Below are 144179 nucleotides of genomic sequence, written 5' to 3'. Positions count from 1 at the left end.
TCCCCATGGACTGGAGTGCCTGGCTCCCCAGTGGGAGTGTGTATCATGGAGACAGTCCCCACCTTTTGCACTCTGAGGACTCAGTTCCCCATCTGACACATGGTGCAAGTTGCTGCCTGCTGCTCCTTTCAAATTATCCAAAGTTTCTTTCACGTTTTCTGTTCAGTTTCTGTGTTTGTTGGATACAAATTTACAGTGTAAATCTCTACACACAATTTTGCTGTTTAGAAGGAGGGAGGTGTCCTGACAAAGCCTCCAATCTGGCATCTTGAAACAAGCAACCCAAAAGACATGTTCCACTTTATGGGTAGAACGTCTACCAAAGTTATTTGGAACTTTCACCGTGAACATTGAACGTGTGTCTATTCTCCTTTAATAATTAATATATTTTTATTCAGTCACTTTTTATGTCAGAACCCAGACATAGGTGTTTATTTTACCCTTTACTTTTATTACTTCATTTGTTTGATTGTTTAAATTGTCGCAGTGTTGGCTATTGGATCGTCTGTCAATTTTTTTTTTTTTTTTTTTATTATTTTACTTTAAGTTCTAGGGTACATGTGCATAACGTGCAGGTTTGTTACATATGTATACTTGTGCCATGTTGGTGTGCTGCACCCATCAACTCGTCAGCACCCATCAATTCATCCCTCCCCCCGCCCCATGATAGGCCACGGTGTGTGATGTTCCCCTTCCCGAGTCCAATTTTGAAACACCACCATAATTAAGCTTTGATGTTGTTATGTGGTCATTTAGTTGTTTGCATTGTTGTTTGACATTTTATTTTTTTCTGGCTTTACTAGGTGCTCAGGCTAATTGTGCTGATTCCCTCGGAAGCCTAGTATTAAGCATTTTTTTTTCATAGTTCCCTGGTTCTTTTTATTGGAAAGTTGAATTACAAATGGAGACCTGTGCCTGGACATGTTCATCATCCTGTAGAACCTATATTCATGATCTTGCCTGCTGACAGAGCAAATAAATCTATGTATACTGATTCGTATATATACATATGTGTATATGTATGCATGCACAGATACATGTGAGTTTAGATATATGCACACATACATACACATATGTATAAATATTTTACCATGGATCTGTATGTATCTTAAGTAAGTTAAACATGAATTTCTTATAATGCTCCATCACTGCATGATTTAATCCAGTACCACATGAATCAGTGCACCTATTCCTGCTAACTTGTATGTAGCCTACCACTCTAACAGTGATAAGGATGGTTCTGTTATTTAATCACATAATCCAAAAGACATGTATAGTGGTTTCAGAATTGGAAATGCATACTTGACTAACTAAAGTACTTATGGATCAGTCTTTACCCTTTAGTCTCAGAATATTCACTTGTTTGCTGAGTTACTTGGGTCAGCTGCTTTTCCCCCACTCCCTTCAGTGAGGTTATTTCGCTGATAGTGTTATGCAGTTACATTATGTGCATAGCCCCATGCTATCTCCTACCTACTGTATAAGATTTTTAATTTGCTTGTTTGTATTATAAAGTTATTTAGGATTTGTAAAATGTCATGTATTTATCATTACATACTATAATAATTTCACTTCCCAGAGGAAATCTGCGGTGCCTTACCATTTTGACCAGCCTCTCTTCCAAGCCCCTGGTAAATACCAAACATGTCATTGTCTCTATGCACTTTCACTTTCCAGAGTGTCACATAACTAGAATCACACATGTATTTTGCCTTTTAAAATTTGCTTTGTTTTTTTGCAATATGCCCTTTAGATTTGTGAAGTGTATTTCATGGTTGTTGAGATTTGTATTTTCCTAATGCCAAAAGACTTAGGCCTCACATCATGTGGTAACTACATGACTATAGTATCTTTGGAGATATAGCTATTAAAATAATTTACCAATCTGATTGTGGTATTTGTTTATATTTTAGTTGTAAAATATTTTTGTATGCTGTAAATAATAGACCCTTTTCTGCTGTGTGATTGCAAAGATTTTCTTCTACACTTTGTGTTATCTTTTTGCTTTTAATGAGATACTCTGATTTCCAAAAGATTTTAATTCTGTAAAGTTCAATGTATTTCATGTTTTTTACTTAACTTTTCTTGGACTTTAGCTGTCATACTGTAGAAATCACAAATTATTGTTTAACCTAAGACACAAACATGTATTCCCATATTGTCTTCTGTGGGTGTGGTATACTTAGCTCCAAATTTGGATATATGATCATTTTGATCCAGTTATGTATGTGATGTGAAAGAGAAGTTCAGTTTGCTTTTGGATACTCAATTGTCCTATCAGTATTTGATGGAAACCTATTTTCCATACTGAATTTACTTAGCAACTTTGTAAAATCATTTGACCATAAAGGAAAAGGGTAATTTTTGGAATTCAATTCTATTATATTCCTTTTATCTGTAAGTCTGTGTTTATACTAGTACCACAAATCTTGATTATGATTGCTTTGTAGTAACTTTTGAAATTTGAATGCGGCCGGGCGCGGTGGCTCAAGCCTGTAATCGCAGCACTTTGGGAGGCCGAGACGGGCGGATCACGAGGTCAGGAGATCGAGACCATCCTGGCTAATGCGGTGAAACCCCGCCTCTACTAAAAATACGAAGAAAAACTAGCCGGGCGAGGTGGCAGGCGCCTGTTGTCCCAGCTACACGGGAGGCTGAGGCAGGAGAATGGCGTGAACCCGGGAGGCGGAGCTTGCAGTGAGCTGAGATCCGGTCACTGCACTCCAGCCTGGGCGACAGAGCGAGACTCTGTCTCAAAAAAAAAAAAAAAAAAAAAAAAGAAATTTGAATGCGTGAGTCTACTTTGTGAACTCTGCTTTGCATTTGAAAAGTTTCTGGCTGTATTGCATTATACACGAATTTTAGAAGCAGCTTGTCAAGTTAGAATAAGACGTTGCATTGCATCTATATGTGAATTTGAAAAATACTGCCACTTAGCAATATTAAATCTTGTGTTCATTTTTATTAACTATTTACCCTGTTTACATACTCCTGTACAATGTTGAAAAAAGTGTCAAGCGTGGTCCTGGTCTTGTTTCTAATCTTGTGGAAAAAACTTGAGCCTTTCAGATAAATTGTGATGATATGTGAAGTTTTCATGAATGCCCTTTAAGGTAAAGAAAGTTTTTTCATAGGCTTAATTTGCTTCTTTTGTTATCACAAATTGATTTTGAATTTTTCAAGTGAATATTCTGCATATTTTGAGATGATCATATGGCTTTTGTATTTGATTTTATTGATAAAGGACATTACACTAATTATTTCATATGTTGAACCAAATTTGCATTTCTGAGCCAAATATCCTGAGTGATGGTATGTAATGCTTTTTACATTTGCTGACTTGTTTTGCTGGCACTTCCTAAGAATATTTACTTCAATAGTTACAAAACATATTGATCTTAATTTATCTACCTTGCAATGTCTTCCTTTAGTTATAGCATCATGTAAATTCACTAATAGTATACATTGGAAAGTGATCTCTTCTCCACTTTTGTCATTTTTGTGTAAGTTTTTAGTTGTTTAAGTCTTAAGAATTTGTGGTAGATTGTTATTAATTATTTTCAGAATTGAATAGTTCACCAGTGAAGTCATTTCAACCAGTACAGGGCCTTGACTCCTAACAACAATCATATGAGCTTGGAAGGGGATCCTTCCCCAGCTGAACCTTCACTTGAGACCTCATCCTTGGCCATGATCTACATCTGGATTCATGATCCAGAGAAACTGTCATGTGTGCATGAGGTTTTGAGCCATCTAGTATGTTATAATTTATGCAGAAATAAATAACCCAGCCTGCATGGATGCTGGCGTGAATGCTGTCTCCCATTCTTACCAGTGGATGTGGTGAATGGCTTCATGAAACTGAGCTCATTTGTTCTTGACTCTCAGTTCCATCTTCTTAACTCAAAAACTTGGAGTATCTTCAATGCTGCTACACTACAGGACGGAAACTCTACCAAAGCAGTATCTTGAGACAATGGTAGGGCTCATGTCACTGTCTTGTCTGTCTCAGATATCACTGTCCTTCATTGTTTGATAAAATCTGTCTTACAAGCCTTTGTTTATTGCAGGATCTGGCCAGCAGCCTGCAGTGCAACGGGGCTCTCTCTTTGTTCCCAGGTGGATCGGCAGGTCAAGAAATAATGGACACACACAAGATACAGAGAAAGCTGGGTCCAGGGGGACCGCCTTCTGGTCCTGTGGTGCCAACAATGCACTGAATATGCCAGCATTTATTACTAAGTTTAGTGAGGGCAGGGGTATGTTAGTGAGGAATTTAGGATCATTTGATTATGAGATGAGATGGTCACATGGGGATGAAGTAATTCTTTAACATAACATCGGTATGCAGAAGTACAGTATACAGAGATAAGAGTTTACAACATAGTGTGTGCATCAGCAATTTCTAACAGAGCCTTAAAACAGAAACACAATCTATCCATAACCTATGATTAGCAAGATATTAATCAGCAGTAACAGTTGCAGCAAAAGCTGTTTGCTAAGAATCAATAGAAACAGGATGTGAAGAAAGATAACCAGTTAGACCAAAAATTATCAGAAGGGAGTATGCCTTAACCCTAAAGAGACCTAGAAGAGCCGTGGCAAGATAAGGGCATTTATAACCCTGTCTTAACCATATGGACAGGCACTCCCCATGCGTCCGTTTATAGACTCTCCACGAGGGTCACATTCCATTCCCAGAGCTATGAACATCTGCTTTTCTGGGATGGGAATCTTGGCGATATGAAACCTCCCTGACTGCACGTCCATTCATAGGCTCTCTGCAGAGGGGAAGCACATCAAGCATTGTTGGCTCATTCTGGCAGTCCAACCTGGCACTGTCTTTGCACAATCCTGCATGCAATTCTGTATGTACAAATTTGTATTTACAATCAGGAGCATTTCACTTTTATTCTGTAGCAATAGTTTCAGGGGGTCTCCGTACAATTGTTCCATGTATTTTGCCCCTTTTTTGTTTGTTTATACATGTGGTATAGCAGTCTAATCCTTACAGGGAGCAGTCTAATCCTCTAAAACTATTAGAATAGAGTTTTGCATTATCTAGAGTTGTGGATCATTGGGAAGCATCTTAGAACCTACCTGCCACATCAGGTTCTGTTCAATCTGCATCAGTTTCCCCATCATTATTTATTTTGTTGACATAAACCCTTGTGAAAAGAACTTACCAAGTATTTTTTAGGCTGTATCACACAATATGGATGTGTTATATTTTCTCAAAATTTGACAGATTACACATTTACTTATACACATATTTATCTAACTTTGAAAGCAAAAACCTGAACAGTATATTATTTAGAAATGCAAATATAGAAAATAGTAAAGAAGAATGAGAAAAATGACAAAAAGCGAAATCAATGTTACAGTAACATTCACCAGGGTAAAAGAGAGGATGGAACATATGTGATGCATAAGTGATATAGACAATATTTGGTTGTTAATCTTGACAGTGGATTAAGAAAAAGAAAATGTATTTTTTTCTGTTTTAGAATAGTTTTGAGTTTACAGAACTATTGGAAGTCACTACGGAGAGAGTATGTATATCTATCCAACACAGGGTTTTCTTTATTATTAACTTTCTATATTACTATGTGGGATATTTTTTCATAATTGTCACACCATTATTATACATTTTCATTCATTTGACAAGGGCATGCATTAATTGTATTTTTTGCCTTAATGTCAATTTTCTGTTCCAGGATTCCATCCAGGATACCACAACATATTTAGATCTTGTCTCCTTGTGCTCTTCTCCACTGTGCCAGGTTCTCAATTTTTCCTTTTTTTTTTTCCATGATACTTACACCTACCTTTAGAAGTTCTTTGACGTTTTACTGATTATTTGATTGGTGTGGGTTTAGGTGAGAAAGACCACAGAGGATATATACCATTCTGATGACATTATACCAGTTGTACATATTAATGAATCTATTTCCCCCTTTACATGTGCTTTTATTTTAAAGTCACTAAGTACAAAACATATTCAACAAGTGAGAAATTATGCTTTAAATTGTATTGGCAGAGCTTGTAGAAGTATCATTTGCATTTCTTTTCCATAGGCAATTTATCCTCCATTATTTATTATATATTTTTAAATCAATTGTTTATATGGGATATTATATAAAATTATAGATAAGTATTGTAAGCTATATTTACACTAATTTATTTACTTTGCTGCTCAAATTGTTTCAGGGTTTGTCATTGGAAGGTCTTTCTGTCGGCTCCTGTACCATTTGGAATTGTCAACATCATTGCTGTTTGATTTTGTTTGTTTTGTTGGTTGGTTGATTCTGTTGTTCATTAGCAAGATTTAACTTGCTAGCACTTTAAGGTGTTCCAGGCTTACTGTGTTGTTTCTCTGCGCATGCCAGGTATTGACTGTTTTTCAAGGAATCATAGTTTCTTGTTTTTGTGCATGGTATTAGAAAAAAAGATTTGGTCTATGTGTGTTCCCATTTCTACTAGGGATCTGTTGATTCTAGGCTGTCAGCTAACAAGGCAATGGAATATATGTATGTATACTATCACATACACATATATACACACGTGTACACAACTTATGTGTATCTACACACTCACACATATTTCTACATTTGATCTACATAATGTATATAAAGTGAAACATGAATTCCTACTAATGTCCTCAGTACCACATGATCTAATCCAGTACCCCATGAATCAATTTTTTCATTTCTACTACTTGTTGGTAATCTCCCACTTTGACAGTGGAGCAGTTCACCTCCTTTGTGTAATTATTGAATTCCAAAATACTTGCTGAGTGGTTTCCAAATTGGTAGTGGAAAATGTCTGCAGCAACTAAGCAAGATGCTCATGTGCAAATCACAAATGTTTTAGACTGCGAATCTCCCCTTACTTCCTAAGTTACTTTGGTCAGTCTCTTTCTCACCCACCCCCTTCATGAGTTTTTTTCATACATGTGTTACACACTTATGTTGTCTGCATTGCTCCCTGGGATTCCCCAATCTGCTAAGTAATGTTTTTAATTTGCATACATCTATGTTCACACTTTGTGATGCAAAATTCTTCAGGATTTGAAAAATGGTATCATTCACCCACCATTCCAGTACCATAGAAAATAATTTCACTGTAAAGAATATTTTTTACCTATTCAGCCTTTTTCTCTTCAGTCCCTGGTACCTACTAATCCTTTTACTGCCTCTATAATTACACCTTGTCACAATGTCATTTAAATTTAATTACCCACAGAATTCACTCTCCTCAAACTGGCTTCTTTTGCTTAAAGGCCAGGTGCGGTGGCTCACGCCTGTAATCCCAACACTTTGGGAGGCTGAGGCAGGCAAATCACGAGTTCAGGAGATCAAGACCATCCTGGCTAACACAGTGAAACCCTATCTCCCTTGAAAATAAAAAAAAGTTAGCCGGTCGTGGTGGCGGGCACCTGTAGTTTCAGCTACTTGGGAGGCTGAGGCAGGAGAATGGCGTGAACCTGGGAGGCGGAGCTTGCAGTGAGCCGAGATTGTGTCATGGCATTCCAGCCTGGGCAATAGAGCGAGACTCCGTCTCAGAATAATAATAATAATATAATATGTTTTTAAGTTTGTGAAGTGTCTCTTGGTTCAGATTTGCATGTTAGTTGAAAGGTCAGGTGTTGAGCAACTTTTCACGTGCCTTTTGGACATCTGTATAGTATCTTTGAAGGAAAAAGTGTATTCACAATATTTATACACTTTTATTTATGTATTTTAATTTTTGTAGAAATGGGGTCTTGCTCTTTCACCCAGGCTGTAGTGCACTGGGGTGATCACTGTAGCTCACTGTAGCCTCAAACTCCTGCACTCAAGCGATTCTCATACCTCACTGTCTTGAGTAGCTGAGACTACAAGTGCATGCTACCATACCCACTAATAAAAAAAAATGTGGGGACAGGGTCTCACTATGTGGCATAGACTGTGCTCAAATTCCTGGCCTCAATTGATTCTTCCACCTCGGCCTCCCAAAGCACTGGGATTATAGATGTCAGCCACCACACTCAGCCTCACCCACTTTTAATTAGGATATGTCACTTTTAATTTTTCTGATGTGAGATGTTTTATGTATTTTGAATACTGCTATCAGTTTTACGATTTGCAAACATTTCTCCCCTTTTTTTAGGTTGTTTTGAAGGTGCACTTTGAATTATGAAGTAATTCAATTTTTTTGTTTGTTTTTTGGGACAGGGTCTCTCACTGTGTCACGCAGGCTGGGGTACAGTGGCATGATCTTGACTCACTGCAACCTGTGCCTCTGAGGTTCAAGAGATTCTTGTGCCTCAGCCTCCCAAGTAGCTGGGATTACAGGTGTGTGCCACCATGCCCGGCTAGTTTTTGTGTTTTTAGTGGAGATGGGGTTTCATTATGTTGGCCAGGCTGGTGTCAAACTCCTTACCTCATTTGATCCACTCGCCTCAGTCTCCCAAAGCATTGGGATTGCAGGTGTGAGGCCATAGCACCTGGCCTAAAATGATCCAGTTTCTTGGTTTAAAGGAGGAAGACCACACAGGGAAAATGCCATCACATCATGTCAAGGGTAAATATTACTAACCTGCTTTATAACTGTTGGTATTAATTTTACCACCTGGGTGAGATCATTCTTACCAGATTTCTCCACTGCAAAATTACTCTTTTTCCCCCTTTCCATATTGTATGTTTTGAAAAAAAAAAAATGTGAGTATGTAAGACATACACTGAGGAAGTGGGGCAATCACACTCCCCTCCTGATGAGGCAGAATTTTTTTTTAAAACCTATTTGGACATTTGTCTATATTTTTTGTATATTTGTCCAGTCATCTATTTAAATCAGTATATCAACATAGATATCTAATTTCCACTCATTACTTATTCCACTTATTACTACTTCATTGATTTTCTTGCTAAATTTGTGCCAGTATTGCCCACTGATGCCTCAATAATTATGGTTTGATGTTGTTATGTGTTTGGTTGGTTGGTTATGTTGTTATTTGTCATTGTTTTTAGTTCTGGCACTATAGGCTAAATGTGTTTATTCTCTTCCCATGCCTAGTATTCACCATTTCTTCACATTTATTGGAAAATAGAATAGAAAAGAAGATCTGGGCACTCACTGGGTCTACTAATTATTCTTGGGGTTTCTGTTAAATCAAGACTTTCTTGGCTGACAGAGCAAATATACGTGTGTATATTTGTGAGCAAGTATACACTGATATGTGTGTAAAATTCTATTATAAACTTCTTCAGTATATGGAAAACATTATTACGTATCCACCATTACAGTAGCAGAGAAAGTAATTTCACTGCCCAAAAGAAATCTCCTGTGCTTCACTGATTCAACTTTTCTCTCTGTCCCAAGCCCCTTGTCGCCACCGAATCCTTTACTATCACTACACTTTTTCTAGAATCACACGAATGGAATTACTAGGTGTTTTGTTTTTCCAACTTCCCTGTTTTTACTTAGCAAGATGACATGGATTTTTGAAGTATATTTCATGATTGTTTAGATTCTCCTTCACTAATGATTGCAGGATAGGTGAGCCCCCAGATTAGGGCTTAGACTGGGAGGGTTCTTAGTTTGCCCACAGAATAATTTAAGGTTGAGCTGCTGGTATTAGACAGCAGTTTTTTATTGAGTATTGCTTCTTCCAGAATAGGAGTAACACATATGCATTGCATCCAGAGTTGGCAACCTGTGGCCTTTTGGCAACTGTATTTATACTAAGGTAAATCCGCTTTCAATTACATGCAAATTGAGGAGTTGGTCAATGCAAATTAAGGGGCAGGTTATTTAGGACTTTCTAAGAAAGGGGCAGTAACTTCTGGGTTGTTGCCATTGAAACTGTGGGTGGTTGCAATGGAATTTGTAAACAGTCGTGGTGCTGTTGGGAGTGTCTTATGGCAGTGAGCTATGAGCATAGCCAGGATCACTTTTGTCTCCATCTACTGGTTTCTGGTGGTTTCTTTACTTTATCCTGTGTGGAACAGATCTTGTTTTGTTCAGTAGGGGTTGTTAACAGAAAACAAGTCCTGCCATTCTCTCACCTCCTAATGTCAAAAGGCATTGAGTGCCTTTTCATGTGATTTTGGATATGATAATAGCTTTTTGGAGAGTTGGCTACTTGAATAATTTTCCAATTTTGATTGGGATATTTGCCGTTTTATCTTTGAAGTGTAAGATATTGCCATATATTCTGGATAATAGACCATTATCAGGTATAAAATTAGCAAACATTTTCTCCCATTCTTTGGGTTTCTCTGTATTTGATGGTGTACTTTTAATTTCAAACGTTTTCATTATAATGAAGTTAAATATATATTTATTTTTTCCGTTTTTGGCTTGTGCTTTCAGTGTCATATCTTAGGAAACATTGTTTAACACAGGACCACAGAGATGTATTCCTATGTGCTTTTCTACAGTTTGTACCTATTTGGTTCTTATATTTTATGCATGATCATTTTGAATCAAGTTTTTGGTGTAAGGCAGGAGTCTGAGTACATGTTGCTACCCACTTCTTCCAGAAACACTTGATGAAAACAATTTCTCCATACCTAATTTGTATGGCTGCAGTACACAATTATTTCATATAAATGTGAGAGTTTATTTTTGAGCATTATATTCCATTCCATTGAACAATATGAATATATCCTTATACTACCAACACAAAATTTGATTACTCTTTATAGTAAGTTTTGAAATCAGGAAGTATGTGTCTACTATGCCAACCTTTTATTACTTTTTCAAGATTATGTAGGCTGCTCTGGCTGTACTGTATTGTATATGAACTTTAGAAAATGTCAATTTAGGGGACATTTAAGGGACAGAAACTCATAAGAAAGCTTGTGATTTTAGAGGACATTTCCTTCCCCTAAATTTTGGGATTTTGATAGAGGTTGCATTAAATCTATAGATCCTTTTGGAAAATACTGCCAACGTAACAATATTAATCTTCCTAATAAATGAACATTGCAAGATTTTACATTTATTTAATTTTGATCAATATGTTTTCTATAATTTTCGTGTACATCTTATACCTAATTTGATAACTTATTCCTAAGTATTTTTGATGTCATCTCAAATGGTTTTCTGAGTTTTGTTTTTAGATTATTAACTACTTACTGTATAGAATTTCAAAGGATTTTATAAATAGAGCTTCTGTATTGCAAATCTGTTGAACTCATTTCTAAATTCTAAACATTTGTTTTATACATAAGTTAATGTCATTTGCAATCAGAGTTTGATTTCCTTTTCATACTGGTTGTTTTATATTTGTGTTTTTCTAGACTAATTTCCCTGAGTACAGCCTCCAGTACAATGTTCAAAACAAGTGTCAAGAGTGGAAATTCTTGTCTTCTTTCTAATCTTAGAAAAATTAGTAAACATTTCAGATAACTTATGATGATATGTGAATTTTTCATGGATGCCCTTTAAAGTGAAGACAGTTCCCTTGTCTGCCTTGTTTGTTGAACATCTTTTATCATAGTGAGTTTGGGAATTTTCAAGAGCTTGTGCATCCTTTGAGATGATTATGTAGTTTTTATTATTTATTATATTAATATAGTACATGGCATTAATTGTACTTGAATGTTGAACCAAATTTTGCTTTCCCAAGGTAAATACCCTTGACAGAGTGTATAATACTTTCTACAGGCTCCTGACTTGTTTTGCTAAGATTTCTTTGTTGATTTTTGCCTTTACCTGATTCTTCAGGTGTATTGTTCTTAATTTTCGTTATTTGAAATGTGTTTGTCTAGTTGTGGTATCAGGGTAAACTAACTCATGGTATGCAATGAGAAATGATGTCCTCTTCACTTTTTGTTGTTGTTTTTGAAGAATTTGTGATAAATCAGTATTAATTGTTCAGGAGATTCCAATGACACACTAGTCAATTCTCTTGATTGGGGCAGGGAAGTGAATCCAAAGAGCAATCACATGATCTTGGAAGGAGACCCTTCTCGAACTGAGCCTCAGCAAGAGTCACAACCTACATCTGGACTGAAGACTCAGAGAAACTGTGAGTAATAGCTATGTGACTTTGAGCCACTAAGGTATGTAGTAATTTGTTAGGCACCAAGTACTAATAAGTAAAATACCTGACAGTAATTGTCATGTGGTATTCTGGAATAGATAAATATATCATTATTAGAAAAGGTAAATGTGTGCCATGGTAGTTTGCTGCACAGCTAATCCCATCACCTAGGTATTAAGTCCAGAATCCATTAGCTATTCTTCCTAATACTCTCCCTCTAAAGACTTCTTTACTCTTAAAGCACATTCTTGAGATACATTTTGAAACTCTACTACTTTCACTGTATACTCCTTTGCCTTATGCACATTTATCTAATTGTATGTTTGTTAAATTCACACTATGCAAACTAACCATATGCTTTTCAAGAAATTCCAGAGGCTAATTTTTTTTTGTTTTGATTTTTTATTAGATCTTTTGACACTAATTTTTTTATTTTCTTATTTTTTAGTATACTTTAAGTTCTAGGGTACATGTGCACAATGTGCAGGTTTGTTACATATGTATACATGTACCATGTTGGTGTGCTGCACTCATTAACTCGTTATTTACATTAGGTATATCTCCTAATGCTATCCCTCCCTGCTCCCCCCACCCCACAACAGGCCCCAGTGTGTGATGTTCCCCTTCCTGTGTCCATGTGTTCTCATTGTTGAATTCCCACCTATGAATGAGAACACGCAGTGTGTGGTTTTCTGTTCCTGTGATAGTTTTCTGAGAATGATGATTTCCAGCTGCATGCATGTCCCTACAGAGGACATGAACTCATCCCTTTTTTTGGCTGCATAGTATTCCATAGTGTATATGTGTCACATTTTCTTAATCCAATCTGTCACTGATGGGCGTTTGGGTTAGTTCCAAGTCTTTGCTATTGTGAATAGTGCCGCAATAAACATACGTGTGCGTGTGTCTTTATAGCAGCATTATTTATAATCCTTTGGGTATATACCCAGTAATGGGATGGCTAGGTCAAATGATATTTCTAGTTCTAGATCCTTGAGGAATCACCACACTGTCTTCCACAATGGTTGGGGCAGGGAAGTGACATTGGCTGTGGGCTTGTCATAAATAGCTCCTATTTCTCCACATTCTCTCCATCACCTGTTGTTTCCTGACTTCTTAATGATCGTCATTCTGACTGGTGTGAGATGGTATCTCATTGTGGTTTTGATTTGCATTTCTCTGATGGTCAGTGATGATGAGTATTTTTTCATGGGTCTCTTGGCTGCATAAATGTCTTCTTTTGAGAAGTGTCTGTTCATATCCTTCACCCACTTTTTGATGGGGTTGTTTTATTTCTTGTAAATTTGTTTGAGTTCTTTGTAGATTCTGGATATTAGACCTTTGTCAGATGAGTAGATTGCAAAAATTTTCTCCCATTCTGTAGGTTGCCTGTTCACTCTGATGGTGGTTTCTTTTGCTGTGCAGGAGCTCTTTAGTTTAATTAGATCCCATTTGTCAATTTTGGCTTTTGTTGCCATTGCTCTTGGTGTTTTAGACATGAAGTCCTTGACCATGCCTATGTCCTGAATGGTATTGCCTAGGTTTTCTTTTAGGGTTTTTGTGATTTTAGGTCTAACATTTAAGTCTCTAATCCATCTTGAATTAATTTTCATGTAAGGTGTAAGGAACAGATCCTGTTTCAGCTTTCTCCATATGGCTAGCCAGTTTTCCCAGCACCATTTATTAAATAGAGAATCCTTTCCCCATTTCTTGTTTTTGTCAGGTTTGTCCAAGATCAGATGGTTGTAGATGTGTGGTATTATTTCTGAGGCCTCTGTTCTACTCCATTGGTCTATATCTCTGTTTTGGTACCAATACCATGCTGTTTTGGTTACTGTAGCCTTGTAGTATAGTTTGAAGTCAGGTAGCGTGATGCCTCCAGCTTTATTCTTTTGGCTTAGGATTGTGTTGGCAATGTGGGCTCTTTTTTGGTTCCATATGAACTTTAAAGTTGTTTTTTCCAATTCTGTGAAGAAAGTCATTGGTAGCTTAATGGAGATGGCATTGAATCTATAAATTACCTTGGACAGTATGGCCATTTTCACGATATTGATTCTTCCTATCCATGAGCATGGAGTGTTCTTCCATTTGTTTGTGTCCTCTTTTATTTCATTGAGCAGTGGTTAGTAGTTCTCCTTGAAGAGGTCCTTCACATCCCTTGTAAGTTGGATTCCTAGGTATTTCATTTTCTTTGAAGCAATTGTGAATGGGAGTTCACTCATGATTTGGCTCTCTGTTATTGGTGTATAAGAAAGCTTGTGATTTTTGCACATTGATTTTGTATCCTGAGACTTTGCTGAAGTTGCTTATCAGCTTAAGGAGATTTTGGGCTGAGATGATGGGATTTTCTAAATACACAATCATGTCGTCTGCAAACAGGGATAATTTGACTTCCTGTTTTCCTAATTGAATACCCTTTATTTATTTCTCCTGCATGATTGCCCTGGCCAGAACTTCCAACACTACGTTGAATAGGAGTGGTGAGAGAGGGCATCCCTGTCTTGTGCCAGTTTTCAAAGGGAATTTTTCCAGTTTTTGCCCATTCAGTATGACATTGGCTGTGGGCTTGTCATAAATAGCTCTTATTATTTTGAAATACGTTCCATCAATACCGAATTTATTGAGCGTTTTTAGCATGAAGGGCTGTTGAATTTTGTCAAAGGCCTTTTCTGCATCTATGGAGATAATCATGTGGTTTTTGTTTTTGGTTCTGTTTATATGCTGGATTACGTTTATAGATTTGTGTATGTTGAACCAGCCTTGCATCTCGGGGATGAAACTCACTTGATCATGTTGGATAAGCTTGTTGATGTGCTACTGGATTCAATTTGCCAGTATTTTATTGAGGATATTGGCATCAACGTTCATCAGGGATATTGGTCTAAAATTCTGTTTTTTTGTTGTGTCTCTGCTAGGCTTTAGTATCAGGATGATGTTGGCCTCATAAAATGAGTTACGGAGGATTCCCTCTTTTTCTATTGGTTTGAATAGTTTCAGAAGGAATGGTACCAGCTCCTCCTGTACCTCTGGTAGAATTCAGCTGTGAATCTGCCTGGTCCTGGACTTGTTTTGGTTGGTAGGCTATTAATTATTGCCTCAATTTCAGAGTCTGTTATTGGTCTATTCAGGGATTCAACTTCTTCCTGGTTCAGTCTTGGGAGAGTGTATGTATCCAAGAATTTATCCATTTCTTCTAGGTTTTCTAGTTTATTTACATAGAGTAGTTTATAGTATTCTCTGACGGTAGTTTGTACTTCTGTGGGGTCGGTGGTGATATCCCCTTTAACATTTTTTTTTTTTTTGCATCTATTTGATTCTTTTCTCTTTTCTTCTTTATTAGTCTTGCTAGTGATCTGTCAGTTTTGTTGATCTTTGCAAAAAACCAGCTCCTGGATTCATTGATTTTTTGAAGGGTTTTTTGTGTCTCTATCTCCTTCAGTTCTGCTCTGATCTTAGTTATTTCTTGCCTTCTGCTAGCTTTTGAATGTGTTTGCTCTTGCTTCTCTAGTTCTTTTAATTGTGATGTTAGGGTGTCAATATTAGATCTTTCCTGCTTTCTCTTGTGGGCATTTAGTGCTATAAATTTCCCTCTACACACTCCTTTAAATGTGTCCCAGAGATTCTGGTATGTTGTATCTTTGTTCTCATGGATTTCAAAGAACATCTTTATTTCTGCCTTCATTTCATTATGTACCCAGTAGTCATTCAGGAGCAGGTTGTTCAGTTTCCATGTAGTTGAGTGGTTTTGAGTGAGTTTCTTAATCCTGAATCCTTGTTTGATTGCACTGTGGTCTGAGAGACAGTTTGTTATGATTTCTGTTCTTTTACATTTGCTGAGGAGTGCTTTACTTCCAACTGTGTGATCAATTTTGGAATAAGTGCAATGTGGTGCTGAGAAGAATGTATATTCTGTTGACTTGGGATGGAGAGTTCTGTAGATGTCGATTAGGTTCACTTGATGCAGAGCTGAGTTCAATTGCTGGATATCCTTCTTATCTTTCTGTCTCGTTGATCTGTCTAATGTTGACAGGGGGGTGTTAAAGTCTCCCATTATTATTGTATAGGAGTCTAAGTCTCTTTGTAAGTCTCTGAGGACTTGCTTTATGAATCTGGGTGCTCCAGTATTGGGTGCATATATATTTAGAATAGTTAGCTCTTCTTGTTGAATTGATCCCTTTACCATTATGTAATGGCCTTCTTTGTCTCTTCTGATCTTTGTTGGTTTAAAGTCTTTTATCAGAGACTAGGATTGCAACCCCTGCTTTTTTTTGTTCTCCATTTGCTTGGTAGATCTTCCTCCATCCCTTTATTTTGAACCTGTATGTGTCTCTGCACATGAGATGGGTCTCCTGAATCCAGCAAACTGATGGGTCTTGACTCTTTATCCAATTTGCCAGTCTGTGTCTTTTAATGGGAGCATTTAGCCCATTTACATTTAAGGTTAATATTGTTATGTGTGAATTTGATCCTGTCATTATGATGTTAGCTGGTTATTTTGATCGTTAGTTGATGCAGTTTCTTCCTAGCTTCGATGGTCTTTACATTTTGGCATGTTTTTGCAGTTACTGGTACCAGTTGTTCCTTTCCATGTTTAGTGCTTCCTTCAGGAGCTCTTGTAGGGCAGGCCTGGTGGTGACAAAATATCTAAACATTTGCTTGTCTGTAAAGGATTTTATTTCTCCTTCACTTATGAAACTTAGTTTGGCTGGATATGAAATTCTGGGTTGAAAATTCTTGTCTTTAAGAATTTGAATATTGGCCCCACTCTCTTCTGGCTTGTAGAGTTTCTGCCGAGTGATTTGCTGTTGGTCTGATGGGCTTCCCTTTGTGGGAAACCCGACCTTTGTCTCTGGCTGCTGTTAACATTTTTTCCTTCATTTCAACTTTGGTGAATCTGACGATTATGTGTCTTGGAGCTGCTCTTCTTGAGGAGTATCTTTGTGGCATTCTCTGTATTTCCTGAATTTGAATGTTGGCTTGCCTTGCTAGGTTGGGGGATGTTCTCCTGGATAATATCCTGCAGAGTGTTTTCCAACTTGGTTCTATTCTCCCCATCACTTTCAGGTATACCAGTCAGACATAGATTTGGTCTTTTCACATAGTCCCATATTTCTTGGAGACTTTGTTCGTTTCTTTTTACTATTTTTTCTTTAAACTTCTCTTGCTTCATTTCATTTATTTGATCTTCAATCACTTGATACCCTTTCTTCCAGTTGATTGAATCAGTTACTGAAGTTTGTGCATTTGTCATGTAGTTCTCGTGCCATGGTTTTCAGCTCTATCAGGTCCTTTAAGGCCTTCTCTACATTGGTTATTCTAGTTAGCCATTTGTCTAATCTTTTTTCAAGGTATTTAGCTTTTTTGTGATGGGTTCAAACTTCCTTATTTAGCTCAGAGAAGTTTGATCATCTGAAGCCTTGTTCTCTCAACTCGTCAAAGTGATTCTCTGTCCAGCTTTGTTCCGTTGCTGGCAAGGAGCTGCGTTCCTTTGGAGGGGATGAGGCACTCTGATTTTTAGAATTTTCAGCTTTTCTGCTCTGTTTTTTCCCCATCTTTGTGGTTTTATCTACCATTGGTCTTTGATGATGGTGACATACAGATGGGGTTTTGGTGTGGATATCGTTTTCTGTTTGTTAGTTTTCCTTCTAACAGTCAGGACCCTCAGCTGCAGTCCGGAGGCTAGTTTTAAATGAACTGAGCATAAAACCCCAGCTGCAGAATTTTCCCCCTCTTAATGATTGCCTCAGATGGATAATCTTATGGCTCAGCTGCAGTTGAGACGGCATCTGCCTCTGGCTCCAGGTTGAACATAACTCACAGTAGGCATTGGAGAAAGACAAACAGTCCCTGAATTCTGCACAACTCTTGCACTCTTGCGCACCTCCCATGTCATGTTTCTTTTCCTGTAAATCACTGCCCTCACCCCAAAGTTTCAAAGTGGTCTACAAAGGTGTAATCCAGCTGTTTCTGCACGGCTAGCTTTAGCAGATAAAGCCAAGTTCCTTTCACTGCACTTCTTCCTAAGACTGTTGGTCTGCTTTCCAATAAATGGGGCAATTATGCACAGAAGCACACCAAAGCTTAACCATTCGTGCCACTGAAACAGGCAAGGAACACCCAAAAATGCCAGCTGCTTTGGGCTACTTGACCCCATGGTTGGGGCTCTAAAGAATTTCCCTGCACCTGTTGAGAGGTTTTTGTCTTGGGGAACTTCCCTTCTCTTCTTGCTGCTGCACCAGCTAGCTACCTACTATGCTTCCTTAGCACAGGGCAAGTGGCATCTGCAGAAGTTGACAGACTTCAGAACTGGGTAAATCAACCAAAATGCACCCTGAACTACCTATTCGTTGATGTCACTTGAGCTCTACCCTGTTTAGACATAGTTGCTTGTGACCATCTGGGCTTGTATGTCATCTGTGTCTATGTCAAGACCTGAGCTTTGCTTCATTTGGGCGCAGCTGCTTGGTGGGGAGCATCTGAGATTGAAATGAGGTTTCAGGACTTCTATCTGGCCCTTTGGTGGGGATCTGTCTGGGAGTATGCAGTCTAAACCTGTGACTGTATAAGTGTATAATATCTACATTCAGGCCTTTATCTCTGCCTCTCTCCCCTCCTCCCTCTTTCGTCTGCAAGGTGGTCTCCATAAGCCCCACCCCATCCAGGATCCAGCCCTGGAGGGAAACAGTCTCCACTGCCCTGGCTTGGTCATTCTAGGACCCTGGAGTACTTCTCACAACTGTGCCAGTTTTTATGGGGAAAGGAAGCATGTGAACCATTCCGTAGGTTATCTAAAGGGCTTTCCACCGTGCTTATGGTGCTTACTGTTTTTGAGAAAAAAAGCTTAACAGTATATGGGATAGGTATTTAGGCAGTCCTGACTCCAACCTCATGCCCTTTTTGTCTGCCAAATTCACCATCTCATTTGTTGCCATTTGCCACTTACCCTCTACTAGAGTACTAAGTACAGCAGAACATGGACTTGGGATGAAGTTGATAGTCTGGTTGAGGGGGCATTTGGTGAGTACTGTGCTAGCTACTGCTAATCACCAGCCTGGCCAAGGAGTTTATTCTCTGATCTAGTTGGCTGTTCCAGCTGTATGGTCAGATTTTCACATATATGCCTTTTAGGTCCATAAGTGGTACTACTTGCACTGTATATGTGAAGAGCTAGAAAAGTCTTTCCAACCCTGGAGTTCTGGTTGAAGGATATGAGCAGTGCAGAATGGAAGAGAGACAGCAAATAAAAGTTGCCATCACTGTTTCAACAGGGGTGAGCAGTATGGATATAAGCACCTGTGGTATATCCTAGCTAAATGTAGAGCCTATTGCTAATGTGTCCATGACAAAGAGAAAGGTTGCGATGCCGTTAGGACTCCGTGCCAACTAGGTTATGAATTTTGGTCTCTGAATGTAAATAACCCATACTCGACTTTAATCCAGTTAGGGCCATTTTGTCAGAGGTCTGGAAAATGGAAAGTAATACCATATGTCCAAGCTTTTATGAATTCAGACCACAAGAAATGATGCTGACTGCTAGCTATACAGAAGGATAAGGGAAGAAGAAGTTTCTTCACAAGCCATAGAGCCAAACTCAGCCAGAGAGCCAAACTCGGGATAAAGAACTGTGCCTTTTTTTTTTTTTTTTTTTTTTTTTTGTTGGCGGTGTCTCGTTCTGTCACCCATGCTGAAGTGCAGTGGCACGATCTTGGCTCACTGCAAGCTCTGCCTCCAGGGTTCACGCCATTCTCCCACCTCAGCCTCCCGAGTAAAGCTGGGACTACAGGTGCCTGCCATCACGCCCAGCTAATTTTTTGTATTTTTTAGTAGAGACAGGGTTTCATTGTGTTAGCCAGGATGGTCTCGATCTCCTGACCTCATGATCCGCCTGTCTCGGCCTCCCAAAGTGTTGGGATTACAGGCATGAGCCACCGCGCCCAGCCAGAACTGTGCCTTTTTAATGCCCTCCACCCGGTTGTTTCCACAGCTCCGGTCACAGCTGCAATCCTTCCTGTCACAGTTCCATCTATTTTGCCCAAGATGGCTTCCCTTCATTCTGGGGCTATTGCATGGGTACCAGGGGTTAGGACATATCCTAAGTATTTAATCTTTTGAGTTGAAATCTGGGCCTTATGTGTTGAGACCCTATACCCATTAGTTCACAGAAAATTTAGAAACTTAATGGTATTTTCATCTGAATCTCTTTTGGTTGGGCTAGCGACAAAGAAGTCATCCATATATTGGATAATATTACCTTATTCAATTGTAACATCCTTAATTCTCTAGCTGATGCATTTCCAAATAGATGAGTGCTCTCCCTAAACCACTAGGGAAGAAATATCCAAGTTAATTGAGAAATAAAATGACTAGCAGGGTCAGTTCATTCAAATGCAAAGATAAATTGCAAATCAGGATGTAGCAGATTGGGGGATAAAAGCATCTTTAAGATCTAAGAGCTAAACTAATTGGCATCCCCAGGGACCTGGGCTAACAACATGTAGAGATTAGTTACTGTTGGATGTTTGGGAATAACAGGCCTCATGGACAGCTTGAAGATCTTCAACAAATCTATAGTCTCCATTTGGTTTTGTAACAGGCAAGATTGGTGTATTACAAGGAGACTCACAGGGCCTTATCAATCCAAAATGCAAAAACTTCGCTATTAATGGCTGGATCCACAATTGCACCTTTGGTTTTAAGCAGCAGTGTCTCTTCCAGGGGTGTGGCTTACCAAGCTTAAATTGGATGCAAACCAGAGGAACGTTTAACACTTTGCCTGGAAACTCAGTGTCCCATACTATATGATTTACTTGTGAGGTTACTTTAATATGTAAGCTAGATAAGTTTCCTACTGACTTTCCTCTCTTACCACAGGAAAGGAGGAGCAATCTCTCCTGTGTCTTGTGATTTCCAAAAGATACCACTGTTTGCAGCTGTGTCAACAAACCCCTTGCCAACAAGGGGAGGGGCATTCAGGCATGATAAGAAAGGCATGTGAGAAACCAGAATCTCTGAAGAGAAGCTTTAAAGGATAGGTAAAATGGCATATGCGTTGTCCACACGTTCCCATGACCATACAGTTTTGGGGTGATGAATGCCCATTATAATGGATTAAAACAGAGTAGCAGCCCCTGGATCCAAAAGGAAGTTATTATTATTACCTACCATTTCAAGGGCAAGTATCCATTAGCTATTCTTCCTGATGATGCTCTCCCTACCCAACCCCACCCCTTGACAGGCTGCAGTGTGTGTTGTTCCCCCTATGTGCCCATCTGCCCCCATCAGTCAGCTCCGGTGTTTGGTTTTCACTTCCTGTGATAGTTTGCTGAGGATAATGACTTCCAACTCCATCCGTGTTTCTGCAAAAGGATATCATCTCATTCCTTTTTATGGTTGTATAGTTTTCCAGGGTGTATATGTGCCACTTTATCAAGTCTACCAGTTATGAGCATTTAGGGTTGATACCATGTCTTTGCTGTTGTGAATAGTGCTGCAATGAACATAGGTGTGTGTGTGTCTTTATAATAGAACAATTTCTAGTTTGGGAGGTACACACCCAGTAATGGGCTTGGTGGAACAAATGATACTTCTGACACTAAGCCTTTCAGGAATCACCACCAGTGTCTTCCACAATGGTTTACCTTTTTTACACTCCCACCAATGGTGTAAAAGAGTTCCTCTTCCTCCACAATCTTGCCAGCATCTGTTGTGTTTTTGACTTTTTAATAATTGCCATTCTGACTGGCATGAGATGCTATCTCCTTGTGGTTTTGATTTGCATTTCTCTAAACGATCAGTGAGGTTGAGATTTTTTTCCACGCTTTTTGGCTGGCTGTATGTCTTACTTTGAGAAGTGATCATTCATGTCACTTGCCCACTTTTTAATGGGGTTATTCATTTGTTTTGTTTGTTTTGTTTTTTCAGATTTGTTTTAAGTTCCTTATAGACTCTGGATATTAGACCTTTGTTAGATGAACGCATTGCTAAAATGTTCTCCCATTCTGTAGGTTGTCTATTTACTTTAGTGTTAGTTTCTTTTAATGTGCAGAAGCTGTTTAGTTTAATTATATCTCATTTGACAATTTTTGCTGTGGTTGCAGTTGCTTTTTGCATTTTCATCATGAAATTTTTGCCTGGGCCTATGTACTGAATTGTATTGCCTAGATTTCTTGTAGGATGTTTATAGTTTTGAGTTTTACCTGTAAGTCTTTAATCCATCTTGAGTTACTTTTTGTATATGGCTTAATGAGGGGACCAATTTCAATTTTCTGCATATAGCTATCCAGTTCTCCCAGCACCATTTATTAGGTGGGGAATTGTTTTCCCATTGCTTGTTTTGATCGGTTTGTTGAAGATCAGAGGGTTATAGGTGTGCAGTCTTATTTCTGAATTCTGTATTCTGTTCTGTTTGTCTATGTATCTGTTCTTATACCAGTATCATGCTGTTTTGCTTACTGTAGCCTTGTAGTATAGTTTGAAGTCAGGTAGCATGATGCCTCCAGTTTTGATTTTTTTGCTTAGGATTGCCTTGACTAGTCAGGCTCTTTTTTGGTTCCATATGAGTTTTAAAATAGCTTTTTCTAAGTCTGTGAAAAATGTAAATGTTAATTTAATGGGAACAATTTTGACTCTGTAAATTACTTTGGGCAATATGGCCATTTTCATGATACTGATTATTCCTAACCATGAACATGAAACGTTTTTCCACTTGTTTGTGTCCTCTCTGATTTATTTGAGCAATGGTTTGTAGTTCTCCTAAAGTGAAGAGGTCCTTCACATCCCCTGTTAGCTGTATTCCTAGATATTTTATTCTTTGTGTACAATTGTGAATTGGAGTTCTGTCAAGGTTTGGCTCTTGGCTTGCCTGTTGTTGGTGTACAGGAATGCTAGCAGTGTTTGTACATTGATTTTATATCCTGAGACTTTGCTGAAGTTGCTTATTAGCTTAAGAAGCTTATGGGCTGAGACGATGGGATTTTTTAGATACAGGATCATGTCATCTTCAAACAAAGATAATTTGACTTCCTCTCTTCCTATTTGTATATACCCTTTATTTCTTTCTCTTGCATGATTGCCCTGGCCAGAACTTTTGTTGAATAGGAGTGGTGAGAGTGGGCGTCCTTGTCTTACGCTGGTTTTCAAAGGGAATGCTTCCAGCTTTTGCCCATTTAGTATGATATTAGCTATAGGTTTGTCATATATGTCTCTTATTATTTTGAGGTATATTCCTTCAATACCTCAAATAGTTTATTAAAACCACATGATTATCTTAATAAATGCAGAAAAGCCCTTTGATAAAGTTCAACATCCTTCATGTTAGTATATTTTCTAATTGCCTCAACTAAATGCTTTGAAACAAAGCTGCATTCTCATCTTTATCCTGAGAAACTTCCTTATAACCTTTTCATAATTAATAGGCCTTTTCATATACCTATTCATCCCTTCCAACAAACAAGTGACCATATGATCTCTCCTTTCCAAATTCTGACTGCCCCTTTGATAGTTCCATTCTGGATCTTAATCTGGAACTGCTGCAACCCCTACTTGATATATATTAAGTTTAGGGTTATAAGCCAATACCTCATATACATGGTTCCTAGCTGTCCCCAAAATGCGTTGTGTTTCACTGTGCAACAGATAGACAGTAAAACATGCAAATCCTACCATGTTAAACTATAGGTCAGTGTAAATTTCTCAAACTTATTTTTGTATTTTTCTGGATCTTCAGAGAAATGACTAAACTTGTCTTTCCAGAAAGCCAAATCAGACACACAGAAGGGGATGTGTACTCTTACAGTGGCTTCTTCCCCATTTGTCACCTTTGTAAGTGGAAAAAGATTTCTTTTTGGAGGTTGGTAAGAGACTTTACTATTAGTAGTACTTGCAGGTCTAGTGGTTCCTCAGGGAATGATGGGTAAACAGTGGGACTAGATGGGTAAAGAGGAGGGGATAAAGGAGTTTCAGTAAGTCTTCCAGGTCAACTAGAGGGAGAGAAGGGCAATGCACCTGAAAGAGCTGACAGGAGGAGGTTCTCCTCCACCCAAAAATGACCACTGAACTGTGCAGGGAATGGGGGGAGGGAGGTTTGTATGGAGGCATCATCTAATATGTCTAGTTATTTACCTTTTCCTCTCATCAGAAATGCACACACCTGTTGCAGGGTTTCATCCTTACTGAGCTGCAAAAGTGCTTGATTGAACATATGGTATCTCATCCCACTTATTCTCCCACTTAACAAAACAAATCAAGTTGAAGTATAGTACTAAAGATTGTAGTTCCAGCAGATGGCCATTTTTCTAGTTTTTACAAATCATATTGGTGCAAAAAATATTACATAGAAATACCAGTTTCCTCTTCTTTTTTTTTTTTTTTTGAGATGGAGTCTTGCTCTGTTGCCCAGGCTGGAGTGCAGTGGCCGGATCTCAGCTCACTGCAAGCTCCGCCTCCTGGGTTCACGCCATTCTCCTGCCTCAGCCTCCCACGTAGCTGGGACTACAGGCGCCTGCCACATTGCCCGGCTAGTTTTTTGTATTTTTTTAGTAGAGACGGGGTTTCACCGTGTTAGCCAGGATGGACTTGATCTCCTGACCTCGTGATCCGCCCATCTCGGCCTCCCAAAGTGCTGGGATTACAGGCTTGAGCCACCGCGCCCAGCAGTTTCCTCTTCTTAAGCCCATTTAGTTTAAATTGGTCCAAACATTCAAGAGTACATCCTAGCGTTGACTCCTTTGGGATTGATGCCATCGTTCCCACAAAGGAGGCAGGCCATGTTAAAAGATAATTTCCATACCTATGAGATTGTATTCCCACTGGCTGAGTTTCACTAAGAAGGGTAAGAGAGGTTTTACGGTCAACTGCACTAATGAGGGGGCTCCCTGCTGAAAATTGAATTATCTTATTCATATTAGCCAAACAATATAAATGAACTGAACTGTGAGTCTTAGATAACCGCAACATGGAATCCAACAAAAGAAATGTCAAATAAGGCAAAGGAAATGAAGAGGATTTAGATGGTGATGACCAGAATGAGCAGGTTCTGGGCAATAGGGGCAGCATGAATTGGACAGGCAAAGCCATTTGCCCTGAATCCAAGAAAGAAAAGAAGTTTTGTTACTGTGCCAGTGAAACAGAACAGCACGGGAAAAAGGTCCCCTGATTTCCATTTTACTGCTTCTCAATTAGGCCTAATGGGCAGAGCTGCAGCAAAACATAACCACATATATCTAATGTTACTGCTCTCATACCTGTTAAATACCAAATTTCAATCAACAAGTTTAGAGATGGAGCTTTAACAGCTAGAGTCTTAAAATAAGCTGATAAAAGAAAACCAAATCCTGCAATGCTTTTTGGTCTCAATGTTTCACAGCTTTGTGACAGAGCACGTGTGCACAAGTAAACAGATGGAAATCGGCAAGTACACAGGGAAAGAGAATGTTAAAATCCCTAGGATCGGTTAAATGAAATTTTCTGAAAATGACAGTGAAACAGAGACAGAAACCAAGAAATCGATTCATGCAGCAAAGAGGACAAAGCAGATTAATACAAAGAGAATAGCAGTTAACATCCCTTAGTACCAAACCTATTCTTAGCTCAGTGGGACTTTAGTGAGTGGGCCCTTTAACTCCCGCAGATCTTAGGGGGACACTAACCCTCCTACGTTGGGCCTTTAACCCAAGTTCCCTCAAGCATCCTTGCCTTTTATAAGAAGGGCCTTTAATCTTCTCCGTCATAGTAGGGACTCTACCCTCCTATGTTGGGCCTCTAAGCCAATCCCATCCTCTACCCAGGTAAAATGCACCCCACTTACCCAAAGTCAGCCAATTGGTGCTGTGTGCACATGATTTTCCTTTGGGCCGGGGTCTCCAGTGTAGTCCCTTCATGGTTTACCATCAAGATGTTACTGAAAGGGGTCGTGATCCAAACCCCAAGACAGTGTTCTTGGATCTCACATGAGAAAGAATTCGGGCCACATCCATAGTGCAAAGTCAAAGCAAGTTTAGTAAGAAAGTAAAGGAGGAAAAATTAGCTACTCCATAGACAGAAGAGGGCATTCCCAAAAGTAAGAAGAGGAATGTGCCCACCCTAGGTATGATATTTGTTTATATATAATATTTTTTTTTTAAATGGGGAGATGTGCTCTACTACAGGAGCTTGTGATAAAGGATTAATTTTCATAACCACTATCTCCTGCAAGAATCAATATTGTTATCTTTAAAGCAAAATTTATTGAAAAACTAGGAATACTTTCAATTCACAATGTATCAGGATATCAGGAAATTCCTAGGTCTGTTATGTCCTATGTTTGTTTAGTAAATAGCATTAATCTATTCCCTTAACTGTAAACATCTTGAGCTAGGAATGTCTAACCTCTTGCTTATGCAGTGCAGCAAGTCCCAGCCTCATTTTTCCTAGCCCTTATTCAAAACGGAGTTGCTCTGGTTTGAATGCCTCTGACACTAGTTAAAGGTAGGTAAAGCAGCTCTACTGGTTTTCCTTTTGTTAGGGGAAAAAGGTATCTGAGTTGCTGGAAGTGAATCCATACGGGTCTGCAGCAACCTCAATTCTTGCCTTCTCAGAAGAAATAATTCAACTGAGGAGGATAAGGCAGAAAAAGGGACTGAGGCAAGTTTCAGATCATGAGCAGAAGTTTTATTATTTTAAAAAACAGAGCAGGAAAGGAAAGGACATTTGGAAGAGATCCAACCCGAGTGGGCAACTTGAAGGACAAGTATTGTGTTTTACTCTGATCACAGGACTTTATAGGCTGGCCCACCTCTGGCGTCTTGCTCCCCTGTTCCTTGATTCTAACATTAGGGTAGGCTGCCTGCATGGGAAGCGTCCTCCTTATGCTTGAGAAGTGAGCATGCAGCAGTGTGTTAGGAAGTATTTTTTACCTGTTTGGGAAGCTGCCTCTCCCTAGCACCTGCATTCGATTGACATTTTCGTGCGATAGCTGTGGACCATCAGCAGATTGTCTCTCCCTGGCGCTGGCTGCCAAATTATCACTGATAGACAGCAGTGTGGTAAGTGCTAAGCCATAACCTGATGATCGCCTGACACTCTTCGTGGGTGGGGTGGGAGAGCCCTCTCCTGCCCCTGATGCCTGTCTATCTGTAACATTTCCCTGCTCGAGAGACCAAGATCCCAAATCCTTGGGGAAAAATGAACAAAGGTCAGTCTTCTGTCACTGGGATGATGGTGCTTCTGTGGGTCTTGGCCTCTTGTTAGCTGGCAGAGCAGGAGGGTGACTCCAGGGGTTGGTGAAAGCAGTATCTAGCCAGATCCAAAGGAGATGGACAAGATTTTGCCTCCTTTCTGTCCCATTGATGTATAGTCTAGGGTTCCCCTGTAGAAGAGAGCCTCTTGAATATTCAGAGGACAGTATCCCTCACTGAAGATCATCTGGATGGACTTGATGACCTGAAAGTCAGAGGAGACAAATCAGGTTATTGGATTTAGAAGACATGGACTAAAATGAATTGAAGTTAGGACAGCTCCAAAAGAATTCCTGAGGCTGCCTACACACCCAGGTAGCTGGTGACTGTCATCATGCCTGTGCTAAGACATGGGTGCATGGGGCTGCCAGCCGATTCTTATATATGCCCAGAACTAAAATATTGATCCAGATTTTCACATTACCCATCCCTTTTGTTTCTTCTGAGATGCAGCAAGAGATTATTGATTGGTTCATGGGAATAAACAGGGGTAGTCTAAAATGCAGACAAATACATAAAAACAGTTGGCGAGAGTAGAATCTATTAGTAGGTGTACCATAATTTTTAAAGCATATTTTTCTCCAATACTCATTTTTATTAAAAAGAAATCATGATTGAATGGATTTGTTTGTAAAATAAACTATAGTTTTACAGTACTTCAACTGATTATTTGCATAAAGCACAGCAAGAATAATTACTATTACAAAGGCTTTTAAAATTGGCTTTGATGGAACTCTGTTCCATAAGGAACTTCAGAGATGACTTCTTCAAAGCTGGACCTAGCTGTGGGTTTGTACCCTCGAATACCTATGAGTTGGGTAAATTTCCCTCCTTTTGAGGTCCCAAGATAACTTTGGACTCCTTGCCCTGTCAGAAAATGACATTCTTTACATACCACAGATCAGGAACCCTGTACAGGGACTGTGTGGACAAAATATGAGGCCAGTTTACCCAAGGGGCTTTTATTGGCTCTATAAGTCAAGTTTGATTCCTTAAAGGAAAGCAGCCCATTACAGTCAAAGCCTTGGTAAAACAACCAGTTTCTCCAATTTTGTCCTGTTGCAAAAGAAAACATTGCACTTATGACAATAATCGTATTACCATAGGTTAAGAATACTCACAAATAGTTTCCAAATTCTGGAGAAATAAGGTAGAGATAAACAAATATGCTCCAGACATTGTTCACTTTACTCCTTGAAATCGTTGAAAGCCTTAAATCGCTCAAAAGAAAAGTTTCCTTGGCTCTGAAAAACAGAAAAAAGATTAGCAACATTTTAAGCAAAAATTTAAGAGGATTACTTTAGACTTCTATTAGTTCAGTCCATGCAATTAGCTCCTGTTTTGCTTGATATTCATGAACAGTTCAGCTCTCTATGAGTCCTAAAAGGGTTTTTTCCCTTTATTCTAATGTCACAATCTCCAACGTTATTAGAAATCTGCACTTAAGAACACCTATCAAAGTTCCGTAGCCAATTATAAACCACATTTGAAGAGAATTTAAACAAGACAATTGTCTGAGAATAACAAAAAGTTTCAGGGCAGCCACAGTTAAAGGCACAATTGATAAGGAAATTTGTTACCTCTGTGTCACACAACAATTTTACATGACAAATTTTGATTATTAATAATGTACCCTAAGTTGTATCAGCATTCCATAAGTTTGGAACACATACCAGTAACATATTTATACAAATAACAGCCCCAGGAAAGCCAAACACCATTTCATATTTGGTAATGCTTCCTGTATGATTTTTATATGAAATAATCCAATGCCATTTTTGGAGTTTAGAAGACACAGTATGTTAAAGATTAATTAGGTCGGAAAAAGATAATTTACAATTTAATTTGGGGAGGTTTTTCAGATATCAAAAGTTTGAAACACTCGATATTACAAAATAAATGTGAGTTTACCGTATGTCATTCATTTAAACAAAATAATAACTCAAAAATTTTAAAAAGGCAAAAATTTTTACTCGTTTAAGAGGGAAGACTTAGCTTTCCAATTTGTCTCTTTCTCTTCTTTTTCCTACAGTTTATTCAAAAGGCAAATGAAAATCTTTCATTATTTTTTAATATTAAAAATTTCTAGTTCCAAAGAAAAACCCAAATCTCACCTTTGCATTAGTATATTAGTAATGTTAAAGTCAATTATTAATAAAACCCAGTAGACAAATGTATTCAATTTTAATCAGTTTGACCATAAGGTAAGAAACCTTTTATAATGCTTTGCAATGTTTTTGTCAAAGAGAAGGTTGATGCTCCAAGAAAATTCTCTTGTGCTTTTATTCCAATGTTCAATTTATGGAAAAACTGAATATTACCCCTTTAACTTTTGCCAATATGTTTACATACAGAATCTGTTTTACAATTAATTGTTCACAAACCTTCCACAACTTGTTGAAACCTTCAGAGTTTTCCTACTTTGCTTAAAACAATCCTTTAACCCTCCAAAGTTAGGCAAGAAATCTACATTCCAATGCCTTCTTATAATTTTTACCAAAAGAACATTCTACTTTCCTTACACAGTTGTGTGTTAAACTGTTTCTTCAGTAGTCTCAATTGCATGTTACATTGTCAACTTTTAGTAACTTTTACTTTTGGTGAAAAACCTAGTTAGTAAGCAATTTTACTTATGTACCTGGTGTGGAGCCTGGGAAACCAGACACAGTGCAGATAGGTCTGAATCTTTCCAGCATAGGTGGGTCATGGCTAACTCCACATGACCTCAGGCCTTAACAAGCCATAAAGAAGTTAAGTTGTACAGTTGAGAGTCATACTGGCATTTTATGAAACATTTAGGAGGCCTAATAACCAATTTTTTTTTTTTTTTTTTTTTTTTTTTTTTTTTGGAGACAGAGTCTTGCTCTGTCCCCCAGGCTGGAGTGCAGTGGCGCAATCTCAGCTCACTGCAAGCTCCGCCTCCCGGGTTCCCGCCATTCTCCTGCCTCAGCCTCTGGAGTAGCTGGAACTACAGGTGCCCACCACCATGCCTGGCTAATTTTTTGTATTTTTAGTAGAGACAGGGTTTCACCATGTTAGCCAGGATGGTCTCAATCTCCTGACCTCGTGATCCACCCGCCTTGGCCTCCCAAAGTGCTGGGATTACAGGCGTGAGCCACTGTGCCCGGCAATAACCTTTAAATTGTACATTTGTTTCATAAATTTTCTTTCACAAATTCTTCCATGAAATACACAGACCACTACTACATGTTTGTACTTTCCGACTTGTCCTAAATATCCCTCTATTTAAACAACCAGTCATTTTACTTTAGGACAAGAATTAACCATACAAGATCCTTTCTTATATAAAATTTCTTTTCCTTATAACTGTCTTTACCAAAACTATCTCTTTACATTTATAACCTTTGAATTAGACAAAAGTCATTCTCCTCCCATTAGAAAGTTAAGATCTGTACTGCATATTGCTGTGTGCATCCTGTGAAAGGGGAGCAGATAAAGAGGCTATCTGTATACTGTAGAAATTATTCGCCCTCAAGAAATGGCTCAGTTATACTTTTGCTAGGGCTTATCTGAATAAATGTGGGCTAATTCTAGACCCCTGAGGTAGCATTATCTAGGTTATAGTTTTGGTTAATGATTTAGGTGGAGACAAATAGGCTGTTAGAGAGAAAGAGGAGTTCAGAGGTTGGGTAAATATTAAATGAGCACAGATCTTAGGAAGTATACTTTTGCCCAAAGAGGTGTTGGGTATTTGACATTACCAGGGACTCGTGGGACAATGGTAATTGATCCCTTAAGTAATATAAAGGGGTGTGAATCTTTTCTTTTGGAGGAAGGGGATGCCATTTGACTTGTCTTTCTTAGTCCTGTCTTCCTTATTCTGCTCTTGGTTATAAAAGACTGAAGAGGCTAATCTGAGGACCCCCTGCACAGGGTCACTGGGTTCCAATGCTGACTTTTATAATTTCCTCTTAGTTCATTTTTAAGCCAGTTTAAGGTTTCAGGAAATTAAACTATTTCCAGTTTTGGGGGATGCATCCAAGAGGTGTGTCCTGTGGTATAGAGATGTGATTACCCACCTGTGAAGAGACAGCAGAGGAGAAAGAGGAAACAGAAGGTCCCTTTCTTTCTATTATCCTGGTATCCCCCGTGGTCCTGGGTTGCAGAGTGAACCATCCTTACTGTGTACCCATGGTCCCATCTCGTCACAATTACCTACTTGAGAACAGAGGAGATACTGGAGTGAACAGTGGGCCCCTGTTCATCTTTGGGGTTCCAGAATGAACTGGTCTTTACCATGTACCGTCCCCTGAACCTTTCATTTCTGTTCCAATGGTAATCTGTTGGCCTGCAACCAACCTTTATCTCTGTCCTATGGATCTCTTGCATCTGTGGCCTCAGGCTGACCTTGTCTCCATGACCTTATAGCAACTCTCACTCAGAGTATTTTAGTAATAAAATAAGTAACTTTTCTCAGAAGCCTGTGTTTCAGCTAACTGCCACAGAGACTAGACTTTCCTCCCTACTCCCTTAGAATATGTCTTTAAAGGTCTTGATGCATGTTGAGAAGGGCATGAAAGTAATTAGAGAAATGGCGGCTACAGGAGGGAAGTGGAAGGAAGTGAGAGGAATCAGAACCATCTGACTCCTGTGTCTGGAAAGCCTTCATATATGCTTATGTAAAGAATAGTCCTTGGATTCAAGACAGCAACGTTTATTCACACTCCGGACACAAAGCAGTAAGCTCCAGACGACTTAGGGCCTCAGGTAAGAACTCACCAGCAGCAAAGAGAGAATTTCTTCTCCTCCCAAAATAGTGCTGTCTCAAAAAAGCAAGTGGGGGGGGGGGGGGGATCCTTAAAGGGCCGGAGTGAAGCCGTACGCAGGCAGACAAACTGCTTTTAAAAGAAAAAATACAAAAAAAAACCTAGCCCAGCGTGGTGGCGGGCGCCTGTAGTCCCAGATACTTGGAGGCTGAGGCCGGAGAATGGTGTGAACCCGGGAGGCGGAGCTTGCAGTGATCCGAGATCACGCCGCTGCGCTCCAGCCTGGGCGACACAGCGAGACTCTGTCTCAAAAAAACAAACAAACAAACAAACAAAAAAAAGCTATCAGAAACTTGGCGCCATGGCATAACGGGAATGAAAAGCACATTAACAGTTAGAAGAATGCCAGCAGAGCCAGAGTTCCAATTACAGTCTGTCCTGGCCATGTCAGCAGGCAGAGGAAGGACTGAAGGTCATCTGTCATCTAAGCTGGTAAAAACGAATACAAACCTCAGGGGATATCCACCAGGGAGCCTTTGTCTTTGCTGCCATACAATGCGGAGAGCTGCAGGGCGTGAATAACAGGGAGTGTGTGTTAGAAGTCACGTGGCACGCAAAGTGAAAGCAAAGAGGCAGACTTGCCCCTAAGGCAGAATGTCCAGGGTGTGCGCTAGCCCATTGCAGAACACACAAGAGAAAACCAGAAAATGGGTGGTGCAGGTTTTTGGAATAGAGCCAAGTTTAGTTTAATAAAAGCAAAGGAAACTCCATACATTGCATGATTTTTTAGGCCTTAGCCTCACCAATCTCATAAGCCTCCTGTTTAGGATGGCCATTAGTGCCTCAGATCTGCTGGGTGTGGACCCTAAGGTCCTTCACACCCCCACAGGCCACCAGTCTGGGTAAGCTGAGAAGTCAGCCAGGGGAAGCAGGGTAAATTATGGCCAAGAGGAATTGCTCTGCATGTTGGTTAGTAAGCAGGAGAGAGCAAGAAAAGGAAGAAGGAAAACCAAACTCTGTGTCAGACGCCTCCAGCTGAAGAAGGTGAGGCACAGAGCTCTCTTAACACTAGGGAATGATCTGAGTCACGCGACACTACACATGTTAGGGGTAGAAGATATCCAAGTTACCAGTGGTGATTTCATGTGGGTCTATAGCAAACTCAATTCTTGCCTTCTCAGAAGAAAGAATTCGAATGAGAGGCATAAGGCAGAAGAAGAGACTGAGGCAAGTTTCAGAGCAGGAGTGGACATTTAGTTTTTAGAAAACTTTAAAAAACTTTAGAGCAGGAAAGAAAGGAAACATTGGAAGAGACCAAGAGGGCAACTTGAAGAACAAGTACAGTGTCTCGCCTTGATCATAGGACTTTATATGCTGGCCCACCTTTGGCATCCATGATTCTTCCATTAGGGTGGGCTGTGCTCCTGCGCAGTGCTCCCCTTATGCTTGGGAAGTGAACATGCGGCAGTGTGTTTAGGAAGTGTTTTTATCCGCTTAGAAAGTTGCTTCTCCCTGGTACCTGCGTTCAATTAACACTTCAGTGTGACAGCTCTGGGCAATCAGGAGACTGTCTCTCCCTGGCACTGGCTGCCAAATTATCATTTTTAGAGAGGCAATGTGATAACTGCTGAACAATTATCTGATGATCGCCTGCCATTCCTGGTGAGTTGGGGGAGAGAGCCCTCTTCTGCCCTGCTCATGCCTTTCTAACTACCTATAACAACTTGGCATTTTCCACCTTCATATCTCTCACAACTTCACTTTGGAAACCAATGTGGCAAAGATGCCAGCTGCCAAGTATGTCTATTCCAATTATGCATTGGGGAACTGGGATATTAACAGAGGATGGGTTTCGGGACCAACTGGATACATTGTGACTAGGACATGTGCTGAAACATGATTGACCACCTGACCTCCATTAGCCCCAATTCTATCTGGAGATTACATTGATGTTTCAGGTCACCTGGAATCAATGTCCACTCACAGCCAGTGTCCGGTGTCGCTAAATGATGTGATTATTTCCCTTTTGTCAGTAAACAATCACCTTAATAAAAAGTGGTAAGTCTTTTCAGGAAAGTATGGGAAGAAGATTAATGTATAGTTTTGGTAGTGTACCTCTGTCTTTATTGGAGGATCTCTTCAAGGAAATGTTCTGAGACTAAAAATTGGCTCAAGTCTAGGAATTGACTGTGGGTCTATAATTCTTTTCTTTTTTTTTTTCATCATTTGAGTTAGAGTTGTGTTCATGGGCACGAATATGTGTTTTGCTTAGACAGAGCAAATAAGACTTTTGTCAGCTTCCTACCTATTTAACTTCTAGGAAAACTGTGGTTAACTGGTGAAGTCCATAGATCTGTAGGAGTCAGATGGTTCTTATTATTGCTTTGCCTTTGCTGTCTCCATTACCATAACAATGCCCCCTTGCCTTTGATGGGTGAGGACCACTGCTTGGTTCCTGCCACCCCTGGATCCACTTACTCTCATTGCATTTGAACTTTTCACTGGACTGATTCGGGTTCTCACTGTAAGAGCTGTCCTACAGAGAAGAGCAACCACAGAGCTCTTCGGGGATGCTGGGGCTCCCATCACAAATCTGTGTCACAGTGTTGGTAAATGATAGGTCTTCTGGACCCTTCCAATGTGAATGAATAGGTTCTAATGACAAGTTCACTCTGACATTAATCTGTCCCTAAGCCTCTGCATACCTTCCTCTGTGGTAAACCAAGATAGATGGCACAACTTGCCCATGGTCGGCCATTTTTTGTCCTTCAACCAAACAGCTAAACAAACTATTAGAACCTTTTGTGACTCCGCAAACGGGAACATCAATGGGCCATGTTAAGCAATTCAACTTGATCCAATGCTATTTTCCCTTCACTATCCCACACCCTTAACTGCCATTTCAGATCCATTTCCACAGACTTTCTGAAGGTTTCAGTTGAAATATATATATATTTTTTTAAATTCAAGTACTTTTTTTTTTTAATGTAGTACACATCCTCATAAGTAACAATTTGTACCTCATCTTTAAGGTCCCAGTGAAACCTGCACCTAGATATAGTTATATTACAGAAATAGTCACTGCTGTCAGTGGTCAGTCCTAATGAAAATCGCCATTGTCTTGCTTGGCACCAGCCTCAGGTGAGTCCATTATCATTTCCACAGGTAAATAAATACTTAATCCCTTCAGACAGAGAATACAAGGCTTACATCATTGTACCTGGGAAAGCTACTTCCACTGGGGGTAGGGTTAAAAAGTTCACTTCTGGTGGCAAACAAAATTCATTAGAATTCATGAGTTCAATGTTCCTACATCATCAGTGTCTTCCCAACCGTCCTCTCCCCGTTTTACAGAACCCCATTATTTCCTAACCATTGCCCTCACTTTAACTTTGGACACCCTGCCAGACTGAGGGTTCAACTTTCCTTGTAATTTTGCCACTTTCAGGATGCGAGCTTCTGTTTGACTTTTAGCAATTTCAGCCCTGTTGACTACAGAAGGGAAGATTCTGACTCAGACCACAATTTAAAGCTATTAGGCTATTTATGCAGAGCAGGTTCTGGAAATTTGAATATCTGATTACTTCTTTTCATTTTATCTCTTTGCCAAGGCACATGAGAAGCAATCACACAATGCCATTATCTTCCTTGGTTTTTCACAAACGCTCAAAATCAGCAAATTCCTTGCCTCTTACTTACTTCAGCCAGTCAGCTAAACAAACTGATTAGGAGTGAGAAATGCACATATTTTGCATGTCTCTAAGAACTGTTCCTGCCATGCAGATATTTTGCATGTCTCTATGAACAGTTCATGCCATGGACTATCAGTGTTCTTTTCTATTAGAAGTAGCATTGTGGCCAGGCGTGGTGGCTCATGCCTATAATCCCAGCACTTTGGGAGGCCGAGGCAGGTGGATCACCTGAGGTCAGGAGTTCAAGACCAGCCTGGCCAACATGGTGAAACCCCGTCTCTACAAAAATACAAAAAGTAGCTGGACATGATGGCGGGTTCCTGTAATCCTAGCTACTTGGGAGGCTAAGGCAGGAGAATTGCTTGAACCAGGTTGGCAGAGGTTGCAGTGAGCCAAGATCATGCCATTCTATTCCAGCCTGGGTGACAGAGCAAGACTCTGTCTCAAAAAAAAAAAAAAAAAAAAAAAAGTAGCATTGTTAGAATTTTAGGTGTAATAAGATTGAGAGCCAATCCTAGAAACCCTCACACCAACTGGAGATAGTCATTTTTAAAATGTTGTTTCTCTAGAACCATTTTTACTACCAATATCTGTATTAGTTAATGTTCTCCAAACAGATGCGATAGAATAGGTAGGTAGGTAGGTAGGTAGGTAGGTAGGTACATAGAGATTTACTTTATGGTATTTGATCACATAAGTATGGAGCCTGAGATCTTTCGCAAAAGGCTCTCTAGAAGCTGGAAATGCAGGGATGCCGATACTGCACCTAAGTGCAAGACTGGAATCCTCAGAACCATGGAAGGGCTTTGTGTAACTGAAATCAGGCCGAAAGTCACTGGAAATTTTTTCAGTTAGATACTCTTAATTTCCAGTACCTGTATGTTTGCAATTTTATGTGTGGTTGGTTGATTGTGTTTTTTTTTTTTAGCATTTTCTATTATTTTGGGACTACTAGGTGCACCCAGCTAATTGTGCTTATTCCCCACTTAAGCCTTGTATTAATCATTTGTTCACAAAGTTCTAGCTTTTTTTAAGTTAGAAAATGGAATTAGTAATGGACCGGGTGCGGTGGCTCACACCTGTAATTCCATCATTTTGGGAGGCCAAGGAGGGTGGATCCCTTGAGGCCAGGAGTTTGAGACCAGCCTGGGCAGCATGGCAAAACCTATCTCTACTAAAAATAAAAAAATTAGCTGGGAGTGGTGGCACATGCCTGTAATCCCAGCTACTCTGGAGGCTGAGGCAGGAGAATCGCTTGAACCTGGGAGGCAGAAGTTGCAGTGAGCTGAGACGCCACTGCACTCCAGCCTAGGCAACAGAGGCAGACTCTGTTTCAGAAAAAAAGAAGAAATGAAGATCCAGGCACTGGGTGAATACATTGTGACTTTGAAATCTATTGATTTGATGCTTTGTTAACTGACAGTGCAAATAAATATATCTGTGCATTCTTCGTGTACTCATACAATATATATAATGTGTCCATATATATCCATATTAAATTAAACAAGAATTTTTACTCATGTTTCCTGCTACACAGGATCTTAGTACCACATTAATCTATCTATTCTTTACCACTTACCTGTATATAGCCTACTGTTCTAATAATGAGCTAGTTGGTTCTGTTAATTTAATTACGCTGCTAGCAGTGGCACATTTGTACAGATCTGCAGCAACTTGGTTCCTGCCTCCTCAGAGGAAATAATTTGTCCTAGAGGCATAAAGCAGAGTGAGAGACCAAGGCAAGTTTTACAGCAGGAGTGAGAGTTATTAAAATGTTTTAGAGTTGGAGCGAAACAAAGTAAGGTACGCTTGGAAGAGGGCCAAGGGGTGACGTGAGAGATGCAAGTGCCTGATTTGACCTTTTACTTGAGGTTTTATATATTAACAGGCTTCCAGGGTGTTGCATCTCTTCTCTTCTGATTCTTCCCATGGGGTGGGCTGTGCACATATGCAGTGGCCTGCCAGCACATGGGAGGGGCCGCGCACGCAGAGTGTTTACTAAAGATATGCACATGCTCACTTGAGACTTTTTCCCCTTACCAGTCAAGGGTTCCTAGAGGAAGATCATACGCCAAACTCTGCCATTTTGCCTCTTAATGCTCATGGTTGAGTCCACTTTCCCACATGCTGAGATCTTATGGGGAAGCTGCTAATCACCAGCTTCAGGTGTTTTCTATCTGTTGGGAGACAGCCTCCCCCCGTGCCAGCTGCAACCAATTAGTATTTAGCAAGACAGTTTAACAATCGCCTGACCATCATCACCTGATGGTTGCCTGGCATTCCTGGTGGAGGGGGAACTCTCTTCTGCTCTGCTCGTGTCTGCTCACTACCTTCTCTAACAATGCCACTTGAAAATACAGGTTGAGTATTAATTATTCAAAGTGCTTGGAACCATAAATGTTTCAGATTTTTTATTTTTTTGGAATTTTTGAATATTTGTATGTACATGATGAGATATTGTATGGATGAGACACAAGTCCATACATGGATTCATTTATATTTTGTTTCATTAATATTTAAAATATCTTTTAAAAAGTCTAGTCAAATCAAGCAGTGGGAATGGAATAGGCATTTGTATTTTAAATATGACTTATACACATAGTCTGAGGGTAATTATACACAGTATTTCAGTAACTGTGCGTGAAACAAAGCTTACATATACTGAGCCATCAGAAAGCAGAGGTGTCACTATCTTGGCCTCCCATGAAGACAATCTTTGGTTGTTTAGTATCACCATCATCCTTGACTCTGAATTTATGTTACTGATAAGCAATTATTTTCTTACACTTATTTATACATAAGTGCTTAACATTATAAAGAATATTTCTTAATACAGTTAAATTGCTGCATGTTCAGGGTAACTAAGCAACACAGTAACATCTCTAGTATACAGTCACATGCCCCATAATGACATTTCAGTCAAAGAAAGGTGGGCTGCGGATATGGCAGAACAGAAGTCTCATGAGAATATAATGGAGCTGAAAATTTTCTATCTTCTAGCTATATACAAAGCACTACTCATGTGTTTGTTTATTGCAACGTTGGGAAAATGAAACCAGCCCAACTGTCCCATGGGACAAATATAATTTTTTTTGAGTAAACATCAATATTGACCCACACTGGTCTTAAAACTTGAAACTTCTATTTGTCTTAACTGAACTCCTTCCTCAGGAAACTGACCCTCAGGCAAGGAACTGAAACTCACCAGCTCACTGAGTCTAGACAATGAGATGCTAGATTCTTCATTGTCATTAAGGCTTCCTTACCCCTTCTAATGCCTGTTTTATTGCTGGTGGCCACCTTTCTTCCCAACTACATAAACCCTCAAATTTAGTCAGTTGGAAGAGATGGATTTGAGGCTTATCTCCCATCTCTCTAGCTGATTTCACCTGAATATAAAGGCTTCTTCCCTGGCAGAATTTGTCTCAATGATTAACTTTCTGTGTGGTGAGCAAAAGGACCTAGATTGAATCCCTGGTGTTATCAAAATCCCTGGTTTAATTTTGTTATCAAAATTAAAATTAAGAGAGTTTAAAGTAGAAAAACTCGTTAAATATGAATATAAAGAAAATTTTTTACAACTGTACAGTGTTATTACAAAGCAGTCAAAATATCAAAAAAAGTTTATAAAGTTAAACAGCTACACTAAGATACTTGTTATAATTGAATATAAGAAAACAATTTTTATGATTTTATTGTAGTCTAAGTATACGGTGTTTATAAAGTCTACATTCACGTACAGTAATATCCTAGCCTTCACATTCACTCAACGCTTCCTCACTGACTCACCCAGTGAAACTTCCAGTCCTACAAGCTCCATTCATGGTAAGTGCCCTAGGCAGGTGACCATTTTTGTATCTTTTGTATCACTTTTAGTGTATCTTTTCTATGTTGAGGTGTGTTTAGATAAACAGGTACCATTGTGTTACAGTTTTTCGCAGTATTTAGTATAATAGTATGTTATGCAGGTTTGTAGCTTGGGGCAATAGGCTTATACTCTGCATGTTTCTATGTGTACACTGTAGGATGGTCACATATGATGAAGCCCCCTAACCCATTTCTCAGAACTCTCATTCATTAAGCAATGCATGACTGTAACTTTACCACAAACAACAAATGATGGCATGTTTTCCGCCTCCTCCTATAATGTTATGTTTTGATTTACAGCTTATTGTACATTACGTTTTATTTTATGGGTGAGAAGAAACATCAGAGACAGTTGAGGAACCAGGAAGTGCATCCCATATGGATGAGGAGGCATTCTGCTGGATGGCATTTTAAATGTTAAAACTTTAATTTTTGAATTAGGAATGCACATGTATATGTACATGTATAGTGAGTTTAGAATTGGTAATTAATATTTCCATGAGAAAGAATTTTGCCAATTAAAATGCAGTGCTTATGGATAAAACCTTTGACTTTAAGACTCAGCATCTCCACTTATTTCTTTCTTGTGTCATAGGTCAGTCCCTCGTTCCCCACTCCATTCAATGAAGTTATGTCTTATAGTTATTATACAGTTGTATTTAGTTTTTGCTGGCATTTCCTCCTGGGATCCCTTACCTACTGAATAAGGTTTTTAATTTGCATACTTTTATGCTCACTCTTAATAATAATGTAAGCTAGGATTTGAAAATCAGTGTTATGTATCCGCACTTACCGTATCATACAGAATAATTTTACTGTCCAAAACAAATCCTCTTTACTTAAGACTTACTGGCATTTCCTCTCTCCTGATCCTATATAACCACTAAACTTTGCCATCTCTACATGTTTGCCTTTTTCAGAATATCATGTCAGATTTATCACAAGATAGCCACATGAATATGAGTTGAAAAGACTTTTAAAAAAATTACATGTCAATATGCCTTCTAAGTTTGTGAAGTATATCTCATGGTTGTTTTGAAATGCTTTTTGTTTTGAGATGGAGTCTCACTCTGTCTCCCAGGCTGGAGTGCAATAGCGCAATCTTGGCTCACTGCAACCTCTACCTCCCAGGTTAAAGTGATTCTCCTGCCTCAACCTGAGTAGCTAGGATTACAGGTGTGATTTGCATTCTTTTATGACAAAATGCATTGAGCATTTTTGATGTGCTTATTGTACGTGACTATCACTTCCTTAGAGAAATAACTATTCTGATAGTTTACCTTTTTTATTCAGATATGCACCTTTTGATTTTTGAGTTGTAAGATGCTTTTATATATTCTGGATAGGAGAAGCTTATTAGCTATATGACTTGCAATGATTTTCTTCAGTATTTTGGGAGCCTTTTTACATAACAGTATACTTTGAGTCACAAAAGTGTTTAATTCTGAGAAATTTTAATATACCTATTTTTTTTTTTCAGTTTCTTGTGCTTGTACATTTATGTCATAGAAACCATTGTTTAACCTGAAGCTGTGTGTATTCCTATGTGACTTTCTGTGGGTTAAGCCTATTTGTTTCTTATATTTAAGTGAATCATAATTTGAGTCATTTATATACATATGTGTGTATCAAAGAGTTCAACTCATAGATATCCCCTTGACCCAGCAACACAGCAACACTTGATCAAAAAGTTTCCATATTGAATTAACTGACACTGTTATAAAATCATGAGATCATAAAGGTAAGATATAATTTTTAGACATTCAGCCTTACTCCATTGATCTATATACCTATTCTTTTTATTTTTTTTTTTTTGAGATGGAGTCTCGCTCTGTTGCCCAGGCTGGAGTGCAGTGGCTGGATCTTGGCTTACTGCAAGCTCCACCTCCCGGGTTTACACCATTTTCCTGCCTCAGCCTCCCGAGTAGCTGGGACTACAGGCGCCTGCCACCTCGCCTGGCTAATTTTTTGTATTTTTTAGTAGAGACAGGGTTTCACCGTGTTAGCCAGGATGGTCTCGATCTCCTGACCTCGTGATCCGCCCGTCTCGGCCTCCCAAAGTGCTGGGATTACAGGCTTGAGCCACCGTGCCTGGCCACCTGTTTTTATACTAGTACCACAAATCATGATCATTTGTTTTTGTTCATTTTCTTAATATATTGCATAGCACTAATGGTTTTTGTATATTGAACCAAGTTTACATTTTCAGATAACTGTTTAAAATTTCTATTTTGCTTCTCAATGGATTTCATGAAACATAGTTTATAAAACAACTTCTCCACCTGGAAAATAAGAATTCCAAAACTCCAGCAAAAGCTCTCATGTCTTTCATAGCTGGGAAGACTATACATAGAGTTGGTCAATTTCTGTGAAAATGTTTTGATGCATGTTTCCTCAATAACAGGCCAGAATACACAGATATGCCACTCTTACTTAGCAATGAGAAATAGGCAGTAACAGAAATGCTATGTTCCATTCATCTCAGAGTGCCCATTTTTACATTTCACAGACAGATGCAGCATTTTAAATTTGATAGTGTCAGAACACTGTTGGCCAGAAGGCAGTTTTAATGTGACTGTCCTCATGTACACATACATGAAACTGTTCTAAGAATCTTCCTTTCATATCTTTCGATAATATCATCAACGTCATAATTTACAGAGATTGTTGGAGAGATCATCTCACAAAGAGTACTCACAAAATGCAGCATCACCAGTGCTTCTGATTAGCACAGATGATGAATAATGAATCATGGGCTAGTGAAGTAAAAATTATTCTAAAGACTTTGATCTAAATGGAACAAATTTTAGGAAGTTCCTCTGCCAATTTATTTTGTTACTGTGTTCTTTGATCATAGAAATGATACAAGATAAATAGCCACATGAATATGTTGAAAAGACTTTATAAAGCAATTACAATGTAAAATTTTGTGCAATTCAGAAATCACTTAAATTTCTTTTTTTCTTTTTTCTTTCTTTTGTTTTCTTTTTCTTTTTTTTTTTTTTTTTTTTTTTTTTTTTTTTTTTTTTTGAGGCAGAGTCTTGCTTTGTCACCAGGCTGGAGTGCAGTGGCATGGTGTTGGCTCACCACAATCTCCACTCCCCAGGTTCAAGCGATTCTCCTGCCTCTGTCTCTGCCTCTCAAGTAGCTGGGATTACAGGTGCACACCACCACACCCAGCTAATTTTTGTATTTTTAGTAGAGACGGGGTTTCACCATGTTGGCCAGGATGGTCTCAATCTCCTGACTCGTGATCTGCACCCCCTCGGCCTCCCAAAGTGCTGGGATTACGGGCATGAGTTACCATGCCTGGTCCCTAAAATTTCTGAAATGTTATGTGACAAGTATTTGTTTCATCATTTGTTTGTGGTTTTATTCTTCCATTCTTATATATAAAAAAGTGATACATGTTACAATTGATGCAGTGATACATCTCACAATTTACTAAAAAAGTTTTCATACTGGTTAGTGTACACTATATGCTTTAAATACTGTTAGTTCATACAATGCAGCCAACACTGAGGAAGTAAGTGCTATTACCATTTATATAGTCCAATTTTGAATGTGATCCCAAAACTCTGAAGGAAAGAATTAGGAGAATCTGAGTTTGATGCAGTCTGTCTCCAGAGACTTAGTTCACATGAACTCTGTTCTGATGTGTTTTCTCTTATGTGGTAAATACTTTGTAAGTTTAGTTTTAGGAATCTTACCCTGCCCCATGCTCATGAAGATGTTTTCCTAAATTGTGTTCTATATATTGGATTAAATATTTGTATATTTTGGTCTTATGATCCACGTGGAATAGATTATGTGTATAAAGGTCACATTTCAGGTTTTAATTCCTCTTAAAGAATATTCAATTTTCTAGAACAGTTTTTAGAAAAATTTATCTTTTCCAATTCACTGACAATTCTTGCAATGTAATACTATTTCCTGTTTTTTGTTTTTGTCTGCAAATGCATTTAGGCTAAATTTCCTCCGTGGTCACATAATCATCATATACAAATAAAATTTTATTTTTGTGTTGTGCAATAAGACATTCATTTTTTTGTTTCAAATGTATTCATAATTGTTTCCTTCCTTCCTTCCCTCCTTCCTTCCTTCCTTCCTTCCTTCCTTCCTTCCTTCCTTCCTTCCTTCCTTCCCTCCCTCCCTCCCTCCCTCCCTCCCTCCTACCCCTACTTCTCTTCCCCCTCCTCCTTCTTTCTTCTTCTTTTCTTCTCTTTTCTTCGGTCTTACCCTGTCACCCACATTGTAATGCAGTGGCATGATCACAACTCACGGCAGTCTTGACCTCCCAGGTTCAAGCAATCTTCTTGCCTCTGCCACCTGAGTAGCTGGCACTACAGATGCATGCCACCATGACTGGCTAGTGTGTGTGTGTGTGTGTTTTGTTTTTTGTTTGTTTGCTTTTTTCTTTTTTTCTTTTTTTTTTCCGTAGAGACAGGATTTTGCCATGTTGCCTAGGCTGGTCTCAAACTCCTGAGTTCAAGCGATCTTTCTGTCTCAATCTCTTGGAGTCCTGGGATTACCAACGTGTGCCACTGCACCTAGCCCATAATTGTTTTTCAAATAACCATTTCAATTATTGTAATCTGTTTACACATTCTCTGCCCTAAATGGAATTCCAGTATCACGTTTTGAATAAATGTCAGGTGTGATACATTCTGTTTTAGCATTTTTCAGAAAGATCTCCTGAAATATCTCTGTTTGAAAAGGAGAAAAACAGGATTCTGGGAGCCATAAGGCTGGTTGTAATGGTGGCAGTCGGGTGCCTGAAGCTTTCCGAAGCAGGTGGTGAATGCTGTGAGCAACTTTACATTCATGGGGTCCCGGTGGTGGTACCCCCTCCACAGCAGCACTGGGCGTTACCCTAGTGAGTACTCTGTGCTGACCCTGCTTCTATAGCTTCTCCAGGCATTGCCCTTGTGGAGAGTCTTTACAGCAGCTCCAACCTACATTCCCACTTAACATTGCTCCACTGGAGGCTCTCTCTGCGGGCTCTACCCTTGTGAGGAAGCTCTGCTTGGGACCCCAGGCTTTTGAAAAGATTTTTTAAATTTGTAGAGCCTACCAAGCCTCCATAGCTCTTGCTTTCTGTAAGCCTACAGAATTACCACCTCTTAAACATTTCCAGGTAGTACAATTGATATCTTCCAGAGCTGGGGCACAAGCCCCACTTGGGAGCCAAAGCATGTGCAATTCAGAGAGCAGTACCCCAAAGTGGCACATGGCAGTGCCACCACCTGTCCCCAGAAACCATCCTGTACCCTTAGGCTGCTGGGCCTCTGATGGGATGGACAGCCTAGGAGATTACTGAAATGCCTGTGAGGTTTTTCTTCCATCGTCTTGGGTATTGACACTTAGTTCCCTTTTAATCATGCCAATCCCTTGGATTTTTCTCCTGGAAAGTCTTTTTCATTCTCACTTGACCAGGCTTCAGATTTTTTCTTCGTGTTTTTCTTTTCTCTAGCAGTTTTACCTTAAGCAGTTAGGAGTAACCACACTACAGCTTCAACACTTTGAAGCTTAGAAGTTTCCTCTGTCGGGTTCCTTAGTTCATCGCTCTGAAGATAGGCCTCTCACAAAGCCCTTGGGCATGGGAACAGCCACATTCCTTGCCCGTTGATTTTAAGAATGATCTTTAATTTCCAATGTCTAATTCCTCAGCTCCATCTGAAACTCAGTCAGAATGGCCTTAAATCTTCGTATTTCTGTAAACAGTCTGATCACAACAACTTCACCTGTCTCTAAGGACTGCCAAACTTTTCCTATTTTCTTGTCTTCTAAGCCCTCACCAGAACCTGGGCTTTTTTAGTCTTTTTTCCCAAATTCTTCAAGCCTCTGCCCTAGTAATACCTAGTTCCAAGGCGAGTTTTACCCTTTCAGTTATTCATGGTCAGCAAGACCACACTTCTCATCGCCAATTGCTGTCGTAACCTTCGTTCTTTGCTTATAAAGCAGAATACAGGATATTGGGTAATTTATTTTTTGAAATTATTTCTTATGGTTATGGAGTCTGACAGGTCCAAGATTAAGGGGCAGTATCTGGTCAGAGCCTGTTGCTGGTGGAGACTCTTCGAAGAGCCCTGAGGCCACACGGTATCAGCTGGCTGGAGGCTTGGAATGCTGGTGCAGATCTCTCTTCCTCTGACAAAGTCACCAGTTAACCTCAATAATAAACCATTGATCCTTTAATCCATTAGTACTTTAATAGATGGATCCACTTACTAGGGCAGGGCACTTATGATATGGTCACTTCTATGAGGCCCCAACTCTCAATACTGCCGCACTGGGGATTAAATTTAAAAATGAGTTTGGTTAAGGGAAAATGTTGCCACCATAGTAAATGTCAAAAGATTCTCTGTTTCCCACATAATACTCTTCTACCTATGTGTGGAGTATTACTCCCATTTTAACTGGTAGTCTAAATCAGTTACTCCTGACAACAGTGCAATTCTGTTCTCAGTCTTTTGGCTCAGAAATATAAAGAGCTTAATATGGCTGAGTGGCAGTCTTAACTTTCAGTTCAGTTGAATCATGGCTGTGTCTTTTAGCAGCAGCATTCCTCTGTCTTTTTTTTGTTGTTGTTGTTATTACACTTTTAAGTTCCAGGGTACATGTGCACAACATGCAGCTGCACCCATTAACTCTATCTTTAAGACCTCTAGACCAGCATAGCTTAAAATAACAGGAAGAGAAAGTAAAATTTTTGCTAGTGTCACATTAGGAATAATAGTGAATGATACAACTCTTCATTTTTAATCCTCTGATTTCTGAACCTGTAAATTATGGTTTGGGGATAAAATTTTCTGTATAATGCATGCTGATTTTTTGCATATACAATCTTCTGATGAACCTTGACTCAAACCTGCTTAGTATTGTCACCTAGCAAGTACCATACCTGTGACTTCCAGAGGTATATTCCACATTTTATCCAACCAGTTTCTTCAAGATTATGGTGTAATGGAAAGACCGGTGAAATTCATGAGCATAAACTCATTGCTGCAATTTTATGGTTGTGTAGTTCTTTGTTGAGAAGGAATGCCGTGTGGAATACTATCATTGTATGTAAGGCAGGCTTTAAGTCCATGGATGGGTTTTGGCAAAACGCCTACATGCAGAAAAGGAAAATACATAATCAGAATAAGGGTCTGTTCAGTAAGAAACAAACCCCAGTCCCTTCCATGATCACAGTAGGTCATTATAACTAATCTACCACAGGTTAATGGTTGACTATTCTGGGGAATGGTGTCTTATCAGGGACTCAGTGTTGGTCTTTTGGTGGGAATCCATATGGAGCACAAATGTCTTCACATTTTCTTTTGCCACTCAGAGAGTTATCCACATGATTCTATTGCAAATTACTTTGTCAGCAGTGTTTTAATCATGTATTTCCAAGTTTTTGACTTACTAAATCATTGTACACAACCCATGAATCAGTATATAAGCACACTCACAATAATTTTTCCTTCCAAGCAAAGTGGACAGCTCGATACACCAACTGATTTATGTCGATCGAGAAGATTTATTTTCCCACTATCCTTCAGGGATGTCCCAGAATGGGCCAGAGTGCTGCAGCTGTCTGCTTTCAGGTGATGTCTGGATATCCTGAAGAACAATCTGAACAGTTTTCTCTCACACTGTCAACTGATTATTGGGAACTCTTCATGAGGCCATAAGTGCAGACTAGGAGAGAGAAGGCAATGTGGCAGGAGTGGAGACCATGGGCAGTTGTATCGTTTCTTCATATAACTTGTGTTTTCAGGACCTGTTCTGGCCCAATTACATATGTATCATTTCCATTTGATAAGAGTGCTACCATGCACACCCAAGCTGTATGGCTACATGGGTCAGGAAACACTTCATTTATGATGGGCAGCTCAGGATATGTGGAACTTGGTGGCTCAAAATCATGCATTTTATTTTATTACAAACCAGTAGTAGGCCACAAACTGACCCTGAAAAAGAGGGTATTTATCTGTGGTTAAGAGCAGTGCCTTGCTCCAAAATTTGAAGGACCTCTGCTGTGATTTACCTGTGGGAGCCTAAGAAAGACTCCAAAGAACATATTTATCTGCCACTGACACCTGAAGTACCATTGGATCTGCTGGATTATACGGCCTAAGTGGAAAATCTGCTTGCATGGCAGCCTGGACTGCTGAAGTCTTGTGTTCTGGGTCCCCTCAAACCTAGAAGCTTTTTGAGTTGTTTGGTAGATGGGCCAGAGTAACACACCCAAAGGACAAATGTGTTGCCTCCACAATCCAAATAGGCCCACTAGGCCTTGTGCCTTTTTCTTGGTTGTTGGTGAGACCAGATGCAACCAATTTTCCTTCATTTGGAAAGAATACCTCAAAATGTTCCACACCACTGGATATCTACAAATTTCACTAATGTAGAAGGCCTCTGAATTTCAGTTAAATATCTTGCCTGCCATCTGACAAAAATATTTTATGAATATGCTAATTGTAGATGCTACTTGACGTTCACTTGGTACAATCACCATGATCCCATCCATGAAATGGACCAGTGTGATACCTGTGGAAGGGGAAAGTTGATTGAGTGTTCTGCTTGTGACATGGGATAGAGGGTTGATATACTCTTCAGATAGGATAGTTAAGGTTTAGTGTTGTCTTTGACATCTGACAACAAACTTTTCTTTTGCAACTTATGGACAGAGATAGAGATAAAGCATTCACTAGATCGGTAGCTACATACCAGTTCCAGGAGATGTGTTAGTTTGCTGGAACAATGAAACAAACATTTGGATAACAACTTCAATTTTAGTTGATACTTGATTGAGCTTATGGGAATACGCTGTCATTATCTAGTATCCATCTATCTACTGCATAGGCCAAATAGGAGAGTTGCATGGGAATGTAGTGAAAACGATTCTGGCATCTTCCAAGTCCTTCGTGGTGGCACTAATGTCTTAAATTCCTCCAAAGATGCAGTTATGTTTTTGACTTAATGTTTTCCTAGACAGAAGCATCTCTATTGGATTTCATTTGTGCTTTTCCACCATAATGGTTCCCACTCCACAGGTTAGGCTACCAATGTGGGCATTCTTTCAGCTGTTATGTATTTCTATTCCAATTATGCACCAGGAACTGGAAAATTATCAGAGAATGGCTTCAGGGACCCACCAGACCCACTGTGAGTCAGACATGAGCTAAAACTCCATGAATCACCTGACTTTTATAAGAAGGTACTCTAATTAGTAGGCTACAGGAGCACTGTGGCTCTCCTGGAATCAATGTCAAGTTCAGAGTCAGTGTACAGTGATCCTCAAAATTTATTTTATTAAAGCACAGTTACTGAAGGATGATTTTCAGTGCCACTTAACCAGCTGGAGACTTCCATGGCTGGCGATGACCCTGCTTAGGCCTCCCTCTACCTCAGGCTCACTGCAGGAGGCACCCCGCCCACTCACCCTTTCAGATAGCACCTGGCTTACACTCTGCCCTAGATCCCATGCTGGCCGTGGAATCCATGCTTAGCCTGCAGCTGGGCTGGGTCTGCCACAGCCTGCTTCACCTTGAGCACTGGCATCTGGATGAGTGGCACCTAAAAACTCAGAGGCATTTGTAACTCCAAAGCTCTAAAGTGAGTGTTACAGCATGCTAGAACTCGTTCAGTCCCACTGCCTCACTCCAATTCATGACTCTAGAGCTGGCCCAGCCCTGCATCTGCTTCCTGGCATGTGGGGTGGCTGCCGGATGCTGTCAGAGTGTGGATGGCCACAGCCGTTTTTTGTACCCACATTTGTTTGGCAGCTCCTGAGTTCTTGTGTCCAAGGAGAATGAGGTTATACTGACAGTCAAAGTGTGAGAAGGGGAGAGAAGAGTTTTATTGAGTGATGAAACAGCTCTCAGCAGAGAGAGTACTTGAAGCAGGTTGTCTTCCCCACCCAGAGGCGGGTAGTCCCCAAGTGTGACTGAATGTAGGTCATTTATGGGCTCAGAATGGGGGAGTGCATATTGATTGGTTTGTGAGTATGCATAAAACTGTAAAACAAGGGACCACTTAAAGGTGGACACAATGGTGCAAAAAAAAAAAAATTAGGAAAGAGTAGGTATATGTAAAGTAGGTGAAGGGTGGGGACCAATCAGGAAAGTCTGCCAAATGGAATTTCCCAGTATAGTCTGTCAATTTATCCGAGTCTTGGAGCTTGGCTTTCAGGCTTTAAACGGTCTTTGGTTTGAAGGTGATGTTTCATCGGGGAGCTGCCCATATCTGCCTAGGGATGTGTCTACCTCCTGCTATCATTACTCTAGTAAATGGTTGTAGGTTTGTTTTAGAAAGGATAGCAGAAATATAAACTATAACATTTTGGCAGTGTACTTGTGTCCTACTTCAAGAGGACTGGGCTCCTGCTCCTTTCAAGGGGTTCCGAGATTGTAAACTGGATCAATTGTGAGAGTTGAGTGAGGTTCTATGAGTCTCTGGTTTTGGAGATTTGAGACAGAATCTTGTTTATTTTATCTAAAGATTTTCTGCTTCTTCAAATCAAGTAAGCATTTAGTAGGCTAGCTGTGTACTTCAATTCCAAGAACACTGTTATAAAACTAGCCAGCAACATAAGTCTATAGGAATCAGATGAACCTGATTGTTATCTTGCCTTTGCTGTCCATTGACATAACTATGCCAGCCTTGCCTTTGAAGATGTTGCTACTTGCTAACAAGATTCCTGAAACTCAGTTATACCCACTGCATTTTGATTTTCAATTGGTGTACTGTGGTTTCTATATTAAGGTCTGGTCTACAGAGAAGAGAGATCAGGGCACTCCTCAGTAGTGCCCAGCCTCCGTTACAAATCTACCTAACAAAGTCCTGATAAACAGTATGTTTTCTATCAATGATGTTTCTATCAATATAGGTAAGTTGCATTTATTTATTTATTTATTTAGAGACAGAGTCTCACTATTTCTACCCAGGCTAGAGTGCAGTGGCATGATCTGAGCTCACTGCAACCTCTGCCTCCTGGATTCAAACCATCCTCCTGCCTCATCCTCCTGAGTAGCTGGGGCAACAGGTGTGTGCCACCATGTCTGGCTAATTTTTGTATTTTTTTGTAGAGATGGGGTTTCACTATGTTGGCAAGGCTGGTCTTAAACTCCTGATCTCAAGTGATGGACCTGTCTCGGCTTCCAAAAGTGCTGGGATTACAGGCCTGAGCCACCATGCCCTGCTGTAAGTTGCTTTTAAATGGCAAATCCATTCTAGCATTCCTATATCCGTAAGCCTGTGAATTCCTTCATCCAACATAATACAGGAAAGATGGGGGAATCACCAGCCTCCTCATGGTCATACATCTGTTGAACTATATTTCAGCCAACCAGTCATAAAACTACTAATACCATCCTTAAATACCCAAGTTGCAACATTAAACCAGAATATCTGCTTAATGGCCCCATATCATTAAATTTGGACCGATTCAAGTTTATTTTCCTTCTCCTGTTATCCACACTTTTTTTTTCTTTTTTAGGTTTCTTACAGATGAGGTCTTGTTCTGTCGGCCAGGCTGGAGTGCAGTGGTACAGTCATCACTCACTGCAGCTTCAAACACCTAGGTTCCAGCATTCATCCCAGCTCAGCCTCCCTTGTAGCCGGGACCACAGGTACAAGCCACCACACCCAGCTATCCACACCCTTGATCTTTATTTCCACATAGGGTCTTCAGATTTCTGTTTGCATTAGTTAGAAAACTCAAGTAGCTTTTTGACATGTATCACACCTCCTCATGGGAAATACTATCCATCAGCTTTAGGGGCCCGTTGTAACTTCAATCTCACCATGAGTCTAAAAGAAACACAGATGTCAGGATGGGTCTTGAAGATAATCGGCAGTGTATTGTTTGACAGCTGCCTCAGGGGAAGCCATTACCGTTTCCTTAGGCATTGTAGATGTAATCTACTCAGACACATAGGAAAGGCCTGTATCACTTTGTGTGGAAAGGATTGCCAAGGAGGTAGCTGTAAAGAGGCCACTTCTGCTGGCAATAAAAACTCATTAGAATTTAGGAGATCAATGTCCCCAGCCACATCAGTCTTCCCATCCATCCTTATCCCAAGTTACAGGATGCTATTCTTTCTCAACTTTCACTTCAACAGTAGACACCCTGCCAGACTGAGGAGTTCAATGTTTCTTGTAATTCAGCCAGTGGCATGATAAGGGCTTGTGTTGGAATTGTAGCAAATTCTTCCCTGTGGCTACAAGAGAGTTTCCTGGCTCAGAGCACAGGTAGAAACTTATGCTGTTTATGTGGAGCTGGATCTGCAAAATTGAATCCCTAAGCTCGTTACTGTCTTTCATCAAATTTCCCAGTGATATTAGAAGCAACAAAACCCATCATCATTATGTTCCATGGTTTTACACAAGTGTCTGGAGGTATCACATACAGAGTGAACAAGTACCTTGCCTCTTATCAGTGCTTAATTAAGAATATCAAATGCAGACATTTTGGGTATCTCTGAAAACAGTTCATGTGATTGACTGTCATTGCCCTTTCTACTGTTAGAAGTACAGTGCCTAGAATTTAGGTCCAATCAGATTAGAAAGCCAATTCTAGAAACGTCAAATTTGATCAAGGACACTCATCCTTAAAATTTTCTTCCTGTAGAACCGTTCTTACTACCAAAATCTATACTAGTCAGGGTTATCTAGAGAAACAGAACCAATAGGATAGATAAGTAGGAGCTAGCTAGCTATAGATAGATACATAGAGAGAGAGAGAGAGATAGGCAGATAGATAGATAGGCAGATAGATAGGTAGGTAGGTAGGTAGATAGGCAGATAGATAGATAGATAGATAGGCAGATAGATAGGCAGGCAGATAGGCAGATAGATATGTAGATAGATAGATAGATAGATAGATAGATAGATAGATAGATAGATAGATAGATAGATAGATAGGCAGATAGATAGATAGATAGATAGATAGATAGATAGATAGATAGATAGATAGGCAGGCCGATAGATAGGCAGATAGAGATAGATAGATAGATAGATAGATAGATAGATAGATAGATAGATAGGCAGATAGATAGGTAGATAGATAGGTAGGTAGATAGATAGATAGATAGATAGATAGATAGATAGATAGATAGATAGATAAACAGATAGATAGACAGGCAGATAGATAGGCAGATAGATAGATAGATGAATAGATAGATAGATAGATAGATAGATAGATAGATAGATAGATAGATAGATAGAAGATAGGTAGGTAGGTAGATAGGTAGGTAGGTAGGTAGATAGATAGATAGATAGATAGATAGATAGATAGCGATTTTTAGGGGAACTGAATCACATGATTATGGAGGCTGACCATTTCCACCACATGCCATCGAAAGCTGGAGTTCCTGCGTTGCTTGTTGGGTACCATAGTGCAAGTCCAAAATGCTCAGACCAGAGAAAACCTTGGTTAAACCCTCAGTATGAGGCTGAATGCCATGTGAAAGTCTTTCAGTTGAGTCTCCTATCATTTTGAAATACAACCATATTGGAAGATTTGACATTGTTATGTGGCTGATTCATTTGTTGCATTGTTGTTGAGCATTTTGTCTTGTTTGATCACCACTAGATACTCCAGTCTAATTGTGTTTAGTACCTGTTCAAGTCTATTACTCACCTTTTTCTCACAGATCCCTACCATTTTTTTTGGAAAATGAAATTAAAAATGAAGATTTGGGCACTCACTGGTTGTACATATTGTTACTGGGGAGTGTGTTGATTGGAGGCCTTGTTAGCTAACAGAGCAAAGAGTAAATATAATATACACATATGTTTACAGATTTCTACAAGTCTCCATATGTATCTACATTAAGTTAAACATGAATTCCTACAGCGTCCTCAGTCCCACACGATCTTATTCAACACTGAGTGAATCTGTCTACCCATCTGACTTATCTGTATGTAGCCTACCACTGTAATATTTAACTACCTGAAAATGCATGCATAGTGGTTTCAGAATAAGAAATGTACAACCCCATGGGAAACACCCTTACCACCTGTTTATGTATACCAACTGCCTATGTGTAAATCCTTTAGCCTTTAGACAGAATCTGCACTTATTATGTCAGTTGCTTAGGTCAGCTTCTTTTTCCCCTTCCTTCAGTGGATTATTTCATAGATTTGTATACAGTTAAAGTATTTTCTCTGCATTTCTTCCTGGGCTGTTCCTATCTACTAAATAAGTGTTTTGTTAATTTACATACTTTTAAGTTCACTCTTTGTGTTATAAAGTTTTGTGGGAATTGAAAAACTGTATCTTTTATCCACATTAAAGTGGCATACATAATAATATACAAAAAAATTTATCTTTACAGATATGTCTTTCCTTTTGACTGAGACCCTGCTAACCAATAAACTGTTTATTGTCACTATACTTATACCTTTTCTAGAGTGTCATATTTAAAAACAAAAAAACAAAACCAGTATTTTGCTTTTTCCAAATTGCATTTTGGACTTAGTCATATGCCTTTTGGATTAGTAAAGGATATCTTATGGTTGGGATTTGCATTTCCCTAATGACAAAGGCATTGAGCATCTTTCCATATGCTTATTAAACATTACTATAGCTTCTTTGGAGACATGATTGTTCAAATAATTTTCTATTTTTGATTGGAGCATTTGCCTTTGGATTTTTGAGTTGTAAGATGTTGTAATATATTCTGGATTATAAATTCTTATTGACTGTTTGACATACAAAGACTTTTCTCCCATTTTTAAACTGTTTTTATTCTTTTATTAGGTACTTTAAATTATAATATATTTTATTAGTGATGTTTCAATATATTTATTTTCTCCTTTGTCTTGTGCATTAGTTGTCATATCTTAGAAACCATTGTTTAACCTTCATTAAACAATTTGTTTTTGTTTTTAGTTTTGGCTATTTAGATTAGTCTGTTCCTGCACTGCTATAAAGAACTACCTGAGACTGGGTAATTAATAAAGAAGAGTGGTTTAATATATCCACAGTTCTACAGGCTGTACAGGAGGCATGACTGGGAGACTTACAATCATAGTGGAAGGCAAAGGGGAAGCAAGCACATCTTACATGGCTGGAGAAGGAGGAATAGATGGAAGAGGGAAGTGCCACACACTTTTAAACAACCACATTTTGTGATAACTCGCTATCACAAGAACAGCAATGGTGAATCCACCCCCATGATTCAGTTGCCTCCCACCAGACCCCTCTTCCAACATTGGAGATTACAATTTGCCATGAGACTGGGAGGGGACACAAATCTAAACCATATCATCCTGACCCTGGCCCCTTCGAAACATTATGTTTTTCTCATATTGCAAAATACAATCATTCCTTCTCAATTGTCGCCCAACTCGTAACTCATTTCAGCATTAACTCAAAAGTCCAAAGTCTCATCAGAGACAAAGCAAGTCCCTTCTACCCATGAGCCTGAAAAATCAAAAGCAAATTCATTACTTTCAATATACAATGGAGGTACAGGCACTGGGTAAATACACTCATTCAAAAAGTTATAAATCAGACAGAACAGAGGGGCAACAGGCCCCATGCAAGTTTAAAACCCAGCAGTGCAGTCATTAAATCTTAAAGCTCCAAAATGATCTTTTTTGAGTCTATCTCACATCCAGGCCACACTGATGCAAGGGATGGGTTTTCAAGGTCTTGGGCAGCTCTGCCCTGTGACTTGGCAGGGCTCAGCTTCCATGGCTGCTCTCAAGGGCTGGCATTGAATGCCTATGAATTTTCCAGGCACATGGTGCAAGCTGTTGGTCGATATACAACTCGGGGGTCTGGAGGATGGTGGCTCTCTTCTCACAGTTCCACTAGGTCCCCAGTGGAGACTCTTTGTTGGGGCTCCAACTCCACACTACTTCTCTGCGCTGTCCTAGTAGAGGTTCTCCATAAGGCCTCCATCACTGCAGCAGACTTCTTCCTGGACATCAAGGCATTTCCATACATTCTCTGAAATCTAGGCAGAGGCTCCCAAGCCTCAACTCTTGCCGTTTGTGTACCTTCAGGCTTAATACCACGTGGAAACTGCCAAGGATTATGGCTTGCACCTCCTGGAGCAGTGGCCTGATACGTATCTGGGGACCTTTTAGTCATAGCTGGAGCTGGAGCAGCTGGGACACAGGGAGCAGTGGCCCAAGGTTGTGCAGGGCACCAGGACCTTGGGCTTGGTCCTTGAAACCATTATTTTCTCCTAGGCTTTTGTGCCTATGATGGGAGGGACTGATCGGAAGGTTTCTGAAGTGGCTTTGAGGCATTTTCCTGTTTGTGTTGGGTATTAAAATTTGACTTTTATGCAAATTTCTGCAGCTGGCTTGAATGCCTCCCTAGAAAATGGATTCTTCTTTTTTTGTTGTTTTTCTTTTCTTTTCTTTTCTTTTTTGGGGGGGGAGATAGAGTCTCACTCTGTCACCGAGGTTGGAGTGCAGTGGTACAATCTCAGCTCACTGCAACCTCCACCTCCAGGTTCAAGTAATTCTTCTGCCTCAGCCTCCTGAGTAGCTGGGACTACAGGCATGTGCCACCTCACCTGGCTAATTTTTGTATTTTTATAGAGATGGGATTTCACCATATTGGCTAGGCTGGTCTTGAACTCCTGACCTTGTGATCCACCCACCTCAGCTTCCCAAAGTGCTGGGATTACAGGCGTGAGCCACAGTACCTGGTTGGGTTTTTCTTTTTTACAAAATGGCCGGACTTCAAATTTTCTAAACTTTTATGCTCTGCCTGTTTTTTAAATATAAGTTTTAGTTTCATAGCATCACTTTGCTCCCACTATGACAATACACTGTTAGAAGCAGCTAGGCCACATCTTGAACGCTTTGCTGCTGAGCAGTTTCTTCCACAAGATACCCTAAATCATCAGTCTCAAATTCAAAGTTCCACAGATCCCTAGAGCAGGGGCACAATGCCACCAGTCTCTGTGCTAATGTAGCAAGAGCGACCCTTACTCTAGTTCCCAATAAGTTCCCCATCTCCATCTGAGACCACCTCAGCCTGGACTTCATAGCCCATGTCACTATCAGCATTGTGGTCACAACAATTTAACCAGTCTCTGGAAAGTTCCAAGCTTCTCTTCATATTCCTGTCTTTTTCTGACCCCTCCAGACTGTTCCAACCTCTGCTCATTACCCGGTTTCAAAGTCACTTCCATGTTTTTCAAGTATCTTTATAGCAGTGCCCCACTCCCAGTAACAATTTTCTGTATTAGCCTGTTCTTACATTGCTATAAAGAACTACCTGAAACTGGGTAATTTACAAAACAAAGAGGTTTAATTGATACATAGTTTTGCAGGCTGTAGAGGAAACAGGGCTGGGGAGGCCTCTGGCAGTTTACAATCATGGCAGAAGGAGAAGGGAAAGCAGGCACATCTTTTATGGCCTGAGAAGGAGGAACAGAAAGAAGAGTGAGGTCCTACACACTTTTAAATAACCATATCTCATGAAAATTCACTTACTGTCATTAGAACAGCAATGAGAAATCTTCCCTCATTATCCAATCACCTCCCACCAGGCCCCTCCTCTAACATTGGGGATTACACTGTGGCATGAGATTTGGGCAGGGACACAAGTCCAAACACTATCAGTGGCTAATTTGAACTATTTATACATACACTGTGAGGGAGGAATTTAACTTGCCTGTTGATGTTGACTTGTCACAGAATCCATTGATGAAAAAAATACTTTTCCATACTGAATTTACTTAGAGCCGTTGTAAAATTATTTGACCATAAATGTAAAGGTTAACTTTTTGATATTCAATTTTATACTATTTATCTGTATGTCTACTTTTCTACTAGCACCACACATCCTAATTAGTATGGCTTTGTCTTTAATTTTAAAATCAGGAAGTATGAGTCCATTATACAAATTCTGGTTTTTTTCAAAATTATTTTAACTCTTCTCTATTACATTATATATACAACTTAAAATCTGTTTGGCCGGGCACAGTGGCTCAAGCCTGTAATCCCAGCACTTTGGGAGGCCGAGATGGGCGGATCACGAGGTCAGGAGATCGAGACCATCCTGGCTAACACGGTGAAACCCCGTCTCTACTAAAAATACAAAAAATAGGCCGGGCGAGGTGGCGGGCGCCTGTAGTCCCAGCTACTCGGGAGGCTGAGGCAGGAGAATGGTGTAAACTGGGAGGCGGAGCTTGCAGTGAGCTGAGATCCGGCCACTGCACTCCAGCCTGGGCAACAGAGCGAGACCCTGTCTCAAAAAAAATAAAAAAAAAAAAAATAAATAAATAAATAAATAACTAAAATCTGTTTGACAAGTTAGTGAAAAAAAGGTCACCTAGGATTTTTATGGAAATTGCATTAAATCTATAGAGCCATATAAAAAGTATTGTCAACTTAATATCAAGCCTTTTAATCAATGATCATTCAGTATTTGTCCATTTTTATGAAATTGTATTAATTACATTTAATGTATTTTATAGTTTTCAATATACATGTCATAGGCTTATTTTGTTAAATTTATTCTTACATATTTTTCCTTTTTGATGTTATTTTAAATAGCATGGGTTTCTGAGTTTTTTGTTTAGATTGTTAATTTATAGTATATAGAAGTACATATTTCTATATATTGACCTTGTGTACTGGAACTGTACTGAACTTATATTTTAATTTGCATTCTATTTTATTAGAGTCATTTTGATGTTCAATACACAAATCATGTCAATTGCCAGCAGAGTTTTACTTTCTTTTATACTAGATGTCTTACATTCATTTTTGTAGACTAATTGTCCTTGCTACATCCTCTAGCATAATGTGGGGAAAAAATGTGGCCAGAATGAAATTCCTTGTCTTATTTCTAATCTTGGGGAAAGTATTGAACCTTTCAGAAAACTTTTATATCATGTGAGGGTTTTTTTTTTTTTTTGGATGCTTTAAAGTGAAGATAGTTTCCTCATAGTCCGAATTTGCTGCATATCTTTATCATGGATGTGTTTTTGATTTGTCAAGTGCTCATTTCTGTATCTTTGAGATGATCGTGTAGGTTCTGTGCTTTATGCCATTAATACAGTGCATGAACTGTTTGTTGAACTAAATTTGCATTCCTGAGGAAATACCCTTAGCCATAGTGTGTAATACTTTTTTCACGTTGCTGATTTGTTTTGCTGTTATTTCCTTAAGGATTTTTGCCTCTATATTCATAAGGCATATTGGTCTTAATTTTCCTTTCTTGAAATGTTTTGGTCTAATTGTGGTACGAGGATAAAGGAACTCATAGTGTGCATTGGGAAGTGATCTCTTAACCACTGTCATTGCTGTCGTTCAATGTTTTTAGAGAATTCATAATGCATTTGTATTAATTCTTTTTTTTTTTTTTTTTATTATACTTTAAGTTCTAGGGTACATGTGCATAACGTGCAGGTTTGTTACATATGTATACTTATGCCATGTTGGTGTGCTGCACCCATCAACTCGTCAGCACCCATCAATTCATCATTTATATCTTGTATAACTCCCCAATGCAAGCCCTCCCTCCTCCCCCCTCCCCCCTCCCCATGATAGGCCCCAGTGCGTGATGTTCCCCTTCCCGAGTCCAAGTGATCTCATTGTTCAGTTCCCACCTATGAGTGAGAACATGCGGTGTTTGGTTTTCTGTTCTTGTGATAGTTTGCTAAGAATGATGGTTTCCAGCTGCATCCATGTCCCTACAAAGGACGCAAACTCATCCTTTTTTCTGGCTGCATAGTATTCCATGGTGTATATGTGCCACATTTTCTTAATCCAGTCTGTCACAGATGGACATTTGGGTTGATTCCAAGTCTTTGCTATTGTGAATAGTGCCGCAATAAACATACGTGTACATGTGTCTTTGTAGTAGAATAATTTATAATCCTTTGGGTATATACCCAGTAGTGGGATGGCTGGGTCATAAGGTACATCTAGTTCTAGATCCTTGAGGAATTGCCATACTGTTTTCCATAATGGTTGAACTAGTTTACAATCCCACCAACAGTGTAAAAGTGTTCCTATTTCTCCACATCCTCTCCAACACCTGTTGTTTCCTGACTTCTTAATGATTGCCATTCTAACTGGTGTGAGATGGTATCTCATTGTGGTTTTGATTTGCATTTCTCTGATGGCGAGTGATGATGAGCATTTTTTCATGTGTCTGTTGGCTGTATGAATATCTTCTTTTGAGAAATGTCTGTTCATATCCTTTCCCCACTTTTTGATGGGGTTGTTTGTTTTTTTCTCGTATATTTGTATTAATTCTTTAAAGGTATGAAATAATTTCCTAGTGAGGTCATCTTAACATGGAACCAGAATTAAATCCTAACAACAATCATGTGAGCCTGGGGACGATCCTTCCCCAGCTCAGCCTTCAGGGGAGACTGCAGCCTTGGCCATCTTCTGCATCTAGATTCCTGACCAAGAGAAACTGTGAGTAATGTGTATGTGTTTTTCAGCCACTAAGCTATGTGGGAATTTGTTATACAACAATAACTAAGTAATACACCTGGCATTAAATGTAATGTGATATCCTAGATTAGATACTGGATCATAAAAGTGACATTCTTGGAAACCTGAAGACGACTATGAAGAAAGTCTGTAGTTCCACTGATAATTTTATATCAGTCAATTTCTCAGTTTTCATGAATAGGCTATGGTTATATAATGTGTAAACATTCCTTTAAGCTGAAAGGTATATGAAACTCTCTGCACTATATATACATCCTTCTGTAAGTCAAATATGATTTCAAAATAATTTTAAAATAATATTTTGGTGCAAAGCAAAAAACAAAAAGACACAAGCACATTAGCTTGGTTTCGGGAGATGGGGTGGACAAGTAGGGAAAGAACAGCAGCGCAGCTTTCCTTCTTTAGCCACCATTCTGAACCCAGGTGCACCTGCTTCAGTTACACACAGTTAGCTCCAGGGACTCTCATCCATTTTTGTCTTTGAAATCATGCTACTCACTATCCAGCAACATTTTAAGTGTCAGTAACCACTTCTTCAGAGAGAGGTGCCTGTTCCTCATATATCCCTGGATGCCCCATTTTCAGACACTGTCTGGCAGTTTATCCACCTAATTCCACTAATGCCTTTCTGGAAAACATGACTGCTGCACATTAGAAGCTGATATGGCAAAATGTTAGTGACAGGGAACACAAATTGTATTTTTACAATCAGGAGAGTGTTTTATTTCCCTTGGTACAGGGATTTTTTCTTCAAGTGATTATTGGATCACTGTGATAATTTCTATTTTTCTCATTAAGAATTATTTGGGAACATATATTCTATTGCTCTTCACATCTTGGAATTATATTGTCCATTTCCAAGGTCAAAGGCCACAGAATAAATGTCATCATGGCAGCAGGTGAGTAGGACACACAAAGAATGCTTCTAAATATGGTGGTTTATGACAGTGCTTGCTTACTAAGACCTGGATATGAATCTGTAGACAACTAGTTTTTGGCAGGTGAAGTCATGTGAGTGATTCAGTATATGCTGTGTGTGACTGGAGAAAGCTCAGTAGATAAAAGAAAAAGCAGTACGTAACAGATCTCCTCCTACCATGCAGTGATCTAAGAGGTGGACCCAGGCTAAATGGTGACTCTGCACATGTTATAGCTAAACAAAGAATCTCACAGCAGGAAGAACTGTCTAGCTATCCCCCACATAGGTCCCTGTTCATATTTTACAGCACTCTGCAGTGTTAACACCAGGGTTGTGCCAAAGAACCATGTCTCCAAAGCCTACCAAGCCGGGAGTCTGCATGCTGCATTCACAGACATAGACAAAGCCTTTATGATGGCCCATAAACATGGGGTATATTCTCTATAGCACATTGATAGTTTATATGAGAAAATGAGATCTTGCAGCCTGGAGACCTAGAGTGAGAGATATGATTGACCTCAACCACATTTTTCACTTCTGATATCAGCATAGCAATGATTTACATGCTGTTATTTGAGCATCTGTACTTTAAGAAACCTTCCAAGTCTTGCAAGTTCCATGTGGTTTACTCTTTAAGACCCGACTCCTCTTTTAAATTTGACATCTTAAAGGAGGCTTATTCCATTTTTTTAAATTTTAACTGAAGATACTTTAGTACAATACTTAAATGACGGATCTTCTACTTATCTTTATTTTAATGCATACTTTTTGATATATTATGATGCGTACTGTGAATATTCTGCCCACCAATAAATGGACCCAAAAATGGCCGGAGTGACAGACATGAGCCACAGTTAGACCTGGACATGAGTTATGAGGACTACCGCATGGTGGTCACAATAATTGAGCTCTGAGTTCTCAAGTTTAAAGGAAAACAGGCAATATACACAAAACTGTACTGCCACATTGTCACGGACACAAAGGACAGAATGCTGAGCACTGAGTGCCCAAACAAGTGCTTTAATAGCATGGAAGGCATGATTTCCCACAATATACTAAGCCACTAAATTCACAAAGGCCACCACAATTCTAAAAAAAAATGTCATTGCAAAGAAACCCAAGTGTTAGATAGCAATATAAGACAAATGCTCCAACATACTGTCTCCACACTCTAGCCTGATTAGGAGTTGTAGTTCAATGGGTGAAGGGCTCATATATTTAACATCAATACTTCATGTTCATGCAATTCAACCTTCCAGGAGTCTAAAACTATAGGTGAAATTTCAGTCAAAGTCCTAAATTATGAATTGTATGAGTTTCTTCTTCACTTAGTATTTTCCCCAGGAAACAGGAAAATTAATTTCATTATTCAAGTGTCCAAGAGTAGAGTTTGCCAGAGTAGCAAGGGGGTGGAACGAAGCATTTTATGAGGATCACAATGCATCTGCTTCTACAGTGACTATGTGTTATCACCATTTATGTGATTAAAAGGGTGAATGAGAATGAAGAAGAACAGAGATCAAGAATGTTATAGATTAAAGAATTGAATTTGTAATACAGCTTGCAGGGATCATTGCTTATATTTCTAATTTTAGGACAAATTTTTTAAATATAGATTTTGCTTAGTCTTTAGAAAACTGACACTTCAGGAAAAATTTCCAGTGTCTCTCTACAATTTATATCTTCCTCATCAATAGATTTATTGAACCATTGTTTATAAAACAATTACAGCATTTCACTAATAAGTCTAATATCTCTGATAACTAGGTAGAATGTAGAGTTGGTAAATTAATGTGAAAATATATACAAGAATGTTTACTTAATAACAGACTAAAATATAGCAGATTAGCCACCATGTTTTTTTTTTTTTTTTTTTTTTTTTTTTGAGATGGAGTTCGCTGTTTCGCTCTGACTGGAGTGAAGTGGTGCGATCTCGGCTCACTGCAACCTCCGTCCCCAGGGTTCAAGTGATTCTCCTGCCTCAGCCACCATGATTTAACACTGATAAGTGAGCAGTCACAGAGAAAACGTGTGTAAACAATTATTTGGTACACATTTTAACATCTTTTAAAGAGAGATGCATCTTCTATTTGAAAGAGTTATAACATTATTGCCAGAAAGCAGTCATGATGTGGTTGTCCCTCAGGCACACATGGTCTAAACCTCCCCAAAGACATCTTTGGGTAATTACATCAAGCATCAAAACTTACAGAAGGGGTGTCAGGATACTGGAAAGATAAACTTACATAGAGTAGCCTAGGAGTCCCATGAGAAATGCAGCACTATCGATGCTTGTGATTAGCACAGATGATGATATTGTGGGGAAAATCATGGACAAGATGAGTTGAAAGTGATTCAGAGAGTTTGTTCTCAATGAAATAAGTGTTAGGAATATCTTTGTAAATGTATTTTGCATATTTGTTCTGTCTCATGTAATCGTAGGAATAAGACAAATATAAATGTATTAGTCGAGAAAAGTTTTTAAAATAATTACAAAACTCTCATTAGAAATATTTGCTCCATTATTTATTAACAGTTTTATTATTTCATTCTGATATATAAATCTAAAAGATAAATCTCACAATTATAAAAATTAGTCTTAATGATATGTATAGACCTGATATTACACTCCATGCTTTATATATTACTTTATACAAACCCACCTGACATCTCAAGAGGTGAGCACTGTTACCACTGCCACGGGCCAGTTCTGCATCTGAGACTAAGCCCTATATGAAAGAATTAAAAGAGCTTTGAGTTTGACTCAGTCTGTCTCCAAAGTCACTGCTCATGTCAACTATGTAGAATCTGTAGAATATTTTTTTAATATGATAAGTGCTTTCTAGGTCTAGTTTCAGGTATCTTACCCTACCACATAGCCCCAAAGATATTTTCTTATGTTCTACATACTGTACTAATGTTGGTTTCAGGAGATGGGGTGGGCAAGTAGGGAAAGAACAGCAGCACAGCTTTCCTTATTTAGCCACCATTCTGAACCCAGGTGCACCTGTTTCAGTTAAACACACTGATCCACCTGATTTTGTGTGTAAAATGAAGTTAAAGGTCAGATTTTAATTCCCTTGTGAATATTCAGGTTTTTTTTGAATAGTTTTAGAAAAATTGATCTGTCCCCATTTATTGACTTACAAATGATTTGTTCATATATACACGTCTGTATTTCTGTTTTCTTTTTTCATTGCCTTATTCCTCTCTCTGTGCAAATGCAACACTTTCTTAGTTGCTAACAGACTTCATATAATACAATAATTTTGTGACCATTCTCAATGACTGTGCTTTTTCATAATGAAGTGAAAGAAGATTAAAAGTCTTCCTACCTTTCACCTAAACACCAATACTCTCAGCTGGACTTTGAATGAATCAGTGGCTTTAGAGTTTTAGAATATCATTGTTGTCTCTCATGTCTGTGTCTGTAATGTCTTTGTTAATCTCCTAAGATCCCTGAATACCCCTCTTCAGTTTATGTATTTCATACCTTCAACAACAGCAAGTGGTGGGAAAAGCTGGAGAGGCAGCCCCAGGTGCCTCCTGCCTTGCTCTAGATGATGCTGTGGTCGTGGGTCTCCTCCTCCAGACCATGCACATGAAAGGCAGGACCAGCAGGGAGCCTCTGAGCTCAGAACCTCTCGTGGGGTCTGCATGCACAAGGGGAGGAGCTCCCTGTTGGCTCGGGTGGGGAATTCAGTTATTTTGTATAAGCATGAATTTGTTAAATAATCATTCTTTTTTCTGACCAGTGACACATTTCCCCTTCAGTCCTGGCACTGTAATTTTACATCTTGGTTTTTGGTTTTGTCTACAAATGTGTTTAACACTTGTGTATTAAACACCAAGGAAACACTCTTTTCTTGGTCACATAGCCATCATCTACAACCAAATTTATACTTCTCTATTTTTACAAAACAAACATCTCTGGGTGCTTCCTGCATACAACTCCCTAGACAAGGTTTATCTCCTCCAGACCACGCCTATCCAAGACAGTGCCTAAGTAGAGGCAGGAGTTGAGCCTGCCTCTGTGGTGTCTTCGTGGGAAACACCAACTCTTGCTTTACTTCTGGTGTTGGTTGGGGAATTCGTTTATTTCTTGGAAAGACAGAGTGTGTCAAAGCATCATTCTGTTTACTGCCTGAAAACAAACGACACAGTGTTTTGACCAAATGAAACAGTGTTTGTTTTGGTATGTGAAGGTCTTTGACATTTTCTGTGTAAAAGCACTTTTTTATCATCACATAAACATCATGTATGACCAAATTTAAATTTTTGTATTGTGTATTAATGCCTTTTGTTTAATTACTCATAATCATTTTTCAAAATCTTTCAATTATTTTTATATTTTATCACTATTAAATTAATGGAAATATCACCCATTCTCTATAATTGTTTTCCAGAAATTTCCTCTGAAATACTTCTAGATGAAGAGGTGCAGAAAGTTTGCTAGGAACCACAAGACAAAATTTGCTAGAGACTCCTACTTAAAAAGGGTTTTGTATCTGGCTTAGTTTGTTGTAATTTGCAAGGTTCAAAAGCATTAATCTGAATAGACGGAACACCAAGACTCCCAGCACACAAAGAGCAGTTATTTTGTTAATATGCACGGATAAACTTCAGCATATTGTTTTTCTTTTACCTGAAATTTATAGATACTGGTTTGAATCTCTGATTCCTTCTACATAGTATTTGTAAACGTCTGCAAGACATTTCCTTATACTGATGGCTCATAATATAGGTGTGTATTCTTCTCTTACTCTTTGATGAGTAAATACCAAAATTGCTTCTTCAGTTTAAAAAAAGAAAAAAGCCACTCCGAAAATGTGTGCATACTACTCCACACAGCAAATGTTTTCCGATTATGGTCTGTAGAAAAGAAGCAGGAACTTAAATTTATTTTCTTTGATCAGATAATAATCTTTTAAAAATGATTTATACTTTTATAGATTACCAGAGAATTTTCAGAGTTGCTTTTTGTCCAGTACATGTGTGGGGCTCAGAGACACCACAGATAAAGTTGCCATGTTCTGTGATGCTTCTGTCCAATAGGGTTTCAGAAAACTTGACAAAAATTCAACTTTAAGGTGGAAGAGCTGCCCTTGGGAAGAAACCTACTGAGAGGATAGGTTTCAGGCCTGGGATGGGATGGACAAGGGAAGCCTCCAGGAGAAGCACATTGGAGGAGATGCTGGAGAGTGAGGGGCAGTGCGTCCAGGAGATGGGAGGGAAAGGGAGGAGGCCATGAGAAGAGGGCGGTGGATTAGAAGGACCGCTGGGATGAGTAACTGGTGAGGACGCAGGAACAGGAAGGGCAGACCACGGAGGGACTGGGCAGGGGAGGCAGGGAGGGCCGCTCCCTGAGGACTGCACTCTGCGGGGAGGGATTCGAATGTCTGGGTTTGGTTCCCTGAGATGTTACCCCAGCCCATGAGCTCATCCTGTTGGGGGGGACGCTGAGGAGTGAGTGGGTCCCGTCGCCCTGGGAGGCTCCTGGGCTCGGCCAGGGGGCGTGGGTTTGGGAGAACGATGGTGGAGAAGGGCAAAGAGGAACCCGGAGGCCTGACTGCAGGGCTTATGGAGCTGTCCTTGTTCGCCCCCTTTTCTCCGTCGTTCAGACCCTCACTGCCCCGCCAGTGCAGGTTTCTGTCTCCTCAGTCCTTTTGCAGGTGTAGGTAGGATCCATGGACCAGAACACTCAGACGCGCGGGTTCCTCGCCACCTGGCGCCCACGCAGGTGAGGCTGGGAGCCGCCTGAAGGGACGTGCGGGCGCGGGGGTCGCAGCTGCGCAGTGAGGGCGCCCGAGGCTGCCGCGCAGGCAGGGCTTGGGGGCGGGAGCCAGGCCCACAGGGGGCGTGAGGGCCGCGGGTGCAGGGCGAGGCTGTCAGGGCGTGAGGGGGGAGGGTGGAGGGCGGCGATCGGAGGGCGAGGCTGGTAGCGGGAGAGAGCGCGGTGAGATCGACAGGGCAACTAAGGGGCTGTCTGCGGGGTCCGCGTTGAGCTGTCAGGATCGCTTCTCCGCGAAGGCGCGCTTGTTCCTGCGGCGGTGCCTGCCTGTGTCGTCGTCCCTTCTTCAAACCTCAGGATTTCTCCGTGTTTCCCAGACCGTAAGGTACATTTAAACTGCTTTCGTTTTGTCACATATACCTTTATATTATGGACATAACACTTATTACTTACGTTTCCAATTTGTGAATTATTCATAATTTACGGAAGCAGTTATTTTTAGTTGACATATTGCGTGTATTTGTGGATAACAGTGTGATATTTTGATTCTTGTATTCATTGGGGAAGATTCAGTCAAGCTAATTCACAGATGCGTCAAATCACCAGCTAACTAATTCTTGATGGTGAGACCACTAAAAACCTGTTACTTCGCTATTCTAAAATGTACGGCAGGACTTTGGAGCAAATGATACTGCCCGGCCTCAGTAGCCCGAGACTGCGCATTTCTGAAGCGCAGGGTCCCCATTTCTTAGGGGGTCGTGGCTGCATGCAGGTAAGCAAGGAAGGGTGTTTGGGGTGCTTTGTGTGCCCTGTTAATTTTGGGTGCTTCTGTGTTCTGAGAACTATGTGTTTGAATATGTATTTGAAAAATTCAGTTGCTTTAACTTTTCCTTTGTTTTACTCTGTAAACAACTTTATAACTTTTACTGACTTTACATTTAATATATTCTTCTTTTTCTAGGTTCCAAAGGTGGAAACACATGACAGATTTTTGGTCTTTTCATCGTTTCCTATGTATGTGTTCAATGGTATTTATTTGCCTATACGTTCTGGTTTCCTTTCATCCTACAAATTTTGATAAATTGTGTTTTTATTTTTCATTTAGCTAATTAAAAAAAAAGATTTCTCTGGAGATATCTTCTTTGCTCCATGTATTATATGGAAGTGTGTCGTTTAATCTAAGTGCATTTTGGGATATTCCAGTTACCATTCCAGTTATCTTTTGATTTCTATTTTAATTCCACTGTGGTCTTAGAGCTGACATTATATGATTTACTTTTTAAAAATTGTTAGGGTATTTTGTGTCCCAGAATGTGGCACATTTTGCTGAATATTCCTTGTGAGCTTAAGAAGAATGTGTCATCTGCAGCAGTTGAGGGAAGGAGACTGTAGGTGTCAGTTATGCCCAGTTGCTTGTTGGTGCTGTTGAGTTCAGCTTTTCCCCCCCTAAATTACTGCCTGCTAGATTTGTCTGTATCTGATATAGGGTGTTAATGCTTCCAATTCTAATACTGAATTCATCTTTTTCCTTGTGGTTCTGTTGATTTCTGCCTCATAGTTTACACTCTGTTGTCAGGCTCATAGGTTTTAAGAATTATGACATCTTATTGGAAGAGTGGCTCTTCCTCTCTGTGTAATGCCCTTCTTTAGTCCTGATAACTTTTCTTGCTTTGAAGTCTGCTCCACCTGTAATTAATATAGCTCCTCTTGTTTAACTTGATTAGAGTTAGCATCGTACATTTTGTTCCATTCATTGACTTTTATTTGTCTTTGTATTTAGGTTGGGCTTGTAAATAACACAGTTGTGTCTTGTTTTTTGATTCACTTTGTCAATCTCTGTTTTTACTTGGTGCAGTTAGACCATTGACATTCAAAGTGGTAAGTGACACAGTCGGATTAATATTTATCATATTTGTGAATGTTTTCTATTTGTTGCCCTTGTTCCTTCTTCCTATTTTTATCTCCCATTCATTTGCTGCCTTTTGTGGTTCTCATTGAGCATTTCATATTTTTCTGTCTCTTGCATTTCTAAAAATATCAGTTATATATAATTTTTATTTTTATTGGTTTAACATTTTTATATTCTTAGTTTATTATAAAAGAACAATTTCTTGAAAATAATAGAAAAAATTATTAAATAATATATGCTTATTATATATCTCATATAGAAGTATATATGTGTACAGATATATGCAGATGTGCATGTCTGTATGTGTGTGTGTGTATATATATACACATATATGTATGAAGTGGGTATCAGCAATAATGCAAAGGACAGGAGAAAGGAATTAAGATTATTTGTTATTACAGGATACAGTAACTGTGAAGCAATATAACTTTATTAGAAAAGTAGCTTAGTTTCATATTGTTTTATATTTTTGTTTTTTATTTTTTAGTATTATTTTATTATTTCATAGTTTTTATATAATTTTGATTTTTTTAACTTTATATATTTAAATTTAGGTTTGTGGATACGTGTATAGTTTTGTTATATAGGTAAACTTGTGTAACGGAGGTTTATTGTATAGATCATTTTATCACCCAGGTACTAAGCCTACTACCCAACATTTACTTTTTCTACTCCTCTCCCTCCTCCTACCCTTCACCTACAAGTAGGCCCCAGTGTCATTTGTTCCTTTCTTTGTGTTCATGAGTTCTCATCATTTAGCTCCCAAACAAAAGTGAGAATATGTGATCATTTGGTATTCTCCTCCTGTGTTAGTTTGCTAAGGGTAATAGCTTTTAGCTCCATTCATGTTCCTGTAAAAGACATGATCTCATTCTTTTTTTTCGGTTACATAGTATTCCATGATATATATGTACCACATTTTCTTTATCCAACCTGTCATTGATGGGCATTAAAGTTGATTCCATGTCTTTTTTCTTGTAAGTAGTGCTCCAGTGAACATTCATGTGGATGTGTCTTTTTGGAAGAATGGTTTATATTCCTCTGGGTGTATACCCTGTAGTGGGATTGCTGAGTTGAATGGTAGTTCTGATTTTAGCTCTTTGAGGAATTGACATATTGCTTTCCACAATGGTTGAATGAACTTACACTCCTACCAGTGGTGTGTAAGTGATCCTTTTTATCTGCAACTTCTCCAGCATCTGTTATTTTGACTTTTTAATAATAGCCATTCTGACTGGTGTGCGATGGTATCTCATTGTGTTTTTGATTTGCATTTCTTAGTGATACTGAGCTTTTATTCATATGCTTGTTGGCCGCATGTATGTCCTGTTTTGAAAATTATCTCTTCTTATCCTTTGCCTACTTTTTAATGGGGTTGTTTGTTTTTCTCTTATAAAATTTGTTTAAGTTTTTTATAGATGCTGGATATTATACTTTTATCAGATGCATAGTTTGCAAATATTTTCTCCCATTCTGTAGTTTGTTCACTCTAATAATAGTTTCTTTTGCTGTGCAGCGCTCTTAAGTTTAATCATCCCATTTGCCAATTTTTGCTTTTGTTGTGATTGCTTTCAGAGTTTTTGTTATGAAATCTCTGCCCATTCCTATATCCAGGATGGTATTGCCTAGGTTGTCTTCCAGGGTTTTTATAATTTAGGGTTTTACATTTGTCTTTAATCCATCTTGAGTTAATTTTTGTATATGGTGTAAGGAAGGGGTCCAGTTTCAATCTTCTGCATATGGCTAGTCAGTTCTCCCAGCACCATTTATTGAATAGAGAGTCTTTTCCCCATTACTTGTTTTTTTTCAGCTTTGTCAAAGATCAGATGGTCATAGGTGTGTGGTCTTATTTCTAGGCTCTCTATTCTGTTTAAGTGGTCTGTGTGCCTGCTGTTGTACCACTACCATGCTGTTTGGGTACTTTACGCCTGTGGTATAGTTTGAAGTCAGGTAACATGATGCCTCCAGCTTTGTTCTTTTTGTTTAGGATTGCCTTGGTTATTGGGGCTCTTTTTTGTTTCCATATGAATTTTAACACAGTTTTTTTCTAGTTCTGTGAAGAATGTCATTAGTAGTTTGGTAGGAATGGCATTTAATCTGTAAACTTCTTTGTTCAATATGGTTACTTTAAATATAATATTTCCAACTGTAAAACAGTCTATTGTACAAAAAGCCTCTTACCTTCCTGGCTGTTGGCCATTGGCTAAATAAAGTGCCTTTCCAAGGGGGGTTCTCTCACATGGCTTCATAAAATCCATCGTGAGAGACATTTCTAGCAAGACCAAAATCATAATCATATATGAGAATCCAAGTGACACTTTTATACCTTTGCACTATTCTGTTTCAAAGCAAGTCACAATTCCTGCTTAGACTCACTTGGATGGAATTACAGTAGAAGGATGTGTATATGAAAAGGTGGGGATAAGTGGGCACCAACTTAGAGTCTACTTGACACTTCAGGTATTCTCCTATATGAAACAGTTTCCTGGCCTTCACTTCTTTTTCATGACCTTGACCCTTTTGAAAAGTACCCGCAATATGGTTTTAGTGGATGTTTTCTCATGATTAAACTAGGAGTATCAATGAATTAAACACCTTCACTTAAATCTGAAGATAAAAAAGACCTAAAGAATATAGTATTCAGAAATACTCAAAGAGGAAAAACTATTTTTAAAGTATGGAATGACAATTCACAATATAGTTCAGTTCAGTACTTAAGGAAAACTGAGATATTAAGGAGATGCACAAAGAAGGTATCAACAATATTGCTAATGTTTGTTTTTTTAAGCTTAGGAGTGACATTACAAAAAAAAAAAAAGTTTTAAAGGATGGTTTTACAAGGCCGGGGACGGTAGCTGATGCCTGTAATCCCAGCACTTTAGGAGACTGAGGCGGGCAGATCACCTGAGGTCAGGAGTTCAAGAGCAACCCGGCAAACATGGCAAAACCCTGTCTCTAGTAAAAGTACAAAAAATTAGCCTGGCATGGTGCTGGATGATTGTAATACCAGCTACTTGGGAGGCTGAGACAGGAGAATCGCTTGACCCCAGGACGCGAAGGTTGCAGTAAGCCGAGATCACGCCACTACACTCCAGCCTGGGCAACAGAGGGAGACTCTTTGTCACACACACACACAAAAAAAGGTTTTATGGTTTTAGATTTACAGAACAGTTGCAAATCTAGTAGAGAGTTTCCATATACTCCATGCACAGTGTCCTTTATTATTAATCTCATAGTGTGGAACATTTGTCAAAATTAACCAACCAGTATCATGTATTATCATTGAGTACTCTACAAACTTTATTCTGATTTTTTAGTTTTTGCTCAATGTTAAGTTTATGTTTTAGGATCTCTTCCAGGATATGTCATCACATTTAGATATTACGGCTTTATTGGCTCCACTGAATGTGATAGGTTCTCAGAGTTTCCTTGTTTTTGATGCCATTGACGTTTCTAATTTGGGATTTCTCTGATGTTTCTCTCATGATGAGACTGAACTTCTGGGTTTAAGGCGGGAAGAATACAGACAAAAAGTACCATTCCTGTCACATAATATCCAGGGCACAAGCTGTCAACAGGCTTTATCACTGTTGATGTTAATTTGATCACCCGGATAAAAGTCTTTTAGTTCTAAAAATCTCTTCTGTAAAATTATTCTTTTTCTCCCTTTTCATGTTGTGTATATAAAAAAAGTAACTATATACAACACACACTCAATACTGGGAGAATGATACACCACTGCTTTTTCTTTGAAATATTTTTTTTTTAATTTCAATAGCTTTGGGATTACATGTAGTTTTTGGTTACATGCATGAATTGTATGGTGGTGAAGTCTGGGGCTTTTAGTGTACATATCACCCGAATAGTGTACATTTTACCTCATAGGTAATTTTTTATCCCTCACTCGCCTCCAACCCTCCTCCTTTCTGAATCTTTAATGTCCATGATCCCCTTCTGCATTCTCCTGCAAATCCACTGCTTACCCCAGACTTATAAATGAGAACATGCAGTATTTGGTTTTCTGTTCCTGAGTTACTTCACTTATGATAATGGCCAAATTGCTTTGAAAGATATTATATTGTTCTTTTCTGTGGTTGAGTAGTATTCTGTAATATACATACATACATACACACACACACACCACATTTTCTTTATCCACTGATTGGTTGATGGGCACTTAGATTGATTTCATATTTTTGCAATTGTGAATTGTGCTGTGATAAACCTGTAAGTGCAAGTGTCTTTTTGATAGAATAACTGTGTGTGTGTGTGTTTGTGTGTGTGTGTGTGAGAGAGAGAGAGAGAGAGAGTCTCGCTTTGTCCTACAGGCTGGAGTGCAGTGGCCCAATCTCATCTCACTGCAACCTCTGCCTCCTGGTTTCAAGGAATCCTTGTGCCTCAGCTGCTGGAGGAGCTGGGACTGCAGGTGTGACACACCTGGCTAATTTTTGTATTTTTAGTAGAGATGGGGTTTTGCCTTGTTGGCCAGGCTGGTCCGGAACTCCTGGCCTCAAGTGAGCCACCTGCCTCTGCCTCCCAAAGTACTGGAATTACAGATGTGAGCCTCTGCACCTGGCTGAAACTGCCTTTGCAAAATTTTGCCTGAGACAGTGAAAGAGAATCTAACCTCACCGACTCTGTCTTACTTCTAACCTTTAAACAGCCCTTGTTCCTTCCTGGGCATAAGCTCAACTCACTTTGGGAGAAACTGACTGCATAGTTAAAGACAATAACAGCCCTTTCTCAAAGCTCTTTCTTGCCTGGGGACTAGACTGCCTTTGTAGGACTAACAAATTAGCCACATTATTAGAAATTATGGTTTAGGAGTCAGCAGCTGGAGGCTACAAGATTCTGACGGTCCCTAAACTGCTCCAAGGATCAGTGCTTGAGATATTTTGCAGACCCTGCCCTTGATGGATCAGCTGGCACCACCCTGGTGGATAAACTGCCTGATCTGATCTTGTGGCCCCCACCCAGGAACTGACTCAGCATAAGAGGATGGCTTGGACTCCCTGTGATTCCATCTCTGATCTGACCAGTCAGAGCTCCCAACTCACTGACCTTCCCCTACCCACCACATTGTCCTTAAAACACTGATCCCTGAATGTCCTGGGAGACTGATTTGAGTAATAATAAAACTCCTCCAGTCTCCTGCACAGCTGGCTCTCCGTGAATTACCCTTTCTCTATTGCAATTCTCCTGTCTTGATACATCACCTCTTTCTAGGCAGCAGGCAAGGTGAACCCATTGGGTGGTTACACTATATGTCATTTTCAGCATAGACTATCTTCTTGAACATACATTTATTTTGCCCCACCCCAACCCCCAAAGGATGTGGCCTGGGGAAAAAAAAAAAAAAGCTCTCAACACCTTTTCTTTTTTCCTCTGGATCTCCTTCTTTCAGGAAGCAGGGCGTCTGTGACAGGAACATTTTGATCCCAGCTCTTAGTCCCTCTTAGGTCTGTGGAAGCGTGAGAAGGTGTGGCCAGGACAGGGCAATCCTGGCTGAGCACAGGGGGCTGGCACCTCCTCCCTCCCTGGCACTATGGAGACAACTCCGAGTACTGAAGGATGAAACTAACACACCTCAAGGAAGGATATGTACCTCGATCCATGCCACAAAGACATGCTTCCAGGATCTTTTTGAGATCTTACCCATGTTTTGCAGGGAAAAGCAACACAGAACTGAAGTGCCTTCAGTTATTTTAGGTGGGGCTATCTTGTACACGGCAGTCCAAGGGAGAGAGACTGGGAGGTAAGAGGAGGGGACAGCCAGTCCTTCCAGTTAGCAAAGTTCATACTCACTCATTGCTTCTAACTCCCTGCTCACTCACTGCTTCTTAGATTAGGATACCCTGGGAGTCAGCTACAATAACCTCAGACAAGGAACCATAAAAACCTGAAATGCACATTGGTGCCACCCAACAGTGAAGCTTGGCTGCCAAGACAAAAAGTTGCTCTTTGTCCTCCTGCTACCCTGGATGTGCCAGGTTGTAATTTGCAAATGTATTGTCTGGCCTTTAGGGGTTGGCAGCTAACGATTGATTGCAGAAGGAACCTAGCCTAGGAGTGAGTGGGATGCCAGCACAAGAGAAACCCGCTGACCATGAGCCAGGAAGTGGGCTGTCACTAGACGCCAAACCTGCTGGTGCCTTCATCTGGGACCTCCCAGTCTCCAGACTCCTCAGGACCACTGCCATCTCCTGAAGCAGTCACCACATGTGCCCATCACAGCTGATGGTGGCAACTAACCCATGCAGAGTACCAAAATGAGCCAGGCTCTGTCTGCCCTCTCTCGTTAGTCACCCAGTTAATCCTGGCAACAGTCCTGGGTTCTCTGCATTTCCAGAGTGCAGGTCCTCCAGTAACCACTGAAATGCTTTCTCGGGAGTTGTCAACTCCTTAAAAACATTTCTCCTTACTTGGCGCAGAGCACAGTGACACCAGAAACAGGCTTCCCTGGACCCCCGCCCTGGCAGTGGCCATGCCACTTCACTCAGGCCCAGGAAGAAGGCAGGCTGTGGTCTTCCACTGGGCAGCAACACCGAAAGAATTTCTCACGTGGGTGAACTCTTGGATCACCGTGCCCAGTCTGACGGAGTCTGCAGCAGATGCAATAAGGGCTTTGGCCCCGGGAAGTGGAGCTCACCCATCTGCCAAGCCCAAGGTCGGGCACCCCTCCTTCACACCATCCTTGGGGACTTCCTCCCCTCCCCGGCAGAACACCACCAAGGACGGACCTGATGTTGCCAAGAGGGCGAATTTCGCCCAAGTCCTCTGAAATACGTTGCCACGATTTGTAACAGGAAGCTGAGTGAGGAGCACAAAGTGCTTCCAAAGGTCAGGTGATGGGCCACATCCCTGGCGGGTGTGTTGAGCTCCTGAACCAAAGTTTCTGCGACCAGCACCTTTGCCTCTCTGCCCCGGCCTTCTGAGCGTGTGCTCCACAGACACTTGTGCACCAGGCAGCCAGCCACTCTCTCCTGTACTCCCGCAGCCCCAGCAGAGCTGCCACATGCACCTTCCACTCACCAGGTGGAATTTACCTTTTATCCTGTGCAGCAGGCTGCAGAACGTGCCCCTCCACTCCCTCCGTGTGGGGCTGCAAGGGTTCGGGTCCACCACCAAGGCTGCCTTTATGGAGAACCCTGCACTTGTCCCAAACCTGAAACCCCTGAATTGCTGGGTCCAGGAAGACTGGAGGTGGCGCCTGATAGAATGACTTCTTTTCATTTGGGCCCGTACCCAGTGGTGGGATTGCTAGATTGAATGGTAGCTCTGCTTTTAAAAGCTCATTGAGAAACCTCCATGCTGTTTACCATACAGGTCATACGAATTTACATTCCCGCCAAGGGTGTATAAGCATTCCCTTTCACCTCATCCACACCAATGTCAATCATTTATTGACTTTTTCATAATGGTCCTTCTGACTAGGCTAAGGTTGGTATCGCATTATGGTTTTAATTGGCATTCCCTGATGATCAGTGATGTTGAGCTTTTTTTTTCATATGTTTGCTGGCCACTTGTATATCTTTTGCCTGTTCATGTCATCCCCCCCAATTTTTAATGGGATTGTTTATTTTTTTCTTGCTGATTTGTTTGTGTTTCTTGTAGATTCTGGGTTAGTCGTTTGTTGGATGGACAGTTTCCAAATATTTTCTCCCATTCTGTAGGTTGTTTCTTTACTCTGTCGATTATTTCTTTTGCTGTGCTTTTCAGTTTAGCTAAGTCTCATTTATTTGTTTATGTTATAGTTGCTTTTGGGGTCTTAGTCAAATATTCTTTGCCTAGGCCAATGTCCAGAAGATTTTTTCCTAGTTTTTCTTCTAGAATCTTTATGGTTTCATGTCTCACATTTAAGTCTTTAATCCATCTTGAGTTAATTTTTATATGTGGTGACAGATAAGGATCCAATTTCATTCTTCTGTATGTGGCGATCTTATTTTCCTAGCACCTTTTATTGAATGGGATGTTCATTCCTCAGTGTATGTATTTGTCTGCTTTGTTGAAAATCAGTTAATCGTAAGTATTTGCCTTCATTTCTGGGGTCTCCATTCTGTTCCTCTGGTCTATATGTCTACATTTATTCCAGTACCATGTTAGTGTGCCAACAGATGTTACAACGGACTGTGTTGGTTGACCTTGGGCTGGAAGGTGGCAGTTGCAGGAGAGAGCCAGCTGCAGTCATGGTGGTGGGATTTATGCTTAGCCTTTGTTACCCAGGGGAAGTATTCAGCTGGTGGGAAGTGACGTGGAACTCTAAAATGTCCCTGTTCCAGTTCTGCTACTCGGACAGGTAGAGGGGCAAAGCCAGGTGTGGGCTGAGTCGGGAAGGTCCATACTCTGCCTCTCCAAGTGTGGGTGTAAGCAGAAGCTGCAATGGTGGTCGGTGGACAGTTCACTGACCACTGGGATAATGTTCCAGGGAGGAGAACACCCTCTGCTCCATGAGAGTCTGTACATGGAGAGAGGGATAGAAAGTGGCAGGTCAATTCCCATGACCTTGACGCAGAAGGTCTTACACATGCAGACTTCTGCTGGCAAAAACCCACAATAGCCAGCTAAGCCCCAGGCAGTCTAGGCTCAGAACACAAACCTGCCCTAGGCCACAAGACTTCCCACTGGAGACTGAAACTGGAACAGTAGCTCTGAGGCCACACCCCTTGATTTGACATGTGAAATAGCGGTACCCAGGTCCCATGACCCTGGCACAAGAATGCTTCCTTCATGCCTCTTGGTTCGGGCCTTCGGGGGTTCATCCTCTGCTCAATATTAGATCAAATACAAATCTTAGTTGGTCAGCTTCTCCCTCAGTTGGGGGCTTCTTCCAGTGCATGCCTACTGCCTGGGTTACTTCGCTGATTTCTTCAAGATATTCTGTGAATTAGGGTCAAGAATATCTTCCTTCTGTTGCTGCTGGGGTCTGGGAGTGCACACGCAGCACATCCAGGTGCCACTCTTTCATGCTCCCCACCTCCATCACTGGGCAGGGTTCAGGCGCTTCCCTGTGACCTGGATTGCCTGGTTCCCCAGTGGGAATATATCACGGAGAGAGTCTCCCCCTTTTGCACTCTCAGGGCTCAGTTGCCCATCTGACACGTGGTGCAAGTTGCTGCCTGCTGCTCCTTTCAAAGTATCCAGAGGTTCTTTCACTTTTTCTGTTGAGTTCCTGTGTTTGTTGGATACAAATTCACAGTGTGAATCTCTAGACAATATTTTGCTCTTTCTAAGCAGATGAGGCACACTAACAAAGCCTCCAATCTGCCGTCTTGAAAAACAAAAAACAAAACAAAAAAATGCTTTACTTTATGAGCAGAGCTCTACCAAAAGTTATCTGGAACATTCATCCTGGACGTGTCTATTCTTCTCCAATAATCGTTATATTTATGCAATCATTTTTGTATCAGTATGCAAACATTGATATTTATTTTACTCCTTACTTCTACTACTTCATTTATTTGTTTAAATTGTCGCAATGTTGACTATTGGAAGTTCTTTCAGTTGGATCATTTGTCATTTTGAAACACCACCATAATTAAGCTTTGCTGCTGTTATGTGGTTGGTTAGTTGTTTGCGCTGTTTGGCATTTTATTTTTTCTGGCACTACTAGGTGCTTATGCTAATTGTGTGGATTTCCTCACAAGCCTGGTATTAACCATTGTTTTTCACAGAGCCCTGGTTATTTTTATTGGAAAACTGAATTAGAAATGGAGATCGGGCCCTTGGCACATTCATTGCTCCTGGGGCATCTGTTGATTCGTGATCTTGTGTGCTGACAGAGCAAATACATCTATGTATACTGATTCACACACACACACACAAATGTCTTATCATGTATCTGTATCTTTAAGTTAAACATGAATTCCTTCCTGATAACGCTCCAGCACCCCATGATCTAATCCAGTACCACATGAATCAGCGCCCCTATTCCTGCTTACTTGTGTGTAGCCTACCACACTAACAGTGACAAAGATGGTTCTGTTATTTAATCACGTAATCAAAGGACTTGTATAAGCGTATTCAGAATTAGAAATGTACATGACCATAAGAAAGAACTTTACCAACTGAAGATTTTACGGATAAATCTTTACCCTTTAGACTCAGAATATCCACTGATTTGCTACGTTACTTGGGTCAGCTGCTTTTCCCCCCTCCATTCAGTGAGGTTATTTCACTGATGTGTGATTTAATTCTTTTATGTGTATAGCCCCGTGCTATCTGCTACCTACTGTATAAGCTTTTTAATTTGTATATTGTAAGTTCACTTTTTGTATTATAAAGGTATTTAGGATTTGTAAAATACAATAATGTATTTATTGTTACTGTATAATTTCACTGCCCAGAGCGAATCTGCTGTACCTCAGCAGTTTGACCTGCCTCTCTTCCAAGCTCCTAGTAAATACCATTTTATTATCTCTATGCTTTTTCACATTCCAGAGTGTCACATAACCAAAATCTCACAAAGTATTTTGCCTTTTTAAATTTACTTTTTTTGCAATATACCCTTTAGATTTGTGAAGTGTATCTCATGGTTGCTTAGAGTTGCATTTTCCTAATGACAAAAGACTTAGGCCTCATATCATGTGCTTAGTAGACACGAATATAGTATCTCTGGATACATGTGTATTCAGATAGTTTACCAATTTGATTGTGATACTTGCCTTTTTATTTTGAGTTGTAAAATATTTTATATGTTGTGGATAATAGATCCTTTTCTTCTATGTGATTGTGAAGATTTTCTTCTATTCTTTGCATTATCTTTTTACTTTTAATGATATACTTTGAATCCCAGAAGATTTTAATTCTTATAAAGTTAAATATATTCATGTTTATTTATTTTTGTTGGACTTTGAGTATCATATCTTAGAAATTATAGGAGTTATTGTTGAACCTAAGACCCAAATTATGTATTTCTATATTATCTACTATGGGTTTGGTCCATTTAGATCTTACATTTGGATATATGATTATTTTGAGCCAATTATGTATATGGTATGAGTGAGAAGTTCAACTTGCTTGTGGATATTCAATTGTCTTAGCAGCATTTGTTACAAATGTATTTTTCCATATTGAATTGACTTGGCAACCTTATAAAATCATTTGACTATAGAGGTAAAGATTAATTTTTGGACGTTCGGTTCTATATTTCTTTGATCTGCATGTCCATGTTTATACTATTATTGAGCCTTTAAATTAAATTATGATGATACTGAGTTTTTCATGGATGCCCTTTAAGATAAAGAAACTTTCCTTATAGGCTTAATTTGTTGTATATTGTTATCAAAAATGAATTTTGGATTTGTCAGGTGCCTTTCCTGCATCTTTTGAGATGATCATATGGCTTTTGTTTTTTATTTTATTCTTACAGGGCATGATACTAGTTATTTTGTAAGTTGAACCAAATTTGCATTCCTGAGACAAATAGCCTTGGTGATGGTGTGTAATTCTTTTTCCATTTGCTGATTTGTATTGCTAGCATTTTATTGAAGACCTTTGTCCTTTATTTATAAAACATATTGGTCTTAATTTTTCTTCCTTAAAATGTCTTGCTTTCATTGTAATATCAGTATAAACTAACTAACAGTATCCATCAGGAAGTGATCTCTTCTCCACTTGTACTGTTGTTTACGTTTTTATGAAGAGTTTGATAGATTGTTATTAATTATTTTCAGGTTTGGAATAGTTCACCAGTGAAGTCATCTCAACGAGCACAGGGCCTTCACTCCTCACAACAATCACATGAACTTGGAAGGGGATCCTTCCCCAGCTGAACCTTCTTCACTTGAGACCTTGTCCTTGGCCATCATCTGCATCTGGATTCATGATACAGAGAAACTGTGAGTAAAAGCCACTTAGTATGTGAGAATTTATTTTGCAACAATAAATAATACACTTGACAGTAAATGCAATGTGGTATCCTGGGCAGAAAAAATGACATTACTTAAAAACCCAGTAAAATACGGAAAAAGCCTATAATTCAATAAATAGTTTTGTGCCAACTATTTTTTAGGGCTCATCGTTGCATGTAATTCAAGGATATATAAAGTTTTCTGTGCATATTTCTGTGTATTTAAAATTATTTCAAAGACAAATAGTTTTGAAAAAAGTATTAAATGTGATATTAAAAGAATTTCAAAGCACAAACAGAATACCTTCAGCTCAGGAGATGAAGGGCATGTAAAGAGAGAATAGCAAAGCATTTTTCCTTATCAGTTTACCAACTTGAACACAGGTACACCTGCTTCAGGAAGATTCCCCCCAAGTTCCAGAGACTCATCCTCTTTCATCTTCTTCATCATATTCTGCATTTTTCAGTCACCAGTTTTAGCATCAGTAACCACTTTTTCAAAGACAGATGCCTATGACTCACGTGTCTCAAAAAGCCCCATTTTCAGATATTATTTAACAGGAATCCAACAAACAGACCAGAATTTATTCAGAGCTTGCAGTGAGGAGTGCCTTAATGCCAACATGACTATGTTGACAACACATCCTCTTGTGAGTGAAGCATTCACACAGAATGAGTTGCTGAAACTCAATAACATATGTTTACTGTACAAGTAAGGTAATAATATAGTGCTCTGTAATTATTCTGGGGACATAGGGGACATTTGTCCAAGATTTATGAGACGTGAGCAACCAAGAGAGCGTGAACACTGATGTTTTACAAGTACTCCAAATCAGTAGATGGGCATTTGATTTTCCAGTTAGGGTGGCTTTCAGGGTCTCTTGGCTTCAATACTGTACACACAGAATTTCAGTGACAGATCTTGGTTAAAATAACAACAACAATAACAACCCCTCATCTATTATATTGCAGCCTGGCAATTTAACTTAACTTAATTTCACTGCATATAAATAGCAACTTAATTTACATTAATTTCACTGCATATAAATAGCAACCCTATACTCCATGCAAACTAGAATGGCAGTGGAATTTATATAGTGAAGAAAGTGACAAATTATTTTCCAAATTTAAAGGAAACTTAAGGTTTTATAGGGAAACAAATAGAGGTAAAAATATTTTTAATCCTTATTTTTCTGATAATTGTGTTCTGCTCTTATAAATAGAAAGCTCTACTTTCGTTATTTTATAATATAGTGAGTTTATCAGCCACATGCATGAAAATTGTATAGTAAAGGTAGGTTTGTGTCCACTTGGTTGGTTCATTTGACTCAGACACATCATTTACTTTATCTCGAATGGTTATTTTTTAAGCCTTGGTTTTGTACAACATGTAAAGGCGTCAGTCTTTGTGCAATATTAAATCTTCATTCAAGTAATCTTTTCTTTGTGTCTCTGCCTTTGTTTCTGCATTGCTCCTGTGAACTGTATTTCAGTGAGTAATGATGACAATAGCAGCCATGCTGTCTCCCATTCTTACCACCAGATGTGAAGAAATGCTAGATGCAATCCAGCCAATCTGTACTCGACTCTCAGTTCCATCTTCTCAACTCACAGTGTCTTCCAAAGTCCATGCCACACCACAGCCTGGAAAATCTCCCAAAGCAATATCTTGAAACAACGGTAGAGCTCATGTCACAGTATTGTATGTCTCAGGTATCACTGTCCTTCACTGTTTGATATAGTCTCTCTTACAATTGTTCCATACACTTTTGCGTTTGTTTATACATGTGGTATGGCATGTCTTAACCTCACAGTGAGGGTATTAGAATAGAGTTTTGCATATCTAGAGGTGTGGATCATGGGGAAGCATCTTAGAACCTACCTGCCACATCAGGTCCTGTCTAATCTGTATCAGTTTCTGGGTCTTCACTTATTTTTTTGACCTTGATCCTAGTGAAAAGAACTTGTTAGGTGTTCCATAGGATGTATCACAGTATGGATTTGTTATATTTTTTCATAATTTGACTAAGATTAAACATTAATTTATACACATATTTATCTAATGTTGAAGACAAAAAACCTGAACAATATGTTATTTAGAAATACAAATTTAGAAAATAATAAAGAAGAATGAGGCTGGGCACAGTGGCTCATGCCTGTAATCCCAGCAATTTGGGAAGCTGAGGTGGGTGGAACACTTGAGGCCAGGAGTTTGAGCCCAGCCTAAGTAACATGATGAAACCCCATCTCTACTAAAAATACAAAAATTAGCCGGGTATGGTGGTGCACACCTGAATGTTTCTTATATTCTGGGTAATAGTCTACTAACAGTTATATGACTTGGGAATATCTTCTTCCATTATTTCAGTTGTCTTGATGGTGCACTTTGCATCTTAAAAGGTATTGATCCATGTGAGGTTCAATGCATCTATTTTTTTTTTTCTGTCACTTGCACTTTCGTGTTACATGTTAGAATCCATTGTTTCACATAAGGCCATGAAAACCTATTCCTATGTTCTCTTCTGTGGGACTTTTCCTTTTAGCTCTTACAGCTAGCCACATATTCTATTTTGAGTCAGATACATACATGGTGCAGGAAAGAGTTAAACTTCCATGTGGATATCCCTTTCTCCCAGCAACACTTGTTGAAAAACTATTTTTTCATCTTGAATCAATTTTTCAACCTTGAAAATAAGTTTGCCCTGTATATAAAGATTGATTTTGGCATGCTCAACTCTATTCTATTGGCTTGTATGTCTTTCCTTACGTTATGTGAGTTTTCCGTGGATGCTCTTTGTAGGTTTAGAAAGTTTTCTTCTGTGCCTAACTTTCCCAGAGCTTTTATCGTGAATGGGTTTGGAATTTGTCAAATACCTATTCTGCATCTTTAGTGGTGACCATGAGTCTTTTTTAAAGAATTCTATTACTGTAGTTTATTACACCAGTTGTTTTTGTATGTTTAACCAAACTTACATTGCAAGGATAAATAGTTTTGCTCCTAGTGTATAATCCTTTTTATATATTACTAGTTAATTTTGATAGTACTTCCTTGATACTTTTTACCTATTTCATATTGGTCTGTAATTTTCCTTTCTGGAAATGTCTTTGTCTAGCTATGGTGTCAGGGAACACTGGCTTCATACAGTGCATTGGGAAAGGTTCTCTACTCATCTGATTTTATTGATTGTTATTAATGCTGAAAGGCTTTGAATAACACACCAGTGAAGTCATCTTGACCTGGACAGAAATTGAATCCTTACAAGAATTCTAGGAGCTTGGAAGGGGATCCTTTGCCAGGTGAGCCTTCCCTTGAACTCTCTGCCAGGTATCTGACCCAGAGAAACTGTAAGTACTATGTAGGGCTGGGTTTGAAAGTCTAAACTATGTAGTAATATGTTATACAACGATCAATCGGTAATATACCTGACTGTAAATATAATGTGGTATCTTCAATTAGATCCTTGAACAGAAAAATGACATTAGTGGAAAACCTGGTAAAGTATGAAGAAAATCTATTTCATTTAATAGTTTTGTATCACTGTCAATTTCTGAGTTTTCATAAATATGCTGTGGTGATATAAGGTGTTCACATTTCAGGAAGCTGTAGGATATATGAAACTCTATTATCTTTACTACTTTCTGTAAAACTAAAACTATGATAAAAACATTTCTTAAAATGTAATATTCAGGTACCAGAAAATAAAACAGCAATAACAAAGACAGATTTAAACCACAATAAAGCCACAGATCAGAGGATGAATGGAGATGTAGGGAGACTATGGCAAAGTAGCTTGCCTTATTATACCCCATTCCTACACGGGGCACCTGCTTCAGAAAGACACCATCACGCTCCAGGGACACTCATCCATTTTCTTCTTCCGATCACACCATTACCCAGTTATCAATTCCTGTGTTCATAACCACTTTTCCAAGGAAAGATGCCTTTCTCACATATGTTAGAAGGCCCTGTTTTCAGGCACTTTCTGGCAGTGTCTTTGTAGGATCTCAGTATAAAGACATTTTAGAAGACATGACTTCCAGACATTAGAAGAGAAGACTGAGAAACACCAGTGATGGGGAACATGTCTATTTCTGCATTAAGCGTGTTTTCTTAGTACAGATTCCTTTTTTCCAAGTTTTAAAAGAATACGATGCCTTAAGCCTTTGAGAAAACACTGTGATAATTCAGTTTTCTTCGTCATGCAGACTCCATCACAAATTTATGGGACCACACAGTCTCTTGACACTCATGTCATGGATCTATATTGTCCTTTGGTATATTAATCTGTTCTCACGATGCTAATAAAGACATACTTAAGACTGGGTAATTTATAAAGGAAAGAGGTTTAATTGGCTCACAGTTTCACATGGTCGGGGAGGCCTCACGATCATGGCAGAAGGCGAATGAGGAGCAAAATCACATGCTACATAGTGGCAGACAGGAGAGCTTGTTCAGGGGAATTCCCATTTATAAAACCATCAAATCTTGTGAGACTTATTTACTACCATGAGAATAGTATGAGGAAAACTGTTTCCATGATTCAATTTTCTTTACCTGGCCCTGCCCTTGACACATGGGGATTATTATAATTCAAGGTGAGATTTGGGTGGGGACACGACCAAACCGTTTCAAGTGACAAGCCCAAAAGCCACAGAGTAGACATTTTCATGGAAGAAAGTTAACTAGATACGAAAAAAGTTTATAATCATGGAGCTGTAGATTAATTTCTGCTCAAGAAGATGTGGAAATGAACCTTTAGACATCAGATGTATGAAGGTGAGGCATGTTAGTGGTACAGTGTGTGTTGCGCAGAGGTGGAAATAGCCTAATAGAAAAAAGGAACGAACAGCACAGTACAACATACCCCAGCCCACCTTCCTGTGATCTAAGAGATGGACCCGGGCTGAGTGCTGACTGCAAATGTACTGGCTAAACAATGATCCCCACAGCAGGGGAACTGTCCCCTCTTCCCCAACACAGCTCTCTGTTCACAGGCCACACCACTTTATAGAGGAGCACCAGGGATGTTCTGGGAGCCATGGCCACAAAGCATACTAAGCCATGGGACTGCATACTACACTCCCAAGGACATCTGCAAAGTCAAGACTCGCATTTTCAGACCGTGATCATGGGCTGCATTCTCCATACCATATTCATAGCTTCAGCGAGAAAACAAACTCCTGGGTCCTGGAGACCTAGAGTGAGAGACACAGCTGACCTTGACCGTATTTCTCACTTCTGAGAAGTTTGTAGTAGTAATTCAGGTGCTATTATTTGGGGCATTTATAATTCAGTAAACCTTCTTACCCCTGTAATCTTACAATTCACCCCATAGGAAAGGACAGTTTCATTTAAATTGGCCGTCTTAAGTCATGGAGGTTTGCTCTTTTTATTTCATTATAGCAGGAGTTTCTATAAAGTAAGTGACTTGTACAATCCCGTTTTCCTCTTCATTTCAATGCACACATATGGTCTATTATGATGTGTACTGTGAAGATCATCCATGACTAAATTCTTGAGGAAAAAAAAAGTCACCAAGTGGCAGGCCAGGAAGGAGAGAGAAGTAGATTGTAGAAGGACAGACTCATCTCTAGGTGGCAAGAGGGTCAATGAGCTTTGAGTGCTCAGGGTTAAGATTGGAAAAGTGATAGACATGAAACTCTGCTACCATGATGTCCCAGGCACAGAGGACACAGTGCTGAGCACTACGCTTGCAAACATTACTATGATAGCATGGAAAATATGATTTGTATTGAGTCTGGATTGGCCACCAGAATTCTCCGAAAGATGCCATTGAAAACACCCCATCATCTGACCATGTCCTTAGGCAAGAACCCAACTGTCTCCGCCCTCTAGTCTGAATAAAGGGTGTATGACTCCTATACTTGAGATTAGGGCTTCCTGTTCACTCAATTGAGCCCTAGTAGAAGCTGCAACTCTCAGTGCCAATATGCTCAACATTCTAAATTATGCACTATGTGAGTTTCTTCTTTATTCAGTGCACTCTTTGGGGAACACCAATGCCTGTTTCATTTTCTAAGTATCAACAAGTGGAGCTGACAAGAGTAACAAGTGGTCAGAGCAAAGCATTCCATGAAAACCGCAGTGCACATGCATCTCCATTCCCTGCTTACAGTGAGATTCACATGACCCTCATTCATGGGATACGAAGGATAAAAGGGGAGGGAGAAAGAGATAAATATGTCGTTGATCTGCATGAAGAACCAGATTTGGAAAGCAACTTAGAATAATCTCTGCTTATATTTCTAAGATTAAGGCAAAAAGTCTCAAGATAACAGAATTTTCTGTCTTCAGAGAGCTGCACTCTGCTGGAAACTGGGTCCTGAATGTTTAAAGTGTGCCTCTCAATGGGGACTTACTTATCCTGTTGGACACCCCAAAGCATAAGTCTTTGACGCAGCATCCTTCTCACAGGATATTTGTTTACACTGTCAGACACCCTTGTGGCACTTGTTGGACCTGTGTCCACTCCATTCCCACCAAGATAGCCACTGTCTAGGAGAGCTCTGAGTTGGAAAAAAGTTGAGTTCACATGTGCTGGTCACATGAGACACGAGGAAGCAACTCAACAAAGCAAAGGTATTTCTTGCAGGTGGGGATCACTGGGCACCGTTGTAGGGTCTAACTGACACATTAGGTCTTCTCCAATCTGCGAGTTTCATAGTCTCCACTTATTTTTCTTGACCTTGACCCTTTTGAAATGTACAGGTCAGATATTTTGTATTTTGTAAGATGTCCCACAATATGGATTTGTCTCATGATTTCTCATGATTAAACTAGGGACATGTATACATTAAACACCTGTCATCTAAGTTTGAAGACAAGAAGAACTAAACATTATGGATATTAGAAATATAAACAGAGATAAATATAACCAACATAAATTAGAGGATAGCAAATAATTTCACAGTCATAGCGACCTTCAGTGATTAAGGAAGATGATTAAGCTAAGGAGATCCATTAACGGCCATCACCACATTGCTCATGTTCTATTTTATAAGGTCAGCAGTGACTTTAAATAAAAAGAAGGCTTATACATTTAAGAATCGTTTGGGGTTTATAGAATTGTTTTAAATGTTGTACATAGATTTTCTGTATATCCCACTACAGTTGTTCTTTTTATTAACTTCTTAATGTAGGACATTTGTCACAATTAACCAATTTTAAACAGTATCATTAACTACTCTTCATACTTTATTCACATTTTCTTATGTTTCACTTGATTTTTAATTTCTGTTCCAGGATCTTACCCAGGATACCTCAGCACGGTTGGGTATCATGTCTCCTTAGACTTCTCTGACTGTCACAGTTTCTTAGAATTTTCTAGTTTTGGATTGTATTGACATTCCTAATGTGGGATTTCTCTGAGGTTTTTTTCATAAGACTAGATCTGTGGGTTTGGGAGAGGAAGATGACAGAGGAAAGGTGCCATTCTCCTCACATCATACCAAGGACACAGGCCCTCAACAGGCTTTATCATTATTAATGTTAATTTGATCACCTAGATGAAGTCATTTTTATCAAATTATCATGCAGTGTGAAATTATTATTATTTTTCCTTTTCCCCATAGAATGTTTCAGAACAAAGTCACTAACGCAACACGCATTTAAGAAGTGGGGAGTCATGGGCCAAGCACGATGGGTCATGCCTGTAATCCCAGCACTGTGGGAGGCTGAGGCACGTGGATCACCTGAGGTCAGGAGTTCGAGACCAGCCTGGCTAACATGGCAAAACCTCTAAAAATACAAAAATTAGCTAGGCACAGTGCGTGTGCCTGTACTCCCAGCTACTCAGGAGGCTGAGGCAGGAGAATCACTTGAACCTGGAAGGCAGAGGTTGAAGTGAGCTGAGATCATGCCACTGCACTCCAGCCTGGGCAACAGAGTGAGACTCCAGACTGTATCTCAAACAAAAAAAAGAAGTGGGGATTCATGATCTACCTTCTTATTGGCAGAATGTCTACAAATTTATTTGAACCCTCAACCATAAACATGTGTCTATTCTATTACATATTTATTCATTTATACATAAATTATTTATATCATCATCTAAACATGGATATTTATTTTATACTTTACAGATCCTAATTTATTTGATTGCTCAAACTGTTGCATGGTTGGCTATTAGAAGGTTTTTTTAGTTGTCCCTGGTATAATTTTGAAATACCTACATAATTAAGGTTCAGTGTTGTATGGTTGGTTGGTTTTGTTGTTGTTCAGCATTTTCTTTTCTTTAACCACTACTAGGTGTTCCAGGCTAACTCTGTATTTAATTGTACTACAGGCTAACTGTATAATTGTGTAATTTCTGCTAATGTTTCCAATACCATATAATCTAATCCAGCACCACATGAATGATGTATGTAGTCTCTTACTCTCCCTGTGAAGAAGTTGATGCTGTTCTTTTAATCATACTGCCTGAACATACATGCACAGTGGTTTCAGAACAGGTAACTTAAACTCCAATGGGAAACAATTTTACCAAGTAAAGTACAGCACTTAGGTATAAATACTTTGGCTTTTAGCCTCGGCATGTCCACTTACTACCCAAGTTACTTAGGTCCATTGCTTTCCTCCACTTTCTTTAGTGAGGTTATTCCATACGTTCATTACATAGTTATATTATTTTTGGGGACATTCCTCCTTGGAAACCCTCTACCTACTAAATAAGGTTTTAAATTTGCATAATTTAGTACACTCTTTGTGTTATAAAGTTCTTTAGGATTCAGAAAACATTATTATGTATCCACCAATACAGTATCAGAGAGAGTAATTTCACTGCCCCAAAGAAACCTCCTGTATTTCACTGATTCCACCTTTCTCTCTCCTAAGCCCCCTGTTACCACCAGACTCTTTGCTATCACTCTACTTTTTTCCTTTTCTAGAGAGTCATATAGGTAGAATTACACAGTATTTTGCCTTTTCCAACTTGTATTTTTTCACATAGCAATATACCTTTTAGATTTTTGAAGTATATATCATGTTTTTTTAGACTTCCCGTCCCCTATTGTTGCAGGACAGGTGAGCCCCAAATTTGGGGTTTCAACTGACAGGGTTCTTGGCTTTGCCCAGGAAAGTATTTAAGGGCAAGCCAGTGGTGATAGATGGCAGTCTTTTATTGAGCAGTACTGCTTCTTTAAGAGCAGGGCTAACTCATAGGCGTTGCGTCAGTTGGTAACCTATGGGCTCTTGTCAACTATCTTTACACTAAGGTAAAACTACTTTCAATTACATGTAAATTGAGGGGTGGACCAATGAAACTTAATGGGCAGGTTATTCAGAACTTTCCAGGACAGGAGCAGTAACTTCTGGGTTGTTGCCATGGAAAGAGGTGGTAAATTCCAGGTTGTTGGCATGGAATTTGTGAACAGTCATGGCGCTGGAGGGAATGTCTCATGCCGGTCAGCAATAAGGACAACCAGGGATCCCTTTGTCTTCTTTTGCCAGTTTCTTCACTGTATGCTGTCTGGATCCGATCTTATTTTAATCAACAGGATTGTGACTAGAAAACAACTTGCCAGTCTCCTACCTCATAATGGCAGAAGGCATTGAGCGTCTTTTCGTGTGATTTGGATATGACTGTAGCTTTTTTGGAGAATTGGGTATTTGAATAATTTCCATTTTTGATTGAGATATATGCCTTTTTATTTTTGAGCTCTTAAGATGTTGCCGTATATTATTAAAAATAGACCATTATCACCTATAAAACTTGCAAATGCTTGCTTTTTTTTTTTTTTTTTTTTTTTTTTTTTTTGAGACGGAGACCAGCTCTGCCGCCCAGGCTGGAGTGCAGTGGCCGGATCTCAGCTCACTGCAAGCTCCGCCTCCCGGGTTTACGCCATTCTCCTGCCTCAGCCTCCCGAGTAGCTGGGACTACAGGCGCCCGCCACCTTGCCTGGCTAGATTTTTGTATTTTTTAGTAGAGACGGGGTTTCACCGTGTTAGCCAGGATGGTCTTGATCTCCTGACCTTGTGATCCGCCCGTCTCGGCCTCCCAAAGTGCTGGGATTACAGGCTTGAGCCACCGTGCCCGGCCAATACTTGCTTTTTAATTTAACTTTTAAGTTTCAGGGTACATGTGCACATTTGTTACATAGGTAAACTTGTGTTATGGTAGTTTGTTGTACATTATTTCATCACCAATGTACTAAAGCCTAGTACCCATTAGTTATCTTTTCTGATCCTCTCTCGCCTCCCACCCTCTGATAAGCCTCAGTGTGTGTTGTTCCCCACTGTGTGTTTATGTGTTCTTCTCATTTACCTCCCACTTATAAGGGAAGAAACAAGGTATTTGGCTTTCTGTTCCTGCATTAGTTTACTAAGGATAATAGCCTCCAGCTCCATCCATTTTCATGTAAAGGACATGATAATTTTTATGGCTGCATAGTATTCCATGGTCTGTGTGTTCCACATTTTCTTTATGCAGTCCACCATTGATGGGCATTTAGGTTGATTCCATGTTCTTGCTATCGTGAATAGTGCTGCGGTGAACCTGTGCATGCATGTGTCTTCTTCACAGAACGCTTTTTATTTCTTTGGGTATATGCTCGGTAATGGGATTGCTGGGTTAAATGATATTTCTGTTTTCAGGTCTTCGTGTAGTCTCCACACTGCCTTCCACAATGGTTGAACTAATATAGACGTCCACCAACGGTGTGTAAGGAATTCCTTTGTTCCGCAACCTTGCCAGTATCTATTTCTTGACTTTTTAATAATAGCCATTCTGACTGATGTTAGATGGTATCACGTTGTGGTTTTTAATTGCATTTCTTTCAGGATCGGTGAGGTTGAGCTTTTCTTCATATGATTGTTAGCCACATATATATCTTCTGTTGAAAGTGTCTGTTCATGTCCTTTGCCCTCTTTTTTTATGGGGTTGGTTTTTTTTTCTTGAACATTTATTTAAGTTCCTTATAGATGCTGCGTATTAGACTTTGGTCATATGCATAGGTTGCAAAACTTTTCTCCCATTCTGTAGGTTGTCTGTTCATTCTGTAGATTGTTTCCTTTTGCCGTACAGAAGCCCTTAAGTTTAATTAGGTTTAATTTGCCAATTTTTGCTTTTGTTTGCAAATATTTGCTCCCATTCTTTGGGTGTCTTTATTTTTGTTGGTGCAGTGTGAATCATAAAAGTTTCACATTCTAATGAGGTTTAATATGCCTGATTTTTTTCTTCCCTTTTGCTTTTGGCATATCTTAGAAAAGATTGTTTAACCTAAGACCACGAAGATGTATTCCTGTGTTATTTTCTATATTTTGGGCCTGTTTAGCTATTATATATAGATATATGATCATTTTGAGTCACTTATATTTTCAGTGTGAGGCAGGAGTTCGACTTGCATGGAATATGCACTTGCTTAGAAATATTTTATTAAATATTTATCCATATATAATTTATTTGCTGACATTATAAAATTATTTCACTATAAATGTATGTATTCATTTTTGAGCATTATATTCTATTACATTGATCAACATGTATATTCTTATACTAGTACCATAAATCTTGATTACTATTACTTTGCAGTGAGTTTTGAAGTCAGGAAGTATGTATCTCCCATGCCAACCTTTTTTCTTCTTTCTCAAAATAATTTAGGCTGCTCTGGGTCTATTGCATTATATATGAACTTTAGATAAGCTTTGTGAATTTAGAGGAAGGAAATGTCACCTAGGATTTTGATAGAGGTTGCGTTAAATCTATAGATCCATTTGGAAAATATTGCCAGCCTAACAACATTAACCTTTATAAGCAATGAATAGTCAAAGGTTTTTTTCCATTTTTTTTCAAAATGTTTTCTATAGTTTTTGTGTATATATCTTATACTTAATTTGATAAACTTATTTTTGATGTCATCTCAAATGGAACATTCTGAGATTTTTGTTTTAGATTATTAATTGCTAACATATAGAAATTCAGAGGATTTTATATATTCACCATATATACTGCAAGTTTGTTTAACTCATTTCTAAATTCTAAACATATTTGATTAGAGTCCTTTAGAAATTTTATACATAAGATCATGTCATATGCCAACAGACAGAGTTTGACTTCCTTTCCATCCTGGAAGCCTTATATTTATTTTTCTAGACTAACTGCCATGTCTGTATCCTCTAGTACAATGTTGAAAACAAGCATGAAGAATGGAAATCCTTGTCTTGTTTCTAATCTTCGAGAAATTAGTGAACGTTTCAGATAACTTATGATGATATGTTAGTTTTTCATGGATCCCCTTCAAAAGGAAGACAGTTCCCTTATCTGCCTCATTTCCTGCATATTTTTCTCATAGGGAGTTGGAGAATTCTCAAGTGCCTATGCATCTTCTGAGATGATTCTGTGGTTTTTGTTCTTTATTATATGAATACAGTGCACAGCACTAGTTGTATGTTGAACCAAATTTTGCTTTCCTGAGGGAAATACCCTTGATATAGCGTACAATACTTTTTACACGTTTCTGGTTTGTTTTACTAATATTTCCTTGATGATTTTTGCCCCTGTATTCATAAGGTATATTGTTCTTCATTTTCCCTATTTGAAATGTCTTTGTCTGGCTGTGGTATCAGGGTAAACTAACTCAGTATACAATGGGAAATCATGTTTTCTCCACTTTTTTGGAATAAATTGTAATAAATTAGTATTAATTGTTTAAATGATTACAGTAATTCACTGATGAATTCTTCTTGTTGTGGTCAGAGAGGTTAATCCTAAGAATAGTTACATGAGCTTGGAAGGAGACCGTTCCCCAGCTGAGCCTTAGCCTGGGCCATCACCTACATCTGGACCGAAGACCCAGAGAAACTGTGAGTAGTATGTGTGTGGTTTTGAACCACTAAGATGTATAGTAGTCTGTTATGCACCAAGTCTTAAGTAATATACCTGACAGTAATTGCAATGTGGTATTCTAGATTAGGTCTTGGAACAGATAAATATATGATTATTAGAAATTCTGGTAAAATATGAAGGAAGTCTGTAGATCAGTTAATAGTTTTGAAACATAGTGAAATTCTTAGTTTTCATGAATATACTATAGTTATAATAGTAACATTTTAGTTAGCTGAAGGGTGGATGAAACTGTCTGTTCTACCTGTGTATCTTTTTGTAAATCTGCCATTATTTCAAAATGAATTTGTTTTCTAAAATTATTATATCTTTAAAAAGAAAACAAAGACATAAGCAAAAATCTTTGGCTTCCAGAGATGAATGGGTACATAGGGAGAGAATAGAAAATGAGCATTTTTTATCTAGTTGCCTTTCCAAACCCAGGTGCACCTGCTTCGGGAAGGCACCATCAAGCTCTAGGGACTGTCATCCTTTTTCTCCTTCTCTGTTACCCAGTCACCAGTTGGAATGTCAGCAACCACTTACTCAGAAAAAGCTGCCTTTCCTTCACATATCCCAGAAAGCCCCATGTGCAGACATCATTTAGCAGTGTATATTCAGGATCCCATTGAAGCATTTTGGGGAGATATGACTCAGATATTAGAAGCCAAGAATTAGAAATTTCAGTGATAGGGAACATAAATCACATTTCTGCATTCAGGATAATGTTTTCTTGGTATAGGGATTTCTTCAAGTAATCAAAAGACAACTGTACCTTCAAACCTTTCAGAAAAATTTGTCCTAATTTAGTTCTTTTCATTCTACAGACTCCATCAGGAATTGTTTGGGACCATGCATTCTGTTGCCCACTGCCAACCCAAAAGCCACCAAGGTAGCAGGTAAGCAGAGTACAACAAATGTTTCTAACAAATGGGTTTAGGCCAGACCCTGCTTACAGAGACCTGGATATGAATCTTTTACACACAGGTTTTGTGCAGTTGGATGCTAGTGAGTGGAGAAAGCAGATGACAAAGTGCTGAGCAGTGAGTCCCCAGACACACTCTAACTGCTTGGACGATGTGATTTCCCACAATACCTGAAACCAGCAGTTCCTTAAAGGCTGCCTGGACACCACAATTCTAAAAGAGATGCCATTTAAAAGAAACCAAATTCTAGACCAGATCATGAGGCAAATATCCAACACTTGGACTCCACACTCTAACCTGAGTAGAAGTTGGAGTTCAATGGAAGAATGTCCTGGATATTTGAGAACATGACTTTATCTGTATTTAATTTAGCCTTGCTGGAATTTAAAACTGTAGGGAAAAATTCAGTCAACCTCCTAAATTATGTGAGTTTTTGTTTTTGTATGTGAGTTTCTGTATACACATAAACTCTAAACTCCCGTCGTTTAGGAGGTTGACTGAATTTTGGGTATACAGAAATTCATACTTTATGTGTTTCTTCTTCTGTCAGTGTATTCCTGAGGGAACACCAAAACCAGTCCCCAAACCCAAGTACCCAAATTAGGATTGACCAGAGTAGCAAGGGGACAGATTAAAACATTTTATAAAGACCATTATGTATCTACGTAGGTCTGCAGTGACTAATTATAAAATGATTTCTATGATCACCAGCCATATGGTTAAAACGGCAAATGGGAATGAAGAAAAAAGAGTTACATAAATATTATAGCTGAAAGAATGGAATTTATAATGAAGCTTACAAGGATCATTGGTCATATTCCTAAGACTGCAGTGGAAAGTTTCAAGATACAGCTTTTTCTAGGTCTTTAGAAAGCTATCACTCCAGTGAATTTTTCAAGTAACTCTTTATAATTGCTATCTTCTTCCTCAGTGGATTTCTTAAACCATAGTTCATAAAACTACATTTCCATGCATAACATAAGAATTCGAGTGTTCCGGCCAGGCGCGGTGGCTCAAGCCTGTAATCCCAGCACTTTGGGAGGCCGAGACGGGCGGATCACGAGGTCAGGAGATCGAGACCATCCTGGCTAATACGGTGAAACCCCGTCTCTACTAAAAATTACAAAAAACTAGCCGGGCGAGGTGGCGGGCGCCTGTAGTCCCAGCTACTCAGAGGCTGAGGCAGGAGAATGGCGTAAACCCAGGAGGCGGAGCCTTGCAGTGAGCTGAGATCCGGCCACTGCACTCCAGCCCGGGCGACAGAGCGAGACTCCGTCTCAAAAAAAAAAAAAAAAAAAAAAGAATTCGAGTGTTCCACTAGTAACTCTAATGTGTCTAATAGCTACGTAGCATGTAAGTGCGCTTGGTAAACTTATGTGATAATATTTAAGCATATTCCTTCAACAGCAGATAAGAATACAGTTGATGAGCCACCATAATCTAACACTGAGAAATTGGCAGTCACAGAGGACAGTGTATTCCACTCATCGCAGAGGGCACATTTTCACATTTATGAAACACAGATGTACCTTAAATCTGATAGTGTTAAAACACTATTGACGAGAAGGCAACCATAGTGTTATTATCCTCATTTACATATACATGAGCTTGGTCTATAAACCTTCCATTGACATTTTCAGATCATATCATTAACATCATATCTTGCATAGGGGGTTTCAAAAGGTTGGAAAGATAAACTCACAGGAGCAACATAGGGATCTCACAAGAAGTGCAGCATCACCAAAGCTTCAGATTAGCACAGGTCATAATAATATGGGGAAAATTATGGGCAAGATGAGTTGAAGAGTGATTCAGGAGAGTTACATCTGAATGAGAGAAAATTTAGGAAAACCTTTGTCAATGTGTTTTTCTTGTATGTTCCATCCCATGTAATCATAGGAATGACACAAGACAAATATCCACATGTATGCACATTGAAAATACTTTTTCCAGTAATTATAATGTATTTACATTATTACTATGTGATTTATAAGTGATAAAAGTGTTAGTTTCTTCATTTGTTAGTGGTTTTGTTCTTCCATTCTGGTGTATGAAGTAATGACATGTTACAATTGACACAAATGATATATCTCATAATTTATTAGAAAATTAATTTTTAGGGGTTAGTATAGGCTTTATAATATACTGCATGCTTTGTATGGTATCATTTCCTACAATGCACACTGACATCTCAAGAAATAAGCACGATTTTCACTCCTGTGCTCCATTTTGGAGTCTGAGCTGACTTTCCGCAGGAAAGGTATAAAGGAACCTTGAGTTTGATACTGTCTGCCCCAGAGTCTTTGCTCACTTCGACTATGTAGAATGTGTCTTGTCTTACATGCTGAATAATTTTCAGGTCTAGTTAGACAGCTCACGCTACCCTGTGTCATGAAGATATTTTCCTAAATTGTGTTCTGAATACTCTATTATTTTTATATTTAAGCCTACGAACCAACTAGAATTGATTTTGTGTGTATGTGAGGTCAAAGGTCAGATCTTGGTTGTTCCCTGTGGATATTCAATTTCCTGGAACATTTTATTAAAAATTGATCTCTCCCCTATGCATCAATGTGTAAATTAATTTGTATATATGTATATGTCTGCTTTCTAGCTCTGTTTTTATTTTTTAAGTTACTGGTTGTTTCTTCTATCTTTATGCAAATTTCACAGTCTTATTATTATCTTTTTTTTTTTTTTTTTGGTACAGAATCTCACTCTGTCGCCCAGGCTGGAGTGCTATGGTGCAATCATAGATCACTGCAACTTCTGCCTCCTGGGTTCAAGCGATTCTTGTGCCTCATCCTCCCGAGTAACTGGGATTATAGGTGTGCGGCACCACACCTGGCTAATTCTTTTGTATTTTTAGTAGAGATGGAGTTTCACCATATTGGCCAGGCAAGCAGGGTATGCAGAAGGGGTGTGGAGGTGCAGGATCTACATGACTTGCTGGATGATTTATCTTCAGTCATGGGTCATTCGCTAGTGTGCCCAGCATCACTGGGGACAGAGTCAGGTTGTGGATTAACTGATGTCTTGAGACAGTCTCTCTATGGAGGAGAATCCTGGCGGATGCTTATTTTGGTTCAAGATTTGGTCATTTCTAAGAAAACATATACTTAGGTAAGCTGACAGTGCTTTCTGGTTGTTTGGCTGATGGAAAGGAAGGAGGGAAAAGTTTGAATTTGCATTTCTTTTTTTTTTTTTGAGACTTGTTCTTTTTTGAGTCTTGCTCTGTCGCCCAGGCTGGAGTGCAGTGGCCAGATCTCAGCTCACTGCAAGCTCCGCCTCGCGGGTTTACGCCATTCTCCTGCCTCAGCCTCCCGAGTAACTGGGACTACAGGCGCCCGCCACCTCGCCCGGCTAGTTTTTTGTATTTTTTTAGTAGACACGGGGTTTCATTGTGTTCGCCAGGATGATCTCGATCTCCTGACCTCGTGATCCGCCCGTCTCCGCCTCCCAAAGTGCTGGGATCACAGGCTTGAGCCACTGCGCCTGGCCTTGAATTTGCATTTTTAAGGAGCTAAGTAAGACATAAACACACAGGAGAAAGAGAAAAAGTAAATATTTTTTTAAGGAAAATGAAGTACTTGGTTACAGCACCCACTGTAATATTCCACTTTATTTTTATGGGATTGGAGCATCATATTCATTTGGTCTGCTTCCTACTGAAAGGGGGCATAGTTATAGAGCATTAGAATGGAATCTGTTTACTTGGAGTTGGAAATATTCTTGAGTTTCCAGCAGGAACTTACTGTGCATGTATGGTATGAGGATCCAAGAGTTTCTGAGAATGATTTCCTGCCTCTCCATGTAGAGTGTACAACAGTAATAAAACTCATAGCAGCTGAAGAGGGCATTTAACAGTATTAATAATATATATATATAAGTATTGTTTGCACCAGGAAGCCGACTAAATCATGATGTCATAGAGTCCTGAGAGAGGGCATCTATAGCAGAAATATGGGTATCTACATGCATAGCTTGGGTTATATTATATTGTAAGAATAATCTGGGGTGTGTGTGTGTGTGTGTGTGTGTGTAAAATGGTCAACCTTAATGAATGTTAAGTGCCACCCCCGGGCTGCAGTGAAGATATCTAAAGCCATATGATTTAAAGACATCATGAGATTAGACATAGCATTAGTTTGCTTGTGCATGTCTTTTAGGGCTGAGGATATGTTTCTGAGTTATCCAGGAAGTACACACAGCATTTAGTCTTAATTACAGTGCAGAGCCCCCAGTGTCAGTTGTACCCAGAACTCCTGTGGAGATATGAGGACAAGTTGGTTAACTATACATATTTAACAGGCTACAGGAGGAGTTGTAAATATTCATGAAGGTGGTCCTGACCCATGTGTATTAACAAATATCCATGGAACATATGACTCATTTATTTTGGGGCAGAGACTTAACTTTTAAATGTATTATAATTATGCCCTATATTTCAAAAGTTCTTTTGAGGACAAAGGTATGCAAGTGTGCATTTACTGTAAACCGGCCAAAACTGGTTTATGGTCAGTGATCTTTTATCAGGAGAAAGTTACTGAAATTGGTCTCTTGTCTACTTCAAGCTGTAGTTATGGCTGGTGGAACAGTGGCTAGGGGTCAGTAAGTCAACTTATCTTGAGGCTAGTGCTTGTTTTGCTGCTAGAGAAAGAAAGAAACCTTGTGGCAGTTGTAAACATAGTCTGCTTTTTTAAAAGTGTAGGAATGTGAGACTTAACTCTTGTCTGGCATGTTCCTAAATCCTGTTCATAATTTGGAATTTTATTGTTATAAAGAGTCTGTTTTACAATTTTTATTGTAATGTTAATGCTGATCAGTTATGCCTAAATTCCCATGATGGGAGGAAGATATAGTGAAGCCTGTTCAACACCCCTCTTGTTGTCATGGCCTGAATTAGTTTTTCAGGTTGCTGTGGCTAGTATGGGGGTAGGGAGTGTCCATTAAGTTGGCGGGGGCTTGGGATTTTATTTTATAGTTTATATTCCTCTTTTGTGTCAAGGTATGCCAGAGGCAGTGTTGGTAGCCACGCTTTTATTTTTTCTCATGTCAATGCCACAGTGGCATGCTACCTGACCTGGGTCCATCATGTTCCTTGCTGCACCCACTATGGTGGGACTGAGAATCAAAAGTCTTATATCCAATTAGATGTTGTAGGCCAGACTGGAATGAAGGTGGGCAGGCAGTCATTAATCCTTGAAACCCCTTTTAAGCAATGTAAGAGCCAACAACTAAAAGTCAAAAGGTAAGGTTATATAACTGAATTGTCTATGAATTGTATGCATTGAGCTCTTGTATCTTGGCTGATAGGAGTATCTAACTAGCTATACAAAACGTAAGTATTTTATTTAGCTGTTTAGGCATCTGTGTGCCCATCCTTGATTTGGGGAATCTGAATTAATTTTATCTCACAAGAACCGGCCCTTACAATCTCACACATTCATATCTTCCATGATAGTCCCTGGGTCTGGAGGAACTGAACAGTTTTAAATTCTGGATATATTAATAAAACAAAATATTCACCATTAGCAACATTTTAAGCAAAAATGCCGTAAGCATTGTCTTGTTCTAAGAGTGACAGGACCAAGATGGATGGATCACGAGGTCAGGAGATCAAGACCATCCTGGCCAACATGGTGAAACCCTGTCTCTACTAAAATACAAAAAATTAGCGGGGCATGGTGGTGCATGCCTCTAGTCTCAGCTACTCGGGAGGCTGAGGCAGAGGAATTGCTTGAACGCGGGAGGCAGAGATTGCAGTGGGCCGAGATTGCACCACTATACTCCAGCCTGGACAACAGAGCGAGACTCTGTCTCAAAAAAAAAAAAAAAAAGTGACAGGAAAAGAAGCCTATAGGTAACTAAATGTTTAAATTATTTGTTGTTAAGGCACAAAATAAATTATGATATTTCATATATTTCTATTTCAGATAGAAGCAAAATTATTGAATAAAGTATAATACAGGTCTGTCCCTGTCTTGCATGAAAGCAGTGTACTTTGATTATTGCCTTTGCTTGAGTCTAAAGATGAGACTTTGGTTAACTTGAGTTTGATGTTAGATGTTGGCAGGAGTCTGTCTGCTTTAGAGGAGCTACATGTATCCAGGAGTCAATTCCTTGTACCTTAACACCACAAAGATTAGTTAATAGCACCTGATAAGAACTTTTTCAGTGTTTTGGAGGTGGTGATACACTTCACAGTGATTAATTTTTTTTAGTTTTGATAAGTCCCAGCAATAAGTCAGAGACTTAATTTAGAATTCAATTTTGGAGATGTCTTTCAAAGATGTTAGAAAGCTTAAAATATTTGATCAAAAGCAAACTACAGGTCCTTGTAAAACAATAGTTATTCATTTAACCAAAGTGATCACTGAAAGATTTTAAAGGCAATAGAGAAAGTTACACATGTGTAAAAACCTTACTCCTTTCAAATTTCATAGGTTTTTAAAAACCAATTAAACACTTTATAAAGGCAACATAGGAACTATCTTGATGAAATGTAAACTCTTGTTTCTTAAGGCAGTTACCAAAAAGTCAAAGGAAAACCCTTTTTAGTGCGACTGCCTCTCCTTAGGGGAAAGCCCATTTAGATAATCTGGAAGTCCAACTTATAATAAAAAGTGCTTGAATTTAAACATGGGAAGAGTGTGTACATGGTTATGAGTAGAACTGGGGAATAGATGACTCTTAGTAGCTGGATGGTAAGTTTCCTGATTACAGTGAAAATTTAGACACACCAAAAAAAAAAAAAAAAAAAACCCAAGAGTATAGAATCAAGTTATCCTGGAGGAAAACACTGCTTTTATAGACCTCTAAGATAAAATATTTCAGCACCAGGCCACAACATTTAGAACTAGGAAAAGTTACAGGAGCTGACAGGAAGCTGAAGGATAGAGTTATCCCAGGCCACATCAAAGGGAGAAAAAGCTGATAGCAGCAAGATAACAATTGAACAGTTGAGATATGAATCTCAGAAGTTTTCAAAAGAAATCGATTATGGAATAGAAAATCAAAATTTCTTGTAATTTTATTAAGAGCAAATTGATACCTTAAGAAAATACTGGTTTAATATAGGGGACCATTCTTTAGAAAGACTATTATAAACAATTCCTTTTTAATTATGCCTAACTTAATTACATACAAGATTCCTTTTATAAATTTCCCTTCATGAGCCTTATCATGACTTACACAGACCATCTGTTACATGCTTGGACTGTATACTTGTCCTATGGTACCTGTTTCTCTTTAAAATTATTTTCGATTTTCTTTTTCTAGATTAACCTTGTAATAAGAACATGTTTCTTAAATAACCAGTCATTTTACTTTAGGAGAATAATTTACCATGCAAGATTCTTTCTCGTATAAAATCATTCTTTTTTCTTGATAACCTTCCTTACCAGAAATACATGTTCTTGTCTATATCTTTCTTCACATCTCTCTTCACCATTTACTGCTTCCTTTCTAGTTTGTTTCATAAATAACCTTTTCAAACTCGTAATTTGAATCAACTTTTAAAAAACTTTTGAATTAGACAAAATAATTCTTTTTCTCAAGAAGGATACCTCTTCTTTGGCACATTTTATAGAAACCTAGGAAAAAAGAAATCCTGAACTATCAGATATTAGTATTGTATACATGAGAAACATTTCACAATTTTTAGAACAGTTTTCTCTATATAATAACCCTTTCTTAATTGGAATTGACCCAGACATCCAGTAAGCATCCAAAATGATTTTAAGATTTTAAATTATACAAAAATTTCACTTAGAAGCATTGATCTCATTGACGTGTACTCAGTTTTTCCGTTTTAACAGTTTACCTAGAGTACTTTTGAAAACTGGGATATTACACAAAAGTAGTAATTATTTAGTTATGTCCCTATTACCCATTTTTAAAGTCTGTGGACATAAGGTGTGTTACCTAAGTAAGAACCTTAAAGTTCAATATATGCACATTTTGTTAATAGCACAGAAGATTTAACTGTTTTCGTTGAACTAGTAATATTAGTCTAACTCATCTATAAAATCACAAACAAAAATTATTCTGTTTTTGGCTGGGTTTATGGTCCTAGAGCCTTTATGTCGTATCCTGACACCGTAATATATAGACAGAGATAAATACAAAACCATTTGTTCAGTAAACTCAGATAAAAATATGCTGATCATTTTGAAGATATTTCTAATGTTATGTCACCAATAATCTTAAAACCAGTTTTATTTGTCAAGGATTATTAAATTTATGTGAAATTGAAAAGCTTCCTGACTTAATTTATGAGTGCTTATTTACTTGTAAGTCAGTTTGCTAGCAGGCTAGACATAACACACAAACATATCTACATATGTACATACACACAAACATGTCTACATATGTACATACACAGACATATCTAGATATGTACATACAAACATGTCTACATATGTACATACAAACATGTCTACATATGTACATACACACAAACATATCTACATATGTACATACACACATGTCTACATATGTACATATATACAAACATCTACATATGTACATACAAGCATATCTACATATGTACATACACACAAGCATGTCTACATATGTATATACACACAAGCATGTCTACATATGTACATACACACATATCTACGTATGTACATACACACAAACATGTCTACATATGTACATACAAACATGTCTACATATGTACATACAAACATGTCTACATATGTATGTGCAAACATGTCTACATATGTACATACACACAAACATCTCCATATGTACATACACACAAACATGTCTACATATGTGCATACACACAAACATGTCTACATATGTACGTGCAAACATGTCTACATATGTACATACACACAAACATCTCCATATGTACATACACACAAACGTCTACATATGTACATACACACAAACATGTCTACATATTTACATACACACAAACATGTCTAAACAGGTATACACACACAAGCAAAGGCCTCATAGCTTTTACCTTGGGATTCCAACCGTAAAGTAACAGTACACACTCAGTATTTTATAAAAAATAGCTGGATACACGTTATCGTCTGACAAAACTGGAACCTGTTTCCATGGCTAAATTGTGTTTTCTCCAATATATAATCTATGAAAGCTGTGAACCAAAATTTGAGTAAAGCAATCTTTATGGCAGTTTTGTTTTTAAAAAAGCATCTTTTACCTTTTTTTCCTTCAGTTTTAAACAAGTTTCCTGTGTTTACTTTCTAGTTAGTCCGTAAATAATGTGTCTTGTCACAGCACCAACAGCTTAGTAACAGCCAATCTGAAGCACGCAGAAAAGAAAACAGAGGAAGAAAGAGAGGTTTCATGACTCTGCTTCACTTAATAGCTGCAGGTAACCATTTGAGCTCTCAAGTTTTCTTGCTATAGTTTGCCTCTCTTTTTAAAATGTTCACAAAAGTAGGTCTTAGTAAGTAGCCAGATGAAATCCCAAAGAGAATGAGAATATGAAGTTCCTGCCAAGCCTCTGCAAAGGAGCCAGGTTTAAAACGTGGCTCCTTTAAAAGGAGGGAAAGAGAAAAAGATAGAAAAGGAGATTTGTGAACCTTCTAGCTGCTGCATGGTATAGGATTGGTACCCCCCCCCACTCTTGCTGACATCCCATCAGGGAGAGCCCCAGTACCCTCGACATGCACAGTGTGAGACGAATCCCTCCCACCTCTGCAAGTCATGGGCAAAGGAAACTGTTTACAGCTGGAGAGAGCTAGGGGTACCTTTGACTGAGATGAGTGAGGCTGTAGGTGGCTTCCAAGATAATCAGGAAGATGAAGTTGAAAGTGAAAAGGCTAGAAAGAGATCAGGGCCCACACTCAAAGGTCATACACTCACACTTACAAACAAATGGTGAGCTTCCAAACAAACCCCAGTTAAGGGCTGGGTAGAATCCTGAATTTCTTTCCTCTGTTCAAAACAGCTCCACAGGCATCTGAAACCAAGTGGAGCAATGCCCAGGAGTGCCACAAATTCAAATCCGTAAAACACTCAAATGATAGTGCCGTTAGTGGACAAGGTGAAACAGCAGAGCCCCAGCGACACCCCAGAAGACACGGGAAAGCTGGGTGCAATCCCACTAGCTCACTTGGTTGCAAGGCTTGCCAGCTTCTTCAGAGATCACATTCTTTGTACCAGCAAAGTGTCGATGGCTGCAGAAGTTGTGCGAGGAAGTGAAAGGGAGGGTCTAGGAAATGAAAGATTTTCAGCAGCCACTTGGAAGTTCCCTAACGTTCCTGCCGTGGGGTCTGCTAGCCTTCAGCTGCTGGTACTCACAGGTAACCCTCCACCTTGGTAGCAAAACCAGGCTCACAGGCTTGGGTTGCCCAGAGCACATAATGCTCCCCATATGGGCCACCAAATTTGTTACCAAACACAGGTTTGGCCACTTGTCACTTACAATATCAAATAACAAGCATGAGGGTGGTAAAAAGAAGGTGACTTTATTTTACAGTTTAGCAATGGAGAAGAACCAGGTTCATATCTAAAGGGGCCGCTTCAGTTTTCTGGGAAGAAAGCAAGGTTTTAAGAAGAGAAACTTTCTTATACAGGGCATGCAAGGAACATGGAGGTGCAGGGTCTATGTGACTTGCTGTAAAACTTAGCTAAGAGGTCATCCGTTAGTCTGACCAGTGTCATTGAGGACAGAGTCAGAATGTGGATTAACTATTGTCTTGAGACAGTCTCCCTGTGAGGGAGAATTCTGGATGGTGCCTGCTTTGGTTCAACATTTGGTCCTTAGAATGTCTAAGGAAACATACTTAGATAAGCTGGCAGTCCCTGTAGGTTGTTTCACTGGTGGAAACAGAGGAAGGAAGAGGTTAAATTTGCCTTTCTAAGGAGCTAAGCAAGAGGTGAACACTGAGAAAGAGAAAAAATACACAGGTAATTTTTAGGAAAATGCTATACTGGGTGACAATTTAACTTAATTTCACTGTGTCTAAACAGCTACCCTATACTTCATGCAAACTACACAGCCTGTGGCATTCATGGAGTGACGAACAGAGAAAAAAATAGTTTTAAAGTGCAAAGGAAACTGGAGATTTTTTAAAGGAAAATCAGTGAAGGAAGAAACCTTTATTGACTTCTCCTCCTTTTGGTGACAAATGTTCTCTTATAAGTAGACAGCTATACTTTAATTATTTCATATTGTAGTGATTTTACCAGCCACAACTAGCAGGATAACATAGGAAAGGCAGGTTGGTGTCCACACAGGGTCACTAAATCTACCTAACACACCATTTACTTTATTTCTAAAAATATCCTTCATCCTTGGGCTTGATGCAGGATCACTGAGTCATGGAAAACTTTGTGTTTTTGTAGTCAGAAATGAGATGAAAGCATAAAGGTGAATTATTCTTTATTAAAGAATTCATTTAAATTACTTTTCTTTGTGTCTTTGCTTTTTGTTTCTGTACTGCTCCAGTACTCCTGTGAACCATATCTGAGTGGAGTGATGATGGCACCACAGTCCAGCCTGCATGGGTGTTGTCCTGAGTGCTCCCGCCTCATGAAATTCAGCCACCTCTTTCTCCAGTCAGTTCCATATTCTCAGCTCCGACTGTCTTCCAGAGTCCGTGTCACACCGCAGCTTGGAAACTCTCCCCAAGCAGTAACCTGAGGCAACAGTAAACCCTCATTGTTTCGCCTCTCTCAGATGTCACTGTCCTTCATTGTCTGAGGTGCACTGTCTTGCAATCCATCCTTCCAGGTAAATCATCCATTTTTAAATGTGATAAGCCATGTCCAATCCCCGTAAGTTTTACAACATTTTGTTTCATTCTTCCTGCAGTTACTCCATCATTACTGTACCACCACCTATATGGGTGTAGTTGTCAGTGTGAAGCTGAGTAAGGAACAACATGCACCAGACTCGCAGAGAAAAATAGACAAGCGACCTGGCCTTTGTATCACTAAAGGGAAGGTCAGATTGGTGAATATGTAATGTCTGTAGTCGTCTTGTTGGGGACATCCACAGTATGTCAATGAATCAAAGACTTCAGTAGGATCTCAAAGAAATAATACTATATCTAAACGGTTATACACGTAATAGACTTATTTAAACTTACTGAAAAAGTTCGTCTAGAGTTTTAAATTTACGTTTTATTCATATACAAATGAAGCAATATTGAAATTAATTCATAAATTAACTCACACATATCTTGATATTCTGATTATGTTTGTTCTGAATTAGGTTTTGACATTTTTTCAAAGTGATTATTGATACAGTTGGATGAATATCCACCATGTTTGTTACTATCTTCTTGTTTTTGCGCTGCCCCGTTTCCATTTTTCCATTCATTTTCCTTTTTTTGTGGTTTTTATTCAGCATTTCATATAATTCAATATTCTTTCTTGGCATCTCAGACTTTTTTAATACTTTTTTATTGGTTACTCAAGATAAGAAAAGCTTTTAATCTTCATATTCTTAATTGATTTTACATATAACAGCTTATTTAAAATAATTATATTCAGTAGCAGACAGGTGCCTTTCAGAAAAATAGTAGCAAGGCTGGGCGCGGTGGTTCAGGCATGTAATCACAGCAGTTTGGGAGGCCCAGGTGGGTGGATCACCTGAGGTCGGGAGTTCGAGACCAGCCTTGCCAACATGGTGAAACCCCATCTCTACTAAAAAAAAAATACAAAATTTAGCTGGGCGTGGTGACACACACCTGTAATCCCAGCTACTCAGGAGGCTGAGGCAGGAAAATCGCTTGAATGCGGGAGGCAGACGTTGCAGTGAGCTGAGAACGCACCACAGCATCCCAGCCTGGGTGACAGAGCAAGACTCTGTTTCAAAACAAAAAAAAAGCAATTTATTTAACTATATTTTTGTAAGTGTAAGATATATACACACCTATAAGTAAAATGAAAGGAAAAGAGGAACAAAAGGAAAAATACAGGAAAAAGGACGAAATAGAATTATTACAAGATGGTTACACCACTTCCGAAGCAGTATGATTTTATATGAAAGGAGCTTAGATTAGTTGTAAATATAAATTGCAACCTCTAGGGCAGGATACTGGAACGGGAGCCTCAGTTTTTTGCTGTCTGTGGCCAGAGGCTGCATTCAGTTATTTCCTAGGTTGGCTTCTCTCCCATGGCAGAATGTGTCATCAAAGCCACCTTGGGGGAGAGCTTGCAGCAAGACAGGTATCATAATCTTAGGTAACATGATCACTCAAGTGACGTCCTATCACGATGTAGTCTTCTGACATATCAAAGCAAGTCTCAGTTTCTCCCCAAAGTTAAAAGGAAAGGATTAGAATATTGGGATATGTACACCAAGCTGTGAGGATCATTGCGCACCATCCCAGCGCCCACCTGCCAACATCAGGTCTTACTTAATCTGGGGCAGGTTCTCAGTCCTCACTTATTTGCTGACCTTGGCCTTTGTGAGAAAACAGGTCACATAATTTGTAAAATGTATCACAATCTGGATTTCTCTGAATGTTTCTCATGATTTTACTGAGCCATATAGATAGAGACATATAATTATCTATTTGTGAAGACAAGAAACAGCAAACGGGACATTATTCACAAATACAGATTTAGAGACCAAAACTAAGAAAGAAAAGTTTGCAAATGGAAAAAGGAAAATTAAAAGTAATAGTAATATTCACCAGGGTAACAAAAAGGGTAGGAATAGGGAAGTGAGCACCTGGGATACTACAAGATCAACAGTGTTCTGCTTAGTAAGCTCGATAGTATAATTTTAAAAATATATGTGTTTTATTTATGTTTTTGTTTGTTTGTTTTTTGAGATGGAATCTCCTACTGTCGCCAGGCTGGAGTGCAGTGGCACAATCTCGGCTCACTGCAAGTTCCGCCTCCCGGGTTCAAGCGATTCTCCTGCCTCAGCCTCCCGAGCAGCTGGGACTACAGGCGTCTGCCACCACGCCCGGCTAATGTTTGTATTTTTAGTAGAGACGGGATTTCCCCATGTTGGCCAGGATGCTCTTGACCTCATGATCTGCCCACCTCGGCCTCCCAAAGTGTTGGGATTACAGGCATGAGCCACAGCGCCAGGACGATTTATTTGTTTTTTAGAATCTATTTTACGATAGTTTTGGATTTACAGAATAGTTAGAAGTACATACAGAGAATTTATATATACTCAACACATAATTTCCCTTTTATAAATTCTTCACATTCATTTGAAACACTTGTTGCAGTTGATGAACCAATATTATACATTGTCATTCACCAACATTCACAATCAGATGTTGTTTTCGCATAACGTCCATATTCTGTTCCAGGATTCCGCCCAGGACACCATATCACATTTAGGTATTGTGTGCCAGTTTCTCAGAGTCTTCCTATTTCTGATGTCATTGAAATCCCTCCTTTGGGATGTCTCTGGTGTTTTCCTAATGACTGTTGAGGACTTAGCAGAGGAAAACCACAGAGGGAAGGTTTTATTCTCATGATATTGTGACGAGACTACATAGTATCAACATGCTCTATCACTTTTTTTTTTCTCTTTTTTGAGATGGGTCTCACTCTGTTGCTCAGGTTGGAGGGCAGTGGCGTGAACAAAGCTCACTGCAGCCTCGAACTCTTGGGCTTGAATGATCCTCAACCTCAGCCTCTTGAGTAGATGGGACTGCAGGCATGTGCCACCACATCTGGGTGATTTCATTTTACTTTTATAGAGGGAGAGTCTCAAGACATTGCCCAGGCTGGTCTCTAAGCCCTGGCCCCAAGCGTTCCTCTCACTTCAGGCTCCCGAAGTGCTGGGATTACAGGTGTGAGCCACTGTGCCCAGCTGCTTTATCATGGTTAATGTTAATTTGATCACATGGATGAGGCAGTTTAGCTCAGTTTTCTTCACTATAAAATTAATATAATTCCTCTTTTTGTGTTGTACCTTTTGGAAAAAAACATCACTATGCCCAGCACATACATAAAAAGTAGGGAATTATGACCCATTCCCCTATGGGCAGACTTTCTATAAACATCATTTGAGTTTCTGTAAAAAATATTTAACATTCTTTGGGCTGTTCTGGATCAATTGCATTTTTCTGTGTATTTTAGAATCAGTGGTCCAAGAACTGCTAAAAATGAAAAGAAAATTAGAATTTTAGTAGGGCTTGTATTGAATCTGAAGATGCATTTAGAAAGTATAAGCATCTTGGTTAATACTTAATAGCTTTCTGATCAGTGAAAATCTAGTTTATATAGTATATTACACTAATTCTTTTATTTATTTAGAATTTCTTTAATACTTGAATATTATTTGTAATTTTCAGTATATATATCTTACAGTTATGTTATTTTCAAATATATTTCCTTTTTGATGCCGTGTTAAATGAAATTATTTTGAGTTTCATTATTTGATTAGTTTGTATTATATAAGAATGCAATTTATTACATTGATCATGCATACTGAATTTTGTTTTTGTTTCAACCTTATGTTAGTGGATTTTTTAGGATTTTCTATATATTAGATTATGTCACTGGCCAATAGATTGTTTGACTTCTTCCCTTTCAATTTGGAAGTCTTTTATTTATTTTTCTATCCTACTTTTATAAATTATGTCCTCAAGCATAATGTTTAGTTGAATTAGTGAGAATAGGTAACCTTTTGTGTTTATAATTTTGGGAATATTACTGAGACCTACTTGATACCATGTGTTGTCATGTGAATTTTTCATAGGTGCCTGTTTTAGGTAAGAACATTCCCTTTATGCAAAATGTGTTTAGTGTGTTTACTGTGAGTGAGTTTTTGAATTGGAAAGTGCTTATTCCATATCTTCAGATGTGATAATGAAAATTTTGTCATTTATTATAGTTATTACACTAATTCTTTTTATATGTTTCACTAAACTTATTATCCTGAGTAAATAAGTAGATAAATTAGTGTTTAATTATGTTTTATGATCCTGATTTGTGTTGAAACTATTTCCTTGGGAATTATTGCCTGGGTATCCATAAAGCATATTAGTTTATACTTTTCGTTTTTTGGATTGTCTTTGACTGGTTGTAACCTCAGAGGAAACTGCCTCATAGAACACATTGCACACTGATCTCTTCTCTATTTTTTTTTTTTTTTTTGAGAACATTTAGTAAAACATTGCTGTTGATATTTTAAAGGTTTGGAATAATTCGTCAGTGAAATATCAACCTGGTCAATCACATGAACTTAGAAGATGATTCCTCCCCAGCTGATCCTTCAGGTGAGACCTCAGCCTTGGCCATCATCTACATCTGGATTCCTGATCCAGAGAAACTGTGAGTAATCTGTGTGTGCTTTTGAGTCACTAAGCTACATAGTAATTGGCTATGCTGCAATAAATAATAATACACTTGACGGTAAACATAATATGTTATCCTTGATTAGATCCAAAAAAAGGAAAAATAGCATTAGTAGAAAACCTGGTAAAATATGAAGACAGTCAGTACTTTAGTTAATAGTTTTGTGCCTTTGTCAGTTTCTGAGTTTTCACAGATAGTCTATGGTTATGTGTATGATATTAATATTACAGGAAATTGAAGGGTATATCCAACTTTATGTGAGATTTTAACAACTCTCTGTACATCTAAAATTATTTCAAAATAAATAGAAGTGTAGACATGTCTCATATATTTGAGATCAGGTCTTCCTGTTAACTTAATTGAGCCTTGATGGAACCTAAAACTCATGGTTCAAATGCAATAGCAGTATAAAATATAAATGAGATGAGTTTCTATTTTACTCACTCTATTCTTCAGAGAACGCTAAAGCCCATTCTTCTTCTCAAGTATCCAAAACTAAAGTTGATCCAGGTAACAAGTGGACAGCATAAAAGATTGTATGGAAACTATAATGCATCTACATCTTCAGTAGCTAATCATAAAATGATTTGTATGATCGTTCTTCACATGATTAGAATGACTATGGGAAAGAAGAAAAAGAAATGCAACTGTCTTGATTTAAAAATTGTGTCTGTGCAAGAGTGGTGGCACACTCCTGTAGTCAGTCCCAGCTGCTAGGGAGGGTTGGTAGGATGATCATGTGATACCAGGAATCTGAGGCTGTGTAGTGTGCTATGATTGTGCCAGTGAATAACCATGCAGTCCAACCTGGGCAACATAGTGAAACCCCATTAAATAATAAATTAAATAAATACATAAATAAGTTACAGAGATCATTGTTTATATTTCTATTATTAGGGCTCAAATCCTCTAGATAGAGTTTTTTTGTTTGTTTATTTTTGTTTTTGAGTTGGAGTCTCACTCTGTCACCCAGGCTGGAGTGCAGTGGCGGGATCTCAGCTCACTGCAAGCTCCACCTCCCAGGTTCACGCCATTCTCCTGCCTCAGCCTCCCGAGTAGCTGGGACTACAGACGCCTGCCACTACACCCGGCTAATTTTTTTGTTTTTGGTAGAAACGGGGTTTCACCGTGTTAGCCAGGATGGTCTCGATCTCCTGACCTCGTGGTCCACCCACCTCGGCCTCCCAAAGCGCTGGGATTACAGGTGTGAGCCACTGCACCAGGCCTGAGATTTTTCTTTATCTTTGGAGAGCTACAACTCCAGCACAAACTTTCAAATAATGCTTTGCCATTTTTACTTTCCCTCTCAAGGGTTCCTGGAACTATAGTTTGTAAAATTATTGCACAGCATGTGTTTTATTTTTACTTCTGTTTGCTGTTAAGGCCTCTCTGGACAGTGGCTATAACTTATAGCCTTGCCCAGTACGACTCAGGGTTTGGTACTGGCTGTGCCTTTCATGGGATGCTTACTTATCCTGATCGATGACCTAAAGCCAAACTGTCCAGCTTACATCCAGGTATCCTTCTCAGAGAGTACTTGTTTATACTGTAAGACACCCTGTGGCTCCTGTCTGACCTGTGTCTAGTTTATTTCTACCAAGGTAACCACTCTTCAGGAGAGTGCTAAGTGGGAGAAAAGTGAGATCCATGTGTGTTCGTAAAGTGAAATACAGAGGAGGCAACTCAACACAATGTGTATAATGGCACTAGTAATGTATTACTAACCAATCCCAGTAAGAAGAGGGCAGCATTCCTTGAAGTGCCAGTGAAAAGAGAAGAGCTCTCCAGGCCACACACTGATAAGCAGCAGGGGTGGTGGAGGAGCAACTAGAGAAAGACATACTATTGCGCCATTTGGCCGAAGTCTTTTTGGGTGTATTTGTCAGGTTTTTTTCCCAGCGAGACAGAACTACAGGGAGGTAGATAGGTAGGTAGGTAGGTAGGCAGATAGATATGTAGATGGAGAGTTGATAGATAGACAATAGTTAGATGAATGGCATTTTGTTTGGGGATTTACTCGTGTAACATTGTAGAGACGGAGAATTCCCAAGACAGCCATCTGTGAGTTTAAGGACCTTGGATGCTGTAGTGTGATGGCTCAGTCCAAAGCTGAAATCTTCAGAACCAGGGAAGCTCTTGGTGTAATTCTCAGTTTGCGACCAATGGCCTGAGAATCCAAAGCATTTACTGGTATAAGTTCAGGAGTTTCAAGGTCATAGATCATGGAGTTCTATTTTCCAAGGGCAGGAAAAGGAGTATACTTTCTCCTGGAGAGAGACAGGAAAACTTTTAAAAATTTTTTCGTTTTTGGTTCTATTTGGACCCCAAGGAGATTGTGTGCTGCCTTCCCTCATTGAGGGTGGATTTTTCCCAGTAAATTTCCTGACTCATACCAACCTCCTCTGGAAACACCCTGGCAGACACACCCAGAAGTAATGCTTTACCAATTCTCTAGGGATTCTTTAATCCAGTCAGCACCTTAAATTAACCATGACAAGTCCAGCACCTTTCTAGTTGGCACCTATATGTATCACCTTAAGCCATAACTAATCTTTAGATACAGACAATAACAAGGCAATAGTTCTACCTAACACGATGCAACAGTCCTGTGTGCAACCAAAACACACTATACTATTTTTCTTAAGAGAAGTAGAAGTTTGTGGGTGATGTTTACTCTTCTCCTGATACCCCATAACTTCAATACAAGTATGTTAAATTGCTAACACTTAACTGTTAGTATCAAGTTAACACATTCTTGTGTTTTGTGATAAAAGAAGAAGAGAAATAAAAACAATGTTATTTGCCTAATATATTCATATATAACATGCAAATGTATTCTTAACAAAGTAGATAGAAAATACTAGTGACAATTTTAATCCTTGTTTCTGTAACCTGGTCCTGTCTGGTGGTATGTATGTATGTATTTATTTTATTATTATTATTTATTTATTTTTGACACAGAATCTCACTCTGTCTCCCAGGCTGGAGTGCAGTGACATGATCTCGGCTCACTGCAAGCTCCGCCTCCCTGGTTCATATCATTCTTCTGCCTCAGCCTGCTGAGTAGCTGGGACCACAGGTGCCCGCCACCATGTCCGGCTAATTTTTTGTATTTTTAGTAGAGACGGGGTTTCACCGTGTTAGCCAGGATGGTCTTGATTTCCTGACCTCGTGATCCACCTGCCTCAGCCTCCCAAAGTGCTGGGATTACAGGCATGAGCCACCGCGCCCAGCCCTGTCTGGTATTTATAACTCCCTTCTACTGCTACCCATTCTGTATTCTCTTTGTCTTCAGCAAGCCCCTTTGCTGGTCCTGGGTCTTTACCTGGCAGGGTGATGCAAACCTTCATTCCTGAAACATCTGGAGCAGTTGTATTCTTGTCTGGAATGGTTGTAATAATCCATTGAACTTAACAACAGGGGATAGTAATACTAAGACTTTGTTTTAGTCCATTTTCTGTTACTGATAACAGAATACCTGAAACTGGGTAGTTGATAAAGAAAACACATGTATTTCATACCGTTACAGAGACTGAAAAGTCTGAAGTTGACAGGTTGTATGTGGCGAGATCCTGTTGCTGGTTGGGACTCTCTGAAGAGTTCTGAAGTCTACAGGGTATCATATGGCAATGGAGTAGAGCTTGCTGACATGCAAGATCATGTCTCCCTTCTTATAAGCCACTCTTCTCTCATAATAGACTATTAATCTTTAAATATTAATGTATTGATCCATGAAGGGATTAATTCGCTTATGGGGTCAAACTCTTCATGATCCAATCAGCTTTTAAAGGCCTCCCAATTCAACACTGCTATGTTAAGGATGAAATTTCAGCATAAATTTGGAAAGGGAGCAATATTCCAACCCTAGCACTCCACTTCTGACTCTCTAAAAATCACACCCTGTCACAAAAATTTTATTTCATTCCTATAGTTTAAAGGCTTACATTGTTCCAGCACCAACAGAAAGTTCTAAAATCCAAAGTCTCCTCTGTCAGCCCATGAAATCAAAACAAGTTTTCTTGATACAAAACTCAGCAGTTGGGTTGTTAATGCCCAATGGGTTCATGTTGGCTGCTGCCCAGATAGAGCCACTTTACCAAGATAAGGGAATTACTATAGAGAAAATGTTATACATGTAGAGCCAGCTAAAAGACAGAGCAGAGTTTTCATATTACTCTAAACTGCTTCTCCAAATACTCAGAGGCTAGAGTTTTTATAGATAGTTTTGTGGGCAGGGGGTTAGAGAAGGGGACATGCTGATTGGTTGGGTCAGGGTTGAAATCTTAGGAAGTCAAAGCCATCTTCTTTGCTGACTCAGCTCCTGGGTGGGGGCCACATATCCAGATGAGCCAGTTTACTGGTTTGGGTGGCACCCGCTGATCTGTCAGAATGCAAGTTATGAAAAATATCTCAAACACCAATCTTAGGTTTTACAATAGTAATGTTACGTATAGGAGCCATTGGGGGTTTATTTATCTTGTGGCCTCTGATTGTATGACTCCCGAGCCATGCTTTGTAATATGGTGGTTAATTTGTTAGTTTTACAAAGGTGATTGTGGTCCCCAAACAATGAGGGGTTTTGTTTCAGGGAGGAGCTGTTATTATCTTTGTTTCAGAATTAAGCTACAGAGTAAATTTCTTCCAAAGTTGGTTTTGTTTTTGCCCAGGAATAAACAAGGGCCGCTTGGAGGTTGAATGCAAGATGAAGTCACTTAGGTCGTATCTCTCTCCCTGTCGTAATTTTCTCAATTACTGTTTTTGCAAATGGGATTTCAATTTCCCCTTCTGAGTTTCATTGCATCTTATTCTTAAGGTGTGAGGTACAGAGTTGGAAAAAGGCCAAAGACCATTCTAACTTCTTTCTGCTGACAAGGGGTAGACTTGACATAGGGTTTGGCCCCAGAGTAAATGGAATGAAACTGCTTTGTAGCTGTCTGCATGTATTCGCAGATGCCTGGTTGGGGTTCCTAGGCTTGCATGACAAAGATGTTAGTACTTTCATCCGCAGTTTTAGTACAGCACTTAAGTGAACAGCAAACTATAGCATAATGGGTCCTAACATAAGGAGTGGAAGTCCTAGCTTCAGAAGTCCTTATATAATTTGTCTAAATCCCTGAAGGATTAGAGTGAATAGCCCTAAGAACCAATCAGACATGGGGTCAATAGTCAAGAGAGATTTGGGTCAGAGGTTGTTAGAAAGACAAATTGGGATAAACAGGAAAGAGCAAATTTAAATATACCATCTCATATCTTTTTAGTTAGTTTCCTAGTTCTCAGAATATATCCTAGCTGTGTTTCATTCCAGGAGGTGTCACTGCAAATGAAGTAGGCTCCCTTATGTGATTAAGGCAAAAAATATTTTTAATAACAGGCATTTGTATGGAAATAGAAAATAGTAACAAAGGTTGATGTTGGGCACAATGTATCCAGATGTTAGATTCAAAGCATTTTTAAGTTGCAAAGGAGGATAGCAATGACAATCTCACGTATTTTTCATCTGTGTCTCAAGGGATAAGCTTCAGCATGCAGGGCCTCCGGAAGAAGGTCGTAGCCATTTCATTGAGTCCAGGTCAGAAAAGTGGAAGAAAACTGTGAGTGTATTCGTTTGAGGACTTTAGCTCTGAGAGATTTCAGGATTCAGTCCAAAGTGCAGAAAATAATAAAAAGCTGAAAAACAATGGACAAGACTAGAATCTAACAACAGGTGTGCTATAGTATTTTTCTGAAATATAATGTTTCGCTCTCCAGTTTTCATTTTTATTTAACACATATCATAGTAGGACACATTTATTTGCAAAATAAGTTTTGGTATTATTATAGTTAGCCTGATTATTTGTGTAAAGTTCAGCAAGAATAATTATTTCCCATATTAGCTCTTTCTAAACTGGGTTTGCTGGAACTTTATTCCCTAAGGAACCTCGGATTGGACTTTTTTAAAGCCTTGAAGGGATGTATCTATGCCTGCAAATACTCGTACACATTGGTTGAATTTCTCTCTTCTTCAGCTCCCAAGATAATTTGGGAATCATAGGCCTGTCAGAATGTGACAGTTTCTACTTACCACAGGTCAGGAACCCTGTGCAAGGCCTGTGTAGATAGTTATGAGGCCAGTTTCTTCAAGGGGCTTTTATCATCTCTGTTGGTCAGTTTTAATTCCTCAAGCCTGTCTGTTTATATTTGAAAGTAGGCCATTCCACTGGTAAAATAACCATATCTTTGGTAAAATAATCTGTGTCTCTAGTTGTGTTCTGTTACAAAAGAAAGCAGATTCTTATTGTACTTAGGTAAAAACTATATCTCCATAGTATAGAATACTCATAAATAGTTTTCAAACTCTGGAGAAATCAAGTGGAGAATATGAAATATCTTTCAACTTTTGCTCACAGGAATATACTTTACTCAATCATGAGAAGCTGTAAAAAGCTAAAAAGAAAAATGTCTTGATTCTGAAAAAATGACAAAAAGGCTCAGCAACTTTTCAAGCAACAAGTCATAAAAGGATTATTTTGGTCTTCTATTAGTTCAGTCCATGAAGTTAACTTTGACCTTGAGCCAGCAGTCCTCATAAACATACAGCTATCTATGAGAGTCCTGGAAGTTTGTTTTGTTTTTTTCCTATTTCAGTGCCCCAATCTTTAGTTAAGAGAAACCTGTATTCAAGAGAACATTTCAAAGAGAAAACACCTTTTGAATAGTTTAAAAAAAAATAACCACAGTAATCTGTGGATGACAATTATCTCAGGACAGCCACTGTTTTATTAATTTTTACTTTGATTTTTTTGAGGCAGGGTCTCAAGCCACCCAGGCTGGAGTGCAGTGGCACAATTATGGCTCACCGTAGCCTCACCTTCCTGGGATCAAGCAATCCTCTTTCTTCAGCCTCCAGAGGAGCTGGGACCACAGGCAAGTGCTACCACATACAGCTAATTTTTTCATTTCTTTGTAGAGATAAGGTCTCACTATCTTGCTCACGCTGATCTCAAATAGCTGAGCTCAAGCAATCCTCCCAACTTAGCCTCCTAAAGTTCTAGTATTACAGGCACGAGCCACTGTGCCCAGTGAGGACATTACAGGCATGAGCCACTGTGTCCAATGAGGCCATTGTTAAAGACACAATCAACAAAGAAATCTGGTCATTTCTGTGGCACATAACAATTTAACATAATAAACATAATTATTACTGATAACATATACGAAGACATATTAGAATTATAGGAACCAGCTGGGCACGGTGGCTCAAGCCTGTAATCCCAGCACTTTGGGAGGCCGAGACGGGCGTATCACGAGGTCAGGAGATCGAGACCATCCTGGCTTACACGGTGAAACCCCGTCTCTACTAAAAAATACAAAAATCTAGCCGGGTGAGGTGGCGGGCGCCTGTAGTCCCAGCTACTCCGGAGGCTGAGGCAGGAGAATGGCGTGAACCCGGGAGGCGGAGCTTGCAGTGAGCTGAGATCTGGCCACTGCACTCCAGCCCGAGACTCCGTCTCAAAAAAAAAAAAAAGAATTATAGGAACCATATAATTTTGGAGTACATACTAATAACATATTTATATAAATATAACCCAAAGTAAGTTAAATATGATTTTGTATTTGACAATGTTTTCTGTAGGTTAATATACCAAATAAACTAAATATGTCTCTTTTGGATGTCAGGGGATCTAATACTTAAAAGACTAATGAGTTAAAATAAAAATTCTTAGTTTATAATTTTATTTTTCAAAGTTTGCAAGTTTTAAAGGCTTAAAACACTTCATATCACCAAATAGAATCCCAGATAACCGCAAATCATTTGCGTAGCCAAAATGATAGCTCAAAAATTTAAAAAGGCAAAAGCCTTTATTCATTGGTAGAGAGGAGACTTTGCTCTCCCAACAACAGGACCAAATAAAGTCAGCATGAGGCCATCTGAATCTGTATCTTCTCTCTCCCCTACTTTTTTCAGTTTATTTAGAAGACAATTAAAAAATATTTTATTATCTCTCAGTATTATACAGAAATCTTGTTTAAAGAGAAAACCAAATTTTACCTTTGCATTAATGGTTTATTAATGTCAAACCCAATTTTTACATAAAACCTTATAAACAAACCTATCAAATCTAAATCAGTTTGACCATAACTGTTTACAACTTTCTACTAAACAACTAATTAATGCTCAATGAAAACTTTGTTTATCACACATAAGCGTGCAGATTCTGGGCCTGTGTCATTGTGATTTTTACATTAATGATCATTCTGTAGAAAAACTAAGTAACCTGCTTCAAGTTTTGGCAAGCTACTCACTCTCACACACAACTTTCTTTACAAGACCAATCTTCTACAAACCTTTCATAACTTGCTTAAACCTTACGTTTTGTCCTATTATTTTTTTAACTTAAGACAATTTTTTAAACCTCTAATTTAGACAAGATTACTTTTTAAAACAAAAATTGTATCTTTAGGTCTTTTTATAATATTTTACAAAAACACATTTTATAATTTTTATATACCTTGACGGTAAATGTTTTCTCAGTAGTATCAATTACACGTGTTACAATGTTAAATCTTCACAACTTTTATTTTTAGTGAAAGCAGTTTTAATTTCATACGAAGTGCAGAGCCTAGGACACAGGACAGAAATGAAGATGATGTCTGACTCTTTCCAACATAACTAGGGGGCATGGCTAACTCAACATGTCCCCAGGCTTTACCTAGAAGCTACTGGCTCTAATGCAGGCAGGTTGGACAATTACAAAAAGTCACAGATATTTATAACCTTAAAACAGCAAAGAGAATATCTGACCTGCCTAATTTAGACCAAATGTCTAAATGTTGAAGAAATAATTTTATTGTACCAGTAATCTTTAGAGCTATCTTTATTGTTCAAAGATTATTAGAGTCATGTGAACTACAAAGCATTGTAGTTAATTTTTTTGATAAAATATTTTATTTAAGTGCATATATATGCCAATTAATTAGAGCTCTTTTATATAGTTTGTTAGCAAAATATTATATATATGAAGCATATAAATACACAGACATAGAGAAGCAGATCTGGTAAAGTTATATGGATTCTTCATTTGTCAGTTTTTAAGTTTTTCTTTTTCATTTTAGATCATCAGTCTCTTGATTACCTGTTCCCTGCCCTAAACAGTTTTTAACCAGGCAGTTCCAAATTTTTATTTTAAAGGGATAAATCTTAGGTGAAGTAAAATAGGTAATTTATATTTTATCTAAAGCAAGGAAAAATGTGGGGGTTTCAGTCAGGATGGCCAGGAAAGGCAGACATTCTTCAATTTGGAGATGTTCTTAAAGTTGTTAAGTTTTTAAATGGGGTTATTGACTTTGGGGTGGAACATTTTAAGGAACAGAACCAGGAAAGCATGCAGTTTCTAGGGCCTAATAAGCAGGCAGAGCTGGAAGGCAAAACAGATTCCTCTAAATGAGGAATCTTATTTTTATACTGAATCCTGGGTCCCCTAAAGAGGGAAACAGTATGGGATGACACAGTGCAATGCTTCCACGGTGTATTTCATTGTAAGGACATTTCCCCAAGGCTGCTGGACAATGCAACGCCAATCAGCCCACTCTGTAATCAGCCCGTAAGAGCACACCTTTCTTATTTAAATGTGCAAATAAAAGAGTATCACCCTGTAATAATAATCACTTACTGTGAGCAACTACCATTAGTCATTTTTAAAAGTATATATATATATATTTTTTATCTAGCTGTTACACAACAAGGTTAATTTTTTTTCATAATGCAAAGTAATTTCAGGTCCCTGGCAAGAGTCGAAAAGATCAGATACAAGAGGAAGGAGGAATAGACAGGAGTAAATGGAGGATCAGAAAGAATTCCACTGAATGAGAAACTTTTACAGAGGGAGAGCAAAGGCTTTAAAATAGTATCTGTACCATGTAGCTCAATATCAGCCTTAATCAATTGATTTTTGATTGCAGAGACATCAAAAGAAAATCTGCTGAAATCTCTTATTAATAGATTTTAGCCAGGACAAATAGATAGTATTTTTGGCTTTAAACTTTTCCAGAGGTAACTGCTCATAAGAAACTTATAAGCCTAACTAAGGTTATGACTTAACTGTGGATGCATGAGGTGTCTCAGAGAGATGGCAAGCAGTTTTTGCAAGATTGAGAATTTCTCCAAAGATAACTTAGAAGGCAAAATTTAAGACAAAGTTAGAAGATGTCCATGGAGAAGAAAATAATCGAATGAATGTCAAAAAGTCTCCAAGTATCACACTAGAAAGGGCTTCCTGCTTGAGCTGAGAATCAAACCCAGGCTGCTGCAGTAAAAGAGAATAACCTTAGTTACTGAACTACAGTATGGGGCAGTTGCTGTTGGTCAGAAATACTGTAGGTCAGTCAGCTCCAAGCTTCAAGGATTTTAACTGCTCAAGAGAATCCTTAAAGCTAGCTGTGACATTATCATGTATCCTTTCAGACTGGCTGCCTGACATGAACCCCGAAATTCCAACCCTCTGTATGTGGGAGAACAAGGGACAGCACCCTCACATGGTTACAAAGTCAAGTTTTCAAGGACATAAAACAAGATAAGAGGGAAACTTCAAATTTTTTGTTTCAGGGAGGTGTAGCAAATTTTGTAACTGACCCGTCTGCAGGGCCAGCCCAAACAATGGGCTTATAGGGATCCTAGGCCCCTTAGGTTTCACAGTATTAATGCTATCTCTAGGAGCAATTGGGGATGTTAGAAATCTTAAGACCTCTGGCTATATGACTCCTGAGCCATATTTTCTAATATTGTGGTTAATTTGTTGGTTTTATAAAGGTGGTCTGGTCCCCAAGCAATTAACGGATTTGTTTCAAGGAGGGGCTCTCATCTTTGTTTCAAAGTTAGGCTATAAACTCCTCCAGTTAATGTTCCCTTTGTCCAGGAACGAAGAAGGGCAGCTTGGAGATTAAAGGCAGGATGGATTCTGTCAGGTCATATCTCTTTTGCAGTTATAATTTTCTCACTGTTAGAATTTTTTCAAAGGTGATTTCAGGATAAACATAATGTCCTCATTCCCATTCTGTAAGAGAGAAATAGACAAAAAGAAAAAAGTAACAGCCCCTAAGTAAATTTGAAGTCCAGCAGGGCAAACAGTGCATCTTAAAGCTGGAGAGCATTTTTTTTGACTCCTTAACACACTGGGGTGAGGGTTGGACTGGCAAGCCCTAGACAGTGTCACCCCTAAGGTTTTCCTGGTGAGTCACCCATGGGTGCTTGTAGTGGTGGAAATTTTCCCAGGCAGGCTTTGAATGCCATGGGAGACTTGACAATCCGGGGATCCTGGTAGTGGCACCACTTCCTCAACTCCACTAGTCATTACCCACGTGGCACTCACTGCAGTGACCTCACTGCTGTAGCTTCACTTGGCATTGCCCTGGTGGGGACTCTTTGCCACAGTTCCAACCCCACATTTGTGTTTGGCATCCTTCTACTGGGGGCTCTCTGCGGTGGATCTGCCCCTGTGACAGCTCTCTCTCTGGAATCCCAGGCTTTCAAAAATTACTTTGAAATGTGTGGAGGCTGCCAAGCCACCATGTATGCCTTAAGTGTAAGAAATACATTTATTTTCTTTGTAAATTACCCAGTATTTTGTATTCTGTTTTAAGCAACAAAGAAGGCACTAATAACAGAAAACTGGTAATGACAAGTAGGTTGTTGCTGAAAATGAATACCTAAAAATATGAAAGTGTCTTTCAAACTGGGTGATGGGCAGAGGCTAAAAGAATCTTAGAGAGGCAGACTAGTAAAAGCCTGTATTCTTGTGAGGGTTTAGAAGATAAGAAGACTAGGAAATATTTGTGAGTCCTTAGAGATTAATGAAGTGTTTGTGACCACACTGCTTCGGGGGAAATGGCACCATATAATGCATGCTAGTTCAGAGCATAACAGCTTCTAGAGAACCTTTCCCCACAGTTACACAGTATTGTCATCTAGCAGGTGCTGAAACTGTAACTCCCAAAGCTCATTCCACCATTGTTTCAAGTGAGTTGCTTCAGGATTATAGGGAACATGGTGAATTCATTGAAGTTTCTGAGCATGAGCTCATGTCTGCCCTTCTTTGTGTGTGAAATGAGTTCCTTGTTCAGAAGCAATGCTGTGTGGAATACTGTAATGGTAGATAGGCATTCTTTAAGTCCGTGGATGGTAGCTTCCACAGAATATTTGCATGCAAGGAAGTAAAATTTATAGAGAGAATAACTGTCTTACTATTCCAGGAAGAACAAAATGCTGCCCCTTCCCTGATGAAAGCTGCCCAGTGTGATCAACCTACCACCAGGAAATTGGCAGATCATCCTGGGGAGCGGTGCCATATAGAGGGTTGGTGTTAGTTTCTGCTGCTGACAGTTGGAACACTCTGAGGGGACTGTAACCTGCTTGGCCATGGTGAAAGGAATTCCAGGTTGCTGTGTGCATGCATAATCTCAGTCCTTACCACTTTGGTGGTATTCATAAGCCCAGTGACTGATGACATAGGTGCCTGGGAAAAGAGGCCAAGTACTGTCAGAGAATGCATGATCGCATCCACCGGAGGATTAGAGTCCAGAAGAGCTATGGAAGAGAGTGAGCCAGTTTTCCTCTGTTTCCCTGGCACAGTTTAGCCAACATTCTCTTTAAGGTTTAGGTGGCTCTTTCTGCTTCTCCTGAGGACTGAGGTCTCCTTGCTGTGTGGAGTTTTCAGGGGATTTCTGGCCTTTGGCTACCTTTTGAGTAATTTAAGATATAAAAGTTCACCCACTGGCCGGGCACGGTGGCTCACACCTGTAATCCCAGCACTTTGGGAGGCCAAGGCAGGTGGATCACAAGGTCAGAGGTTCAAGACAAGCCTGGCCAACATGGTGAAACCCCGTCTGTACTAAAAAAATACAAAAAAATTGGCCAGGCGTGGTAGTGGGCATCTGTAATCCCAGTTACTTGGGAGGCTGTGGCAGGAGAATTGGTTGAACCCAGGAGGTGGAGGTTGCAGTGAGCCGAGATCACGCCATCGCACCCCAGCCTGGACAACAAGGTGAGACTCTGTTGCAAATAAAAAAAAAAAGAAAGAAAAAATAGAAAAGCTTACCCACTGCATGGTTTTAGGCAGCCCGAACCTAGGACAAAAAATGTCCTTTAAGAGATGGCATGATACGTCTGAGGTGGTCTCAGAGAGAGTTGAATGCCTTCATCCATCCTGGGAAGATAACAACCACACCTAGAAGGTATCTAAAGTTCACGGGAGTCTGGAGCATGACCATAAAGTATGTTTACCAGTCCTTGCCAAGGTAAATTCCCCTAAATTGTACTCCTTAACATGAGGCCTTGAGGGTGGTCTATTATGAGGACTGTTAGTCTGGCAGAGAGAGCAACTCTGGGTCACTTGCTGCACTGTCTCTCCAAGGTTGGGAGTGGTCATCGTTTGAAGGAGCCAATTGTACAGGGTTATCTACCATAATGTGAGTTCTCATGGGCCTCCTTAACTGCCTGGGTAGCTATGGATTTTTGAAAAAATATTTGCCTGTGAGAGTTTTCAAGCCGTCATGGATATCCTCTGCTTTTTAGGAAGACTTCCTGGGGGGATTACTGCTAGGGAGCCGGTGTGCCAACTACAGAGACTACAGGTGTCAAGGAGGCTGTGAGTCTCAGGGGAGACCAGGTATCACAGCGTTCTTCAGGGGGAGAGTCTAATTCAGGAAACATTTGTGCCCCTTCTCTTCCTTTTATCCTTGTGGAAGTCAATTTACATGTTTTTTTGTAGTCCCTTATTCTGACCTAGGGCCATAAATACCATATGTATATATGTGTGTATGTATGTATGTATTTTGCTTTTGTTAAAAGAGATCTAGTTAGAGAATTTCTCACTATATGAAATGAAAATACCTTATAAGTGCTCAGAGGACTTGTTACTGGACTTCCACCATGTTGAATCTGCATAATATTATCAATGCCGTGGACCAGTGTAGTATCTTGTGGAAGGAGAAGGTGACCAACTTCCTGCAAACTGTGACTGGGTTATGGAAAGTTGATGTTATGTTGAGGTAGGACAGAGAAAGTATGCTACTGGCATTGACCCTGAAATTAAGCTACTTCTGGTGGGCCTTATGAAGAGAAATAGAGAAAAAGCTTCACTAGATCAATAGGTGCATACCAGGTACAAGGGAATGTGTTAATTTGCTCAAGTGATAAAACCACATCTGATACAGCAGTTGCAATTACAAGGAACACTTGGTTTAGCTTGTGGGAATCCACTGTCACTCTCCAGGATCCATCTGTCTTTTGCACAGGCCAAATTAGACAGGGATGTGTTGGAATCTCCACCCCTGCATCCTTCCAGTCCTTCATGGTGGTGGTAACCTCTACAGTCACTCCAGAGGCGTGGTTATGAATTTGATTTTCTATTTTCCTAGGTAGAGGTAGCTCTAGTGCCTTCCATTTAGATTTTCCCACCATACTATCCCTTACTTCCACAGGTCAGGGAACCAATGTGGGAAATGTGCCAGGTGCTGACTATGTCTATTACAGCTGTGCATCTGCAACTAGAGAAATGACCAGAGTATGTGTTTGGGGCCACTGGACCCACGGTATTTTCATGTGACTAAAATTTAATCACCTGACCTCCGTAAATCCCCACTCTGACTGGCATTCTGTAGTGATGTTTTGAGTTGAGTCTTCTGGAATCAGTGTAAGGTCAGAGCATTGTTTACTAGTCCTGAAAAGTTCTTATTATATTCCTTTCCCCAAAACACAGCTGTTAAAAGGTTATAGGTTCCCTTTTGGGAAGGATCGGAGAAAGATTAACAGTATAAAGTTTTTGTGGTATACCTGGGTCCTTCATCAAGGGGACCTGTCTGCTCCCTTTTTCAAGGAGTTCTTGACTGTAAACTGGCTCTTTTCTTGGATTTTAGTAGGAGCTGTGATTTTCTATTATTTTGATTTGAGTTCAACTTTTGTAAACGTAATGTAAATGTTTTCAGTATTTTCATATCAATTAAGAGTGTATTAGGCTTCTTTTCTATTTTACTTCTAAGAACACCACAGTCAGATTAGCCAACACCATAGATCTACTTGAGTCGGATGAATCTGAATGTTGCCTTACCTTTGCTGCCCATTTTGGTAACTATATCCATCTTGACTGAAGGTTGACAGCTGCCACATGGCCCTGGGACCTGTGAGATCCAGTTATTCCCAACGCATTTAAATTTTCTATTGAGTGACTGTGGTTCTCAGTATAAGCTTCCGCCTACGGAGAAAGTTATTCAAGGATGCTGGGCTCCCCTCACAAATCAGTTTCCTAAAGTATTGCTGAAAGGTTTATCTTCTGGAGCCTCCCAGTGTGGATGAGTAGATTTCAAATGACAAACGCACTCTGGAGTTCCGTTGGTTCTAAGCCTTTGAGTCTCTCCCTCTACGTTAGGTCAAGGGAGATCAAGCGCATCCAACGAGCTAAATAAGGGCCATCTTTTGATTCATGGTTTAGCCAACCAACCAAACTGTTAGGGCCGTTTCTAATTTCCCATGCTGCAAAACTCAAAGCAGTGTCTTTTTTAATGTGTCCATATCATTAAATCTGGGTGATCCAACTTTATGTTTCCTCCACTATTATCCCAACTCTTAATATCCTTTCCCACACGTTTTCCAGATTTCTGCTTGTATAAATTATAAACTCAAATCGTTTTCTTGAACTGTCGTGGACCTCCCGTGGGCCAAACTTTGTATATCATTTTCTAAGGGCCTTTTGAGATTTGAGTCTACTTAAATAGCCTTTTGAGATTTGAGTCGACTTACAGGTCTAGAAGCAAAAAGGAGTGATAGGTGTGGGGCCTTAGGAGAATCAGCACTGCATTCCTCGGCAACTGCCTCAGGGGAGTCCATTACCTTTCCCTCAGGCAATGCTGGCGTAATCCCTTCAGACAGAGGTGGAACCACCTATACCAGTGTGGGTGAAGAAGTTACTGCCAAGAGGGTGTCAGTAGGGGTCAGGTCTGCTGGCAAAGAAAACATCAGAATTTCAGAGCTCAATGTCTCCAGCCTCAGCATGGTCTCCCCAAATGTTCCCAACCCAATCCACAGGGTTCCATTCTTTTCTGAACAGTGCCGTAAATTTACAGTAGATACCTTGCTAGGCTGAAAGTTCAACTTTCATAGTAATTCAGCCAACTCATGGTGAGGATTTGTGTTTGCCTTTTAGCATTTTCAGCCCTGTGACTATAGGAGATATAATTCTCACTCAGAACACTGTAAGAAGCTCTAAGGCTTTTTATGTGAAGCCGAATTCTGAAATTTGAATCTCTTAGCTTGTCTTTTTTATCAGTCACTTTACTCATCAACACTAGAAGCAGAGTCCTTGATTTTCCACCGATGTTTAAAGATGTGTTGTCAGAGTCACCAAGTTCCTTGTCTTTTATTCGTGGTTGATTAGGAGTGTCAAAGGTAGATGTTTGTGTATCTCTTAAGCAGTTTATGACATGGACTAGCAATGTTCTCTGAACTATTAGAAGTGGATTCTTTAGCATTTTTAGGTTTCATCAATTTAGAAATCTAATTTTAGAAACCCCAAAACCAATGAAAGAAACTCATTCCTAAAATTCTGGTACTCTACAATCATTCATGGTTTAAAAAATAAAACCTGTTTTGGCATTCTTCAGAGACACAAGACCAATAGTATACATATCTAGATAGACAGATGGGGGGTGGCATTAATTAGATAAATTGGATCACATGATTATGGAAGCCAAGACAGGTCTTCTGCAACCTATAAACCATGGAGTACCAGTAGCATGGCTCATTCCAAGGCTGAAAGTCTTAGAATGAGGAAAGCTGACAGTGTAATTCTCAGTCTGAGGCCAAAGGCTCTGAGAATGTGGAGGGATGCAGAAGTAAATCCTGGAGTCCCAAGGAAGAGAATCTGTAGTTAGGATGTCCAAGGGCAGGAGGCAGAGAGTGTACCAGCTCTAGGAGAGAGGGAGAGCAAAATCATTTTCACTACTTTTTCATTCTCTCAGGGCCCCCAGCCCACTGGATGGTGCCTACCCACATAGAGGGTGGATTGTTATAGAATTCACCTCAGGTCTGCTCATCCAGTGCAGTAAGACTGATATCTACACTGACATTTGCAGTGGGAGAAAAGGAGGTGTTTATCTGGACATTGTCAAGCAAGGCGGATGAGGCAGCTAATGCTTAAGTTCCCACTTCCCCAGTGGCTTGCATGTAAGGGGTTTTTTTTAAAGCAGGGGTAAATTTCAGGAAAGCAGAAGTTACTGGCAAAATTATAAGTCAGTACATGGAGGTTACACATGGTTTTGTCCTGAAAACTCATGATATTTTGAAGCAAGGGCTTACAGCCCATACATAGATTCAAAGGTTTTCTGATCTGTAATTGTTTAAAGAAAAGAAGGTTTGTTTTAAAATTTGGGGTCAGCAGAAAAAAATGTTAGCTCTTTGGCTAATGTATTTGACTGTCTAGGCCCGTCAGGAAGAAATTTAGTACAAAGAATGGCAGTCAGAATTCAGTTTTCAGGCCCCCTTATCTGAGGTGTACTTGTCAGCAGATGCGTTTGATGGGTGTCTAGGTTTATGGAAAATGACTCAGGAGTGTATGTTAAGATATGATCTTGGCCGGGCGCGGTGGCTCAAGCCTGTAATCCCAGCACTTTGGGAGGCCGAGACGGGCGGATCACGAGGTCAGGAGATCGAGACCACCCTGGCTAACACGGTGAAACCCCGTCTCTACTAAAAATACAAAAAACTAGCCGGGCGAGGTGGCGGCGCCTGTAGTCCCAGCTACTCGGGAGGCTGAGGCAGGAGAATGGCGTGAACCCGGGAGGCGGAGCTTGCAGTGAGCTGAGATCTGGCCACTGCACTCCAGCCTGGGTGACAGAGCGAGACTCCGTCTCAAAAAAAAAAAAAGATATGATCTTTAGAACAAAACAAACATCTTCTGACTCTAACTTCCTTGGCTGTTGTTTAGGCTACTATTACTTTCTTACTTATCAAGTTCCTCGTTTCCTTCTCACTGCTCGCTGGGTACCTGGGATTTGCCTTGAAAGGGACTCAGGATTCTCCTTTATTTCCCTGCTTGGGGAAGCTACAGGCCCCTAACAAAGGGTCCCTGCTCCATCACAGGATCTACCCACTCTGTCTACCGACTCACATTTCAGAGCTTTCTGGTGAAACCCTCACGACCCAGAAGTAATGCTTTGCCAGGGTTCTTAATACAGTTAGTTGACTCCTAAAACTCAGCATCACAATTGGGTTTTGGAGTGTTACCCAAGCAGGTTTCTCATAACGAGTTCAAATTGCTGGGTTAATGTCAAGCAACCATGATTTCCATAGAGTCAAACTGTGACTGAGAGGTGGTTACTGCCTCTGTGCAGTATTCATCTGTGCAGTTCCCACAGGGGACAGTGGGGTGAGATAAAGGTGGTATTGACCTGTCTAATATGCAGTAGTCACCTTGAGCAGGTTTTATAAGGGGCTGTGTTCGATGACCACCTTGAGGAACGTGGAGGTGGCCACAAACTGGAAACTGTCATGGATTTCTAAACCCTATTTCTGGCATGAGAATGTCAAAACTGTGTACAAAATGAATGCCCAGGTTATATAAAATTAAAACAATTCACAGCAATATTTAAAATAGGAATTCTAGTAGCCCAATAACAACTCTCTCTCTAATCCTGAGGCAGCAGGTAAATCGAGTTGTCAACTAATTTAAAATGATAATTACACATGTTTTCACAATAATAGACCAGAATACATATGAGCCGATGAAATTTTATACGGAGAAGGGGGCAGTCACAGAGAAAAAAATAGTGTGTTCCATTTATTTTAAAAGGCATATTTTTTACATCTTTCAAATAGAGATGAATCATAATATTGTAAAAAGACTATCGGTTAGAAGACAGTCATGTGATCGACTTTGTGTGCACACACATGAAATTGCTGTAAAAAACTTCAGTTTTCACATTCTGGTGGTATCTTCAACATCACGACTCGTAGAGGGATGTTAGTAGATGAGAAACATAATCTAACAGAAACCTTATAGTTCTCTCACTACAAATACAGCATCAGCAAAGCTCCTAATTAGCAGAGATGATGCTAATGTAGGAAAAATCCATGGACAAGGTGAGTTGCACAGTGATTTAGAAGAGTTTTATCCAAATATGAGAAATTTTAGAAAACCTTCATTACCTATTTTGCTTTCACTTTCTATCTCGTGTGATCATCGGAGTGATATAAATACATACATTTATGTAAGTTCAAAAGTGGAAAAAGTAAAGTAGAGGTTCCTCTTCGAAGATTTTCCTCCCCATCTAATTAGGAATAACTAGTAACTTCTCTTAGAAGCAAAATTTATTCAAAGACCTATGCTAACATTCTTAAATATCTGCTAGCCGTAATAAAGAAATCAATGTACTTTATGTTCTTAGCGCCCACAATTTAGCCTAAATATTTGCCCTGGCATGTGTATACTGGTCCAAGCAAGCATTAGGTCATAGCCTGTTCCTCTTCCTTATTTGAAGAATAACCTTTCTCAGCATTCCACAAGTGACTTCCTCCTTCCTTTGTTCTCCTCTGCCTTTGCCTCTTTTAAGAAGTTCTAAGTTGCAGCCAGTCAGGACAAATACTGAATGTGAGGTCCTGTTCCAGCCAATGGAAACTGGACACAGCCGTAGGGTGGACGCATTATTATAAATGACCCTGTCTCTGTTTGGTGTACTCTCGTGGCAAAACTGCTAGTGAGTATACCATTTCTGCAGAAAATATAAAAATGGCCCTGCTGAGGAAATTTAACTTATGTTCCAGTACTAATTCTTTATGGCACCAGGGAACAGGCATTTCAAACAGAAAGTATTATTTTCAACATATATGAGATAAAATTTTTGTCATGTCATAGTTTTTCAATAGTTTTAGGCTTTTATTGTGATGCAAAATAATGATGTATTTTACAGTGGATACGTATGGTACTTGTTGCAATTACTTGAAAAAAGCTGTCACTAGTAGCAAATACTTAGTGTTTAGTGTAGACCTGTGTAAACCAAAAATGACTGATACAGATCTAATTCAATTCAGAGAATTATTTTGCCAAGTTTAAGGATAAAGAAACATAAACCACAGTAGGCTCCGTGGCCTGTGCTTTTTCCAAAGAGAGTTTTGCTGACTTCCATATTTATAGGGGTGAGACCAGGCAGGAGCAGATGGAGGATAAAGAAAGTGGGGGAAAGACAGTGAGGCAAGTGTTACATTCTTACAAGGCCTTGATTAACCCTCACTGCATCTAGATGTTGCATGTGTAAAGAGGGGGGGGGGGGGGGGGGAAGTTGATTGTACATTTGTCTTGTGCGTGGGAGATCTACATTTTACATAAGATAAGCAAACTTGTGAAATTACAGCTGTCTCTTTGGGAACAAAAGGAAGGTAGTATTAGCATAACTCAGTTCCCAACTTTTCCTTTGGCATAGTGAGTTTGAGGTCCCAAAATTTTATTTTCCTTGTTCTTCGAAATATTTCAGAGAAAGCATTTTAGAAGAAAATGATTGTTTGGTTATATTTTTCCCCTAATCTTTCAACATTAGGATGGTTTTTCCTAGAAGGTAAGGACCCACATTTTTAAGGAGACTCATTCTAGAAGGTTGTGAAGAAATAGGGGCAATAAGAAACAAAGGGAAAAAATAAGAAAAAAGAGACACAGCTGGATTATAGCAACAAAGTAGAAAGCAATCCTTGAAAACCAATAGACTATATTGCAGAGCAGTCCATATATAGCTAGACAGTCATGAAAATGTTTTATGTAAATAAATAAGATGCTGTTATTTCTCCAAAGTTTAAGTTTTCTAGTTTCAGTCTGCAGGGCTTTGCAAAAAGCACAGTTTTAATTTCTACTAATTCCAAGTCAGAAAAAAATGGGAAAGAAAAAAACATAAAACATAGAAAATGTTAGTTTGGAGACTCGTAACCAGTAAAAGAATTTAGGATCCAGTCTAGCTAAATTGTAGACAAATAATAAAACTAGAAGGCAATGAACAAGGCTAGAATCCAATAAAAGATGTACTAGAGTTTCATTTGAAATACAGTTTTCTCTCTACAGTCTTCCATTTTTACTAAAGCAAAATCATAGTAAGACCAATTTATTTCCAACCTAAGTTTTAGTTTTATTGTATTTGGCCTGATTATTTTCATAAAGTGCTACAAGAATAATTTTTTTTTTCCATATAGGCTCTTCTAAGTTGGCATTGATGGTACTTTATTTTAAACACAAGCTCAAACAAGGATTTATTGTGCCTGCAAATAACTGTATGAACTGGGTGAATTCCTCTCATCTTGAGGTCACAAGATTACTTGGAGTTCCTAGGCCTGTCAGAAAGTGACATGCTTTTCTTACCACAGGCCAGAAAATCTGTAGAGAAACCACATAGAGAAGGTACAAGGTCAGTCTCTCCAAGGGGATTTTATTGATTCTATTATTCAACCTAAATTTCTCAAAGCAATCTGCTCATAGCTGAAAATACGCTATTCCCGCCAAAGCCTTGGCAGGGTAACCAGTGTCTCAATTGTGTCCCGTTACCAAAAAAAAAATAAATAATAAATAAACTTATTGATCATATGCAAATAACTTATATTACCATGAATTAATATTCAGAAATAGTTTTCAAATTCTAGGAAAGTCAGGTAAGAGAAAGAAGTATACTTCAAATTTTTCTCTAAAGAGTATACCATATTCAGTTGTTAAAAACTATAAATAGCTAAGAAAAAAAATTTTCTTTACTCTGAAAAACCAAAAATAGTCATCAATGTTTCAAACAAAAAAGTGCTGAAAAGTTGTTTCAGTCTCCTGTTACTTCAGTCCCACATAATTAACTTGTGCTACTTTATATGGGCTTAGCAGTCCTCATGAACACATCAGCCTGTTAATTAGAATCCTGGGAGTTTTGTTGTTTTTATTGTTGTTGTTTTCATTAGTACAATGGCACAATCTCCAAAGTTATCAGAAACCTAAATTCAAGAAAACCTATCGGAGTCAATTTCATGAACTCCCCTAAAGAAGCAAGTTTTGTGTCACTGGTTTTTTATAAACCACTTATTGAGAATAATCAAAGTAAAACAATAATTGTGAATGAAAAATTCTTAGGACAGTCATAGCTACAGGTACAGTTGACAAGAAATTTGGTTAATTCTGTGTCATACAACAATTTAACATAATAATCATAATTATTACTGATAACATACAGTAAGCCATGTCAGAATTATTGGCATCTCATATGATTTTGGAGCACATGCTAATATTTAGGCAAATAGAGCTCAAAGAAAGTTAAATATTCATCCATGCTTCCTGTATGATTTTAACATATTAAATATGGCTATTGTGTCCCTATTGGACTTCAGGTGACCTAATATTCAAAAAGCTAATTAGGTCACTAAGGCTGAATTAGAATTTGATTTGGAAAGTTTGTCCAATATCAAAGGTTTGAAACACTTGATATTATAAAATAGAATCACCAATCACGATGAAATAAATTACTCATTAAGCCAAAAATTATATTTTAAATATTTCTAAAAAGTAAAAACCTTTATTCTTTGATATAGACAAAGGAGATTCAGTTTCTCAAATAATAAAGTCTAATATCAGGCTGAATGTACTGGCATGTGCCTGTAATTCCATTGGTTTGGGAGGCCAACGCAGGAAGATCATTGGAGCCCAGAAGTTCAAGGTGAGCCTGGGCAAAATAGTGAGACCTCGTCTCTACAAAAAAGAAATTTCTAAATTACCTGGTTGTATTGGTGTGTGCCTGTAGTCCTAGCTACTACAGAGGTTGAGGAAAGAAGATCACTTGAACCCATGATGTGGAGGTTGCAGTGAGCCAAGATCACACCACTGCACTCCAGCCTGGGTGACAGAGTGAGACCCTGTCTCAAAAAAACAAACAAAAATACCCTGAAAAAACGAAAAACCAGTAAGACCTAATAAATATAATATGAGACCAACTGAACCTTACTCCCCTCTTCTTGTTTTGCAATTTGCCCAAAAGGCAAACAAATCTTTCACTCTCTCTTAATATTAAACAAAATCCTGGTTCAAAAAAGAAAACCAACTTTACCTTTGCATGGTGTGGTATTAATACTAAAGCAATTTTAGTAGAATTTTATAAATGAATTCATCAAATATCAATTAGTTTAATCATAAGGTAAGATTTAAGAAATGCTTGTTAACCTTTTACTATTTTCTACCAAGGAGCAGATAAGTTCTCTGAGAAAATCATGTCCTGATTCTGCGCTTGCATAAGCGTGCTTTTTAATGTTCAATTTATAGAAAGACTAAATAATACCCTTTAAATTTCAGCCCACTTGGTCACACACAGTATTTCTTTTGTAAGATCAATCTGCTACAAATCTACAATTCAGTCAACCTTTCAGTTTTGTCCTATCATTTGACCTTAGAACAATGACAAAAAAATTCTTTCTGAGCTTCCTTTACCTTTTTTTTGAGATGAGGTCTCACTCTCTCACCTGGGCTGGAATGCAGTGACACAGTCCTAGCTTACTATAGCTTCAAATTCCTAGGCTCAAGCAGTCCTCCCATCTTTTAGCCTCTTGAGTAGCTGGGACAACAGGCACACACTACTGTGCCTGGCTAATTTGTTGTTGTTGTTGTTGTTGGTAGATACGGTGTCTCACTTTGTTGCCCAGGCTGGTCACAAACTGCTGGCTTCATGTAGTCCTCCCATTTTGGCCTCCAGAAGTGCTGGGATTACAGGAATGAACCACCACACCAAGCCCCAACTTTCTGTATCCATTTAGCTTTATCCATCAATTTTTCTTCAATTTAAAGACAATTTGAAAGCCTCTACAGTAGACAGAATTTCCCTTTGTAAAGAAAACACCTTTCTCATACCTTTCTATAGCAATTTTTTTCCTAAAAACACACCTCACTTTTATTATACATTTTGAATGCATCTAGTAGATTTCATTGTATATGTTAATTGTAATGTTAATTACCTCTCAGTAACTTTTATTTTTAGTGAAAAAATCTAGGAAGTAAGAAATTTTACTTATGTATCAGGTGCAGAGCCAGGAACAAAAGACAGAGCTGCCAATAATGTCTGACCCTTCCCAGTGTAGTCAGAGGGCACAGTTGGGCTGAGGAGAACACTCTATGTCCCCTGACCTTACTATGGCTATGAGAAAGACAAGTCAAACAATTATTTAAAATATCACAGAGCACTTCAGATTAAATATCTAAATTAAATTCTGAAGACATTTCTATTTTATTTTACCAATTATTTTATTTTAGGTTCAGGGGTACATTTGCAGGTTTGTAATACGGGTAAATTTTGTGTCACAGAGGTTTGGTGTGCAATTCTGGAACACACACTAACACATTTATATACCTTGAACCCAAAGAAAGTTAAATATTTGACCATGCACTTTAATCAAGTGTATGTCTTATGAATTTTAAGCAATGCTAAGAGATTTTAATGTACAGAGCCAGAATTCTCATGGATAGTCATGACGCTTTTGTCAGTCATTTGTAAAATTTGATATTCTAATCAATTATTAAGAATATGAGATCTCTAAAATCTTTTTTATGTATCTCCAATCAAAACTTTGTGGAGGAGACAGTGATTTTTACCAAAACAGGAAGAAAAAGTGATTGCACAATTTACATAAGTTGAGATCTTTGAACATAAGAATTTATAACTAACAAGAAACCTAGACTTAAAGCTACCAAATCCAATTAAAAAACCCCAAACCAGCTCCTTACTTGCAGATGCTGGCCCAAGTTGAAGACTGCTCTCTGCCTCCTCAGAAGCAGCAAACTCCCAGAAAGGGAGTTCTAGAAGAGAACGTACCTCGGACATCAAACAAAAAGTTTAGAAGATCAGGGATCTCTGTAGAGGGAGGCTCCCAGACCTCAGCAAATCATCCAGTCAGTCAGAACAATGCAAAGCTTCCAGCTGGCTGTACCAGGGCCCGGCTGGGAGAGTTGCTGCAGGCCAAAGGGCCAGACTCTGCACAGAACTCACTGTGGTTTCCACAATGTAAACCAAAAAGTGACTGAGGCGGGTCTCAATAAATTGAGAGCTAGATCTTGCCAACTTTGAGGATGTGCATGGGAAAAAGAAACACAAGTTACAGCAGGATCTGTGGTCTGTGCTTTTTCCAAAGAGAGTTTTGATGACTTCAGCATTTAAAGAGGAAAAAGTGAGCAGTAAGGGAAGGAAAGTAAAAGAAGAAAAGAGGGGTAGGCCCTGAGGCAAGTGTTTACATTCTTGTGAGGCTTTGATTAGCACTTCACTGAAACCACATTTTACATAGGAAAATGGAGTGGGGGATAAAGTTGATTGTGCGTTCATCTCATGTTTGCTACATTTTGCATAAGATAAGGTAACCATGTATAATTACAGCTATCTATTTGGGGAAAAAAGGAAGTCAGTTTTAGCGTGACAGGGTTCCCTAACTTTCCTATTGGGCATAGTGATTTAGTGTCCTGAGATTTTATTTTCCTTTCAAACCTGCTATTAGTCTACACATTTCGTGTATGAGTGCATTAACTTGTCACAGCATCTCAGGAGGTAGACGCTACTGTGAGCTTCTGAAAGTTCTAGCTCTGAATCTGAGCTAAAGCCCTACAGGAAGAGACTTAGAACAACCTTGAGCTTGACCCAGTGTCCCTACTCACATCAACTGTGTTACAATAGCATTTCTCTCTTAGGGTAAACACTTTCTATGTGCTTTTTAAGAATTCCTTACCTACCCTATTGTAATGAAATTATTTTCCTATATTAAATTCTAAATACTCCATTGAATTCTTTTTTCTCCGGAAGTCTATAATCCACCTGAAATTGATTTCGTGCATGAGTTTAAAAGTTAAATTTTATTTCTCCAGATGGATATTCAGTATCCTGAAATATTTATTGAAAATTCATCTTTTTGCACTATTTTTCTTTTGGATTATTTGTTTATATAGGCATCTATCAGATTTTCACCTCTTTTTTATTTTTATTGATTGTTCTTTAGTTTAGTTTAGTTTAGTTAGTTTAGTTAGTTTAGTTAGTTGAGATGGAGTCTCGCTTTGTTGCCCAGGCTGGAGTGCAATGTTGCGATCTCAGTTCACTGCAGCCTCTGCCTCCTGGGTTGAAGCAATTCTCCTGCCTCAGCCTCCTGAGTGGAAGGGATTACAGGCACATGTCACCACACCCAGCTAGTTTTTTTTATTTTTAGTAGAGGTGGGGTTTCACCATGTTGGTCAGGCTGGTATCAAACTCCTGACCTCATGATCCATCCACCTTGACCTCCCAAAGTGCTGGGATTACAGGTGTGAGCCACCGCGCCTGGCCTATTGATTCTTCTATCTGTGTTCAAAGATTACATTTTCTTATTTTTTGGAGCGTTCATTTCACAGTAGAAATTTCCCTCCAGAGACTGTTCTCTTCATCACTGTGCTACCGAAGACAGGGAAGGATAAAACCGTGCATGTCTTGCACTTACATTAATATTCCCAGCTGTACTTCAAAAAAACAGCAGGTCACAGAACCTGTGGAGACAAAATGACCCATTTTGGATGCTAATCCACCATGTTACTTCTGATTTACCCAGGTTCCATGAATGCCTTCTGATCTCTCATTTATTTGCTGTCCTTAGTGTAAAATCATGTCAACAAAAATTATAGGCTATGATGCATGTAGCCTCCTTGTCCATTCTGGAGGGTTGCTTTTAATTGCCTTGCTGAGGCATGTATACCCTTTCCCTGTGGAGTATTAACCCCGGGTCTGCAGAGTAACAGTGTGAACAACTACCTACCTGCAGCCATCCAAGGTTATGCTCCTGTGTGTACGTCGCATCCATAAATTAACCAGTACTGACAAAATGGATTTTCTGCCTCCCTTAATTTTTCAGATCCTTTGGCATTTGAGAGTTGCTTTGTGTATACGGCCCTGTAATGGAGCAAATGGCCAGCCAGGAAACCAAAGTATGGACAAGGGGACAGAAGCATCTGTGGAGGAAGTTTTACGAGTGGTCCTCGTGGTGTTGCCCATATGCTACGTGTCTGTGGACCACTTGTGAGGGTGCCTCAAAAGTGACAGAGGGTCTAGAAAACTTGTTAGTAAAATGCTACTAAAAAGTATGACTCACTGTGGTGAGAAAGATTGCCAAGCAGTGACAGCAGTGAGTTTGCTGCTGTTATTTTCTATGTGAGCGGTCACGAAAGCACAAGTAGCAGCTGAGGCAAGTGTAGAGAAGCTGGGAAAAGAATCACAGTGAGAAAGGGATGTGAGAACTTCCATGTCTGTGCTAATGTCTGGGTTTTTTGGATATACTTGAAACTCAAGAGGTACGGTTGGAAATCGTACCTTGCCACTTTGTGTGGCTAGGAGAGAGAAAGCTGGGCCAGCTGAACGTGTGGACTGTCCTTGTCAAACCAGGCTGGGTTGCAAATACCTGCAATTCTTGGTAACCAACCAGTGAGTCAGATGATGACATAGAGGTTAACTCAGAGGAGGAAGTCATTATCCTCCCCATTTGAGAGTGAAACTGTTCATGCAGTGGAAAGCGGAATTCCAACACACACAGGTCTGGGCAGGATTACTGGATACAGCAAAAACTTTTAAATAGCTGCCAAGAGAAAGCTTTATGTACATGAATGATGCAGCTATGGGACACCAGTGGGATGATATCTCCCTAGAAGGGAATGAACCTGAAAAATTGAGACAGAAGTACCCCCGGAAGTGAAATAATCCCCTTATGGAACAAGATATGGGGAAAGCCATTTCAGATTTCCTAGAAACTCAAAAGGGAAGAGATTAGTTCTGACTGGTTGCTAAAGGAAAATGGAAAAAGGGAGAAGCAAAGTTTGCTGGACTGAAAAAAGGAGTTTAAAAAGTTGCAATTAGGGTTACTAGGAAACAAATGTGATATGATCTGATTTCAGCTGGGATTGACAAAGAATACAGATGGGCACCCCAATGGCATGTTAGTGGGGTTTGGAAAGATGTGACTCCTGAACAATAGTTTAGACCCCTTCTTAGTACCCGCCCCCTCCCACCTCTATCAGAAGAGGGAGAAAGACAAGAAGAAACCCTCGGTAAAAGGATCCCAATCTCTGCAATTCAGGGGTGGACTTCTTTCCAGCCTTGAGATCATAGGTAGGGTCAAGACTGCTTCTGTGTAAGAGCAATAGGGGGAGACCAGAGGTTGTATTTGGAGCTCACTATTGATTGGAGTCTAAAACAGCACTAAGAGAACCTTAACTTTAGTGGGAGCAGGTGAAGAATGTGTCTTAATTGATGGAAATCCAGAGAGAGACCCTAGTAAGTGGGAAGCTATAGATGGTTGTGAAGGGTTAAAAATCTGAGTGAAACAAACTCCTCTCCTCCTTAGTTTTGTTTAGAGTTCCCCCGTTGCTTACTCTCCTGTCTTTATCTCAACTATTTCAGAAAATGTCTTGAGTAAGGATGTCTTCTTAGGATGCACTTTACAAACATCTGTGGGGGAATTTCACCTATGACAAAGGCTATATTAAGAGGGGAGGCAAAATGGGAAAGTGGACCTCCCTCCCCCACTGTGTATTGTTAATGTGAGACAATATCATCTGGTAGAACACAAGAAATCACAGCCACTGGGGAGAAACTGGCCAAAGTTAATATTAGCCGGCCAGCCCAGAGTCTTTTCAACCATCCTGTATGACCAGTAATAAAATCTGATGGCACTTCCAACAGTAGACAAGTGGACACTACTAATCTTTCCAAGATACATGCTGCTGTGTGTAATATAACTCAAGTGACTGAGCAATTAATACAAAACAGACACTTACCATGCTGTGTTAGATTTAGCTAATGCCTTCTTTAGCATCCCTTTTACCCTGACTTGCAGGCATTATATTGATGCTATTCTAACTTCTGAGGACTGACTTGTCATTGCTACAGCAACACCGAGATGCACTGGCACCCTTCTTCAATCCAGAGGATGGGCCATCCACTCACAAAAGTACAAGACCTGGGACCAGCTGCAAAGTTACTATGGATCACTTAGCCAGGTAAGAAGCACCTTACTTCAGGCTTGGTCATTGAGAAAATATAACAGTTTTGCATACCTAAAACAGTTAAACAGTTGCAAAGCTTCCTGGGTCTTTGGAGATACTGGTGGGCTTTCATCCCATGTTTATTTCAATGTTTGCTTCCCCTTTACTGACTATTAAATAAGCAACCTCAAATAGGCACAGTAGCTCACACCTGTAATCCCAGCACTTTGGGAGACCGTGGCGGGCAGATCACTGGAGGCCAGGAGTTTGAGACCAGTGTGGCCAACATGGTGAAACCTCTTCTCTACTAAAAGTATAAAAAATTAGCCAGGCATGGTCATGTGTACCTGTAATCCCAGTTACTTGTGTGGCTGAGGCATGAGAGTTGCTTGAACCTGGGAGGCGGAGGATTTAATGAGCTGAGGTCGTGCCACTGCACTCCAACCAGAGCGACAGAGCCAGAGACTGTGTCTCAAAAAAAAAAAAAAAAAAAAAAAAAGAAGGGATCTAGGATAAAGAACAAGTGGTAGTGTTTGAGAAGGGCTAAAACAGTGATGGCTCAGGCACAAGCTCTAGTCTCCCCCTTCTGGGATACCAGTGTCTTTAGACGTGCCTGTAAATCCTGAAGGGACAGGACAGGTCCTCTGGCATGTTCAGCAGGGGAAAGCAGTTCTTCTGAGATTCTGGTCACTGCTGTGGAAGTGTGCTGAAACCCACTCTTCTCCAACTGACAACAGGTTCTGGGAGCACGTAAGGCCATGCCGCACATCTGCCTGTAACTGATCATCTGCCAGTAACAGTGAGAACAGATCTCTCTATTAAGGGCTGGATACAAGGGTTGTTTTCCAGGCCTATATCAGCTATTTCTCAAGCCTCCATTTTACAAAAGTGGCATGCATACCTGGAACAACGCAGTGCCCTCTCCACAAGTCCTTTGGGAGACGCATGCTGTCAGAGCCAGGATATTCTGAGACCATTGCTGCCCCTGTGGCGGAGGCCCTGTAGGAGATGCCTCCAGTGACATACAAAGGCATATCTCCATTCCTGAAAATGCTTGGCACTCAGAAGAATGGAGCTGAGGTAACTCTTGTGTATAGATGACAGTAACTGTACAGTTACAGACAAATACTATCTGACAGAGAGTGTTGAGGTTTCCAACTATAATAGTGAATGAATCTCTTTCTCCTCGCAGTTATGTCAGTTTTGGCCTTACATAGTTTGACATTCTGTTGTTAGGCACTTAAATGCTTTAAGGATTATTACGTTGTACTGGATAACTGACCCCTTCATCTTTGTGTAATGCCCGTGTTTATTTTTAGTGACTTTCCTTGAAAGACTGCTCTGTCTGTAATTCATGCAGCGACTCTTCCTTTGATAAGTGTTAACGTAAGCTATTTTGTTTCATCTATTTACTTTAAATGTATACGTGTCTTTATATTTCATAGATTTTACTTAACATCATTTAATTGGGTTGACTTTGTTGATCTGTGCTGACATTCTCAGTTCTTTGATTGATGCTTTTGGACTATTGACAACCAATGGAGTTAGATTAATATCAACCATATGTGTTACTCTCTTTGATTTGTTGCCCCTGTTCTTTCTTCCCGTTATTGTACTTCACTTCTTTTGTGTGTTTTGTGGTTTTAATTGAGAACTGTATGCGATTCTATTTTCTCTCCATTCTTAGCATATCAATTATATAACTTTTTTTTTTTTTTTTTTTTTTTACTGTTTTAGTGGTTGCTTATGGAATAAAACTTTTATTTTTCATATTCTTAGTTTAGTCTCACAGATAATGGTTTCTGGAAAATAATAATAGCACCAATGTATTTGATTAGGCATGCTTATGTCTATATGTTATGTGTATATAAATATACACATATATGTGCGTGTGTACTCACGTATAAGTGAAATGAAGACAGCACTAATAGGGAGAACAAAACAGTTAAGATTATTTTGTTATTCTAAGATATTCATACTACCTGTGAGTGACACAGTGTTTTTTGAAAAGTATCTTGGATTCACTTTAAAGGTAATATTGCAAACTCTGGGTAAGGGTTTTGGACCAAGGGCCTCAGTTCTTTGCTAGCTTTGGCCTGTTTCTGCATTCAGTTCCCTCCCATGTCGGCTTCTCCCATGTGGCAAATGTTCCATCAAAGACGCCAAGGGAGGGATTTTGCTAGCAAGACAAGAATCACAATCTAATATAACATAATTATCCTACTAATGTCCCATCACCATTGTAGTATTCTGTTGATTTGAAGCAACTCACAGTTTCTGACTACATTCATTGAAAGGAATTAGAATACAAAGTTACTTACCAACGTTACTTATACTTAGAGGTGGGAGTCATTGGGTGCCATCGTAGGTTCTACCTGCCACATCTGAACTTCTCCAATATGAAATAGTTTTTCAGTCTTCACTTATTTTCTATTACCTTGACCCTTTTGACAAGGACTAGTCAGTTCTATTGTAAAATTTCCCACAATATGAAGTTATCTGATGTCTTCTCATAATTAGACTAGGGATTATGGATTAAATTCAATGTTTTCAATATTTATATTTAAGTTTAAAGATAAGAGACTGAACAATATAGTATTTATATATATAAAACATACAGGAAAAATGAATGTAAGAAAACTAGAGATGGACAAAAGTAATCCATAATAATCGTTACCTTCAGCTGTTAACAAAGATGATGAAATTCAGGAGATACATTCAGGGGGCATCAATGACATTGTTAATGTTCTTTCTGTTTTATAAGCTCAGCAAAGGCTTAAAATAAAATAAAATTTGGAAATTTAAGAATAGTTTTAGATTTACAGAGCAGTTCCAAATATAATACATGGAGTTTCCACAGACTCCATACACCATGTTCCTTAGTAACCCCCTTATATTAGTGTGGGATATTAGTCACAATGAACCAACCAGTATTACACTATTATTAACTATCCACACTTTATTCAGATTGATTTAGTTTTCATTCAATGTCGAGTTTCTGTTCCAGGATCCTATCCAGGACACCTCATTGCATTTACAATTCATGCTCCTTAATCGACTTTGACCGTGACAATTTCTCCAAGTTTCCGTGATTGCTATGACATTGGCATTCCTAATTTGGGATTTCTTTCGTGTTTCTTTCATGATTAGACTGGATTGTAAGTTTCAAGGAGGAAGACCATAGAGGGAAAGTGCCATTCTCATCACATGCTGTTAAGGGTACAGACTATAACATGCTTTATCATTTTTGATGTTCATTTAATCATCTGAGTGAGATAGTTCCAATCAAATTTCTACACTGTGAAATTACTGTCTTTTTTTCTTCTCCTTTCCATGTTGTGTGTTTCAAAAAGAAGCCACTGTACACAACACACAAATAAGAAGTGAAGAATTGGCCGGGCGTGGTGGCTCAAGCCTGTAATCCCAACACTTTGGGAGGCCGAGACGGGTGGATCACGAGGTCAGGAGATCGAGACCATCCTGGCTAACACGGTGAAACCTCGTCTCTACTAAAAATACAAAAAAAAAACTAGCCGGGCGAGGTGGCGGGCGCCTGTAGTCCCAGCTACTCGGGAGGCTGAGGCAGGAGAATGGCGTAAACCCGGGAGGCGGAGCTTGCAGTGAGCTGAGATCCGGCCACTGTACGCCAGCCTGGGTGACAGAGTGAGACTCGGTCTCAAAAAAAAAAAGAAGTGAAGAATTATGTTCCACTTCTTAGCAAAAATTATTTGGAATTAGTCACAATGAACAAATGTCTATTCTTCTTCAATTATTCCATATTATTCCATCATTATTCTATCCATAGGCAAACATGGGTACTTATTTTACACTTTACTGGAAATAATTTATTTGGTTTATTGCACAAATTGCTTCAGTATTGTCCAAGGGACTTTTTTTTTTTTTTTTTTTTTTTTTTTTTTTTTTTTTTTGTTGAGACGGAGTCTCGCTCTGTCACCCAGGCTGGAGTGCAGTGGCCGGATCTCAGCTCACTGCAAGCTCCGCCTCCCGGGTTCACGCCATTCTCCTGCCTCAGCCTCCCGAGTAGCTGGGACTACAGGCGCCCGCCACCTCGCCCGGCTAGTTTTTTTTTTGTATTTTTAGTAGAGACGAGGTTTCACCGTGTTAGCCAGGATGGTCTCGATCTCCTGACCTCGTGATCCACCCGTCTCGGCCTCCCAAAGTGCTGGGATTACAGGCTTGAGCCACCGCGCCCGGCCTCTTTTTTTTTTTTTTTTTTTTGAGACAGAGTCTCGTCTTGCTCTGTCACCCAGACTGGAGTGCAGTGGTGCAATCTCAGCTCACTGCACCCTCCGCCTCCAGGGTTCATGCCATTCTCCTGCCTCAGCCTCCCTAGTAGCTGGGACTACAGGTGCTCTCCACCACGCCTGGCTAGTTTTTGTATTTTTAGTAGAGACGGGGTTTCACCATATTAGCCAGGATGGTCTTGATCTCCTGACCTCATGATCTGCCTGCCTCGGCCTCCCAAAGTGCTGGCATTACAGGCGTGAGCCACCGTGCCCGGCTGGGACTTTCTTTCAGTTGGATTGTCTATAATTTTGAAATCTCTTCATAATTATGGTTTGTTGGTGTTGTGTGGCTGTTTATTGTGTCATTGGTTGGCATTTTCTTTTCTTCTGGCACTACCAGGTGCTACAGGCTGTTTGTGTTTATTCACTGTTTAACCCTATTATCCACCATTTCTTCATAATGCCCTAGTTCCTTTGAATGGAAAATGGAATTAGAAAGGAAGATCTAGAGACTAGG

The sequence above is a fragment of the Rhinopithecus roxellana genome, chromosome 5, assembly GCF_007565055.1.
Source record: "Rhinopithecus roxellana isolate Shanxi Qingling chromosome 5, ASM756505v1, whole genome shotgun sequence".
Taxonomy (NCBI): Eukaryota; Metazoa; Chordata; class Mammalia; order Primates; family Cercopithecidae; genus Rhinopithecus; species Rhinopithecus roxellana.
This window is presented reverse-complemented; position numbering follows the sequence as displayed.